A 144179-nucleotide genomic window follows, 5' to 3' on the forward strand; every position below is an offset into this window, starting at 1 on the left:
GCATTTCCGGGTTTCGGAACGCAGCTTCGCAACTGGTATAATTGAAGAACCTTGCTTGCCACTAGGCTGCACCATTCTAACCACTTGGGTTCAAAGAAACAAATTTTCACTAGTAATGTCAAACCACCACTACCATTCATTCCTGAGGCGTCACAATCACTTTCAAGATAACGCTGTCACACTTTAGTTCACCATTATGAAATGTATGTATTATGTAAATTCCATTCACTGTACCCTCCTTGTAACGACCCTCGCCATAAGCTTAAGAGTATGACTAACTAAATAAATAAATGAATGTATATATATCCAAAAAATACATGCAGCTCAATCATTTGACCACTAAAACCAGCAGAAGTTTCAGTTTATTGCTTCGGTCTTCCTTTCCAACAGCAGCAAAGCTTCCTTATAAAGTAGACTGTTGTTAACTAAGCTCCAGTAAATTCAAGCTCGATCAAAAGTCCTGGCTGGTTCATGCATTTATATGGCACCAAATTTTCATTATATTGATCCCGAAATTAGCCCTCACCAGAGAAACAGAGCTTGGCCGGTGATGCTCCTGTGAACGTAATGGCGATCGTATTAAAAGCTGCACCTGACTTCGTGGCGTATGGGAAACAGTGAATGCACCAGACAAAGGTCGTCTCCTGTCGAAGTAGCCTGTTTTCGACCTGCCCCTGGGATGTTTTAACACGAAAAGGGTGGTCCCATATTGAAAACACCATTTAACAAATTCTTACGCTTTTATTTTCAAGAAAGCCCGGCTGAAAATCCTTTGAGTGATGCAGCGTAACATGAAACCAAAAGAGTATTTGCAATAATATATAGTTAGATCCAGCAGCCTCACCACCATCACAAGATGGCAACCACTGTGGATGGCAACTTGCGCAACACAATCGCCACTTTCACTCTGATTACGAGTGCACTTTCAAATCATAAGTCATCTGTTCAGCAGCTAGCAGCAACAAGTTGCATCACATGTTGTCGACATTATAGATATTTGCATGTACTACAGGGTGAACTAGTAGAGTGGTCAATCTTGTGTGAGCCATCGTCTCGTTTGGCATTGTTGAGTCGGTCGATCAATGCAGGGCATTAAACATGTTATCAAACGTAAAGAGGACAACATATCTTATTTTTCATGGCGACGAAGTGCTGCCTAATACTGAGGACAACCGAAGATAAGGTTCACTGGTTTTGTCCTCTTCTAAATACCTGCATCGAATATGTGGTGTCTTCTCTTTCTTGCTAAGAAAAATGTGTGGGCATTTCATTTATACATAGTTTAGTCATTACAATGTCATTCTAAAGTTCATTTTCTACTTTCGACATATAAAAAATATGTGTGTCTAGGATTCCAAGAAGTGTTGCAATTGGGTGAAATGCTGCCTTATAACTAAGAGGTACACTTTACCGTCTGTGCCGCCACCTGCTTGATTTTACCCGCGCCAGATAATTAGAACAATTTCATCGCTTCCTTCAAGGTTCAATTACCAGGAGCTGCTGCAGTGAAATTGCTGATAAACGTGCTTTGTCATACGGATGTTAAAAATACACAATTTTCCACATACACGAAGAACGGAAGTTAAATACTTTGTAATATTGAGAATTTCATTATATTGAAGTTTGCCACATCAAGGTTTCACTGTAGTAGCTTCTTCGTTGATAATGAAATGGATAAATTATTGATGCATGCATCACCAAATGCTGCTACGTTTTTATTTGCATAACAAAACCCCACGTTCTGCTATTCACTCCTGCTCACAACATTTCCCCACAGCATTCTTAACTTTGCTACTGTGCTCCTGAAACCTATCACTTGTGCATCTCCTGGTAGCTTTTACCAAGGTCGAGCAAGAGGCTAGTTGGAGCACCATATTTGGTGTCTCCCAGCGCAACGAACAAAAGAACGAAAGGAACACACACGACACTGATTCATCACTGTAAGTGTCTCTGTTGTCTTTGTTTCTTGTGTTGGGAAACAGTGAAGCAGTTTTTACAACGAAGGAATGCGGTACACTGCAGATGCATTCAATGAATTTGTTTTTAAAGTTTTTTTTTTCACACGCGATGTTCTTACACCCCCGTTTTGTTGCACGTATAAAACTTGCTAGAAGCTAAGCTGAAAAAATGAGGTTTAAACTATGTTTTTCCTTCAGCCATCATGGTGATATGTTAACAGAGCCACTTTCAGCTAGAACATTTGAACAAGCAAAGAGATTTGATATATAGAACGTCTGAGCAGAGTATTTCGTACGGCCTGCTCACCTCTGCCAGGGTGCACATGCTGAACACTAAGCTTGGTGTGAACAGACCAGCTCTACCAGACAGCTGGCCAAACAGAGCAGGCTGCTGTTCTGCTAGTTTGCTCGAGAGATGCTTTGCTTCTCTGACACACAATGCCCAAGGAATCGAGATTAGGGTAAGGACTCAGCACCAATAGCGCGTTTGTGAACATCACAACTTGGGTACAGAGCAACCTCGCAGCTTCGCATGGCAATGCACCAATGTTTAGAAGAAGCTAAAAAAAATGCCATCTTTGATGTCATTTGCTGCAAAACTTGTAAAAATTTTAAAAATAAACGGCTTAGACACTGACAAACTTCAATATTCTACACACTCCTTGATGTACATAGTCTCATCCTCTACCACCAGGTGGCAGACTAGACAAAACCTGCCATGAGCGTCTAATCCTCAGCTAAAAAAATTCTTGCCTCGTACAAATGCTCGAGTGGAGCAGGTGTAAGCGAGTGGGGAACAGAAAACATTCGGGTAAAAACGTCTTGTAATTCGTGCACGTTGAATGCATACCCCGTGTAATCAGTGTAGCACTCCTCACCAGTTTTGAGCATTGAAAACAAACAAACATGGCGTGTAGGTCAGTCAGAAGCTATCGTGCCAGCAAATTATGACAGGCCTGCATGGCGAGAAAATGCTCTGAATGTAAAACAGAAGGCTGCACATGCTCCCTTTCGTGGGAGATGCACTTGGCGAGAGAAGTCATAATGCATGCCTACCTAAAAGATGCTACTTGGAATGTCACTGACCATGGCTCATGGATTCACCTCTTCATCCAATGTTAGCACTGAGAATGCAACACGAAGCAAAACAGAAAGAGAAGGAAAAAAAGAAAAGAATCTTGTCACACGAACATGATGTGTTCCTTCCTCATCAGCAGTTGGAAGGACACAGGAGGCTTTGCCCCTTGTAGACCCTAGCCGAGGCAAAAGACGAGAGCGTCCACTCTTGCAGTGAACCGAGCCACTCAGAGGCATGATAACAAGTCCAATAACACGCCATAACATTCCAACCTAATGAACCAGTCTGAAAACTTATTTTGGTAAAGGTCTCCTTAGGTGGTGCCTCCCGACTTTCAGTGTGTAATCTACATTTGCAAAGGTGCTAGGGAGGTGCCCTTAAGATGTTTCACCTTATTTCTGCTATTTTCTTATGTTTACCATTAAACATACACACATTCTGTGACATTATGAGCCGTAGAGGTACAGCTGTGGAAATGGAAACACTAAACCTAATCTGGGAAGTGTAGCTGTCAGTTGTCAAATGCGGCGGCTCTGTGCATTCTAATTTCTGTCGTTACAACAAGGGTAGAAGAACACTTCAGACATCAGACTTCATTTGCAGAGTTGCTGCACGAAATCTAAATGCCTTTAGTATCCTCAACTGGAGACGGCTTGCCAGAAGATGCAGGCTATGAAAAAGATTAGCCTTGCCCGTAATAAATTAACAGCTATACACTGACCACTCTTCGGAATATAACAACGTCACATAGCAGACGGGGGACTTTCAAAACAAGAAATAAATCAAGCATTGCAACTACCACTTCATGCAGCCAAATGTTAAACAGGCAGAAAAAAAAGAAAGCTGTCATCTTTTCATCAAAACATTGCCTTTGGTGACATAGCTTGTTCAACTTGATAGGCTTGCGTGTGAGTAGTACCGACAACAAAAGGGCTCAATTCTTGATGGAATGTGGCTCTCCCACAGTGGCTACCTCGAACAACATTACAGTACTATAGCAAGAGACAGGAAACTCGCATTGTATGCAGTACCAGCATTACTCTGATGCACGGTCTGGCATCCACAGTGACCTACACGATGACTTCACAAAGTAGGGTCAAGATACATCTATAATCACAGAATATTAATAGAGTTGTCACAGAGTTGCCATTCATATTTTCAAATTATGCTGCAAGGCAGCCCTTCACGGGGAAAAAAGAAAGAAATAAAAATACTGACCACAGTGATGATTGAACTGCAGCAGCTCGTCACCAATTGTAAGAAAAAACTCTTTGGTATATTTCAAGGGCATTCTAAATTAAGAGCCTGTCTAGAGAGTCTTCGTGCTTTCGGTGGCAAAGTGCAATGCAAAACGTGATTGGTCAGGTTGTGTGTGACCAATAGCTGCCATTTAATTTTAAATGCAGCCTCCCGTTTCAAGGATTCCCGACCGCTGTCACTGCTTCTCGTGCAACTCTTTCGATGAATGTGTGATGAGAGGTTGTCAAACAAGCAGTGTACCTGGAGTCAACATTTTGATAAGGGTCAGGAATCATTCGAGCATCACACATGCCCATCAGGGACCTCTTCCTAATAAACTGTAATAGGAGAGGTGCGAAAGTGCTGGAGCACCAGAATGTGGCTGGAACACGTTCAGACAACAGCACCCGTTACACTTCTAATCGTTTGCAAGGACGCACCTTGGCGGCACAGTGTTTAGAGACGGCCCCTGTGCCGCCACGCCTTGGCCACGGCTGCGCGCTCGGCCTCCGAGAAGCCCAGGATGGACTGGATGGCGCTCAGGTGTCCCCGGCAGTCGGACCGGTCCGTCAGGAAGTAGAACACGGCATCCTTGAGGAAGCGCAGGGTGTACTCGGCCTGCCGCTCTGTGCTGGGTGCGCCCCGGAAGGATGGCAGTGTTGACGGACTGGGCTGCACTTCCTCGCTTCGCTCAAACTGTGCTGCTTCCTGGCCCTTCCTGAGAGATTGCGAGACGACAACATGGTATAAAACTTTTCTGCCTCATTGCCGTTGCGAAATGCACTCACATGCATGTCTTTACCATTTTTCTGACATGCGAAAATGGCATATAAATCTCCTTTAAAATAAACATGAATTAGGGTTAGGCTTGTATGAATATCGGTTTTTTTTTTTTGTTCTAAGTGAAGTCAAAGTGAATCGTAATTAGTGTTGGCCGCTGCAGTGGTCTAGTGGTTGTGGTGCTTGGCTGCCAACTCGAAAGTCGCGGGTTCGATCCCGGCCATAGCAGTTGCATTTCGCCTCCATCCTGCTAGAGGCCCATGTACTGTGCGGCTTCAGTGCACGTTAACGCACCCAAGGTGGTCGAAAATATCCAAAGCCCTCCACTATGGCGTTCCTCATAGCCTGAGCCACTTTGGGACATTAAAGCCCATAAAATAATCAACAGACAATTAGTATACAATAATTTCTAGGCTAACCTTAACGAGTAGCAGGCTTTTGAATAGCAGTAGGGTGCTAGTTAGAGGTGGCAAGATATGTTACATGAAATCCAGGTTTGACGGAATCTCGTTTGGTCAGCAGAAGGCATTGTAAACAAAGGAACAAAACGTTTTGTTTGTTTTTAAGGTATTTTTATTATGGTCGGCATTTCCTTCCTTTTTCACAAGATATGTTACATATTAAAATTTGCGTACTTAGCCCATATAAGTCAACATAACACGCGTTCAAACTTTAAAAAAAAATTATTATTTTTATTATTAGGGCACAAGTAATGAGCATCCCTGATTGACTTTGAAGTGTGGCTTCATGGCAGTGTAGATTTCCCCCGAGTGAATGGTTTTGCAGCACGGTGGCCCCACACTGCAACGAAATCCCTTTTCCAGGCGGGTTACACGTGGTAAAATAGTACCACTATTTGTTCGTTTAGAATTATATTCGTAAGTACGAATACTATGAATCGGAAAGTGAAATAGAATTATTCCATTCGAAACCAAAGCCGAACATTCACACACCCCTGCTGATATTATCAACTGAACAAATTATCAGTTGCCACAGAAATCAAAGGTTAGGTGGGAAGATATGGAGAAGTGCTGTTTCCGTAAGCGCATGCTCTATAGCATTCACTCAACAAAGATGAACCGTACCGTGAACAGGAGACCCTTTCTTTCAATAAGGTTATGGCTGTTTGCTGCATAATAACTACATAAAAAGTGTGCTTACCTGTACCCATCAGCAGCATGAAGCTACAATGAAAACGGATATTTCTCAGAAAGAAAGCTTCACGACTGAAAAGCTTTTGCTCATCTAGGATGTATCTTTCCCATGCTGCTCTTCTAGTTTTACCGCTGGCTCCATGAAAGTTACTCCTTGTCAGTGTTTGTTCACGGATAGGCAGCACAGCAAGGCATCAGACCATTATAGCAGCTAGAAATGCTTTACAGGAACAGTATTTTTATATTCTAAAGCACTGGCAAAATGCCTGAGATGTGAAATGCTGTGAGGAAGAGTGCATTTATTTCTTTATAATCTTGCAAGCACCTTGAGTGCAATGCATACCGAAAGATGTGAGAAGAACTGTGAAATGACAAGCTAAGAAACTCGTAAAATAAACCTTTGGCTTACAGCTGCCTAAGAAACAGGCCTTGCAGCAGCCAAACTAGCAGGCCTCACCTGTACATCTTGAGGTACATCTCGCTGTGCCAGCGCTCTTGCTTTTCAATTTCGGCCCGTGCCTCAGACAGCTCCCGCTCCAAGTGGCGCAGGCGCTCCTGAGTGCTCTCGTATGCTGGCCGAAGCTCCAGGTACCTGTGGAGAACAGCCAAATGAATGTCTGCCCAGTCAGCGAGCATTCTAAAGGATATGAATCGAAAATATCCAGAAATATTTGTCCGTACATTGGCCATCATCGCCCTCTTGGCATTTTTATCACCCCAGCATACTGAGGAAGCATACTGAGCAGTACTGAGGAAGACATTGATCATCTGCTATGCCGCTGCCCTCGATTTGCCTCCGAAAGACGAACTCTTTCTAATGCGATGCGACGATTGGACTCGGCCGCTCTCCGTGCAGATGCTTCTGGAGCACCGTCCCCATCGCTCGTCGGCCCACAAGGCAGTTAAAGCACTTTTCTGCTTTTTAAGGACTACGGGCCTGTGTGAACGCTTGTGAGCGCTTGTGACTATTTTTACAGTGCCACCGCCACATACGCGTCATGCATTTATGATCAGTTCCTTTTTTTTCGCTCCCCCCCTCTCTCTTCTCTCCATCTTTCTACTCCCCTTCCCTTTCCCCGGCGTAGGGTAGCCAACCGGACTGCTGTCTGGTTAACCTCCCTGCCTTCTCCTTTTCGTATTCCTTCCTTCCAGCATACAAGCTCTGCTAAGCACTGTCACGTTCATCAGAGAAGCCTAATTACCAACAAAATGGAGGAATGGTTTACTTCATCTCCAAACACACCATCAAATCGTGACCACCATGTCATGACGTGTTCGGCCTTCTTCATGCCTACTTTGAACAGGCCATGCATTTGAAAGGCGCTGCAATTAAATACTTGTGGCACCCTTCATAAACTGATGCTTTACACCATAATTATAGAGTTGATAGCAATCTAAAAATGTAAAACTGTAACAGGGTCATGGACATTGCCACATCACAAGATGGTGAATACAGATGTCAATGCATGACAATGATGACAAGCCACTTTCAGTCTGGCTATGAAATCACATTTAAAAGGTAAGAGGGTTTGGTTTGAGGGTGGTTGATTTTGTCATAATACCAAGTGGTACAGCATGAAGCAAAACAGGGGTTCCACATTGTTTCTTTCTCTCCCTGTTGTGCTTTTTTGCAGCAACACTAAAGGGGAAGTCATTTTACTTGTTAATCTAGCGGCAGCAACTCACATCATGTGTACTTGGTGTCCAAAAGAATTAGCACCTCAGTCAAACTAGCAAACTCTAGGCATCAACTACTAGAGGAAAGCAATGTTTAACTAGGCCAGTCCAGCATAGTGGGTATGAGCAGTCTTCAATAAGAAAACAAAACAAAAAATACTGCAAATGAGGTCCATAAAATGTGCTGCTGTACCAACTGTAGTAGTGCAGCAGGTAAGCTGTCGTGCTGCTGAGCCATGGGTTGAATTCCCAGCCACAGTGTTTACATTTTATAAGGGGCAGAGAACACCAGTTTACTTCAACTCAGGTTCATGTTAAAGGATGTCAAGTGGTCAAAATTTCTCCAACGTGGCCCACCATGATTACCCTTGTAATCACATAGTGGTTTTGGTACGTACAACCCCAGAATCAAGTATAAAGTTCAAAGCCATAGGAATCACTGAAGTCAGCGGTGCTTCTCTGTTTTCTCACTCAAAAAATAGACACCACTTGATTTGCACTTGGTTTAGGAGCTTGAATGTCACTTCAAGCTATATTAGTTTACCTCCCACAAAAAGAAAATTGGATGTGCACTCGAACTGTGGTGCGAACATTGCTGAACAAATCAGTAATGTTCACACTCTTCCTTTTTCACTTCGTTTTAAACAACATGTAGGATTAATTGAACAGTTTCATCTTATGATGTTGTTATACACTATACGAGTTACAATGTACATTATAGTACACATCAAGAACTAAATTTTTGTATAAATACCTTTCCGACTTCATTATATCTCTGTAGAATGCAAAATGCTGCTCAACACAATCAACATTTGTATATTATACCAATTTCTGTGATATCTTGCTTATTATTTTTCAATTATGGCTATTTCGATAGTTGTATCTTTCCTTTATTATTTTTTATGGCATCTATCTACATGTTTCTTCTTAAAGGGACACTAAAAGCAAGTAACAATTTATGTCAGGGTGAAAGCTCAATGTATGACAACATCTAAAACGGCAATATTATTAAGAGCAGTGCCCTACTAACCGAGAAATTACGCTAAATGTATCACACGATGTGCGCCACGAGCGGCACATTTTGGAAATGATCCTGATGACGTGAGAGAGTTCGACTACAATTAATCACTCATAATCAAACTAGCTGCAATAAAAAAAGAACCTTCCGTGCATCAAGGGACGTTATAAAATGCTGCTTGTTCGTTTCTGTTTGATTCATGGAAAAAAGAACATCTTTGGCGTTGCCATGGAGAACGTTGCGCGTGGTTCAAAGGTTTCATTTTCGCCGAACTGCGCTTCGCCCGGTGCCCGGCTTGGCTCATGCGGTCGCATCTCAGTGGTAGTTTCGGTATCATGTACTGCCGTGTGAGATTTGCACGCTCGTGAAAGTTGCTAGCTCTGACAGAAAGTTCGACAAAATGCTGCATGCATATGATGTTGCCGGATGCCCGAATGGTGCATGCCGCCAGAGCACGCCGCCACGCAGTAAAGGTGGGCAACGTTGGGCACTGCAACAGCGACGTCAGAAAGATCGCTTTCAGGCGGGTGATTTGAACTGCGCTAATGCGATGTGGACCACTGGAACTGATTTTATTTCAAAATAAGCACTTCCTTGGCACAAAAGTAGCACTACGAGGTTTCTGGACCGCTATTTTAACAATAAACGTCGACTTAATATTTGCCTTTGGTGTCCCTTTAAGAATTTAAAATGTATATGATGTACTAACATAAGTAACTTATTCATTCCCTTAATCCATTTTGACATTATGAAACTGCGAAAACATGTCATATTTATCCTATTATGTCTTTTGTAACATCTGTCCTAGTCCCAGTTGCCTTGTGAAGGGCTCTCAGATTCAAGCTGTGCATAAAGGTGGATTCACACGACAGACCAAGCAGCTCTTTTTGCCAGCGGACCCATCATCATGTGACCCTCTACGTTTGGTTTGGGGAGACCATGGTAGGTCCGTGAGGGTGGACGAGAAATGCTGAAAACATTTTCGCAGCCCATTGCTCCTCGTACCCAGCAGCGGGGGGTGGTATGTCAACAAGATCGTTTGTTTCTCTCCTTTTTCAGCAACCGAGCATGCTGGCGGCTCTTTGAAAACATGCGTGCGGCATCATTGGCAGCTTGAACTAGCCTCGGCCCACGCTCTCTCCCTTTCATTTTGGTCCGCATGCGTGTATGGTGCAAGTGGCCAGGCCACGCTCAGTCCTGTTGTCACATGATTTGGCCGCCCGCCACCTGGTCCGTTATGTCAATCCATCTTAACTTTTAGCTAGTGTACCTCCCCAGAAATTTGGAGGCACAAAGGAACAAGGACAAGAAATGACAGGACTGGTGCACCATTGGCACCAGTCCTGTCATTTCTTGTCCTTGTTCCTTTGTGCCTCCAAATTTTTGTCAGACCATGCACCAACTAGCCCAAGAACGCGTTTTAGTCTACCTCCCCAGAATCTGTTCTCTTCTGGGAAATAAAAAAACGCCAGGCCTGCGCTGAAACCGCAGCACAGTCACAGCGAAAGCTGGAAGAGCGGCGTTTCTAGAGCCCGTTAAGCTCTCTTGGGGCTACAATACAAGTACACTAGAAAGGTACCCACTACGCCACAAATCAAAATTTTTGTGAAGTTGGGAAGCACCCACTAAGCCATTATTCGTCATTCTATGGAGAAGCGAGTCACCAGCTACACGTCTGTAAGGCATTATGTGCACTTTGTTGACGTGACGACTGATGACGATGAAGAATTATGGCTCAGCCCTTTGTAATGGGTTGGAATCTTTAAACGGCCCACCAGTTGTAATTTGCATTGGGTGACGCCCGATCGCTATTTCCCTCTCCCGTCATGCTGTATACATTGACGTGGAAGAGAGACGGGAGGGGGGGGGGGGGCGAAGAACTTTATTGAAACCCCGAGGTAATGGATCATGCGCTTATGGGCTTCCTTGGCAACCAATCAAGTCCACTTGCGAGGAACCCACTACGCTATAAATCATTGTAATCTTACTGAGACCCCGAGGAAGTGGATCATGCGCTTATGGGCTTCCTTGGCAACCAATACAAGTGCACTTGCGAGGAACCCACTACGCCATAAATAATTGTAATTTTTTAGAAGTAGGGCAGCAGGCACTGTGCCGTTTTCGTCTTTCTACAGAGAGCGTTGGTACCTGCTAACGCATGTAAGGGATTATGCGCACTTTGTTGATTCTGCGCCTGATCACGATGAAGAATTATGGCAGAGCCCTTTTGTAATGGGTTGGAAGCATTCAACAACCTGCTCGTTGCGCAATTCGCAATTGTTTGACGCCTGGTTACAGAATTCGCGTTGTGCGACGCTTGGTGCTTATTTTAATCTTCTACCACGCTATATTGCATATGCTAATGTGGTTCCTTCCCGACATAAAGCCTGTATAGGACCTTTTTGCAAAGCAGTTTCAAGCACCGGCATGGCTCAGAGGTTGAATACTGGGCTCCCACGCAGAGGGCCCAGGTTCGAACCTCGTTCCATCCTGGAATTTTTTTCTTATTTAGTTTTTTTTCTTATTTCGAGCGATACTGGTTACGGACACCGGCGGCGGCGGCGGCGGCGGCGGCGGACAACTACGGCTCCAAAAACGGCCGGAGAAATGATCTCATAACAGCTTTCGCTGTAAAATGATCCGATTTGATTTGATCCCAACAAGGCCGAATGAACGGGAGTGCAATCTGTATCACCTTGCACTTCCTCACAAGTGTTGACCTCAATGTTTCAAAAGCCGAGTGCGCCAGTGGTCCGAGAGAAGAAAGGAAATGCACCTGGTGATGCATGTCGACTGGCATGTGGACACGTGCTGCCAGAGCGCATCTGCCTGCCTGGAAGACGGGCCTGGTGGTGGCTCGCATGGCTGTCTCTCCGCAATGCTGTTTTTTCCATCATGCAAGAGGCAGGCATGCCACACAACTAAACAGCTGGATCATGCACAAACACAACAAAACGGCAACACAAATTGCGAGCAAGGCAAGAACACACAAAAAAGCAAACCAAACAGAAAAAGCAAACAGCTCTGTCAATGACCTTGGTCATTCATTAAAGATACTTGAAGCCTGCATCACAAAAGACAGTAAGGCATGCAAACACAAACACTGTTCCTGTTTTTTTTTTTGCTCTCTTCTCCTGTGTCCGTGTTTGCGCGCCTTGCCTTCTCTTTGAAGAATCCTTACCAACTAGCTCAACTTTCTGTATTATTGAATCCTTCTGCACCTTCTCCAATGACTGTGGTATTAGCTAATTGGCAAGGTTGACAAATGGGCTAGTTGGTATGGTTCCATTATTGTTAAAGCAGTGCAAACAATTAGTTTGTGCCGCTTTAACTAGTTTGTGTAGCTGGTAGGTGAGGCAACTAGTTTGCCTAGCTAGTTGGTGAGGCACCTAGTAGGTCAAAACATGACTTTAAAGAAAGAAAAAGCAGCAACGCCGAGTGCACTGAGAATGCAAAAAAATCTAATTAAGCACAGTCATTGCATTACACTATATCTGTGGCTGCACTTCATCCTTTCCCTACCACTAAAGATGTGCTAACGTTTTGTGATAGCATGATGTACTTATTGACTTGAATTAGATACGTTCATAAAATGGACACCGCATCTTAAAACTCATTGCCACCTTACATTGTTGGTCCTTTGAAATACTTTCATTCAATGCACCCAACGAATTAATTAACAAGTTTGGTTTGGATTTTGGTCATTAAGCAAGTGAATTTTGCAGTAGCTTGGAAGTTCCTATACTTGAGGACTAATGCATTTGTAAATTACAGTGGCCAATGTTTTTCTATTAAAAGCAAAAAAAGAACATTTTTTAAAAACTATTTTGTACTTGCCACTGCTTTTTCTCTGTTCAAATTGGGTCGCATTTCATTATCCAGATTGTTCAGTAAAACACTGTGCTATTGCTTGCCATGATAGCAAAAAACAAAAAGAAAACAAAAACAGGAAATCTGCACGTCTGCATCACTCTGGTGTTTGCAGTATTGGAAATATGACATTCACAATGGGTTTCAATTAATCACTATAGTCGGGTACAACTTTAAAAGACAGGAGAGGTCCCGCCCAGATGACTGAAACGCAGCAGCCAATTGCCTCCGCGACTAAAGAAATAGTAGTTCTCCGTCGGCGGGGTAACTGGCCGTCCGGCTCATGACATCACCTGAAGTGCGCGCCTCTTGGTGGAGGCTCGTGTGCATCCGCCTTTGAGGTGGAAACGCCGCTGCCTTCTAAAGTTGTACCCGACTATAGAGTGTAATTTTAATTTGTTTTCCCTTACAAACTAGGCGTGTAACAACGTAAAGTGTTACACTGAGTGATATGGGCAGTGCATAGTATATTTTTCAGTAAAATTTACACATAAACAAAGCAGTGGTAAATTAAAAATCTGTATGGGAAATTTTGAAAAAGAAAACATCATTGAAAATCTTTTTATGGGCTTACGCCTCTTTGCCTCAAAACAGTGTAAGCGAGTGGCTCCAATAGGAAAACAAATGGGTGCAACTGAATAGCATGCTGGCATGCACTGTGTATTTTTTTTTTGCTTGGTGAACAAAAATTGCAAAGTGTCGAGGATGAAATACTACAAGCCGTTGAAGATGAATAAAACTTGTTGCTGGACAAGTTCGTTCATGATACTGAAGGACATAGAATGCACACAACTAGACAAAGAGGGCTGGTTAACACGGAAAAGTGCTGGTAAGCGTGTATTCACACGACGGACGAAATCAGTCTTTTCCGCTATCCCAATCACCAAGCTCATGTTCTGCCAATAGAGGCACTCGCTAAGCCTACAGTTCTCAGAAAACGAGTACAGCGCTCGGAAACAGTACCCAATTGTCATGAATACGTTGCTGGCGAAGCTTGAGAACACAAACCTAAAGCCGACACAATTGTCAGTTTGGGACTAACAGCCCACGCAGTGCGCGACGAAGAGCTTAAAGATTCGAAGCGGGCAGCTCTCGCTTCAGACAGTGCCGCCATATTTTTTTCTTCGGCGCGTCCGTCTACTCGCTTTGTCCGTTGTCTGGATGTGCTTCGCAGCCGGACGGGCGGCGGAACGATCGTCCGCAGAAGAGATTTCCGCGGAGAAGTCCGTCGTGCGGATACACGCTAAACAACAAGCGCTGAATGTTAAAGTTGATGGTTGTGCTGTAACAGAACAGTGAAGCAGTAAATGAAGCTAAACCACATACACTGTGCCAATGCCCTACTTGTAGGGACAGCTGAGTGCCAGCGCTCGTTTATCAACACCTTCACTGCCGGGTTTTTTTGGCCCTACTGCACGCACCATGCAGTTTTGTTTTTTTTCTGCACTTTATGTGGAAATGTTCTGTTAGCAATGCAGTAGGTTGCTATTAAGGACATGTAAACATTTTTATAGGGGATTATCTCAACAGAATAAAAGTAGCACTCAATACAAGCAATAAATCAATTAGAGTAATAATTCATTTTTAATAAATAATTACCAATTAATTGAGAGCCACTGAGACACTAATTATTCATTTCATTCATAGTCTGAATTAGTCAAGAACTCCTGAATTTCTTCTTCTGTCAAATAGCATGCGCACATGGCACGCTGACTCACTATAGCTGCGCTGCTGAGATGCTGCCAAAGAGACACGAGCCGACACTGACTCCCTCTTTTGTCGAAAATTTCACTACAATTATACTTACTGCAGCAGGACTGAAAGTTGGGCTGGTTGGTGATACATAATGGGCAAAAAACAGCGCGCAGATGGACGGGACGAAGATGTTCTGTGTATCTCTTTCTTCCTCCCGTCCGTCTGCGCACTGTTTTTTGCCCATTATACTTACTGGTATGTTCTCTCCATAAAGGGGGGGGGGACACCCACATTATTTTTTATTTACGAGAAATGTATCACAATTGGCAAGGATTGATTTAAAGAGGCAAACCGAGTATACTCGCGCAGGCCTGGCGTTTTTTTTTTCTAAGATTTTTGCGAAGCACGGCTTTTACATGGGACTGAAACATTTCATGTAACAGAAGAATGTGTTGCTGGGCCTGTTGGTAGATACTTAAAGAAACGAAGTAACCCAGCTTCTTGGACACATACACAATAAGAGAAGACGTGTGTCTGTCTTTTCTTCTTGTGCATGCGTAGCTGGGTTACTTCATTTATTTCATATAATTTTTCTTACTAAATGAAGCGAACAGATAGTGAAGTCAAGGAAAGCACAGGGGGCGTTCCTAGTATCTTTTTTCATTTTAAATAGATGAGTAGTAATTATGAAAGTAAAAGGAAAGAAAGTTAATTGAAAAAAATTTTACGTGTCGTTAGCCACGTTAAGGGAAGGAATAGCACTAGCTGGGTTGACTTCCTGTGATGGCAACTCTGGGTGGAATGTACCCCTTCAGCAAGCTTTGAGAAGAAGGATCGCAAACTTTTAGTTTGCCATTAAAGAGACATTATGAAGACAACTCTATATGTGGAGTGTGTACGGAGCAAGCACAACCAAGCGCAAGTCTCATTCCTACAGGTGCATTTGCACTAGACCGACACCACGCCAATTTCCGCCAGCGGACTGATGCAGGAAGTCTGTATTACAGCAGAGCTGTTATGGCTGAGGTTTGCCGTGTGTCGTAGATAGAAAATTATCATCATCATGACATAGCCCACACTCTCTTTGTCCTTTTCTTCGTCGCCTTCCTCTGCCGCTTTGCTACCAGAACACGTGTGCCAATTTGTCTGGCGTGGGTCCAATAACTCCGATGGGTGAAAGACGAAGAGAGAGGAATAAAGAGAGAAAGCAAGAGAAAGAAAGCAAAAGAGAGAAATTGTTGGCGAAAAATTTCTTGGCGAAGCGAGATTCGAGCCCGTGCACCCACGATCTGAAGGCGAGCGTCGTAACCACTTGGCTATCCAGACACGCTAGCAGAGCATAGCATAGTCTTGTATAGTATAGCATAGCAAGGGGTGGGAAAGGGAAGGGAGGGTGAGGAGGGGAGAAGAGAGAGAGAGAAAGACAGACATAGAAATAAAGACAAAGAGAACAAAAGAGAAAAAGAAAGGGAAGAAAGACAGATAAAGAAATAGACACAGATAAAGAGATAAAAAGACACAAACACAAAAAAAAAAGGATGGCAAAAAAAAGAGAGCAAGCACAGCCATGTACAGTATAGTACAGTATATCAATGGGTGGGAAAGAGAGATATGAGAGGCCTAGCCCAGCCAGGACCAGCTCTGTTGTGACCCAGCCTTGCACGACTTAGTGCAAGCTGCGCGAATTTTTTTTTTTTTTACATTCGAATGATGGCAGCAGTCTGGCAGCTGTATGGCAAAGATGCCATCAGCGTCTTGTTGCGCTGGCAGCCAATTCTCTTGTCACACAGGAAGCGTGCACGGCCAATGCCCCACTTGCCTGGGGCTATCGCAGGGGCCTCCATTATCTCCCCCATGATCGCCCCTTCCGAGGTTCGAAGCACTGCACATTTGATTTGGGCAAGGTGTGTTTTTGCTCGGTCCCGGCTCTCACGACAACTTCCCGACAACAAGTACATCATACAGCAAGCAATACCAATGCCGCCCATATGTCGTCCTGTTTGTGTCTCTCTTCTGTGTATGTTTTTTACTAGCGGCAGTATGTCATACAACCCGATAACAAGTCGGGCAATGTGTTTTGATGGTGTTTTTGATCTGCCATCATGTTGCGCTAGAATTACACACTGTCTTTGGAAGCCTTGGTATCGACCTAGTATGGCCAGATAGTATGGCTAGATCATCAGCCACCAGCTCGTCCACAGATCATCTGCACCTGTGTCGTGTCTTCATCGGTGTCATGTCGGTGTAGTGCAAACGTGCCTTTCAGGATCCGGCCAGGTGACTGCTGACACGTCCAAATACATCGGTGCAAGAGAACGCCGAATGAGAAGAGAACAGTGAAGAAAGAGGAGGAGGGCACAATGTGCGTGCCATCACGCAAGCACGGTGAGAAACACACGCCATGTGCCTTACACGCGTGTGGCGTGAGCGCAGTGGAGCGCATGCAGGTGTGGCAGACACCACCGAGCACCACCACGAGAGCGGAGGGAGCAGCACACACTACATGCGGATGCAGCGAGTGACTTCACCCCTTCCTTTACCCTCAACTGAGAGCAGCCTACTGTTGCGCATGTATCTGCACCCCAAACCTAGTCTTCCTAGCTCTATTTGCAACGAACTAAAGACATTCTATGGCCTAACGAGACCCTCAATTAGTCCTACTTAAGTACTATACTACGCAAGGTAAGTATGTTCTTTCCCAGCCCAGCACTTTGGTACTATATACCCACCAAACGTCACTTTCCTATGTTCACTTACTGCAGACCTATAGGCACTCTCTGTGCTTTCAGGGTGCACGTACAAGCGCTACTATGCTTCCTGAGCTCTGCTAGTCTCTGAGTGGAATGCTCTCGTGTGTATATGCAATTGCTTTTTTTTTCTTATTTATTTTATGTCTCTCCATCTGCTCTCTTTCCAATCCCCTCTTCCCCCACCCCAGTGCAGAGTAGCATACCAGATACTATTATCTGGTATGCTACTACCTGCCTTCCTCTTCTCATTCTCTCTCCAGTGTGTAAGTGGCCCTTTTGAGTAGGTTTTAATTAACTATCCACAGGACTATGTAAACATTTCCCTCACTCCTCATGAGCCTATCTATCCTATACAACCATTAACTAGAACAATTACTACCTCTTTATCAGTTTTTTTTTATTAAACCGGCTTTCATAACACCTATTATGGCGTTACTTCAGGGTCACAATAGGTCAACCTCTGCTCTATAACATTATGTCACTAGGAACTAGCACCATACAAATACCTGGTTGCTGGTAAGAATTGAATTTACAACGGTTGCATTACACACACGGTACACTGCCAATTCTGCTATGGTGGCATTCATTTCCCCGTCCACTCTCTTGGGTATTTTTAGGTGTGAAATACATGGGCTTCAGTCCTTACTAGCAAAGAGTTGTTTTGCTGTCCACTTTCATATCCCTTTACTTTCATAATTATTACATTTCAATTTTAAAAAAAGGAACTACAGATAACACCCACTCTGTTTTCCTTAGCTTCGCTGTGTTTTGGCTTCACACAGTTCTGTCTTAGAAAAGAACAAGCCCCTCTATCCATTCCCTTTAATTTGTTCACTCTGTCAACGAGCAGGGAATTTGTACTAATGTTTTGCGATAACCCATCACCACGAAAATAAACGCAATGGCTTTCCTGGTGTACTTACAATGAGGCACGATTACATAATGAGTTTCTGGTGGCACAACTATCACTCAGACACCTCCTGCAAATTAATGATTTATTTAATCAGTGTATGCATGTGCACCGTGCAATTGCAGAAGCGTGTCTTTGCTACCACTTGATAAGCGCACACACTTGATTAGCCAGCAGATTCAAAGATTAGGACATTGCCTACGATGATGACCTAATTAATCCATCTGTGGAGATCCTTGTTATTTTAAAGGAGCCCTTCACCACAGTTTCATTTCATCGTAAACTGACCTTAAGGGAAGGAAAGTATCAAATGAATGAGAGCCAATTGCCATGTTGCTAGAGAGGTGTTCTTCACATTGATAGTGTTCTTTAAAAAAACAAACAAAAAAGAACATCACATTAGAGTATTTGTGGGCCTAGGCATCTCTGTAGTGCTTGGTTATAATGAAATACCTAGTCAGCAGTTAATTCCTCCACACTGCAAATGTGTGCCTCAGGAGAATTTTCTGTTGGTCACATAAAGCTAAAAATAAAAACAGCACAAACGATGGGAGAGTTCCCTTCTGTCCTTAGTGGTGCTGTTTTTAACATCAGTTTAGGAGCTCTCGTGTGTTTAGTTAGTGTGGCCTTCTGCACTGCAATCTTCTCAGATTTCCTAAAGAGGGAGCATTTTCTATCATCATACAATGTAACGAAACAGCACCATAATGCAAAAGCACATGCATTCAAGAGGACATCAAGTAGGCCTCTGATTGCCAGAATACTACATATGCCGGACAATGGAGAGGCCTTGCATGACGCCTTGTTTTGTGCCCACTGCTTCATGTTACGCACAAATCAGCCTGAATGGTGCATCATGGCAGGCATGTTATTGCACGTGCAAAAGTGTCAGGCCCTTTCACATGCAACTGTGATTTGCAAAGGAAAGAATCGTATTTTTACAGCAAGCTTCTATAAGTTGGCTTCAAGATAAGACAGGTTAGTCGCAAAGAAGGAACCACTATTGTTATTGTTCCACGGTAGTGTGTTGATGGTTGTCTACGAAGCGTCGAGGCAGCAACCGAAATTCCACAATAGATGTCCGATGTGGAAACCATGCCGGCAGACGGAGCCCTTTTTTTCAGGCAGAGTAGCATGTCTTTCTTGCACATAGTGCAGTCCTCTCATTTGCGGGCTCTGAGCTTCAACTTATGTTTCCTTTTAATGCTCTATCAACCACATACCATCCAGAAACTCGTTAGATTTTCTCGTAACCAAAATTAGTTACTTGGCAACAGGCAATCGTTGCTAACATGCACTGTGCAGGTACAGTCATGGACAAATGAAACGCAAACAAGAAACTAAGAAGTAAAATAGGTTGTGCAAGCAATAAATCGTGGGCACTATCTCTGACTGCTAATTATGTGCTTTCAAAAGATGGTTTAGACCTCGTATTAAGTATGCAAGCCAAAGATGGATATTGACTGAAGGATAAAAATGGGCTAGAGTGAATACAACAGGCATCTGCAAATCATGAACGGCAGCTTACTGCTGTTCCTAAAGCAAATGTAAAATCCATGCATTTTTTTAGTACTAACATATGAGGGTGAAACTCTGAGGATAACGGGTGAGGAGCATGAAGTGGCCGATGATTCAAATGGAAAATGACCGCCATAACATCAAGAGGTAAGGAGACAGCAGAGTGGGTAAGAGAAACAAGAGGGGTAGGCGATATTCTAGTTGACATTAAGAGAAAAAAATGGGCCACCTAATGCGTTGGACAGATAACCAGTGGTCAGTTAGAGCAACAGAATGAAAACCAAGGGATACAAAATGCTGCCAAGGTGGCCAGGGTACGTTAGGTTTGTGATAAAATTAAGAAATTTGCAGGCATAAAAATAAGGCGTATTTGCACTAGGGGTGCCAAGCCTGAAGGAAGTACAGAGCTGGGCAGCCTTCTTTGTTTCTCTTTATATTTTCTCTTTCTTTCCTCCTCTCCTTCATTTTTCTCCCTTTCCATTTTTTTTCTCTCTTTATTTCTATTTATTTCTGTTTTTCTTCCTATTTTTTCCCTTTGTTTCTCTCTCTACCTATTTCTTACTTGCTTGCTGGTTTTTTTCTATTTTTATACGTGGTTTTGCCTGCATTACGCCAAGCGACTACAGCATAAGAATGCCCGGGCCCCTAAAGTGCTCCGCACTTAAAATGGAATCGGCTCACGTGAGACAGGGACTGGGTAAACTAGGTGAAGGTTACAGCGCACACAAATGGGAAGAGAGCGAAGAAGAGACAAGACAATGTTTTTAGAGCTGTGCCTTGTTTCTCCTTCACTCTATCCCAATCTGTGTGCACTGTAGTAATTCCAAGATGCAATACCAACTAGCCCATCAAGCTGTCCTCGTGAACTGGGAAGGCATCCATCTTTCAGTGGACATAAAAACAGGCTGACGATGATGACAATTAATGCGCTCAACAACTTCACTCTGTTCTCAACCGTGGCAGTGTGACGACGCAGCTACGCACTTGGCATTCAGGTCTCCCAGCATCTGCAACAGGCTTTCGGTGCGCTGCTCGTAACGATGCTTCAGCTGTCGGTACTTGCGGCGCAGCGTCTCCGAAGAATGGCGCCGTTCCTCGGGGAGCGACTCGGTCGAGTCCTCCGAGTCTCCGCTCGCAGCTCTCTCGGGCAACCCTGCAGTGTACGCGATGCAAAGTCGAGTGACGAGACACATCGATTGTTACAGGACCGGGCAAGCTTCACCAGTCTCATAACGGATTTCTGGCAGCGCGTGTGAGGCAGAAAACAAGGAAAACCAATTATTTTTTAAACATCGATTCATGATTAATCATTCTCTGACTTAGCCATTAATCACTATTGATGAGAGTTTTTTGTCGATTAACCAATTAATGAACATTTATGGCAGTGTTTTCCAAAAAGCCTGAAACACAGTCTAAACTCACGTAGGACCTTATTTATTTGTTCGGAGCACCAAAGATGAAAAATGTTTATTTTGTTGAATACTAAATATATAATAGGTGCTACAGTCTAGTGATAGGATAAACATATGATATATTGCCAAACAAGACAGGAATTCAGGGGATGATGAAGATTAGAATAGATCAAGAGTGGTCAAACAAAGAGCTGGAATGTCATGGAACATTGAATGCCACTACAAAATGGCACTTATCATTGCACTGCCTACTTACTATCAAATATACAGTGAGCTCCCATTAAGACGAACTCTGTTAAGACGAATTCTCGCTTATGCCGAACAACAGAGAACCGTTTGTTTGGTTTCCCATAGACTCAATAGAAAAAAATTCACTTAAGACGAACCACCCAACTGTACTCTTCTGTTAAGACGAACTTTCGCGGTGATCGACAACGCTGGCGATTCTGCGAAACGAACACTGCAGTCTTGGTGGGGCATTCAGGCGACCGAGAAAAAGGAAGTTCAGTGGATAAAGCCGGCATCCCCCTCACCACCAGCCTGTGGGTGGGGGAGGTGTGGGCTTTATCAGCAAAGAAAGCAACAAAAATAGTGGGGGATTTACAACTGGGACCCCCAAGCCATTGCATCCTTTTGTATTCCCCCTCTGGTCTTTGGTTTCCCAGCTGGAGTACAAAGGGGAACAGAAGAACACAAGAGCTTGGGGCCCCTCCACCGGGGTCAGAGGGGCAAACGCAAGGGGAGTGAAGGGAAAAAAAATAAAGAAAAAGCGACAACGGGAACAAAAATTGTCTGTGCATTACAAACGAGTACGAAAGCGAAACCCCGTTTGCTGTCAGGGGGGTCAGGTCCATTGTCATCGCCGTCACACAATGGCGGCCGAGCACATTTTGTGGTCAGCTCGCGTTGGTTCGTGTAGAACCTGTGCGCGTTGTATCTGTTCCCAGTGAAGTGCAAATTGTGATGAGCCATTTTGATTATGGAAGTGCACCACAAGGGAAGCCTATTTTGTACACTGAATATAGCTGCGTCGTGTCTTTTTCGTGTGCGCGAGGCTTGTGACCGTGAGTAGAGCAATGGGATATCTTCAGCCGCCCGTAGATCAGGAAAAGTTACTACGGGCCGAAAACGAGAAAATATTCGGACCTCGAAGAAAACCTTGCAGACTTGCTTAAGCAACTCAGCGTATCATGACTTTGTCAAGGCAACAGCACGCGACCGAGGCGTATCCAGAAGTGATCTTAGAGCCAGCAAAACAGGCTCACAGAAGGAAAGGAACTGCCAGGACAATAAATTTACATTATTTGAAGGAAAATTGAGCTTCTCTCTTTCTCTCTCTCTCTTTTTGTAATCGTCAACATAGGAGCGTGCTACAGTTTTATCATTAAAATGTGGTAGCAGTATCTTCATGAAATTTCTCATTTTTGAACCCGCGAAATCAGCTGCTCATACGATTCGTGTAAATACTCTGCTTGAAGGCATAGTTTTTATCCAGATGAGTCAAATAAATGCTTTTTCTTGTCTTTTTGCCCCCATTGTAAGTCTACTCCATTCAGTGTTTTCAAGTAACATCTTTGGATGCACTTGGCATGTTAGCATCTCTTTTTTGGGGGCACTTCTGATAAGCTGAACTCTTGATAAGACGAACAGATGACCGCGGTCCCTTCGAGTTCATCTTAATGGGAGTCTACTGTATATGGAAAATGTAGAGCGGAAAAAGGGCCAAGAGAACAAAACACCCGTTCAGTTACTGTGCTAATCAACCAGGATGTAAAACAATTGGTGTTGCTTTTAAAACAGTGAGTGATACTTATGAGAATCCTAAGCGTGAACTGCCAACACCTTTGAGTTGAACTTGACAGAAACATATATGTCGTGTGCAAAGTGTTTCGCTGCCTTGAAGCAAAGTTCAAATGCCACGAGGGAATGAATGCTCAAGTAAAGCAATATTTAGAGCTGTAAAAGAACAACCAGAAAAGTATGAGACTTGTTTACATTTACAACTTCGGAAAATTTTCAGAAAACTGATCGTAATAAAAACACACTTTCATGTTTAAAAAGACGCACGAAATGTGCTTACAATGTACAGATAACCATATGGCCAGCAAATTCAATAAGAAGAAATATTTTAGTCATGCAAGCAGAGATATTATCGTTGCAACATAAAAGTAACTAAATAATTTCACCAGTTTGAAACATTAAAAAAGATTTACAAGATGTTGCATGTCGTAATATTACGTGACACTATGACACACGAATGTTTTTATAGCACAAAACGTCTGAAAAGCACATTACGCTCCGAAACAACCTGCATATTCTGGGGTTGTATCCCACTCAAATGAAGGATGACCATTCCCACCTTTCGTAACCGTCCAGTAGCGATTGCATTGGTTATTCAATTAAGCTACACAGCACTACGAGATGTTACACAACAATTTGCGAGAAAAAAGGGCTGTGACAGCTAATGGAACACGATGAAAGAGACAGCACAGACAAGAGTGCCCATATGGGAGCATGGCATTTCAAACTGAAGGTCAATGCAGAAGGCATCACAGCCCAAAACTCTTTGTGAGGATCTGGTTTTTCCCATCCACCTATCGGCCCTAAGGGTAGCAGATAAACAATGAAAAGTCACAGTATGTCTCCTCATCACTGACACACGAGACATGCAAGTTCTGTGAAAAGGTTCAAGGTTGACTGTCGTAAGAATCCAGTCAACTCTCCAAGGAAAGTGCAATAAAAGCTGAACTTGAAGGAAATAGTACAACAAAGTGACGAAAAGAGGACTGAAACGTGTCCCTGACTAACAACCTAACCAAGTTTTTATCTCCTCCTGTCAGTGCACAACAAACCAGCCTAATTCCACATTGCCTGTAACGTGTCCTTCAACTCACCAGAGGCTGCCTCTGCCTGTGCTCCACTGCCGTCCTCTTCCTCTAGCACACTCTCGGGGTGCGAGGGCAGCACGTCACTGCTCACACCGCTGTCACCCAGTGAGACACCCTCTGCAGCACGCTCTTCTGCGGCAGAACCCCCGACCGACGAGTCCTGCAGCGAATCATTTGCTTGAGCATGACTCAGTGCCACCTAGAAGATTATCGAGTGCAATGTTCGGATGACTTTTCTAACCGTCGGCCATCATGTGTGGGTCCAACAGACCCATCATATGTATGAAAGTATCAGACGGCCTGGTTCCTATGAGTGCGTGATATACTCTCAACCTTAAAATGTTTCTAGGACTCCTTGTAGGCTGATGCAATTGCAGTCAAACCTTGATATAAAGGACTTCAAGACAATGAAATTCTCCTCGCATGCAGAGCAGCAGAGTGGGAGGGGAGAACAGGCACGCCGCATGGTGCACTAGTTTACGCAGAGTAGTTGGCATTCTGTGCTGCCCGTGCCGTGCAACGGCACCCGATTTGGTTTCTTATTAGTGCTGCTTTTCAGGTGACAAGCACCAGTAAACTTAGAGGTGGTAGTACTAGTAAGCACAATGACTTCTCATTCGTTTTGCAAGAGGTCATGATCGTGCAGGAAACACATGTCACCAACAAGGCTAGTATCTTGCAAGCTGGATTGGTGAATAGAAAGATATATCACCCATTGTATCTGGATATAACTGAGCTCACTTCCCATGATGCCAAAGTAAAAAAAAGGCTCAGTGAAGAAAATAAGTTATCATTGAAAGCAGCTGGAACTAGCATGCGCCTTTTACTACAAACAAGAGTTCTTTTCTGTGAGTACAATGTGTGTTGGCACTTAGTGCTGAAGACCACACAATGCATGTCTTAGAAGCATGGTACAAATCAAATTAATGAAAATTAATGTTTCCCAGACCAACAAGAATACCATTTGAAATGGTGATACAACAGTAGCACAAAGCATTTGCTCTCGGCCACTGGCACTCCTCATCACATAGTGTTACATAGTGCTCAAGGTCATGCAGTGATTAAGACATTCTCTGGTTTTAAATATCACAACCATAATATGATTATGAGGCATGGCGTAGTGGGCCACTCGGATTAATTCTGACCACCTGGTGTTTCGCTAACGTGCACCTAAATTTAAAGGAGCACTGACATCAAATTTCAAAGTCGAGATGTGCCCTTCATTTGATTGCTCGGTAGGCATAGGTCTCCTTGGCCAAATTTGAATGGCGTCCGTCACGCGGAAGTAATTTTATTTCGAGGGCAAACAGCGTACGAAAGCTCAACGGAAGATTGATCACGCTGCGACATCGACACTAGTGCTACGTAACAAGTGTGATACATTCCGACCATACTATCCTGAGTGACGATACGCTAGTAACATGACGTCGACGATCTGAGTGTATTTATTGTGCCGCCGACGCCAGGCAACGCTCTCACCGGCTCTCACTCCCAGCCAGTGGCTCTCCTCGCTGTCCCGATCCGTGCCTGTGATTCATCGTGTCGTATCGACTGATTTGTCGTGTGATCCTCAGCGCGAGTGCGATCAATCGGAGCGACTACGTGCCAGCACATTGGGGAACCGCTACGTAGTATGGACCTGCTCGTCGAGGCGCGGAAAAAGCGGAAAGTGCGTGGCGTTTCATTACACGTACGGTACACGCCAACACGACCACAAGTTATCGAAGTGGAGCAGCCTATAGATAAATATCATCGCTAACAAGTAACACGTATGTAGCGTTATTAGTGAATGTTAGTTCGTCCGTGGACTTCCTTACGCTAGCGTAATACCGGGTTACTGCAGCCGTAACCGTGAGAGGCCAGATAGGTGGGGCCATCTGGTGGCGCAGAATTGTTATTGTAGAAACCTATCGTATTCTATTTGTCCGCTGGTGTGCATTCGCTATGCCGATATTCCATAGACCCCTTTGCGTATACCGGAATGTTGTGCACGCTAAAATTCTCTGATATAGCTAATTGAGACACACCAGCGAGTATGGCCCAAGCGTGCGTCCCCGGGCACCTCCTCGTTGCTGCTTGGAACAGCGTCCATTTTTGAATCGTTTTGCAAAGCGTCGAAGCGAAAATGATTCACGACGTCGCGTATCGCGGTGATTTTAAGTTCCAGAATGCCGTCTTCAACGCTAGTCGACACTTTTGACGGCGACGACGGCGATGCTGGTGACAAGGCATGACTGAACGCGCGCGCCTAGCAGACGAAATGTTAGCTGAGCAGCTGATCCTCACGTCACTCCTTTCTGTACAAGTGGTAAACTGGGGCGCGGTCTGGAATTGACCGCGAGGGAGCACTGCCAGCGCTAAGAATGGCGGCTTGCCGGCCGTTTTGAATCGTGCCAGATACCGGTTATATAAATATAAACAGATAGTTATTCGTCCCTCAGTTGCATTTTCGGCCGCGAATCGCTACTAGGGGGTAGATAACTACTCGTGTATGCAAAAATCTTGACATGCGTAAATTTGATGTCAGTGCTCCTTTAAGTACACGGGTGTTCTTGCATTTTGCCCTTATCAAATCGCAGCCGCCACCACCAGGAGCCGAACTCGCGTCCTCAAGTTAAGCAATGTGACACCTTGCAGCTAAGCTAACATGGGAGGTGTCATGGAGTGATATTCAAGTTTGATGGCACATGTGGCACCATGCTCTTTCATTTAATTAGTAAGCTGATGTGGTTAGCAGTCCCAGAACAAAACAATAACAACAACAATGGAACACTCGCCTGTGAAGTTTGCAGAGACTGTAGCTGTGCTGTAAGTTCACGCAAACGTTCGTCACGCAGGCGGGCTTCTGTGGTGGCTCGTGCCAAGGCGGCACGCAACTGTCGCAGCTCACGGTCCTTGCGTTGCGTGGGTGTCAGGTAAGTGTCGGTGTCCACAGGCCGTTGGCAGTGTAGCACTGAACGGCAACTGCCTCGCCGGTGACACGACACTGCAGTCTCCACTGGAGCTGCACATACATTCAAGGGGGTCTTCTAAAGGACCTTACTGCTAGCACCTGTGGCAGCCATGGACAAACCATTTTTAATGATCAAAGAGGTAACTTTATCAAGCGCATTCCCCTCTGGCAATGTAGCGTTTACAATTGATGGGCATCAAGAGAAGGCAATTGAGGATGGCAAAGAGTGGCATAATGTTTGTTTGGATCCATGATACTAGCAATACTAAATGGCAAGTGATTCCATTCATTGTGAGTGTTATACTAATAAATATGGCTGAACAGGTATCAGCCTTGCAGCATGCATGATGAAGGATAGTGCAGTGGACCTGCGGGAGAGACCCACCTGCCTGCTGCGAGGAAGCTGGTTGGGCAGTGGCCGAGCCACAGGACACCAGGCTGGCCGTGCTTCCCACCGAGTCCCCATCGGCGGACGGGCAGCACCCGTTGGGATGCCGCTCCCCCCGAACTCGCACGGAGGCACTGCGCCTCAGAAGGCTCGGGATGCGGCTGCGGCCGTCAGCCTCCATCACCAACCGACCGAGTCAAGAAGGTGTACTGGAATAGGGCAGTCCGAGAATGTCCTGCAGAGGTAGAGCACACCAGTGTACTGTGGTGTCATCTATCGCTGCAGCCTGGAGTAATATTTAGCAAATGGAAATATTAGCTAAACTACAAATTTGGTATAGGATGTAGAAGAGTACAGGACCAGTGCTAAGTGCTGTGTCTGCTCTTCTGTGTCCCGTACCAAATTTGCACTCTGCAGTTTAGCACTGTGAACCAAATGGCCCAGCAACAAATTCTGTTATAGAAATACTAGGATGAACATTCACTGCAGAGGCACACATGTTCATGAAGAACTTGCCAATTATTCTCTGCTGTTCCTTCAGCCATATTCACAGTTTTTTTGTGCATGGTGGATACTGCAGTCAAGAAACCGAACTTTTTTTTCTGCGTAGTGGTTCCTACCATTCAACATCCCTTCGCAGAGTCAAATGTACAAACAAAGCTGGCAGCATCAATCATACAGCCTAATTTTTTTTGTTCTTAGCAAAACCTGCAAACAGCTCTTCTGGTTGATACAGTTTAATGAATGCTTGTGCATCCTACTTTATACAGCTAGTGCCAGGCTCTTCCGGACTGTCTCCTCCTCGAGTGTTTCTTTGTATTCGCCTGGTGTGCCACCAATGGCGGCGCTGTGAATGAAATTGGCCAAAGTGCGTTGGCGGGCTAGTTGGTTGTTCATGCTAAGTTTCTACAGCGCAACTGGACGCGGACAGAGAGGAACACTAAAACACACATACAGCGCTGACTTTCAACTGGAATGTTCCAGTTGAAACCAGTTGAAAGTCAGCGCTGTGTGTATGTTTGCATGTTCCTCTCCATCCGTGTCCAGTCGCGCTGTAGAAAGTTAGCTGCGAACGGCGCTTCGGTGACGCAAAGGTGGGGATTTGGCATTTGTCGTCTGCTAGGCTGTGGCTAGAACAGCAGAATTTTCTTTATAGTTCGGACATCGCATGGTGTTCCCCGACTACTAGATGTATTTTCTTGTAATGATAGTTCTTTAAATGGCTGCTAGCGTTACAGGAGGTTAAGAAACATTAACATATTTAACGTATCTTCTATATACACAGAGCCATCGCGGTCAGGATCATGCCACCACACTCGAGGCATCACTCACGGCGCTGGATGGCGTTGAAATAGCTTACGTGAAAGCGCAAACGTCCCGCCAAGCAAGTTAAATAGAGTCTGCACTGCTTTGGAAGTGAAGCGCGATCAATTTTACGGCTTATTCGCAAAAGTTAGCATTATGTAAACAGACTTGAACGAAAGTTCACACTCCACTCCCAAGTGTAGTCACGTACAAAAAACGTTTGCCAACAAAATAAAATTGATAACTTCATTGACCAGCGGGTTATTGCGGACAACTAGCGTACATTGGACAAGTTGGCTGCACATTAAAACTTGTCACACGTACTATCGGCTCTGAATAAAATGCCAGCAGTGGTGCGCATGGTGTAGTTCGCACCCTTATGATTAGAGATAGATGCGCTCTTGCAGTTTGCCGCTCGTGAGCCAGATTCATGCTTTCGATTGCACAGTGCTGCTATTTTGAGTCATTTTGAGTGCGCCACAGCTAGGACAGTCGCGAAAAGAAATTGTCGCCTACATGCAGATGTACAGTCGTGCTCAATATGACTTGCAACACGGGAGCACGTGGCCTCATGAGTTTAATAATTGCGCATAGCTTAAACTTGATGCATTTCTGTAACTTAATATTATTGTCTTATTTGGGAACATCCCCCAGTGAGAGAACAGCGTTTAGTTGTAGAAATAAGGGCTGGTGGAAGGAATGTGAAATCTTTAACTCGTGTGGCCACATGCTCCCGTGTTGCAAGTCATATTGGGTACGACTGTACACATTGATGGCTAGCAGACGACACCAGGAGCAATCGACACTGAACATGCTCCTGACGGCAACTCCACTCGATTTCGCTGGCCATTTTGCTTGAACATTCAGTACAAACTGCTTTATGAACTTGCCCACTAATGTTTCAATATCTCGAGCAGGACAGACTGGCCGGTAGCGTTGAGCAGCCTTCACGTAGCGCACGCGCGAAGAGCGGCACCCGAGTCCCCTCTGACGTCACAAGCAAGAGGGCGCCACTCAAAGATCTCGAGGCGAATAGGTAGCTTGAAAACATCATGATAAAATAGGCACCTATGCGTAAAGAATGAGCAGAGAAGCGTTTGTTTGCTTTCTGAGTTTGAAACAATAAGAGGACAATCAAGGATGCTAATCTGCAATTTGCATCCTCGTGAAAGCACAGACAATGAAGAAGCAGCTTGTCAAGGACACTTACTCGTCCTCATTACAGAACGTCGAGACAATAGTGCTCTTTGACAAATTGGTTTTGGTTTCCTGCATGAAATTAGCTGGACTTCATTAATCAGTAAAAATTAGGAGCATTGCCCATTCACCAATACTTAAGCAGATATGGGTACCCCGTATAAAGAAACTCAAGTCTTTTATTCGGTTGGAGTCCTTCCCTGTTCTGGTTTAAAAGTTAACTAGCCTACATTTGTTAATTACTGCTCAAATTCTCCCCCCAACTCATTTTAAATGCATGCCGCTGTGATCTAAAGCAGTCCTGTAAAAAATGCGGAAATATGTGGTCTCACTCACATTTTTCTCAGTAAAAACAGCGACATGAATGTATATCCGCATGGAAAATTCAACCATCATGAATACTAAAAGGTTCTTGATTTTACAGAAATAAGCAAATGTAATTGAATGGAGCATCTCACTGATCTCCACTAGGAGGAGCTGGATGGCGCATCGAGCACGCGGGCGTGAAGCCACCGGAAGCCGCCGTTTTTGTCCCGGAAGAGAGCTTTTCTCTTCTTTTTTAAAGAAATACCTGCCTGTAGCGCAGTAAACTGTACGAATCGACCGGAAAAGTCGTCAGGGAAGACATTTCACGCGTAAGTACCTCAAAGTTGCATTACTTTTTACGCATTTTCTACATTGCAGCACTCCGCCGTATTCGGACGGTGTCGGCACGGCGTCTGTCATCTTTCGTGTAGCGTTCGTCGGCATCTAAAGTGAGGCGTAATCGCAGCGTTTGAAAAAACAAAAAAGAAAAACGATCATAACAACAGCTGCCACCCGAGAATATTTGAATTGCGCGACCGAGACGGACAGAAGACGCCAGCTTCCGGGACAAACAGGGGACCTTCCGGTGGCTTCACAAGCACCCGCCTTGCAGAGCGGGGATGCGCTGTCCAGCCTTTTTAATGGAGGTCAGTGGGAGCATCTAGGCAAGTTCTGCTTGGCTGGGACAGGAAGGGCTGTGGGCAGAACTTATGCTTTTTCTGATGTTGTAACCAACCATAAGTAGTGAGACACACTCTTTTCATCCAGTAAGGTTGAAGTCTGGGTCAGTTGGTACATAACGCTAAAAGAATGAACCACTCATAAGGAAGAAGGATAAAGAAGAGAAGTGGCACACACAACAAATGGACTACTAGCTGTGCTTTATTAACAAATGCCATCTTCCAGAAAAACCAAGAGCGCTGTTCAAACAGAAATATAACAAAAGAAGCTAACCAAGAGACAGTTCATAGTCCAGTTGTTGTGTGTGCCACTTCTCTCTTTTATCCGTCATCCTTTTGACCGGTTCATTATTTTATCTTTCCATCCAAGTTACTTTGAATACGGAAATATTGCAGTAGGCACTCATCCAGAGTGCTTATGCAGTTAATTGCATTTAAAACTCACTTAGTTGCTCCATGAGGATTTTGGCAGATTACTGTTAAGTACCATTGAGGTACCAGTAATATTGGATACTTTTGGTGATACCACATGTAGATAACCACTAGTCAGACATGTTTAATGGGTGACTGGTGTAGTTAATTGACTTGCATAGCTTATTTGGCGCTGGAAAGACAACCCTGTACATGGCTTAGTCTGGTAATGACTAAAATGCCAGTTTGCAATAGGAAGCACAAAAATCGGTTTGTTGCACTGCTGTTATACTTGTCTAGCGGATTTTGCCATCATACAAAAAATGCTATACAAGTTAGACAGGAAGTGAATGAACGCTTGTGGGAGCACACAAACAAAGTGAAAAATGTATCCACTTGCAGTTTTCTAGCGTTTCGTTGGAAAAAACTTGTGCATGCCACCCTCTCCTAGAGGACACCACAGTTGTCGGCAGAAACAAACAGAAATCTAAGATTCTTTCACTTATATGATTGATCACATGAAGGCGAAATGTGTGAATATATAAAAACCCTATCTGACATTCATTACTTATGAAAATGCATTCACTTTGGCAGAACTACCAGTAGTATTGGAGGCAATGTGTCACAGAGAAGGACTTCAAACATATGTGAATGCCATAACCAATATATACAGAGGTTGCACAGCTACTCTGCTCCTCAAGAAATGCAGGAATATCCCGATTGAGGAAGGGGTCTGACGAAGAGATACAATCCCTCCACTGTTATTCACTGTGTGTCTAGAAGAAGTTTTATATATAAACAACTAGATTGGGAAGAAATAGGGATAAATAGGCAAAAATTTTGTTTATTAGTTGTATGTCACACTTGCTCTCGCTAACAATTATATAACGTTGTTTCATAGCTTTATGTAGCATAACATGTATCGTTTTAATGCTTCCACTTATGTGATCTTATACACTGTATAATCCCCCCTTCACACAATACTCCTCCTGGAGCCTGTGGGGATTTTGTGAATAAATGAATAAATAAATAAATAAATAAATAAATAAATAAATAAATAAATATTAACAGAGAATATCTCATAAATTTACGGTTCGCAGATGTCTTCCCCTTCAGCAATGACAGCAATGAATTGCCAAAAAATTATTAAGGACCTAAACTGAGACATTGTTGAGGTAGGTTTTATTTTAATTATTTATTTACAGATACTGTAGGCCCTTCTAGGGACCATGCAGGATTTATAGAAGGAATACAAACAGCAAATAAAGTTAGATGCATTGAATTGCTTGGCGTAGTTGTAGAAGGAATCAACAGAAAGACACGGCAATGCACTCTACATAAATTGTTGCTGATACAAGAGAATATCATTTAAATTGAAGTATATTCCAATATTAGACTCCAACTTCAAGGATAAGTAATATTTCCAGTACACTGAGCAAATGAATCCAATGAGACAGAGTTCACTGGTTCTTCAGATAACGTAATCCAATAAAAAACTGTGCGAAGAAATAAGCAGAACTCGTGGACATTAATGTGGCTGACTGGTTGCCTAATAGTTTTATTGCCCTTGGTCCTACGCTACTCAAGTTTTTGTAGCTTGGCCTTATTGCACATGTTCAAGATGAGGATGCTGAAAACAAAAATAGTACTACATGTTACAACAAAAGAGTGAGAGTTTGCGGTAGACACACCGGATCCTAGAGTCTGTAGAAGTGTACGTATATCTATGTCAAACACGAACAGGTGAGCCTACTCATGTAAAGGAAATTCACCGAAGAACAAGGATGGGCTGGTGCGGATGCGGTAGACATTCTCAACTCATGACTGGTAACTTACCACTGTCACTAAAGTGGAAATCGGAATGCGTACAACCATTGCTGTTTGCCAGTTCTAACAAATGTGGTAGAAACGTGGAGAATAACAATGAAACTCAAGAAGTTAAGAACCACCAAGCGAACATGTAATGGAACGAAAAATGATAGAAGTCAAACTAAAAGATAAACAGCAGAGTGGATCAGAGAATGAACAGGGCTAGTTGATATTAAGAGGAGAAATGAACCTGGCTACGTCACGTAAATGAAAGCCAGATAACCGATGGTACGTTAGGGCAGCAGAATGGATACCAAGAGTTCGGAACTGCAGCAGAGGACGGCAAAGGGTTACGTGCAGTGATAAAATTAAGAATTTTAGAGGCATAAGATGGAACAAGCTCACGCAGGACAGGGTGGGTCGGAGGTCAATGGGAGAGCCCTTTGTCCTGCAGAGGACATAAGATAGGCTGACGGATGATGATGATGACCAAGTTATAAACTGAGCACATCCTACCCGCTGCTGACCTATGCATAATCGAACCTTCAGTACCACCGTCTCCTAAAGAAATCAATTAATGCTCTGAGAAATGACTTCATATGAAATGTATTATTGGGATTTCTCTTTGTTCTTGGTGTGGTATAACTATTCAAATCGGTCGCTGCAGTGGCTCAGTGGTGCTCGTCTGCTGACCCGAAAGACTTGGGTTTGTTCGTGACCGTGGTGGTCGCATTTCAATGGGGATGAAATGACAGAGACCCCTGTACTGTTCGATTTCAGGGCACGTTAAAGAACCCCAGCTGGTCGCAATTATCCGGAGCCCTCCACTACGGCATCTCTCATAGCCTGAGTCACTTTGGGACTCCACAAACCAACCAAACTTTAAAATTGCTTCGATGATGTCATGTGGCGAAAAGCTCCGCTACTGCTGTGAATGCGGCTTGCATGCGTATTTTGTTGTTGATAGCTAGCGCTTGTGTTTCGTCATTTCTTTTGCATCTCTAGCTGTGCTGAGTTCCAAGCTGTCATCAGACTACTAGTGTCTCCCAACTGGGGAAAGAAAAAAAAAAGCATCAAACCTTTGTAGCTGCTCCATGCACCTTCACTTGTCCTGTGTACGTGTATATCGCAAGATGGGTATTACACTAATGAAAATCAACCAATCATTGTTAACTATGAATCTCTTCTCTCTGACCCCGGAGTCAGAGCTACACCTCTATCGTCTCCACCCAACATGCCGAAAGTCTCCAACGTGTCATTAGTAAAGGTCAGCTTCCCATTTTCACAAGGGGGGTTGAACACCAAGCTGTGTGAACACTAAGAATGGCACACAAAATAAAAACCCGACATTTTTGTAATCAATATTGTGATTTGTGATCATTCTTGTGATCAATACATGAAATAAATGTTCGTAATTGGGTCATTCCGGCAGTGCATACGACATGTCTAGAATGAAATGGGCTAGCAGGTAATGTGGACCGGAGGAGAAGGGGGGCACACACTCAGCCTTTCCCTCCCTTTCACTTCACCCCTGTCATCCTTCTAGCATATCAACCTTGCCCCTTCTCTCTTGTTTCACAACTTGTTCCTTTTTGTTCTCGTCAACTCCTTTCAGTAACACCTGCACGGCACTTAAAGGTTATGTGAATGAAATGGCATATGGAGAACTTTTTGTGTTTCGGTGCTGCGTGAAGCCTTATTATTACTTGCTCAAAGATGCTTATCACACCACAACGACTGCTACTGCCACCCTATAATTCATAGGCTAATTAATTCTCAAGCGTAGGCGACGAACCTAACGAGAGAGACATTTATTGCGAAATAAGTTTATGCGGCGCTCTTGAAGCACGCGAAGTGTTTTGACATATCTAGGTCACAGAAACAGGAAAGAAAAATACGTGTCCAAGGGGACCTCCTCGTCTTTCTTTCTTCCACGAAGGAAACGCTGCAAAGGATGTCATACAAGTGTACTTCAATACTCTACGGAATATCGCGAAAAAAGTTTTATTCGCATCGTGCGCTCGTGGCACTGCATAGCACTGCGGAGTGCCAGAAACGGGCCACGCACGGACCATCAGGCTGGGAAGACGAGCAACTTACACACTGTACACACGTCCGCAAAGCGTAATGTTTAGTATAGGTAACGCTTACGTTCCTGGGCCAATCCTCCCAACTCGCAGAGTCCAGCAAAGCGCACGATGTTGACGCGGAGAGATCGCTGATGCTTGGCCGAAACGCTTGGCTGAAACAGCTGAGAAGTCCGAAACGGAAAGCCGGAAACAAGGAAGCGACTGCTAGGTGGAGCCACCTGGTCAACCTTGCCGCTGGCGTGCTAGGCGGCGCCACGCAAGTTGCGGAGTTGCAGACACCGCTTATAAAATTAATGAAACTCGCATCGACAGGCCCATGCAAGAGTGCCGGCGGTACCGGCGGTAGTCGACCTACTGAACACACACACGAGCTAATACGTTTGATATGCGTGAACGTGTTCTCACCCGTCGTGGCGTTATGACGAACGGACTGTGGCACACTGCGTCGCTGTGAACGCCTAGAGGTAAACAAACCGCTGCGCGGTCATTATGAGTTCTACGGATGAGGAGCTTGACCTGAGCGAGATCGATGTCTTTGCCACAAGAAAGAGAAAGGCCGAGCCCAAGTCGCAAGTGCCGGCATGCGCCACCACAGGCACTCCTGGTACGACGGTTGTTCGCATGGAAGAGGTTGGTTTCGACATTTTGTAGTTTCGTACAGTACAGCGGCTGTTTAATTTCACGTCTTGCAGATCGCACAAGTCGTACTTGAGTTGCACAGGAGTGTTCATCGCTGCATTGCGTGAGTACAGACAAGCAGTACAGGCCCTCTTGTGCTACTTGGAACGACAAATCGAGGAGGCAGCTCATCTTCTTGACGTCGCGCTCCGAACCAAACAAGGCTGCGGGTGCCCGTTTTTTTTTCCTTTTTTTTTAACTGCAATTGCAAGTTAAACCTTTCTGCTGTTATGCACCGCCAAGTCGCAGGTCAGTGAGGTCTATTTAATACAAGTTCTTTAAGCTCGCCTACCTATTTCCCTGTTGCCTCCAAAATACCATTTTGTGCATGACCTGCCTCTTTTTCTCATGCATTCCATTTTAACTAACATTGACTTTCTCTCCACTGAACACTGACTCGCATGACGTGATCTGAATATGGGCGTTTGAACCCATGGACTAGGTCGTGGTTTTAACGATCATTATCTTTGCTTCAAAAGAACATCCAGGATTGATTTTTCTTACGGACAATTTATTTGTTTGTTTGGCACTCCATGGGATTCTCAAAACTTGCACCAAGCATTCTCCCAGAATTAGTTGAAATAGGGTACATACACCTCAAAGTCGGGCCTTGCATATTGAACCCTCGATGCTGCTTCAAGTGCCAGAAATTTGGTCACGTCTCCCACAATTGCTGTGGTAAGGTAACCTGTACGAAGTGTGGCGTCGATGACCACACAGCAAACTACTGCTGTGGCACTGTCCACTGTCAGCTAGCCTACTCTTGATGCTGTGAAAGTCTAAAAAAGAAGAGGAAATTATTACTATCAAGGTAAAAAGAAATAACATTTAGAGAAGCATGACAGTTACTCTCACTGTATCATACTTTCATTTGGCAAGAGTTCATGCGGTTGTGCAACAGGGGGCACCACCACAACAGGTGTCAGCCTGCACCATGTGAAGCGAAAGGGCTGGACTGCCATTACCCACATGGTGACAGCAGCCAAGGCTGCCCTGGCCTCCCCAAACTTTCCACTAACATTGGTAACCTCTGCTAGTTTTGGTAACAACCAGTACAGCTTCGACCCTAATGCGGTCACATTGACCTTTAGGCTGGTAAGCGCAGAGGTGTCTTCTTCGGAGGCGAGACATTCACAGAAAACTTCTTGCTCACACAAGCGCATGTCTAGTGCCTCACAAGATGCACTGGACGCTACACCCAGCCTGTCGGCTCAGCCAACGTATAAGGACCAGTGTGATCCTATTGGTCACTCCAGAAAATATAAATTCCACATTACAGGGCCTGGAAAGGGCTCTGTAAGTTAAACAACCTTTTGAACACACAGCACAAACTCATAATCAATACGGATACATAAAACACAGTGGAACACCAGAGGTCTGGTTAAGCGCTAATCAGTTAAATTTAAATGTCACCAAAACTGAGTTCATTACATTCCGTGCCACTAATAAGCCACTTCTTTCATCCCCTCCACTTTTATTTAAGTCGCAGGTATTGGAAGGAGTCTCTCAAGATAAGTTCGTTGGAGTGCAATTACATGAACATTTACGGTGGACACCACACATAGAATTCCTTGTAAGCAACATAGGTACGCTAAAAGATATTGGACCTTGTTACTCAAGCCCTTAAAGCGTCAAGTATACTACTTTTCCTTAATTCATTCTTGTTAGCACTACTGTGTTCTTATTTGGGGAGATACGTTGCCGTCTTATCTAAATAACCTGTATCTCATGCAAAAAAGAGCTGTTCGTTTCATTCGTAACTTATCATACCATGGACACGTATCCTCTTGTTTTTCATGAGAGCATATTCTTTGCATTCGTGAAATATATAGCCAGCGTCTCTCTGAGCTTATATTTACGAAATATACAAATGACCCTTACCAATTTCTTGCTACCTATACTAACAGCATTCGAAACTACAACATCAGGCATTCAATTTTCTGAAACCAAAAACTAGAACTATCTATGGCCAGTGACTGTTAAAACGGCAAATCTCTCATCTGCTAAATATTCATCCACAAGTACTAAGCTCGACAGTGCATTCTTCTTCCACATCATCTTTCAGAAAGAGGTTGAAGATGTACTTCCTTGAGCACGCTTAGTCATACAGAGAAGTGGCTTGAAGCCTTGAATGTACATAGTTATTTCATTTGCCTTATGTGTATGTATAAAAGTGTTATATATGTGACTATTCACGTGGCTATTTATGTACGGGAGTCTGTATATATGTTCCCATATGGAACACCGGTGTCTGCATTACTTTTGCTCTTTTTTATTCCACATGTGCTTTGTAATGAGATGTGTATGTTATTTTATACACTTTTGTTGCCTTGTTTTATTTGTTTATTTTTTTTGTATAAGCTTTCTTTTAGTTCTTCATAATGTTATTGTACTCTTGCATTTCTTTTTTCCAATGCGGTTGCATTGTGTGACGAATGTACCGCATGGTGCTGGAGGCATAGTCAGGTATTGGCAACAGTCGTGTATTGTCAAACAAATAAATAAATGAAATAAAAAAAACCTCTGATGATATCCGAACACTTCTATGGGAATTCAGCCCAATGTTGCTGTGTGTACAGGAGATGCACCTAAATTCTAGATGCATGAACTTCCTCTGTAAAGTGATATCGCATCATCTGCCAGTGTAGACACAGTAGCTGACAGAAGTATAGCGTGTCAGCATTTACAACTACAAACTGCCCTTGAAGCAGTGGCCATTCTATCTGGGCTCTTAAGTAAAGCGATTACCATTTGCTCTCTTTATATACCCCCACATTAGAATCTCCACAAGCAGGAATTCGAGTCTTTAATAGATTAATTATCTTGACCTTGTCTGGTGTTTGGAGATTTCAGAGCATGCAGCAGCCCATGGGACAGTTCTCACTGTCATGCACAAGACCATTTGATTGAGCAGTTTCATTTTTCTTCTAATGTTTATTGAATCTCAATGAACCAACATATTGTCTTGCAATTAGAACCTATTCATCTATAGGTCTTAGCATTGTACTATCTCCAACCCTTTAGCCTCATCTTAAATGGATGTTATTAAAAAGTTTTTATGAGAGCAACCACTTCCCGCTAGTTTTGAGCGCACCAAAATCAAATCAGTGACCTCCACGGGTACTTGATTGGAAGGTTGACTCAGTTGATTTAGAACACTTGGGAATGTTCTTTTATAAAGTGGGCTGCTAGTGCTTTTAAGCATAAATAGGGCCATCAACTACCTACAGCTTTTCTGATTAATGCTGTGTTGTAATATATTCCCGAAACAAGTGGATTGTTTAGTAAGCACTGTGTTCCATGGTAGAATGACAAGTGCCGGAAGGCGTATATTGAAGCAGAAGAAAGCATGGAGCTTTCTCCAGGATTCCCTGACAGCAGATATACAGGTTAATATTGAGCACATCAAATCCCATGCAAGGAAGCCGGCGTGAGGAGAATGGACAGCAAGCTAAGGGAGCCTTAGGAAAACTATATAGTATTGGGATTATGGGTGTCGGTTTCGCCATTGTAATTTTACTTTGGTCGTTGCGTCTGTCATCAAGTGGGCGTACGTGTGTGCTCGTATGTCTGCAATAATAAAGTTCATTTGGCAGGCAGCACTTGTGTCTGTTTTTCCCTTCCACTCTGCTTTCCGTTGATCTGGTGAAGTCAGGGTGAAGTAGCCTTTATTATGAAAATTTTGGTCTCGTATGCACGCTGCCTGCCTTGAGACTATGGTACCAACCTGTTTCTTGGCCACTCATATAAACGTTGCATCCTTACAGTGTATGAGTTTGCTTCTTACAGTGAACCTATGATGTCGCAATGCAGAAGCTGGCCATTGCAAGCCTGGAAGCCAGCAGCCTGCGTCAGAAGAATAAGCGGAGCCGAAGTGAGCAGCGTCGCATGGCTCGCATGAGGAGGCGGCTGCAGCAGGCATCGACTACCGAGGGCAGCAATAGGTGAGGCCCGGCTGTAGCTGGCAATAAATATAACCTGGAGAGGTCACTGCCATCATTCCTTGTTAATGGCAGCATTTAACCCCTCAAAGTACACATCTTCCAGAACATAGAATGTGTCGCAATAAATGAGAATTGCCTGAAAAAACCCACTGGCAACAATTTACAGATCTTCTGTTATCAAAGTAATTCATTTCCATTGGCAAAATGCACATACGTTGGAGTCATGCTGAAAAGGACTTCTTCAGTTTGGTGAAGTAATTTGCAAACTTTTCTAACCTTTGAAGCCAGGTAATGTGTGGAACATAGAATTCAGATATAATTCAATTGAACAAACCTCAATGCCTGAATTTAAAACAACACAAACTTTATGGAAAAACGATATTGCACATGTGTACCAAGAGGTAGTGCTTAATCTTATTTAGTGAGGAGGTGGTTTAAATGAAGAAATTTGTATATTAGATGTGTTCAACTTACAGGAAAGCAACCTTTCTGGAATCGTGCCTGGAAAGCAGTGCAAATACTTGGTATCGCCTGAAGGGACGCTTCAGATGCTGTGCACAGCGACAAGGAATGAGAGCAGGCTAGTTGGTATTCATAATCAGAAAGATTAAATGCTAAAACTGGACACAGTGGACAAAAAAAGCAACAAGAACAAGTGCGGCATGCACTTGTCCTTGTCGCTTTTTTGTCCACTGTGTCTTGTTTTAGTACTGAACCTTCTTGAATATGAAGTCACAAGAGATTTGCTCCGTGAACAAGATCACTCACTGTGTGGAGGTTTACGTACAATAGGTTCAGATATAACAGTTCAACTTTTCAACGAAATGAAAGAACCAATGACAAGAATTGCTAGCAACCAACGAGGAATCTTTATCACAAACAAAAATATGCCTGGTGCTTTTGTGAAGGCAGCCAAAACATTTTAATATAACTTAAGCTAGTAAGTGGTGTCATCATTTACGTAGCATTGTCAGTGCCATTGCGTTGCTGTGTCAACCCTCCCTCAGCATTTTCTCTGAGCTGATCCTCACCTTGCCACCTGAAGGTGAAACGCCCTCCTTAGGGTGCCCACGTCTGATCATGCCACACAGTCGTTTTCATTTCTGTCCTTTGTAGTTATGGTGCAGGTGGAAAGTTGTAGAAAGAAGCGTTCTCGTCTTGTGCATCCCCATTTGACTTAACCCAGCGCAAGTCGACCATGAATGCCCGCCTCATCTGAGTGCAATAAGATGGTTGAAAAAGTCGTTGGACCAGGTATTTCGCTTGAGCCAATGTCTATGAAAGTGCAAAATAAACAGCACCACGAAAGGAGAACACAGGATATGTTGTCATTTCATTTGCGCTTTCGGAAGCTACCAACTAGCCCCATCTCAGTGCTTGCTTTTCAAGTTTTTACGTGTGTCTAGCTGACTCTTGTCCACTCTCACTGAGGTGTGAGGGTAGGCTTGTCTGAAGAGAAGGGCAACTGAAGTCCAAATGGAAAGGAATGTGGGAAAGGGAGAGGAGGTCCTTTGTCCCTTCCTCCAACATGTGTCCTTCTGGGGCAGCTGTTTAAGTACATCGTGAAGTGTTGTACATACGCATAGACAAACACCTGCCAACTCACTCAGTGTTCTACCCTGAGGACTAAGATTTGGAATTGTGATCGCGGCTCTGTTATCACAATCCACCCTTTCCGTTCCCCATCCTTTTATATTTTTGTTGTTTTTCGAGGACTTTGATTTGAGTTATGCTTCTCAGCTCTTCTCCTTTCCCGTTGAAAGTGGAGGGTGGGAAGTGAGTTTTGGCATACATGAAAACATAAAGAAAGCGGCCTCTGCCCTGATGGAGAAAAGCCCCCTTCTTGGCTGCAGTGGCATTTGTTGTTCAATTTCATGATGAAAAACAGTGCATAGATACTTTAATGAAGTGTTGTTCAGTGAGTTATCATGTCGAACCTTCATCTTCTGCTAAACTTCCATCTTGTGTGGTTGCACAAAAGCACCTTAATGTTGAACTCTTGGGTGCCTGCGTTTTGCATTGTCTACCACAAAATCGGCAAATAATGATGTCAAAGTGCCAATATGTTTCACAAGTCATGTACTGAGACAATAAACTTCTCTGGCAACCAGTCACCCTCGGTATCTGAAATTGAGTACAAAATTACACTACTAGAACGTATTACAGCTACTATAAAACATAACGCTTTGTTAAAGTATCTCTAGAGTGTTCACAGTAACTACAGCAACTAGTTATGTACACGCATGACTAATGTGGCCTTCACTTTAGTGTTGACTTTTCAACTTTGAAGTAACTTTGCAGCGGAGCTAGATTTAGTGGGTGCACTGCAGTTTGGAGGATGCTTTCTGAGCAATAAATAATTGGCTTTAAAGAGTTTCCATAAGTGCCACAAACGATTTCTAAAATTTTGCTCTTTTGTTAAAGTGTACATTTCAAAGACGTTACAAGCTGCTTGGTTGCAGTGAACCAAACAGAACTGCAGCCTCACTACTTGTTCTCAGCAACTGCTCAGACACTGTCAATGCATGCTGGCATAACCATATTGCTGCATATATGGGCCGGATGAAGGCTGTGATTGGGAATCAGCATGGACATTCCGTTCAACGATGAAGACGTTGTGTTTCAGTATTGATAAAGCATCTTTATTCATGCTGCTTTTGAATGTTTTTGTCTCTCTCATACCATGCAGTTGTGACTTTTATTGGAAATTACAGTGTTCTGTCTTTTTGGCTTTTTAAAAAATGATGCCATTATTTCTTTCTGTCACTCTGCACAGTGAGGATCAGCAGAAGTGGCAGCAGGTGCGCCCCTTCCTCACCGTAAACGACCACCTTGAGGGTCCAGTACCTCATGGGAGCTGCGGGCCCAAGGTAATTTGCATAATAACCAGCAACTCTTATGTGTTCATTTAGCTTTTGTTCCCTGACGCTCCTTATGAAAATTGTGTGCTGTGTGCAAAACGAGTTAATTGTGGTCGCTACCAGAGTTTGTCAGCCATTGGCTAGAATAGTGAGTAAGACTAAGGCAGATTCTTGGAAGGGAAAATCTTCGTCTGCTTTGCAGTAAGGCAAAATTTTCGCGGTTGATGAAACATTTACCTCATAGTATTTGTGTAAATTGCGTATTTTCGTGGTAGACAATTTGACTCCTAATTCGTGGATTAAACTTGGGGTGAACACAGCTTGAAATCCATTGCTTAACCGCCTGAGCAGGTGACACTAGTCTACAACCTCAAGCATGAGGACCAAACTGAAGCAGATCAGCTCCGCTCTACTGTTGAGGAAATTCCTTTCTTAGAAAATATACTTTAGCAGAAAGGACTGATGGGCTAGTTTGCTTTCCATGGACACTCAAAGAGCGCTAAAAAAGAATGACGAGCACAAAAAGGGGGGAGCAGACAATGGATTGGCGCTACTAACAACTGTTTGAGTCACACTCACTGAGTTTAAATACACATAGAAGATCTTCATTATTCTGTGCTTCAAGACAAGCTTCTAGAGGCAGTTAAGTCCCACATTGAAAAGAACGATGAGTGTGATTTCCAAAATTACGCAGCGGTTTCCACTGACAATTTCATAACTTTGCTCGAATTTTATCGCAGCGTCACACTTATTGTTTTTGACGAGCAACCTTACTTGCAATGACAAAATGTGTGTATTGGAGCATGCGTAGCTCCTGTTTTATGCTATATTTTTTTGTGGGGTATTGATTTTTTTCCTTGCATGCTGCTTTTAATGGGATGTCGGTTTTAAAAGTTTTGAGATATGTAGATGATTTTTTGGCACTTTTAACCAGGCACAGTGATTTTTCTTCGCCTAACATTATGTCAGACATTTTGGATGTTTTTAGTCATGTTGGACGAGGGCTTGTTTTTACGCACGAGATCCCTAACTCTAATGAGTTGCAATTCCATGCACCTCATGTATGCTGGGCGTATTCTCCCTGTGCCAAAAAGAAAGTTGTTGCCTTTTGGCTCGGCCCTCTTTAAGCTCATAAAAAGGGAAATTTCTGTGCAGTGCCTGAAATCTGCTCTCAGAAAGTCGTGCCCGCATCGCGTGCAGGAAAGCCTTGATTGGCAAGTGACCTGCCTTTTGGCGGCAGGCTACCCTTCAGAGGTCATTGTAGCAGTCGCCGAGTCGCTCTTGCAAAGACTCAAATATGGAGCAGAGAGGGTGGGGCCGCAGGCTTGGGATTTGAATAGGAGGCCAGTGGGTCATGCCATACGTGCACACCTTGTCACACGGTTTCAAGAAGGTGGCAAGCAGGCATGAAGCGCCTCTGGTTTTTTCTCTGCCCCTAATAAGCTGCAAAAACATTGTCCTTGAATCTGCGTTGGAAGCAAATGAAGATGCAGCACCAGGCATGCAAACCCTTTCGTTAAATGCTCTGTTGGAGTTGTTTACTCCATTCCCATGTCGTGTGAGAAATTGTACATTGGCCATACCGAAAGATGAATCAATGATTGGCTTAGGGAGCATGCACTAAATGCAGAAAAGAGGACAATTAGGTGCATTTAGTTGTGCACATCTCTGCATGTGGGTGTGAGCAAATTTTCCGTGACACCGAGATACTAGGCAAAAGCCAGAGCTGTTCATCTTGGCTTGCTTTGGCCGCATTATTTTTCAGAAAGAATGATGGTGTGTGTATAAGCGAGGCTGCAATATCCTTGCATGCTTCTGAATATCAATTTCTGCAGGGCTTCTTTTGGCTTGTGCAGCTGTCAGTTGCACCTTATACACTGCTGGTGTCATTGCGTATTCACATTTTTATCATATTTTATTAGTTTTTTTCCAATGCGATGTTGCACATGTGCAACAGCATGACAACGTGACTCAGTGAGTGGGACTCAAATAAACAGTCGTTAGTAGCACCAGCAAGGTCGATAGAAACAGGTCGCGAAGCTTCGGGTGAAAAGCGGTTCAGAACCTTTTGCCAACGACACCAGCGAGGGGAGTTATGCGTGCTGCGATTGAAGCGCAACTATGTTTGGAGGGAACAAACACTAATAGCGAAAAACCACGTTTTATTCAAGGCTGAAGCAATCTTTATGTTTTACAAATGACATTTATTTCCTGAACAATATTATGTAGGTACAATGTGCCAAGAATATATGGCAGTGTTTAATTGTTATGAAAAACCTTTTTCTTTGCGCCCCCTGAAGAGAGGCACATGTCAGTGTTATTCAGTGTAGCCTTTGCAGTGTGTGGAAAGGCGCGCTGGTAAAGTTCGTCTGCGATGACACGCCCCCTCACATGTTCTGGTGTTTCGCACTTGCGTGCGTTCTCTGAAATATTGCCATGAGAACTTGAATTTTGTTGTGCGCGGAGTTGCGAGGTGCGATTCATCGTTGGTGAACGTGTTGATTACGGTGCTCAACAGGCAAAGGGACGACGCGGCTTACATTTTACGCCGAACGCTTTTCTCTGTGCCCGCGGAAACGATGCGGTGTGGAAGGATGCAGTAGCAACACGCGTATGCCTGGTGACTAGGCTTGTGCGAATATTCGGGCACTTCGAATATTCGAACGACTATTACAGTATTCGAATTCACTTCGAAACAAATTTAAATTCTAGGAAATTTCGAAGTATTCGATATGAACGAATAGACATATATAAACCGCATGTAACCGCTTGTAAAGGTGGTTTTACTGCAGTGAAGGTGTGCTATAACATGAATACACCTTTCCAGGAGAAATCTGCACTGTCGCGAAGCCCCACTTCCAAGTTTAAATGAACATACACTAAAACCTCGTTAATTCAAAGTCACTAGGACTGTGAAAAATCTAATTAAGCGGGTTTTCGAATTAACCGAACATACAAAAAGCAGGATGCAAGGAACTTTGAATTACTGGAAGTAATGAGAGCTGGTCGTTTGCTGTTCCTGCTAGTTTGTGGCTACAAGGGTTATGTCTTCCAACAATACCTAGTCCCAATTTTGCCGCTAAACCGGGGGAACGGCGGGCCTCGCTGCTGCCAGCACAAGAAAAAGAAAGAAAGAGGAAAAAAAAATTTCGCCATTTTCCGCTAAAGGGGACCATGAGGCGATGCGAAGCCGGAGCACTTGCACGATCGCGTTCCGTTGGCGTTCGTTGGGCATGCTACCGACCTCGCGTCGTGGAACGCGAAGAGGAACGCTACGCGCGTCGTGTCTTCCCTCTAGCCTGGCCGTTAATTCTCACAGGGCGAGCGGGGAACGCGGTCGACAGGCGCGCGAGGGGGGGGGCAGCATAGGAGAGGAGAGAGAGGGGGAGGGGATGCGCTGGCGCTCATCTCGGCGTTGCGCAGGAGGGAATTTCGGTACGTCGAGCCCGCGTTTCAGAGGAGCGGAGAAGGGGAGGGGGGAAGTGGAGAGGGGAAAAGGGGATAGGTATAGTGGAGAGGACGTGTGTGGGGAGTGTTTGCGCATGCGCAGTAAGGGTGGTCACGCCGCACACCACCACCACCACCACCACCACCGGTTTGAACTCTGCTATAAAATGCTTCGCATCTAAAACGGTCTCGTGGCCAACTGAAATGTGCGCCTGCGGAAAAGACGTGCTTCGCTGCAACACAGTGGTGACACGCGGGCAGCATGTCACCTGCTCCTTGCAGCGTCAGCGCATCATGATGCGACCATCCGCCCATTCTTTCTGGTAAAAAAAGTCACAGTTTCGCCGCAAGGGCGAAGCAATGAATGCGATAGCAAGGAACTAATAGTCTCAGTTGGAACAGCGCTTCTGTTGCAAAGGCGGCCGAAGCAGCGAAGGAAACTAGCGTGCTTCAAGTGTCGATCTGTGACACTTGATAGTTCGCGCTCATCTTCTGTTTGTTCGTTTGGCGGCGTCCTGAGCTCGAGTGACTTCGTACGCGCCGTAACATGAGCGCGGACATCACGGTGAAAGCGTGAAACATTCCTCGACCCCCGCACACGAGGTGACCGCGCGAGCAGAACCAGCGGAAGGGCAAGCTTCTCCCATGCGCAAATATAAGAAGAAGCGAGCAGAGCTCGCCGACTACTTTTAAATGCCCCGTCGGGATCCTAGCGCCACCTCGCTGGTAATGAAGAAACGATTATTATCGCTGCTGTCTCGAGTCCGTCAGCGCTAAAATGGTGTGTAATATAAGGCTCGCCGTTAGCGTCGTGGAGGATCTGTGTTTCGTGGCGTAGTTGGAGCGCCGCTCGCTGCGGATCAGCAAGAGTATCCCGGTCGATTCCGCGCTCTCGGAAGCATTTTTTGAGTTATTTTTCTTTGGGGCCTTTATATATATACATACTTATACATATACGGTGCATGACGGCGGCGACGGCGACGGCGACGGCAAAATCCAGCCGAGACTGTCCATAATTGCTATCGCAATAATAAAGAATTTAATAATGACCAGTGTGATGGATTGCGATGTGTTCTGGTGGAAAAGATGCTCATTGAAGCTTTCGAACTGAGTTTTCGAAGTAGGCGTTGCAGGCAAGTACTCCGCCAGAAGTGCAAATGCGCAAATTGCCGGAACAACCGCCATTCGGAGGTTCGCATACATCGCGAATTCTGTCAGATCACCCTTTATTAATTTCTGTATGTTCCCAGAAAGAATGGGTAAATCATGACGCGCTGACGTTGATAGAAGCATGAGTCATGCTGCCCGCGTGTCACTGCTGTCTTGCAGTGAAGCACGTCTTTTCCGCAGGCGCACATTTCAGCTGATCACGAGACCACATTTTGTTCAGTTTTTACAGCGAAAGCTGTTATGAGATCATTTCAGCGGCCGTTTTTGGCGCCGTAGTTGTCCGCCGCCGGAGTCCGTAACCACTATAGCTCGAAATAAAAAAAACGAAATAAGAAAATATTCCAGGATGGAACAAGGTTCGAACCTGGGCTCTCTACGTGGGAGCCCAGTATTCAACCTCTGAGACATGCCGGTGCTTGAAGCTGCTTTGCAAAAAGGTCCTATACAGGCTTCATGTCGGGAAGGAACCATATTAACATATGCAATATAGCGTGGTAGAAGAGCAAAATAATCACCAAGCGGTCGCACAACGCGAATTCTGTAACCAGGCATCACACAATGCGAATTGCGCAACGAGTAGGTTGTTGAATGCTTCCAACCCATTACAAAGGGCTCCGCCATAATTCTTCATCGCCATCAGGCACAGCATCAACAAAGTGCGCATAATGCCTTACATGCGTTTAGCAGGTACCACGGCTCTCCGTAGAATGACGAAAAATGGCATAGCGCCTGCTTCCCTACTTTTCAAAAAGTACAGTGATTTATAGCGTAGTGGGTGCCTCGCAAGTGCACTGGTATTGGTTGCCGAGGAGGCCCATAAGCGCATGATCCATTTCTTTGGGGTCTCAGTAAAGTTCTTCGCTCCCCCGTCTCTCTCCCACGACAACGTATGTTATACAGCATGACGGGAGAGGGAAATAGCGACCGGGCATCACCCAATGCAAATTACATAACTGGTGGCCCGTGTAAAGCTTCCAACCCATTACAAAGGGCTGAGCCATAATTCTTCATCGTCATCAGTTGTGTCAACAAAGTGCACATAATGCCTTACAGTGGTGTAGCTGGTGTCTCACTTCCCCGCAGAATGATGAATAATGGCTTAGTAGGTGCTTCCCAACTTCACAAAAATTGTTATTTATGGCGTAGTGGGTACCTTGCTAGTGTACTTGTATTAGTAGCCCCAAGAGAGCTTACAACGGACTCTAGAAATGCCGCTCTTCCAGCTTTTGCTGTGACTGTGCTGCGGTTTCAGCGCAGGCATGGTGTTTTTTCTTGTGCTGGCAGCAGCGAGGCTGGGATGCTTCACTTGTCACTCATTAGTACCGCCACATTGCATTGCCTTGTGGCTTCTAAGGGCCATCGTTTTCTGCGGATTTGCGGTTAAATCGGGATCGGGGAATTGGCACATGGCACCCAAAGTTTTCGAATTAACCTCGCTGGTACTCACCACCACTTCAAATTATCCACTCAAATTTACATTGCAAAATACGGGGCCAAAAAAATCCTTCTAATTATGCGGGATTTAGAAATAACAGTTCAAATTAACCCTTTAATGCCTGAATTATGAAAGCGCCGAAGGAAAAAAATTGTTTTTCATTTTTCAGCTTTAAATAGCACCCTTAACTTAAATCAGCAGTTGTGTTATCCAAAATGCAACGTTAATGCATACTTTTAGGTATGTCGCGAATTCGCGACAACTGGCACTTAAGCCAATAGTAGCTCAATATGTTCAATGCAACGCAAGTACGGCATCGCCGCATCAATGAAGCGGATCTCTTCAGGGCGACGTAACTTGGCGTCGTCATTTTTTGGTAAATGCAAGTTTGACATTATTTCCTCCTACCAATCACGTGACATCGTGTCGGCCACCCTGTGTGCCCTAGACTCCGCCGCCTGGTATAGCCGACTTCTTGGGAGCCGACAGAATGACATGAGTGTGACGGCACCGAGAAATAGATCTAGCTCACTACGAGACAGAGCCAGTCCTTTGTTCGGATTTTTCTGCGTCGCAAACAGATTGCTCTGCTGAATGATGTGTGATGTGAAGGTGTCATAAAAATTCCTTGAAATATTCAATATAGGAGCTCGGACAGTGTCACATTGAGATGACCTGTTTTCTAGTGTGGCACTTCCCGCTGTTCTTGACAGTCTTTTTTTTTCAACCGCACTGCATGTTTTGAAGAGGCACTAGCTTGGCTGGTCTACCACATCTTCGTCTTCATCCTCACTGCTCGACGAAGACACTCGTGCTTGTGCATGAGGATCGACATCGTCGTCTTCGCTGTCATTGAGACAAATGTCGTCACTTTTATCTTCAGGTGGCAAGCGCCTGCGAGCTTTTTTCGCCATAAAATGAGCGGAAGCCCATCATGAACGTGTCATACCAGCAGTCATCACTGACTGACTCAAATGCCGGATGTCGCGAATTCGCGACATACCACAGAAGCGAGGATTGCGCAGGAAATAACGTACTTCAAAACAACGTAACATGTCGTGTGCAATCTCTTGTAGGCGTGCATATCGCAAAAATTTTATAGGAGATGGAACTTACGTTCTCGCGCAGAAAACAACGAAGAAGTGAGAGCTGTTGCACGTGCTCCGCGCTCTCCGGCAACTGATACACAACACTGGGTTCCAGCTTGCAATACCTTACATGCAATGGCGCTAGATGTCTCGTGCTGAAAGCTACGTTCGCCGCAAATACGTGACGGCCGCCGGTGAAGGCATCAACGCGTTTCGTCTGTTAATTAATCGGCGTTTTTCGGTATGTCGCGAATTCGCGACAACCGGCAGTAAAGGGTTAATGAGGTTTTACTGCATTACCCTCACATCGATTCATCATTTTTTAAGCTTAAAAGCTTGTTATACCGGCTTATATACTCTAAGTATAGTAAATTTTAAAACCTAACATATTTTACAGGTTATCACTTGCATTCTACCGAAAGCCAAATCCTGCTATTACTCAAAGTTGCATCCACTTCCCTTCGAACCAAAAAGAATGACATATGCATATGCCTTGTTTCAACTTTAAAAATATTGCGCTGGTTAGTTGGGTCATGACAAATATGCTCATTTTTCTTTATAATATGTGATATAAACTATTCGAATTCGCTTCGAAATTCGCTTCGACCAAATCACTATTCACTTCGAATTCGCTTCGGACCTAAAATTTACTATTCGCACAAGCCTACTGGCAACCCATCTCTTCTAGAAAAGACACCGGGGCAACGGTTCGGTGTAGTGTGCTTGCTGGATTTTCGTGGATCAGTATTCCTGCTGCCCCGTTTCCTTCGTGAACATGCAGTGCCTGCTATATTTCCTGTTATCGATGAGCAGATCGCTAAGTTATCTGTCGCACTACAATTACACGTAGGGTAATTTATCAGAACATAAGGCAAAACATAGTGCACGTAGTGTATGCACTTTTTGTACTTATTGCAATACTTGTTTCTCATTGTGTAGGGTGCGAAAAAATTGCGTTATTGTGACCATTGAATAATACGGAAATGTCATCATTTTCGCATGACGAGGCATCATTTCTTCTCGTTGGGACTGAAGCACACAAGCAATGCGCTCTTAAGGACCCTGCGCACGTGCGAAACAAATAGTACCGCTGTAAACATGAGAGGTACGCTGCTGCCTACTTTAGTCACGCTGTGGAAGATGACGCAGAATAAAAGCTCCAAGAATAAGGTTTCGTGGTAAAACCAAGGCGATTTAAAAGGCGGTACACTTAAACACCGCTGTTTAGTCATGAGTCAATGTTATTTTAGCTAGCATCAAGCGCACTCGTCAAGGACTTGCCGGCTCGCCTTAGCGCGTGTCCTTAGTGATCAGGGTCTTAAGAAAACTATTTTGAGGTCAAATTTCACGCTAGTGCCAGCAAGATGACGTCATATTTTTACCGGATATTGTGTCACATCCGCTTTATTTTTTGTTCTGCCGGAAGTGTTCCCTCCTCACACAGATGGCGCTAAGCCCCTTGAGCAGCTGATGAGCAGCCATTTTCTGAACGTATGGGCTTCTATGGAAGCTTGGCTACCAGTCACGTTTACCTTGGCGCCAGTCCAATGTCTGCTCCCCCTTGTTGTGCTTGCATGTTTTTTAGCACTATAATCGTTTAGCCTTTTTGCTTCGAAGAGCTGTATAAATGTAGGCACACTTAAGGGACAGTTTCACGCCTGCAGGTGTACCAAAAACATGAGTTCCTCAGGGTAACTGAGAATAGCTGCAGTCGTACGTGACAGGCTTGGCATTTCCGTGGCCCTGTAATTCTCAGTGGTTATAATTGTGCTGGAACTCGATTTAACTGCACCCCATACCACCCTTGCAAAACAGAAAAGCAGGGTTGTATTCACCATGGGAGGCTTTCAAAGACTAAACTGTAGGCCCTCTTTAGAACTCATTCCTTTGTGGTACAAGAGGCCTGCGCCCACTTTCAGACGGAGCTTGAATCGCTGGTCGAGACAGCCATTGCCGATGGCGACTTTGACAAGGCAGAGATGCTGAGTGACCACTTGGCCAACCGGCAGGTGAGATATGAAGGCGCACCTTTTCAAACATGTTGTTTATTGTTGCACGAATGAGCTCCCTCGGTGTCCTAGAAAATGGGTCACCTTCTTTGGAGTAGGCGTAAGCATATGACATTTTCTTTTTGATGTTATGTCATGATTGTTCTTGTCTTTTTTATATTTTTAAGTGAAGAGGCAGGAAGTGGAGACAGACAGAAAAAAATGGCACATGCACGCACAAACTTAAAACATGCCAACAGTTTGTTGATTGATTGATTGACCGTAATAACATGCGCACTTCAACTGTCATTTTTGGATTGTGTACCACATTATGGGTTTGATCTTATGCAAGCAGCAAGGGTTTCAGTGTCACTATACTTTCTATTGGTGTCTGGCATCAACACAAAGGCCCGCTGCTGAAGCGAAACCTAATTGCAATTGGAGCTATGCACATTTTTATGCTGTGGTGTCACAACAGAAAAATGTGAAAGTAACTGTCAATCACCTCCTGCATCGCATAGAATTAAGATGTTTGCAGTAGTTGCGTGCATATAGTATATATACCAGCAGGCTCACATGTATGTGTGGCAGTCTTTCCATGTGCCCATGCATCTCTGTACACTCACACATAGTAGCATGCACCAGCTACTGAACAGAGTCGGTAATAATGACTTTTGAAATGACTGACAGCCTGCGTGGTCTAATCAACTTATATTGCGTTTAGACTATCACCACAGGGGGCCACACCCAAGGTTTTTGACAAGCCATGGCGGCAAAATAGGCACAATAGCTTTGCTTAACCCGTAATACCACAGTGCATTGGACCTGCAGTTCTTTCGAATTTACGCGTGACGCACCGACACTGTGAAGAAGACTTTGCCAGCGTGGCATCAAACTGTGGTTTCCAGATCCAGGGTTGAACGAAATGAATTTTTTTTCGTTATTGAAATTAGTTTTCTCTACTTCCATGTTATTCGAGTGTTCTTGTGACACGTAATAAAAAGTTCTACAGTATGTTACACTATCTTAACAGCAGGCAAACGCCTGCTTCACACAGTTGGTAATGCATTAGTTAAAGTCCATGTAGAATTTCCTTTGGCAGTTGTCTAGGTCATGCGTAACCACAGAGTTTTATTGTACATTGACTCCTTCCCTAGAACGTTGTTTTCGATGGCATGAGCATGGCGCATTTCATCTGCGCAGCGTTTGTAAGCACCTCGAACGGCCCCGTGCCATGCGCTGTGGGTATTGGGCTTGCTGCATCCCGTCCGTAGTCAAAGCAAGGACGACGGAAGCTTCAAATCACAACAAACAACAACGATTTGTTCAAAACTATGGCTCATACGGAAAAATCGGCCCAGGGACACGAAACAGAGAGACGGAGTCCATGAGCTAGGCAACAGCAATCTGCCAGCGCGGGTGGCAGCGTCTATCCTTCGCGACAGCCAAAGGAACCTCTCCTTATGACAGCGTGCAGGCTGCCCCTTTTAAAGGAGTACTGACACGAATTTTAAAAATTTTCCGATTGTTGCTCTAAATAAAAATACTGGTGTCGAGAAACCTAAAACGAGTATTGTGGTGCCTGGGAATGCATCGTATATATTTTAATTACCGCTACATTAAAAAGACACTTTCAGTTTCGACATCGAGGGGGCGGCTTCTCAGTGACGTTTCATGTCAGTGTGACGTCACGGGGATACAGAAACTCGCGACGTGCTAGAGGCAAATCCGTCATCTGCTCGTGGTGAACATAAACAACGACGAGTGAACTGTTGTCCAGTGACCCTGACAGTGATTACTGCGATTTAGGCGGCATGCAGGACGCAGAACTCGCAAACTCGGGGGAACTGTCTTGCCTCGTCGGGATAATGTCCATTGCAGCGGGGCTGGCTTGCAGACGCTCAGCGGCGAAAACTTCAAAGTCAAATTAAAATATTTTATACGTGTTCTCCGACACCGATGTGTGGACAGCGTTGACACTGCATACAAAGGAAATGAAAAATGTCCCTTTTGCGATGTCTCAAAATCGTGTCAGTACTCCTTTAAGCCACGCAGGTTGGCCACGCACACCACCACTGTGCAGCACGCGGCGCTATTACGCGGACTTCACACAGCGCATCCACGACCTCAGAAGCGCATGTTTGGCATCAAAGTCTGGCTAAATTTGAATTTTCCTGATGTCTACACTCTTCCACGTTGACTTTGCATCTTGTCCAGCAGAGGGCTTTTATTCCACTGCCACGAAATTCTACAAATCCTTCATAGAAAGTGTGCTCTTTCTAGATTTGTTTTGCATCGTGGGTATGACGCCTGAGTGCCATGCCAAGTAGTTGCGACACTCATGTTCGGTGCGTGTGGGCCTGGGTTGGACTCCCGCGACGGAGTGAAAGTGTATTTTGCTTTAATTAGTTGTTCATCTTGATGTCATTATAGTGATGTAGGTCACATTGAGGTCATTAGTGACGTAAGTCACGTCGGTTTTTGTACCACTTCATTCACCTGCCGTGTTTCCCCAATGGGGCCGCGCAACGACACACTTAAGGGTTTCGCCTTAAAGGGGCCCGACAACACTTTTCCAAGTAACGGTCAACTGGCTTCAATAAAAGAGCTTATTGCCTCACGAATCGAGTGCCGCCAAAAGTTTTAGAATGCGTTAAGTACGAGCGGAGTCGCAGGGATTTGTCGCGCACTTCAAGCGCTTTCTCTCTCCTCTCGTACCAGCGAGCGCACTGAAAGCTACGCAGGGAGGGGAATGACGAGGGGGCAAGAGGGTGCTTCCATTCGTCAGCGCGCCTGATGACCTTGAGCACTTGTCTTTTTTTTTTTTTATGCACGATTTACTTTTAATGTGAGCGCTAGGGTGTCTTGATGCCAGTGCCGCCGCAGACACATTAAGTCACCTTAGCGAGTGCGGGCACGTGGCGGCCACGGCAACTATGCAGCTCATGGTGCTCAAATGAGCCAATGGCCGTGAACTTTGGGCTTATGGCGCGGTCATTTGGGTTTATGGCATCATTTGTAGAGAAGAGAGAATGATTTCAACTGACTTTGAGCATTAATTGTTGATTCCAAGCTGCTTGCCACGCTATAATGTTTGGCTCGCGTGTTCTCAGGAGCTTCGACTACCGATCGGCAGCGTTGCCTGACCATGCTTAAAAAGTGTTGCAGGCCGGGGCCTCTTTAAATAAAACACGCGCCACACACGTATCATTACACGGGACGCTGCCGTAGAGGTTGCTGCATGCGGCGCCGTACCCTACTCAGGTTCTCAGAATACACTTCTCGTGGTCCTTGAAAAGGGGTAACCATGCGGTTGCGCTGATGCTGGTCCCTGAGGTACACCTCCTGCGGTCCTAGCACCCATAATTGTTGTGGTGGCAGGTCAGCATCTTGCTTGCTTGCTTGCTTGTACCTCTGTACTGGCTCTTACCCACTACGGGTCCCGGATTGGCCAAGAAGCCGGCGGTTATTGTAAATGAAAAATAAAGGCCTATGCAGGGTAAAAAAAACGTGATTTTTTTTTAAATATGGAAATTTTTGATACACAGTAAAACTTAAAAAGAAAAAAGGGAAAGAAATTAATAGGATTTCTCGAATTATTTAAAATTATTCATAATACATGATTCTTAAGTAGGTTAAATTAATGTTGTTTAATAATGAAATGCTGAATTTAAGCTTGGTTTGGGAAGAGAGCTGATCAATGACCTAGCAAGGTAATCTCCTTGTATCTCCCAAGAATTCGCTGAGGGCCCCGCAGACGTTCCTGTTGCTAAATTCCGATGTAGCAGCCCCAAAGGACAGAATATTCAGAGTACTAAGTGGGATTCGTAATTTTTTTTAACAAAATTTCAAAACACCTTTTCCTTTGATTTTTTGAAATGGCGACATCTTAGTAGGAACACTGTCTTCGTCGTCATCCTCTTCAAGGGCCGGCTCATGTGCCACTCAAGGAGGTTGTAATAAAACTTCTGGGGAAGCGGGTCCCTATACAAGGCTATATGGAAGCGAATGAAGCCGGTGAAAGTGGCCGGCAGCCGTCTTGCGAGGGGTAAGATGGAAAGCTGGGCACGCGCTTCTGCCAAGGTCGTAACTAGGGGGAGGGGGGGTTGAGGGGGTTCTGAGCCCACCCCGAAATTTTTTCATGCTTTAATTTTTCCAGGTGATACTAAAATATTTACACGCCTTCACAGCGACCAGCAGTTGCCAAAGTTAGCTGTTCTACACACAAAGCACTACGAGGTTTCTGGAACGCTATTTCAACAATCAACGTCGACTGACTTAATATTTGCCTTTAGTGTCACTTTAATCTTTCATGAGGCGCCACCTGAGGCTGCCTCAAGAAAGAAGGAAAAAGAACGAGAGAAGGGTTCACAGTATGAACATGAAAAAAGATAGATCAAACCAGAGAAAGTGGGACTGCTATCAAGAATGGTGCACGTAAAAATGTTGCGCAGCGCTCCTCAGCTCCCTCATTTGCACAAGGGCCGGAACATGTTGCTTGAGAATTCAATTTCAACTTTGCTTAGTGACAAAGTTGGAGTGCTTACGCATGCGCCGAATTCTCCCGATGCCATGCTGTAGGCTTCATCTAGTTCTCTCTTTTGCTGTTTTAGCGTGCGAAACAAGACCTTTGTCTGCTCGAACAAGGCCTGGCATCCGCACTCTTTGCAGTGCGAGGCCAAGTTCTCTAGCCCACTAATCTGTTCGCATGCATAGCGGTGCTCTCTCAATCTAGTGTTCAGGCATCTGCCTCTTTGACCAGTGTAGCTATTGTTGCAGGTCAGGGAAATGTGGTAAACCACGCCAACAGAGCACTCGACAAAATTTGTTTGGTGTCTTATTTTGCATTTAGCTTTTTGCGACGTGTTAGCCTCGTCTTGGTTCACTCTCTTGCATAGGCCTTTGAGTTTTATTTGTGCCAAGAACACTACTCCCATATGGCGCTTGGCCGTTAAGCTTGTGGGAAATGTTGTGTATGTACAGAATGAATGCCGGCTGTTTTTTTCCTTTCCCTGCTTTGCTTCCGTGCATGACGAGGCCTCAGCTCTCTCAGGCATTTCTCTGCTATGGAAACAAGAACCTGTGTAGGAAACCCGCTTGAACGCAGTCGTGCACATTGGGCTCAGAGGCTGCCCTCTGGGCAATGGAAGCATGACTTCTTCAAGGTCTGTGTGAAACAGCTTGATGCAATGCCTCTGTTCACTAGCTTTGAGTGGCCCAAATCGAATGACAGCATCGGTTTTTCCCGCCTAGTTTTATAGGACCAGCACGCGTAGGATTCTCCAACCTGAATTTGTAAATCTAGATACTGGAGCTTTCCGCATTTTGGTGTCTCTGATGTGAATTCTAATCCCTTGTGGGCAGTGTGAAAAAGGTCAAGACTCTCGAGACCCTTTTTTTATGCAAGTACAGAAAAACACAACCAGAACAATTAATCTTTCGTGAGGCGCCATCTGAGGCTGCCTGAAGAAAGAAGGAAAAAGAACGAGGGAAAGGGTGAAAGTATGAACATGAAACAGCAACTTGCCCCAACTAGCCCAAAGGAGTGCTTTATTGAACCACAACATGACGTCACCGGTGACGTAGGTCATGGTTCTCGTACCATTTCATTCGCATGCCGTATTTCGCTCATGGGGCCACTAAACAAGGCACTTAAAGCTTTTGCCTTAATAAATTTAGACTTTTGTTGGTGTCATTGGTCAGATCATTAAATTACACACTTCTTTTGGGAGGAGGGGGGGGGGCGAATTTTTCAAAATCATGCGTTGCGGAACAGTGTTCAGAGCATGCGATGAAGCGGAACAGTGTTCTTTGCAACAGTGGCTCGGAGGAAAGGATGCACATGAATGCTCTCCTCGCTTCCTGCATGCCAGTGGAAGATGGCATGTGAGAAGCCTGGCGCTTCAAATCGTGCACTACTCTGTGCAGCCTATAGTCCACGTTCTGCTCTGCTCGTGCCGCAGAAGCGGCAGTGCTAAATACGACAACCTCTGATCTTCCAAGCGGTCATGATCGGGCAGAAGACAGACGTTGCCAACAAGGATAATATCTTGGAAGCAATCTGCATCGGTGAAAAAAAAAAGGGATGTCACCTCTCGTATATCGCTGAGCTCGCTCCCCCTGATGCCAACGTCGAAAGAATCTCAGTGAAAAAAAGGACAAATTCTCATTGAAAGCAGTCGGAATGGAGCTGCTGGCAGTTAACTGCTGTATTGCTACCAATGGGACAAAGTTATGCACTCTATTTGGTTTTGGTGATTAAACCAACTTACGAGGATTTGTTAAACTAGTGAATAGTGGTGAATGAAATTCGCAACTCCACAATAGATTTCGCTGAATCTACGGGCCATGACGGTACTGGCATAATGCCCGCAAACAATGTCGCAAATTAACTCTTTGACACGCTATGTACACAATTGTGTACACCACTTGTTTTTGTTAGTTCTATCGACTAGTGGCTAAGAAAGAGCCAGATAGACTGAATTTTGGATGAATTGAACCTCCTGCATTATAAATTTGTCTTCATTTAACTTCATTTTGCAGTGTACTGTTGCATATGGTTACTTTGCTGAAGGCACTACTACGAGTCGTTCGACGTGCCGCTTCCCGCGAGCCACGTCTAAAGTATAATTCTTCTTTGCTCAAAATTGACATAACCGAAAACGATTTCGCACTAAAATTCTTACCTGAGTCAATTATATTTATGCAAAAACAAGGCGTGAATGACTTCAGAATAAATATATATTTAGTTACAATTTAATTGGGAATAATTAGTATAACACACATAAATTAGCATATTATGACATTATTTTTGTTGCAATAGAATATCGAGTGCCTTGAAGTAATGTTGTATGGATTTGACGCATTTACAGACAGTTCTTCATAGGCGGCGTCTGAAAGGGTCAAAAACAAAACATATCATGACCACTGTTAACAAGCGTTGACTTAATTAAGCTGTGTATGGTGTTGGCTATTCTCTCTTATAACAATGCAATAGATGTTGCATATGTACTGCTATGACTCTGGAACTTATAATTTGGCATTCCTTGACCCTGCTGAGTCTTATGATATCCTCATCACTGACGTGTAGGATGCACATGTCTAGGAAAGTGATGTCTGCGCTCGAAAGTGAGTGCTGATGTTACGTCAGACTATAAACTACACTTTAGTCATTATGGCATAGTCGACATGCCTAGAAAGCCTGCGTAATGCACACAACTCAATTGGCACTTGGCAATTGGCAATTCGACCCTCCTCGTAACGATTGGTCCAAAGCTAATAAATGAGGCAAAGGCAGCTTCTCGCTGACTGCTTCGCATAACATCGATTACCATGGTGCGTGGGACCTGCCGGAATTTCCTTTAAAGCATGAAATGCTTTTAGCTGCCGTTGTGGGTGGCCTTCGAGTGACCTCGAGCCAAAATGCCAGCGCCGTTATCCGGGCACTTCAAACAAGGTATCCGGGGATCTCAATGAGAACATACGAACATTCATACGAGATCACGGCATCGTCAACGAGACATCCGGGCAATGAGCCCGAAAGTTTAAAAAAATGCGGTCTTCACCCCTTTACAGGACCGCATTTTTTTTTGTTTTTATATCTCGTAAACAAATGGTTTCTCCCATATGACCTCTTACCACATTCATGGTTTTACTTTTTTTTCCATGAACAGACTGAATGGTCACCCCTCTCTTTACAATTATGACTGTGTTACAATTGAGAAAACACAGTACAGTGGAACGTCGTTATTGTGAAGTAGCATCTGGACAGTAAATTGTTTCGTCATATCCGATATTCGTTGTAAATGTAGATTAAGAATTGGCTATTGCAAATCGGATGACTGGCTGGGGCAAGGACGCAGTACACCGCCCTTCGTCGTCTCATGAGCGTCTCAAGTTATCCCGTTCTATGCATATGGTTGTACAGCCAGTCAAATGCGTTTTTTTCCCCGCTGGATGATGAAACATTTCCGCAACTTTTATTGCAATAGCAATTATATAGATACTGTCAGCGGGTTTTTGCTGTCGCCGTTATGTTCCATATATATATAAGCCACAAATAAAAATAATTATGAAGAAAAATTTTCTGACGCGCGCCACCGGGATTCGAACCTGCGGCCCCTCGCTCCACAGCGCGCTATTAGACAGCTGGGCCATATAGTACACGTCATCCAGCATACTAACAGTGAGCTATTTATATACACCATTTACCGTTGGTGGCACGCAGAGCTCGGAGGTGCTTCAGCGTGTTCACTATCACCCGCGAGATGGCGCGAAGGGCGCGCTTTGAAGGTCGTCGCGGCGCTCGGGTTTCGCAGGAGTTGGGATGCGCGCGTCCGACCTGTACTATGCCCTACAGGGCGTGGTCGCCCATGCTCGGGCACTTATCTCGTGAGGGAGAAGATTTGTAGGTCTTGTGTGTTCACCTCAAAGCTTGCGTTGAAGCTATAGGCCGCACGAAGGTAACTTCGCTCGCTGCAGTGGCCGCGTTTGCGAAAGGAGTGAGCTGCTAACTAGAAGAGCCAAAGTATAGGGCTAGTTAGTTGGTTGCAGTGGTGTAGCCAGGGGGTGGCACACCGGGCCCGTGCCCCTCCCCCCATTTTTTTGCCGTGGGATAGAGAGCACAAAATGGCGCTCGACCACACTCACCTGCCCCCCTTCCCCGAAGCAAATTTCTGCCTACGCTACTGGTTGGTTGTGCATATAGTCGACACTTGCAGCGCGCTGCTCAAGTGCAAAGTAACGACTGTGACAGTTAGTTAGCGCTCGCGCTCGTCCTGTGTATACCTATGCGTTCTTCTCGAGCGCTTCTCCTTGTGTTTGAGCAGAGTGCTGCAAGTGTCGAGCTGTGACAGTTGTTAGTTTGCGCTCGTCCAGTGTGTGTTCTTTACGTGCATCCTTTGTGCTTGAGCGGCACGCTGCAAGTTTCGAGCTGCTTGCCGTCCCTTGGGTGACATTCCAATTTGTTGCTATCACATTCATTGCTTCGCCTTTGCGATGATGACTTTTTTCGAACTATTTAAAAAATGCGGTCGAGAATTGTCTTTCAATACTTATTTTGCTTTTTTATTTTACCTTTGCGCGAACCGAATATTTCTTCGTTACATTCCTGATGCAGCGCTAAAAGACAGAGACTAAGAAGGAACATTCACACAGGACGAACGCTGACTCGCAACTGAAAAATTTATTTGAGAAGATCATCCAAGAAAAACAAGAAGAACAAGATAGACAAGTGAAAAACCGTGTGCAAAAGCAAAAAAAATATAAAAAGTAGGGGTAATCTAGTCACTAACATAAGCATTACTTCACAGAACATGTGCTCAGCAGAAAAGAAAACTCCTTTTCCGTCGGTGACAATGATGCCTGACTGATGCATGCGTCACCCATTCTTTTGATATGGAAGGCTATCACCTCTCGAGTGACCTTGCATTTGTGTGACGACAAGACTTTCGTATCTGGAAACACTGGAGAACAACCACACGTGTAACAGTGCGACGCGAGATGCGAAGCATCCGATTTCTTCAGCAACTGGTTATGCTCCTTTGAACGTACAGGTCGGTGCACTGTTAGAGGGAACACGCGAGCGCGTGGCTGACGCTCCGCGCAGCGCCATGCACTGCAAGTGGTGAAAACCAAGCGCATGCGCAAACAAACGAAGAGGCGGTACGTACCTCGCGTCGTCTGCTACTGAAACGCCCCTTCATTGCTCGCGCATGGCCGCGCTGTTACGGCTCTGCCGTGCATTTGTGCAATCGCCCATCAACAGCTGTGCAATTGCACGGCAAGGACGCAGCAGCGCGGGCACTTGGAAGGAGTGGTGAGCCGCGCAAAAAGTTTGAATGACGCATTCCTAATTGTAGCATGACATGAAAAATGGAGATCACAACATTTATTTAAGCTTTTTAGGAAGCAACAAAAAACACACAAACAAGACAAAATACATTCGCACTGATGGCCGTGTAGCGCTTCAAGTCACCGTTAACTTGCACCACAGCCCTCATTATTCAGGGAAGAAAGAGTGCAGAAAATTTCAAGGAACAGAAGGCGAAGAAAGTACAACAGCGCTATCCGCCTCGTGCGCTGCTGCTTTGAGTTGTACCGGTGGCGCCACCAACGGCGAACGGTGGCGAAAGGTGGGTACGCGCGGCTCATAGAAGCCGTGGACAAAGCCTGGCAAAGCATCCGTTACTCGCCGTTTGTCTATTCATTTTTCATTCTGGTTTGATATTTGTACTGCCGACGCTGCTCCACTAGACAACCATGCCGTTTGTTACGTCAATTGTTCTATATTATTTGTTTTAAAATGACAGGCCCGTTTTTTATGCGTGCGCGCGATGCACTGCGTACGTTTCTTACGTGCATGTGTCCAAGTTGTTTGCGTGATCTGTTAACACAGATGAAACAGTACAAAACAGCATTCTTGTTTTATTGAACACCCCGAACAGTACAACAACAATGACTATTACTGCTGTATGCCTGCTTAAGAAACGCACAAAAGACACGCGTTTTTATCTTCGCCCAACACTCGTAGCACTCAACTAGGCCAAGAAAACTGAAATCTAACTTGCTGAACGTTTTAACAGCCGTCACACAGCTGCATAATAATGCGTGAAAGTACTTTAGCAAATGACCAACAGACATTCACACAGCGTATTTTTTTTTGTTCACAGACCGTGTTAACATATGGGAAAGTTCTAACTGCATTGCAATCACATATTTCGGAATATCTAATCACTTTCACCATTGAAGCCACAATCCTCTAACGCATGCGCTTTAAATTGAGCATGGCATTACTCAGACTTATATAGGAAATGCGCACGCGTGGCATTACTCAGACTTATGTAGGAAATGCCCACGCGTGTAATGTATCTCGTATGCTAGATCCTCCTTTGGTATGTGCAGCTCAACATAAAATGCGATTCTAGAAGTAATGTTCGTGGAGTAGCGAGCATATAGAAGGGCAACTACTTACAGCTTCACTTACCTTTGCAAGAACAGTATTCCAATTGCAATTCAATATTAACCGACGCAACAACGATAACAACACACTTGTTGCACACAGGCGTATCAGGTTGACGCGCGAGGCCAAGCGTGGTATTTTAAGTGTAGCACAATCGTGCGCGTACAGTACGCTAGAATATTCTGGCACAATGTTGTGAAGCTTGCAGTCGCTTCAGCGGTTCCCACGATGTAGCATCAGTTGACGTCCTCGCGTCATCAAACTGCTGCGACGCCGAGAACTACACACACAGCTGAATTGGAAAAACGCGGTCTTGCAGGAAGCCATCTTGTCCAGCAACCAACACAAAAGTACACAACTGAGGCGTCTGAAACATTGCCGTTGATGAAATGGCTGCTGAACGAAATCAGGGTTCATCGTCCGACGTGTGGCCACCGCCTTACACAATATTAACGTTGCAACGTTCAAGGAAGACGCGACGAAAGCGACGAGCCCAGCCGGCCTTGTCGGGTGCGCTGTCCACTACACAGTCACAGTGCACAGCGCGCGCTCTCACGGCCACCGAAAGAAATAAAAGAAAGTGGAGAGAGGAGTTAGCTTGGAGCATGGCCAGTCGGTGGAAGAAAGAGGAGGTGTTGCATTGTCGGTGTGGCGTTATGTCAAGAGATGGCGCTAGTTTGTTTTTGCGCAACGGAATCGCCAACTTCATTCAAAATGCATGGGATCCTATGGGGGGTTGGGAGAGGGTACAACCGCCTTAGCCGAGCGGTGGCGCCACCATACCGATGCACGAGGCGGATACAGGACAAGATACAGCGCTGCCGTCGTACTTTCTTCGTCTTGTGTTCCGTCAAATGTTTTACACTGTTTCTTCCTCTGTTGCAACCATGAACCAACTAGCCCAGGCCTGAAACCGAGCAAACCTATCCTTGGGTGTGGGGATTTATCAGTAGGAATTCATTCAAACTTTTCGCATGCCTCTTGACGTGCGGTTTCAGTAGCAGACGACGCGCGGCATGTGCCGCCTCTGAGTCGTTTTGCACATGCGCTTTGTTTTCGCCGCTTCCTGTGCATGGCGCTGCGCGGAGCATGTGCCACGCGCTCGCGTGTTCCCTCTAACAGTGGGCCGACCTGTACATTTAAACATCTGCCTGTTTGCCCCACGTAAGAATTCCCGCAAGTGAGTGGGATCTGGTAGACGACCCCACACTTACACGGCCAAACGTAGACTTTACATGGTTCGTTCCACAGCCTTCACTTAACACGCTACTGTGCTCTATTTTTCTCCTAACGGGAGGACAGATTCCGGAAAAATTTATTTGGAGCAGAGAACACTGTCTTAACCCTGTACCTATTGCCTACAATACTAAGACCATGGGATAGCTTGTGTACATAAGGTAACACTGTTACCTTTTCGTTGGAATGGTTCAGACCCTTTACCCATCCCGATAGCCTCTCACTGCAACTAGACAGCACACTGTCAGGGTAACCCGCTTGTTGAAGTCTCTGGATCTGTGTTAAGAAACTACGCTCCATGCCATGTTCGCAAGACTTTGCCAAAGCAGACTTCAGGGCGGAATACGCTATTCCGTTCTTTATCACTTTCGAGTGTCGGGACGAAAATGGAGGGAGGGGTTTCTGCGATCTCGGAAGATAATGCCGACAAACATGACTGCCCTCGAATGAAAGGCATAAATCTAAAAACTGTAGCTTGGTGTCCTTAACCAGCTCAAGGGTAAACCTCAATCCATAGCCGCATTCACGGAAAACTTTCAGGATATCGGCTGCCCTTCTACTGTAGTTAATGCAAGAAAAAAAACACTAAGTAGTCATCTACATAGCGAAATACCTAACTAGCCACATCCTTGAGGTTAATCCTGAAGTCTGCGGTTAACTCGGCTCAAGTACAGGTCGCTTAGCACAGGAGCGACTTTCGAGCCAATGCATATTCCTGTTTTCTGCACAAACAACTAATCATTCCATTCTACAAACGTGTTGTTTAGATAAAACAACAGCAACTCAAGAAATGCTTCTAAGCTCATCCCACACCGCTGTGTAAATTCCAACTCGTCATTGTGTTCCGTAACTGCTTCCTTGACGCTGCGCATAAGTTCACCTTGTTCGAGCGAATAAACTAGATCTTCGACATCAATACCCCTCTTTTTATATATATTTTTTTGCTTTTGCACACGGTTTTTCACTTGTCTTTCTTGTTCTTGTTTTTCTTGGATGATCTTTTCAAATCAATTTTTCAGTTGCGAGTAAGCGTTCGTCCTGTGTGAATGTTCCTTCTTAGTCTGTCTTTTAGCTCTGCATCAAGAATGCATTTGTACCAACTAGCCCAATTTTCTATCCTGTTTCTTCATTACAGTCGATCTCGAAGTGGCTCTCGAGTGTTCGGTTTTGTTATGAAGAAATTAATGTAACTGAAATGAAGCGTGACCAACGAAAGTTCGTATTTAGTTCGCTATAACAAATAATTCACTATATCAGTGTTTTAATAACGAGGTCCAACTGTACTCTGTGACTGCTTCCTATGAAGCTATTGGCAAGAAGTGAAATTTTGGTTGTTCAACTACAAATTTTCAGCTGAATGCAGTGCATATTAAAATCCAGTCGAATTTGCTTCTGGCGCAAATATTCTGTATTCATTCTAAGTGCTCACCCCTCAACAGTTTGCTGTGAAGATTGCCGATGCATTTGCTGCCAAGCGGTGTGCTGAGGAGCAAGAGGCCAAGAGCAGGAGGGACTACGTCAAGAGGCAGGCCAAGCTACCTTGGGGGTGAGCTCTCATTATTACGCCATTGCCAACCTACGAAATTTGCTTCTTTCCCAATTTACACAGTTGGTCCATTTATTATGTCTCAATGTGCCTTTGCTTCGTGTGTTTGTTCTCAGCAGCACATGCCGTAAGTGGTGATAATGGAGCCACGTATTTGGTCAAGTGATGGCTTTTTTTCCTTGGGATTTTTCTCAGTAGCCTCTGCGAAGAACACGCAGCCTCATTTTGATACGCATATACACTGAGCCACACAAGTTTTGCTTGGTCGACACACTACGTTATTGCCAAAATGCCTTCGGTTGGGCGATTTTTTACACATCCAGATCTGGCAGTAATTAAAATTACTGTATATACAGTAACTCTATAGCAGTAATAAAACCGTTGTGCCATCTCGTGCCTAACCTTCGAGCGGTGTCAACTGCACCAAAACACAAATTTTGAATTAAGTCACTAAATTTAGGAGAATGTGTACGTTCAGCGGAAACCAGAAAGGCTTACCTGTGTGTATAGTGTTTAGCCTTAAAATCGAAGCCATCAAGCGCCCTGAACTACTTTTCCACGTAATGATCGAATGACCTCAGCATCGAAGTTTATTGGCTCACGAATCTATTGCCTCAAAAATTTCTCAAATCCCTCAAGAACGAGGGGATTTAAAGCGAATTTGTCGCACGCCTTTAGCACTTCCTCTCCGATGAGCGGGCTGGAAGCTGCACATGGTCAGTGCGTGTCATGAAACGTCTCCCGGTGTGATTCCGGTACTCGCTAGTGCTGTGTAATTTTAGCACACAATAGAGCGTGGCGCCAACACGTGGTGGCACCCCGTGGCAAGAAGCGCATCTGATCCAAACGCCGCTCCTGATTTGTGAGATATCGCCCAAGAGCGGTAATCTGCTGTATGATGACATACAGCTCGCGTTGTCAGCTCCAAAAGAGAGTTATGACAGGACTCCACTTAAAGAGAGGGCGCATGAAAAAGAGGGAACTCCGCGCTCTGCTTGTAAGCTCTCCTTGTCGCAGTATTTGGCCTAGTTGTTTGCAGCAGCATCTGCTTTTCGCAGTATACTTTTTTTTTTCGCCACGGCAAGCCCGAGGTGAGGACCCTTTCGTTGCCTGTTGCGCAACGTGCACGCGTCCTTTGCGGTACGAAGGAAAAGGGGTACCGAGGTGAGAGGAGAAAAAGAATTCCACTTCTTCGACCGATGCAGTTAAACCGTGGAGGAAGAAACGTCGAGACTATCTTGAACTGTGGCTTGCGCCAGTTCAGCATCTAGAACACGTCAGAAAGAAGTACATTTCTTTCACTTGTGAGAATCAGCATAGGCTTTGCAAATGACGTTAGTGTTGGATGCAGTGCCTGTTTTGCATTATAAGCGAATAGTATACATACTTATCTCTTCACATTGTTTCTCCTTTTCTTGTTGAACGTGCACATATTTCATGATCTTGTGCAAAGAGTCCCCGTAAGTAATCCTTGAGAAACGCAAGAGAAACACAGGGACTGAGAAGAGATAAACATGGACAAGCACTTTCTAACAACTAGTTTTATTAAAGAAAACTCAGACTTCTTATCCTAACAGAACTGCGCACGGTACACGAACATATCAGCGCACATAGTGACACTCGTGAAATGGCTAAACAGTCACAAAAAGGCAGATAATATTGATGTCTCTTTGTCAGGTATGGAAATGGACGGATGACTTACACAGTCGTCATTGTGCTGTGAATTGAAAAGCGCTTCTACGATTTCCCTCGATGTTTGGTTACAAATTGTAACCAAACATTGAGGGAAATCGTAGAAGCGCTTTTCATTTCACACTCACAATGTTTAAAAAGAGTGTCAGTGTTTTCAACGAGGGGGGTGCACTCGCATTCGTTGCAGCGAAGGGCGAGGTGTGCGTCCTTTCAAACTGGTCAAGTGCCCTCTTAATCTAGCATTCACACACCTGCCTGCCTGACCTACATACACGTGCCCATACGTCATGGGAATCCTATACATTATTTTATTGTTGCATTCTACATACTTGCTTTTGTGTGCTATGGTGCAGTCTTTAGCACTTTGCTCGCTTTCATGTTTTTGCTTTACTCTGGAGCACACACTGCCGATTTTGTTTTTTGCCGAAAATACTACTCTTACGTCATATTTGCTTGCAACTTTTTTTAATCGATGGGAAAGGCCATTTACGTACGGAATTACCCCAATGGGCAACCAATAACTTTGGGACGTCTATCGGACCACTTTACTGGACATTACGTACATCCGGCGGATGCACGACAAATACCGTGGGACGTTCAACGGGACGTCCGCAGGACTATATGGCGCAAAGGAATTGAACATCCCGAGTTAATCCCACCGGGCGTCAAAACCGGATATTCGGACGTGCTTGGACGTATGCAAATTCAGTAAAAATCTTAACCGACGTCCAGGAAACGTCCGTGGAATGACCCATATGCTGGACACAGTGAGGCTTTTGGTCATTATCACGTGCAGAGCTGGACTTTCTGTGTATTTTTGGCACCTTCAGGATATCATATCCTGAAGGTACCCAAAATCCACAGAAAGTACAGCTCTGGACGTGATAATGACCAAAAGCCTCACTATATCCAGCGGGGCACCAATGGGCTCATTGTAAATACAGCTCAAAAATCGAGACGCAGACAATAAAAGTAAGGACACAAACAAGCGCTTCTTTGTGTCCTTACTTTTCTTCTACGCACCACTTATATCCAATTTCCATGTAGAATTCACATCGGTTTACTACTGAACAAATAATAAATCTGAACATGCAGAGGATGAACACGTACTTCATAAATGACGTTTAGTGTATGGCGCACAAATAATCATGCTTATCAGAAACAATAAATTATCCAATGATCTTGTAAAAGCGGCTTTATTAATGAATAAAGCGCACCGAATGTGGCACAAAATACGACAAAAGGTGACCGCACAAGGTGAAGCTGATTGACGCAGCAGCAACATAAATTCAAGTTATGCATGAATGCACTCCAGGTCCCGTCAAAGAAACTGCGCTGGCTTTCACACAAGCTGGCGTGGTCTCGGGCCTCATGTCTTGTACAAACAGCGGTGAAGAAAAGCTGCATACAAGAAGAAGCAAGTAAGCTAGTTATAATTTACAACAAATAATTGAGCATCAAGTCATTCTAAAGACAGATTTCCAATTACAGATGTGCACAAATGCTGTCATGTATTTATTAACGACAGTCATAACTACTCACAAAGCGAGGCACCTGTTGTAGAATCGTTGCACTATTTGTCAGCGATAGGCCGGCATGGTTGTAGCAAGCAAGCAAGCAAGCAAGCAAGCACTCGCTCGCACGCATACACCCACCCCACACACGAGCTGTAACCCGCAGAAGAACAAGATGACCGACCTGGAATAGGGCGAGTAAGTCTGGCTTACGATTCGCAACGGCGCGTCTCCGTATAGTTTCGCGTTCGACCAAGATTCAACCACTAGCAAAGAACTGTCAAAAGTTCTAGCAGTAATGACGAAAAGTCAGGCGCACTTAATTTCACTTACCGAAAGAAGTAAGTTATCCGAATAGCTGCTTGCTAGCTGCAACGAAGGTGGCGAGCAGATCAGGCCATTGTTGTAACGGACCGTCGGCGAAAACACACAGTAGAGCTGGTTTCACGAATCACTGATGGAAAATATGCGGCAAATGGCATGAGCACAGTACTTCATGCCAGATAACAGCCAGTGAACCGTACAGAAAAGCTGGCACGCTACACAAAATGCGAAACGATGACAGCCGTGCTGCTGCCAACGCAAAACGACGCGACGACGCCAACGGCGTCACGGCGTCTCCGCAGTCGCCGGTGCACAGCACGATCGCGAAGGACACGTTTCAACATGAGTGCCGCCGAAGCTGATTGCACGGTGCGCCGCATGGTGCGCCGGGTGCGCTGCGTGCGTGCCTGCGTTTTGCCGGTTTTACTACTGTTGTCAGTCGCTGCTGTGCGAGCGTGCTGTTAGAGGCATCGTTGTGAAACAAATTATTTTGGGGGTATGGTTGTCTGCGTCATTTGTTTGAGTAAAACCGACGTAACCGCTCTTTTGACATGCCGTTTTTGTATATAGGCCCTTCTCGAGAAAACATTCGAAGAATCATTGAGATAGTCGTTGTGCACTCGTACTTTCAGATAAAATGTCTGAAAAATGTCTCGAACTAGGCGTTATGAACTTCTTTGGCAAAATAGACTCTGGGTATGCCGTAGCTGTTGAAAATGCTAATAAAGAGTATGCAAGCACATTTGAGGGGCGAATTAATGCTATATTTAAAAAATGCATATATTTTTGGTCTTCTCGTAAACTAAGACGTTTTTTAGAGGTTTTGTGTTTCGTGGGAAGAAACTGCAGTCACGTTACGTATGTGCGTCACCCATTCACCTTTCTCCTAAGCACGTAAATAATCGCGAGAAATGCCACGAATGCAATGCATACATGCTCGCACAATTATCCATGAATTATTTCCTCAATCAAATATTTTCCGAAAGATAAAACTTAGCGGCGGTTTCCATATGTTGCAAAATCAGTTTCACGCATTGTCAGATGAACTAGCGTGTAGCGGTTTGCATCCAAACAGCTTTGAAATGTCCGCACGGCCATCTCCTGTCGACGTCCTCTTGATATCCACGCCTGTATTATTGAAAACGTCCACGTGCTATATATTCTTGGACGTCTGTCGGAAGACCTTTTTTGGACATCCAAAACGCGACGTCCGCTGCACGCCCCGTGAACCGCCGTTCTGGGACGCGGACGTTAGGCTCTTCTTCGGACGTCGTCAGGATATTCGTTGTCCATTGGGTACAGACACTTTTGAACAGGGATCAATCTGCCTGTCCGTTTCTCTTGCTGGTTGCTTATCACATTTGCGGTCGGCATTACGAAAATCTTGTTTCCACTCTGTGAACAATGCTTTTGCATCCCAAATTGGCCGGCTGAAGGATGCTGGGTACCCACACACCATTTTGCTAGCATCTTGCGGGCGACTTCTGAAGTATTTTAAATGTGATAAGCAACCAGCAAGAGAAACGGACAGGCAGATTGATCCCTGTCCAAAAGTGTCTGTAATTCCGTACGTACATGGCCTTCCCCATCGATTAAAAAGAGTTGCAAGCATATATGACATAAAAGTAGCATTTTCGGCAAAAAACAAAATTGGCAGTGTGTGCTCCAGAGTAAAGCAAAAATATGAAAGCGAGCAAAGTGGTAAAGACTGCACCGTAGCACACAAAAGCAAGTACTATGTAGAATGCAACAATAAAATAGTGTATAGGATTCCCATGACGTGTGGGCACGTGTATGTAGGTCAGACCGGCAGGTGTATGAACACTAGAATAAGAGAGCACATGACAAGTTTGAAAGGGCGTCCTAACACACACCTCGCGCTTCACTGCAACAATGCGAGTGCACCCCCCTCGTTAAAAACACTGATACTCTTTTTAAACATTGTAACCAAACATCGAGGGAAATCGTAGAAGTGCTTTTCATTTCACAGCACAATGACGACTGTGTAAGTCATCCGTCCATTTCCATATCTGACAAAGAGACATCAATATTATTTGCCTTTTTGTGACTGCTTAGCCATTTCACGAGTGTCACTATGTGCACTGATATGTTCGTGTACCGTGCGCAGTTCTGTTAGGACAAGAAGTCTGAGTTTTCTTTAATAAAACTAGTTGTCAGAAAGCGCTTGTCCTGTGTTTATCTCATCTTAGTCCCTGTGTTTCTTTCGCGCTTCTCAAGGATGAACCGTTTCCAACTAGGTCAAATAGCTGTGCTACCCCGTAAGTAAGTCCTGGGTGTTTAAAGCTTCAGAAAGCCTATTCTGAGTTTCGTTTTTCGCTTCACATGTGGCTTTATTTTTGTGATCTAGCTTTGAGGTGTTTTATGTTGCATTGCTTTAAATATTAGTTATATCTGAACATGATCCTAATCGCTAGCATAACGATAATGTAAGCACACTGGAATGCGGTCGTTGTAAGAGGACTCAGCTTTTTCTGAAACGGTTTACTGTCTGCATTTTTTTAATACTGTAATTGGTATATTTTGTGGTGCCTTGGTGCATCTACCTTGTACTCGTGTGTGTGTGTGTGTGTGTGTGTGTGTGTGTGTGTGTGTGTGTGTGCGTGCGTGTGCGCGCGCGCGCGCGCCGGCGCGCGTGCGCACGCGTGCGTTATTGTACTCCCCTTACTCTTTTGCGGAGAAGGTATGGTACCTTAAACACGCGATTCAATCCTGCTATATCCTGCTATACACCAATTTCACAAGGAGGCTGCCATTTTTAAAGATGGATGGATGGATGCTATGAGCGTCCCCTTTATAACGGGGCGGTGACATGTCTGCCACCAGGCTCGAAGAAGAAAAAGACAAAAAAAAAATTCCTTGTTTCATGTTGTCCTAATGCCTTATCTACATTGATTAAATTTATGTTATTATACCAAAAAAATATAAATTCACGGTCCATCTCTCTGCCTCTTAAGGCAGAATGACCTTTTTTTTTCTCCCCCAATTATTTATTTTTGTACTTTATCTCTACTTTTCTGCCACCAATAATCTAACCGTCTCTTACTTATTTCTATCGCGGGCGTGTTCAGCTTTCCATTGTTGTCCCTAAAACCCAAGGCTTCATGTAGACTCGTGCCCACACGTATACCTGGGTGAATATCGCCACATTCAATCAGTACATGTTCCATTGTTTCCTTAGTTCCCCCGCAGCATGTACATTGTTCTTCTTCGTTACTGAATCTCGCTTTATAACTACGCGTTCTAAGGCAACTCGATCTCGCTTCAAACAGTAAAGCGCTTCCTCTTGAATTATCGTAAAATGCCTCCCTCCTTATTTCGTTTTTTTCCTTTTCGGTAGTTACTCAGTGCCGGCTTCTTTTCCATCGCTGTCATCCAATAAGTCCTCTCCGCCTCTCTGACTTTCCGCTGAATGCTCCTTGTTGCCATATCGCCCGCACTGCCAGCCGCATATTTACTGGTGAGCCTCCTAGTTCTTTTTCTCCACTGCGTGTCAACGCTTTTTCTATACAAATACCCGAAAACCTTCTCTGCCCATCTACTCTTCTTCATTTTCCTCAGCCTCTCTTCGAATCTCATTTTGCTCTGAGCTTCCCTCACTTCAAAGCCTGTCCATCCCATATCACCCTTTACCGCCTCATTTGTCGTCTTCCCGTGAGCGCCCAACGCGAGGCGGCCCACCGTTCTTTGATTTACATCCATTCCTGATTGCACTCTGACTTCATGCACACACTGAGTTCCCAAATGTAAGCCCCGGAACCATCACACCCTTCCACAGCCCTCGAAGCACCTCGTACCTATTGTATCCCCATAAAGCTCTGTGCTTCATAATTGCAGCATTCCTCTTTCCCTTTGCTACCGATGCTTTCTCTTGTACCTCCATATATCTGTCCCCCTCATTTACCCATACTCGAGGTACTTGTACTCGCTTACCCTCGGTATTTTTTGGCCCTGTATTAAGACCGTATGGTCTCCGTGATCATTGAATACCATCAATCCACATTTTGTTGCACTAAATCCTAGTCCTAGAGCCTCACACTCCCTTCCGCATATATCTACCAGTCGCTGTATATCATCTTGACTGTCCGCAAATAAGACAATATCATCAGCATAAAATAGACCTGGAAGCTTCTGCTCAACCATCGCTCCGACCTGTTTGTGTGACAAATTAAATCCAATGTTGCTACCTTCTAGCGCTTTTTCCATCCTCGCCATGTACAGCATGAATAACAGCGGGGACAAAGGGCATCCCTGTCACCGCCGCAGCGCCACCTAGCGTCTGCGATGTTTCGCCGCCCTTCCGGTGTGTGGGGTTCCGCGTCGGTGTATGCAGCGTGTACGCTCAGTTCACAAGGCATTGCTGTTCTTCGCGGTACACGGGCAAAACAGAGCAACGCTTCGCGAGTTTAAAGGTGCTGGTAAATAATCGCTTAGCTGTCAGCTTCAAAATGGCTGAAACAGCAAGCAGCGGCGGCCCACGAGACGTTCCCGCAGCAGCGCCGACGATGAGTAGAATGCCAATGCAGTTCTTAAGCAGCATCTCTCTATTGGCAATTGCTTTGTATATTTTGTTATAGCTGACCTCGGTGCGGTTCTTGGAATATGCGCTATAAGAGAGCGTTAACATTTAGGACAACTCGAGGGAATCGTAGAAACGTAAATGGAGACGAGCGAACACGTAGGCCATTGTCCGTCTGCGCGCCAGGAGCGCGCATTAGTGTTTAAGATGACTCCCGCGTTTCCGAGCCGTCATTATTCAAGTTAAACGTAACTCTAATCCCTAACAGACCATTTTGGTTCCGATTGGCACGTTGCAATACAATGTTCATGGAACGACAGGAGCACAAACACCGATGCCTGTGTTCATTCGTGTCGCCGTCGTAGTTAAAAGCCTGTGGCCTCTGATCGTTGCACAGGATAAGAAACAGATGTACGACGGGTGAGCTCAAAATTCGACGTAGAAACAACACGATGATAAAATGAAAATTAAGCCTGTTGCACATCTGGAAGCATGACATGGCGTAAGTTCGCTTCGGCGCGAGCCGCCGCCACAAGCGATACGCCGAAAGGGCGCCCGCTTTTGGTAACATTATTGTCAGTTTGTTTTCCGGCGAGTATTTGAGAAGCATTACGATGAGCGCACGTGTCCAAGTAACGACCTGGCTTTAACGAACGTGGGCCGATTATTCACGACACCCAGGTTGCCGCGCGAAAAAAAAAAAAGGTGCGGTTGTCATAACGCTACCTTAGTTATCGTCACAAAATTGTCAAGTCGAGAAAGAACGTGCTCTCGACAAAACGTTAGAGACGCGTACCTGCGCCAAAGCATACATGTCATGCAGGCCTTTCTGTCATGTAGATTGGAAAGTGTAGATTGGAAATTCGATAACCTCGAAATTGCACGCACAAAGATGGAACATTTTCTAACCGCAGGCATTGTACATCATGTGCTGTAGCATAGAATCAGAGAGGTTGATGTTATGAGTCTTGGCCAAACATTTTGTGTATTAATCGTCAGCCTTGACATTGGTTCTCTTTGGTGCAGATGATAAAGTGTACCAGCACCCAAGCACAATCACAAGTTGGTGTGATGACTTGAAAATGTGGCCATAAGTGAAGACACCACATATAATATACTATTTGCGGGTGAAGAAGGCGTGCGACCTGAGAGAAGCGAAGTCATTTAAAAGCATTGTGCACTTCGCATGCCTTGGCTGCCACTCTTTCAGGCTTCCGTTGCTGTTGCCTCAGCCGAACGCAGCGCAGTGGTAGCTTGTCGACTTGTTCTCGTCCGACATTTCGATTTGCGGCAGCACAATCGCTTCAGCGCGTCAAAAAATGGAAACATGCTGACCTCTCACGCACCACGCAGTGCAAAACTCGGGAATCCGCACACACCAGCGGCAGCGGTCGGCCGAGGTGGAGAGAGAGAAAGCGGCAAAAATACACCGGTTCGAGGCTACGCTCCTCCTCTCCGTGAAAACGGTCTATAGGAAGCCCAAGAAAAGACGAACTAAAGTCAGGTCCAAGATGGTCCCCATTCTGGGCCTGCACACTACAGGCTAACGAGCATCTGCAGCCATTCTGTGCTAATAAAGTATTAGTAGTATTATTATGGCGATAGCAATTGTATGGAAAACCCAGGCGGATATTTGCCGTCGCCGTGAAGTTACGTATATAGTGCAAGGGCGATAGCATCGCCTCGCGCGTCTCATGTTCTATGTGCGAGTGAAAGCGTGCGAAGGGAGCCGGCGATCATGGTTCAAGCGGGGAGGAAACACCCCGGCCGTCTTCTGGCGCACGAAAGGCCACGGGGATGCGGATGCAAGGGGGGTGGTTCTGGAGGGGTGGCTGCGGGACTCCAGCAGGGACTGCGTAATTTGATCGGGCGGGCGCGGTCGCGGACGGCTCATACCTTTGCGGGTGCGGTTTTCTCACCGCTAAGTTTCCGTTGAAGCGGTAGATAACACGAAGGTCGCTTCGCTCGATGCAGCGGCCACGTTTCGCTACGCCAGCTCGGTTGCTAATGGGGTTAGCCGCTTGTCTTCATATAAAATTTCATTTTGTCGCTATCGCATTCATTGCTTCACCCTTGGGGCGAAAGTGTCACTTTTTATTTATCAGTTTAAAGTTGGAAGGCTGCACTTGATGTTAAATGGGAAATGAAGAACTGAATTACCTAACATTCATGAATTACAATCTTTGTTTTCTCATGTAGTATTTTTGTTTGCGCCACACTTTAAGTACTTAACGCCATACCACTTAACTCGTTCATTTGTTCTTTATAGAGCACGATACATATATAGTCATCCTGCGTTCTGCTGATTTACCTTGCAGGTTTGAAGCAAAAGAGCGGTGGCAGATGAAAGGAAACATGTGACTGAATGACTTCTTCATGGACACATGGATGTGGCATTGCAGGCGGACAGTGGTTCCACTGTTGACATGAAAACCTGATCCTACAGTCATCTGCAGGCGCTCACTGCCTACTGTGGTCCTGCCAGCGTATAACTGCAGGTGTGCCGACACATCGATTTTAGCGACTGGTGTCGTCATGCTCATGTACTTCAGCACACGCTTTATCGGTACCTTATTGTGCTACAATAAATTTGAAAAAGAAAAAAAAAGGCTGGTGTCATATATGGTGTATTGTTCTTCTAATAAGCAATAAAGTAGTTCTCTCTAGAAAAATAAATTGTTTCCATGTAACTGCTATCGGTGACTTTTTCTGCGATAAAAGATCGCTTAGTCACACTAATGCTATTGTCTTTCTCAACTGAAATTTGCTTATTTATTTCCTTAATACATACTGGGGACACGAAGTCTATGCAGGGTGGATAAAATACATTAGGTCACAAAAAAGTGAAACATTGCCGTAAGCAGAGTCCTGCTTGGTTGGCACCCACTGTGCAGACTACAATGCACAACACCATCGACAAAGCGAATGACACTGCCGGAATTCAACATGGCGGCCCTAGCGACGTGATGCGGGCGTACGAAGGAAGACGTCACTGGCACAGCAGTGCATTCATAGGCGTATCTATGGGGGGGGGGGGGGGGGCAAGGGGGGCGCTAGCACCCCCACTGCCCCCTCCGCCCCCGATTTCGACAGTGGTGACTGTCGCCAGCACACTGGGAAACGAACCACGGTGGCCAAGTTTTCTTTCAACACAGCAATCACGTCAATATATAAAAAATTTGTCCTACGCGTCTGCTGTGAAAATGGTCTTCCGCGTCTCACGACTACGCAATATATATATATATATATATTATATATATATATATTATATATAATATATATTGTAGTGAAGAATACGTGACGACGACGAAGAGCGAAGAAAGCAAGCCACAGTGCGAGCGACACCCACGCGCCCCGAGCTTGCACTTGCCTGGATCTTGGCCCTTGACGTTCCACGGCGTTCTCGCAGTTTGTACGTGAATAAATCACGTGACATTTGGTGGAGGTGCTGGGAGGGAGGTGTTGCGAGAGGTACTGGCTCAACGGAAACCAGGATACGACGAGTACGTTGTTGCTTACGCGAGTCGAACCCTGAAGAAAGCGGAGTGCAACTACTCAGTCACTGAAAAAGAGTGCCTCGCCATAATCTGGGCTTTGACCAAGTTCCGTCCGTACCTTTATGGCCGCCCCTTCGAAGTAGTCACGGACCATCACGCGCTCTGTTGGCTCTCATCTCTGAAAGATCCTTCAGGCCGCCTCGGTCGTTGGGCGTTTCGGCTGCAGGAATACGACATTAGAGAGTTTTAGCAAGTTACGAAAATACGGTACGCAAATACGGTAAGGCAGTACGGTACCGCTCCTCCTTTCCCGCTCGTTGTGCTTTTGCCGCTCCCCGTTCCAGTGACAGGTGTCTCGTCCAAACGACAGGCGTCTCGTTAACAATGCGTAGGCTGACGGGCAACAATGAGGCGTGACAACCCCACAGTAATTTTTTCAAAAAGCTTTTGTAGTGTTGGGGTGCCTTCGCCGGCAAAAGGTCGACGACCTGGAAAGCAGGAGCGGTACCGTCATAGTCATACGCGTAGCGTATTTGCGTACCGTATTTCCGTAACTAGCTAAAACTCTCTATTCGTGTTGTGTACAGATCCGGCCGCAAGCACTCGGACGCTGATGCGCTATCCCGCTCACCGTTACCGTCTGACACAGCTTCGCCGTCAGCCACGTCAGCTGTCTTGACGCCCCTTGACTTCGCAGACATGCCGTCGGAGCAACGCAAGGATGCGTGGATCTCCGAATGCGTGGAACTCGTCGACTTTCTGACTGGTTCATTGGTTCGTCCAGCGTCAAGAACTCTCCGTCGTCAAGCCACGCATTTCGCACTCCGCGACGGCCTCCTCTATCGGCGTAATTACGCACCTGACGGTCGGAGGTGGTTGCTGATCCCGCGCCACATGCGCACAGAAGTCTGCACTGCTTTTCACAACGACCTGCAAAGCGCTCACGCTGGCGCTCTGAAGACTTACAACCGCTTGCGTCAGCGATACTGCTGGCGCGGCATGTACACGTTCGTGCGCAAGTACGTACGTGCTTGTACTGCTTGTCAGCAGCGTAAAGCTCCACCTCAACGCCCAGCCGGTCCACTTCAGCCTCTACCTTGTCCGGGACGTCCATTCGACCGCGTCGGCATCGACTTATATGGCCCGCTTCCCCGACTTCCTCTGGGAATCGGTGGATCATTGTTGGCGTGGACCACCTCACCCGTTACGCAGAGACTGCAGCACTTCCAACGGCTACCGCAAGAGAGGTTGCGTTTTTTATCTTACGCAACTTTGTCCTTCGCCACGGTGCTCCCCGTGAACTTTTGAGCGACAGAGGGCGTGTTTTCCTGTCTGACGCTATTCAGGCCTTGTCGTCCAGTGCAACATCGTTCATCGAATGACCACCGCATATCATCCGCAGACGAATGGCCTCACGGAACGATTTAATCGCACACTCGGTGATATGTTGACAATGTACACGGCATCAGACCAGACCAACTGGGACACCGTCCTGCCGTTCGTCACGTACGCGTACAACACCGCAACGCACGCGACCACCGGTTCTCACCTTTCTTTCTTTTAACGGACGCGACCCGTCCTGCACGCTGGACACTATGCTTCCCTATACGGCGGACTCGTCTGAATATACTGCGATTTCTGACGTTGCCAGATACGCCGAAGATTGCAGACGATTAGCCCGTTCGCTGACCACCGAGGACCAAGGCCACCAGAAGCTACGGCACGACACCGACCGACCTCTCTCACTTTCACGACTGGTGACCTCGTTTGGCTCTGGATCCCATCGAGCACTCCTGGCCTTTCCTCGAAATTACGTGCCCGATATCAGGGGCCCTACCGCATTCTTTCTCGCACGTCTCCTGTCAATTATGAGGTTGAGCCTCTGACAGCATCCCACGATTTACGTCGTCGTGGTCGGGAAATCGTCCATGTCAGCCGCCTGAAGCCCTATTACGACCCCGCTATACTGACAACGCCTTAGGTCGCCAGGATGGCTCCGCTATTCACCAGGGGCCAATGTAGTGAAGAGTACGTGACGACGACGAAGAGCGAAGAAAGCAAGCCTCAGTGCGAGCGACAGCCACGCGCCCCGAGCTTGCGCTTCCCTGGATCTTGGCCCTTGACGTTCCACGGCGTTCTCGCAGTTTGTACGTGAATAAATCACGTGACAATATATATATATATATGGGGAACGTGCACTGAGCTGGTGGCGCCGCTGTGCGAGTGAACGAAACGAATTGGCATGATACGTGCAGCAGCCGCTCCACGGCCGAGCCATGTCACGCTGTTGGAAGAGTTTTGCAATGTCGCGCATGAATTGCTGCGTCGTCAATTGCACCACTAGTTGTAACAAATGCCCTCCTGGAACAAAGTTCTTCCGTTTTCCGGGGCGAGAAAGCCTCGTAGGCCAGCGGGAACGGTGGATTCGCAGCGTACGCCGTGTGAAGTAAGGAATCCTGTGCATGGTTATGAAGTACATGTTGTAGCTAGTTCGCTGTGCATTTACGCTCCACGCAAGTGAACCGGTATTTTTACAGTGCAAACGGAACCGAGTGGCAGCCGGCAAAGTGGTCTCGGATCTGCAGTCTACATTTTGTTGGCGGAGAGTCATCGACAGATCCAGCTTCTCTCTCGTACGCTTCTGCTGTTTTTACGCCGATGTACTGCAAGACTTCGGCGATAGCTGAGAACAAGAGGTCTCGCTATGAGCGAGACCTCTTGGCCTCAGCTATCATCCTCAGCTAACACCACCCCTACAGTTGCAGTGAGCTCTGGTGATCAACATATAGTTGCATCAAGCTGAAAAAGAGAACACTCAAGTTACACCTGGCCTCCGGGCAGTGCGATTGAAAAAGACGCGTTTTTAGTGTTAATAGTATAAAGTAATTATTGCTGAAAAGTACACATGCATATTACAGAGCGCGTGCACTTACGTACATAAGCCAACAGTTATCTCGCAGTTCACGGCGATGACTATGTTGTCATATTACTGGACGCCGTCGCTTAGCTGTACGTGCGTTGTTACGCGGACCGTAGTTCAGACAATTTGATAGGTACATAAAGGCGAGTATCGTTCAGTCATGTTCATTTGCAAGTAAAAAATGTTACTCGTACGCCTTACGTATAAGCAAGACAGCGCATTTCGTAAACGGGAACAGTAGCTAGGGAACAATTGAGCCGGATGCGTGGCACAATGCATAAGGGACCGCACGAATTTTAACTTTCATTACACCTGTATTGCATTTGCCCCTTGACATCGCTGCGCATGCAAGCGGTGCCGTGCCACGCTGTTTTTATGCTACGTGACGGCTAAGATATCGCTTGCAAAGATGACACGTAACAGGTTTACCCAAGCACTCATGCGGCCCGAGCAACGTCCACAAACGGAACTGCAGCATAGAAAGCTTCGCACAATTGTTACGGCATCACTAAATCTAACACGGGAGGCGATCGTACGTACTACTTGCACCTATCGCACTCTGTTGCCCTCAAGACAACATCCAAGGTAAATGTAAATGGTAGCGAAGCTTCCATAGAAGCCCATACGTTCAGAAAATGGCCGCTCATCGGCTGCTCATGGAGGGACCTTAGCTGCTCATGGGGCTTAGCGCCATCTGTGTGAGGAGGGAACACTTCCGGCGGAACAAAAAATAAAGCGGATGTGACGCAATATCCGGTAAAAAGTGACGTCATTTTGTTGGCACTAGCGCGGAATTTGACCTGTAAATATTTTTCTTAGGCCCCTGGTCGCTAAGGACTCGCGCTCTACGGCGAGCCGGCAAGCCCTTGGCGAATGCGCTTGAAGGCAACGCTAGCTAAACTAATATCGACCCGTGACTAAACAGCGGTGTTTAAGTGTACCGTCGTGCAATTCGCCTTGGTTTTACCAGGAAACTTTATTCTCTGAGCTTTTATTCTGCGTTGGTGTCATCTTCCACGGCGTGAATAAAGTAGGCAACAGCGTACCTCTCATGTTTGCAGCGTTGCTTATTTGCTTCGCACATGCGCAGGGGACTTAAAAAGAGCGCATTGCATGTGTCCTTCAGTTCTAACGAGTATAAATGACGCCTGGTGACGCCAAAATGATGATATTTCAGTTTTATTCAATCATCACAATAACTCAATTTAACACACCCTACACAATGAGCAAGTACAAAAAGTGCGTACACTACGTCCACTATGTTTTGCCTTTTGTTCCGATAAATTAACCTTACGTGTAACGTATCAAGACATGCGAAATGTAGTGATTATAGCGCGACAGATAACTTAGCGATCTGCTCACCGATAACGGGAAATATAGTAGGCACCGCGTGTTGACGAAGGAAACTGGGCAGCAGGAATACTGATCCATGAAAATCCAGCAAGCACACTACTCCGAACCGTTGCTCCGGTGTCTTATCTAGAAGAGAGGGCTCGCCATGCGTACGCGTGTTGCTATTGCATCCTTGGAACACCACATCGTTTCCACGAGTACCGAGGATAGCATTCGGCGTGAAATGTTAGCCGCCTCGTGCCGTTGTCCGTTGAACACCGTAGCCAACACGTTCACCAACGATGAAACGCACCTCGCAACTTCGCGCAAACCAGAATGAAATCTCATCACAATAATCACAAAACGCATGCAAGTGCGAAACACCAGAGCACCTGAGGGGGCGTGTCGCCGCAGATGAACTTACGAGCGCGCCTTTCCATGCACCGCAAGGGCTGCACTAAATGACAAGACGTGCGCCTCTCCTCAGGGGGCGCTAAGAAAAAGGTTTCGTAATAATTAAACACTATCCTACCTTCTTGGCCCATGCACTACATAATATTGTTCGGAAGAAAATGTAATTGTTTAAAACATAAAGATTGCTTCGCTTTGAATAAAAACTTGTTTTCGTATTTGTGTTGTTCCCTCCAAACATAGTCGCGCTTCAATCGCAGTACCCATAACTCCCCTTGCTGGTGTCGTTGGCAATAGGTTCTGAACCCTTTATCGCCCGAAGCTTCGCGACCTATTTGAATGGACTTTGCAACATCACGCGACAGCACATGTTTGACGTTAATGTCATCGTTTACTCAGTAATAAGCAGGTAAAATGATGAAAAAGCGTGCGCACAAACCTCGATGATGACGGCGTATGCTTCCTAATTCAGGTTGGCCTGTCGCGCGCATCGCCCTTTCAGAATACTCTGTCCGATCGTGCTCTCTTCCGTCACGTCGAAAACGTGGCTGCTGCGGCATAATTTGTGTCCCTACTTTTCGTTGGAAGCTCTAAAAAACCCTGCGCTGCTTACTTTCTTGAGGCCGGCGCGCTTTATTGCACCAGTCGCCATCGCGCGCACGCACGTCCACCAAACTCGCAGCAGAAGGAGAGCGAGAATTCGTAGCACGCCACTTGACAACTGAGTGACCACCTCGCGGCGCTGACGGCGCGCTGGCGCTGGCGCTAGGTGGCGGCAGAGCCGTCGATGGGGAGAGTCTGGCGAACATGGAGGAAGGAAAAAAATCGCCAGGCCTGCGCTGAAACCGCAGCACAGTCACAGCGAAAGCTGAAAGAGCGGCGTTTCTAGAGCCCGTTGTAAGCTCTCTTGGGGCTTCAATACAAGTACACTAGAAAGGTACCCACTACGCCATAAATCCCAATTTTTGTGAAGTTGGGAAGCACCTACTAAGCTATTATTTGTCATTCTGCGGAGAAGCGAGCCACCAGCTGCACGTCTGTAAGGCATTATGTGCACTTTGTTGACGCGACGATTGATGACGATGAAGAATTATGGCTCAGCCCTTTGTAATGGGTTGGAAGCTTTAAACGGCCCACCAGTTATGTAATTTGTATTGGCTGACGCCCGGTCGCTATTTCCCTCTCCCGTCATGCTGTATAACATACAGCATGACGGGATCATGCGCTTATGGGCTTCCTTGGCAACCAATACAAGTGCACTTGCGAGGAACCAACTACGCTCTAAATCATAGTAAATTTCCTGAGACCCCGATGAAATGGATCATGCGCTTATGGGCTTCCGTGGCAACCAATTCAAGTGTAATTTTACTGAGACCCCGAGGAAACGGATCATGCGCTTATGGGCTTCCTTGGCAACCAATACAAGTGCACTTGCGAGGAATCCACTACGCTATAAATCGTTTTTTTTTTAGAAGTAGGGCAGCAGGCACTGTGTCATTTTTCGTCAATCTACGGAGAGACGTGGTACCTGCTAAACGCATGTAAGGCATTATGCGCACTTTGTTGATGCTGTACCTGATGACGACGAAGAATTATGGCAGAGCCCTTTGTAATGGGTTGGAAGCATTCAACAACCTACTCGTTGCGCAATTCGCATTGTGTGACGCCTGGTTACAGAATTCGCGCTGTGCGACGCTTGGTGCTTATTTTACTCTCCTACCACGCTATATTGCATATCCTAATGTGGTTCCTTCCCGACATGAAGCCTGTACATGATCGTTTCGCAAATCAGTTTCAAGCACCGGCATGGCTCAGAGGTCCGGTCTTTACGTCTGTATGTACTGTTTATGCACTGTAATATTTTGTATGAGGTGCGAAAGTAATTAATGAAGAAAAAAAAAACCGGCATGGCTCAGAGGTTGAATACTGGGTTCCCACGCAGAAGGCCCAGTTTCGAACCTCGTTCCATCCTGGATTTTGTTTTCTTATTTCGTTTTTTTTTCTTATTTCGAGCGATACTGGTTACGGACACCGGCGGCGGCAGCAGCGGCAGCGGCGGCGGACAACTACGGCGCCAAAAACGGCCGGTGAAATGATCTCACAACAGCTTTCGCTGTAAAACTAAGGAGAGGCCCTATCGTATCTCAATCATGATCTAAATGCATTGCGAAAAGTGTGGCGGAAGTGACGTCAGATTTATGGGGCAAACAAACCGATATGGGGGGTCAAACAAAACAGCAGACGCCCCGCGGCGTGCTCTCATTATTGTTTTCCTCTTGGAGCTAATGTGCCTAATTAATGGATGCTTGCTGCAAGGCCATCGCCCTATTGCGGAAATTGTGAAGTTGGAGCAGTGCCGAAGCAAGAAAAATTGGCACAAACACCCTTCTGGGGAATTGTCAATGGATGCACAGTGACACATGCTCATCTCTGCTGTCTAGTACTGACCATCACTTGACCTGTTTGACCCCTGCTTTGTTACTAACAGCGCAAAAAAAAAGGACGAAGGACCAGGAAGAAACACAGACTTCCTGGTCCTTCTTCCTGGTCCTTCGTCATTTTTTTTTTTTGCGCTGTTAGTAACATTATGGATCACCAACTTGCCCAACGAATCGCCCTGCTTTGTGTTTGCTTAGCCATGACTGACCATCAGTTCAATGCCCTAAAAAATTGGAATGTTCGGGGTTTGAGTCCTTACATGCATCAAATATATTGAGGGTTTCATAGCTGTCATGCATGAAAGGTTTGGTGTTCGATTGTGTATAAACTTCAGCGGTCGGTTTCTATACCCTACCTACACGGAAGGTTTGTGTTCGAGTTCCTACACACTTTGGAGGTTGAGGGTTCGATGCCATACATAGTTCAAAGTTTCAGAGTTAAAACGACTTGCCACCAATGGGCCCCACGAGCAGTAAGTTGTTTTTTTTTTGTTGTCCACTTTATTAAATTTCCCTTCATGTCATAAATGCTGCAGTCCAATAATAAAGTACAATCACTGTCCCCTATGCTTTTGCTTATATAGCTTCATTATCAGCTGGCTTTATTAGGTTGCGTCAAACAAAGAAACGAGCCCCTTAGTCAATTCCCCTTCTCTTGTTCTGCGGGATTCTGTGTATACCTATGGGAAGGACATGGTGTTAATTTATCGACAGATTTTCTGGGGAAGAAGCCGAAGAATTAATGATTGCATATTAATAAGATCTGATGACTCATCGAGTTGGCTGCAGACTTCAGTGAGAGTCTGCTGGGTCATCACCCATAATGATGATTTAATGGGCACAAGTGCCAAGGTTCTTCTTGCATGCCTTTCACGCCTAGTTTGATGCTAACTTCGAATATTCTGTCCTAATCGAAGGAAGACGTCTTGACACACACCATGTACTGACATTATGCAACATCAGTGTCTCCTGTCGAAGAGATGTGTCTGCTCCACAAGTTGATAAAGAATTACTTGTCATTTTTTTAAAGAATTAAAGCCTCCATTTTAGAAATATGCTCAGGAATCCAAGCAAGAGTGTGTGGATTCATTTCACAAGTTTGAGTGCGTGCAGTCTACCTTGCGACTGAACCTAAACGAAGCACGGGTTCACAATAAGCATGAAAGCTAGGGCTTCAACTGGTATGTCAAGTGGAGGTGACTTTTCTCACGCAGTACATGAGAATGGCCTTGATGAAATTAGCGCTGTGAGAACTGGTGGTTATGAAAGCATAATAATAATAATATCTGGGGTTTAACGTCCCAAAACCACGATCTGATTATGAGAGACGCCGTAGTGGAGGGCTCCGGAAATTTCGACCACCTGGGGTTCTTTAACGTGCACCTAAAGCTAAGTACACGGGCCTCAGACATTTTCGCCTCCACCGAAAATGCAGCCGCCGCGGCCGGGATTCGATCCCGCGACCTTCGGATCAGCAGTCGAGCGCCATAACCACTAGACCACCGTGGCGGGGCGGTGGTTATGAAAGCAGATAATTATAAAAATTGCTGGCGAGTGTATGTAGTCCTACATACTGCTTCATTGTTCACTGGCACCTAGGATCACTGAAAAAAATCACACCATCTCCCGCTAAAGGGGACCGTGAGGCGATGCGAAGCAGTGTTTCGGCATGTAGAGCCCGCGTTTCAGAGGTGGAGTGGTGAGGGGGAAAGGGGAGAGGGGAAGTGGAGAGGGGAGGGGAAAGGGAAGGAGGAGGGGGATGGGGAGAGGTGATGTGGACAGGGGGAGGGGCGAAGGGGAGAGGAGAAAAGGGGAGGAGAGATTGGAGGGGAGAGGAGGAGTGGAGAGGGTGGTGAGAAAGGGAAGGGGAGAGGTGATGTGGAGAGGGTAAAAGGAGAGAGGGAGTGGAGAGGGGAAGTGGAGAAGGTTTGCGCATGCGCAGTAAGGGTGGTCACGCCGCACACCACCACCACCACCGGATTGAACTCCGCTATACGATGCTTCACATCTAAAAGTTCCTAACCATGTGCCATTTGTGCTCGTAGCCTGAACAATGCCAGCATAGAAAATCGGCAGTGTGAAACAAACCACAAAATGTTTGTAGATGTTCCTTTTGCTTTATAATTGGCACACAATATGCCACTTACAGAAAAGTTCAGAGGCCCACGTGAATGCTAAGTAAATGAGAGTGAAGCAGCGCAGTGAACCTGCGACCTTCGAATAACGCGTCCGATGCTCTACCACTGAGCTACGGCGGCGGTCATCTCCCCGTCCACTATATAGGGTATATATGTGGATTGAAACTTAGGACTGTCAGTCAGCGCCAGTCGCAGCCATGGCGGCGAGTGTGGAACACTCTTTTTCCTGCCTTTTTGGCGTCACGTAGCACGTGATCTATATACGAGCAGGCAGCTGACCAATAATCCCTCGCATACTACCTGAAGGCATCATGTCTGCCAGAACGAGACCCTTGCTATGAATGAAGGAAAGATTACTTTTATGGGCTCGTTTTTCTTTGTTAGACACAATATTAATGAGAACTAACAGACAGCAATGCCAAGGAAAGTATAGGGGGTGTTATTTGTAGTAATTAAGTTGTAGTAATTGTATTTGTAGTATATAATTAAACTCCTAAGTTTCAATCCACATATATAGCCTATAAAGTGGACGGGGAGATGACCGCCGCCGTAGCTCAGTGGTAGAGCATCGGACGCGTTATTCGAAGGTCGCAGGTTCGGTCCCTGCCGGCGGCAAGTTATCTTTTCGTCCACTTTACTTTCTTCACATTTATATTCTAATTACTACAAATAACAGCCCCTATACTTTCCTTGGCATGGCTGTCTGTTAGTTCTCATTAACTTCATATATAGAAACTTTAAATAAAGGAAAGTGGGAGGAAGTAACATCCAGAATATTCACAATGAGTAAGCTGTAGTTGGGGTTGCTAGAATAATTTCCACCCCCTGGTGACTGTTGATGTGCACCCATAGCAGAACTTAAAAGGCAATTTGTACTTTTGCCTCCATTTAATACGACTGCTGATCCTGAAAACTTTGTAACTACTTTGTTATGTCTTATTTAGTGGGTAATATAACCCTGGGATGTTGTTAACGTGGGCTAGTTGAGCTTATGTAAGCGCTTAGGTGCAAGAATAGGTGTGCCATATGTAGGTAAGAATGCAGATTGTTCAGAAGTGTAGGAGCCCGACGAGCCTGAGGGTGCTAGACACAACCTACCTTAATTGATTGAGCTAGCTTCACAAAGAAAGAGGTGGGTTGTACAACAGAGAGAGGAGGCAGAGGATTTAGGAGGACGGAAACTGGCCACAGGATGGTTGCACCTTGCAAAATCGTTCATTTTTCGGAGATAAATCTTCAACGTATCAAGCGAAATCAGGTGAAATTGCCAAGCATATTTGGAGCTGTATCGTTTTTTTGAAATCTGAAAGGAGTATCTGTCTGGTTTAGCTGACTTGTGCTGGTCAGCTCATTTACTTCAGTGTTCAAATAGGATGCTTCCTCCTGTTTAAACTTCTGCCTTTGGCTCATACTCTTCATTTTGATGGTTGGACTGTGACATGCCGTGGTCTTGTCTTGGGCCAAGCAAATCATTCGCTTGTTGATCATGGTGAAACATTGTGTTTTGCCTCTTCATTTTCCTTGCTTCCCTTGCATCAACTGTTTTGGGTTGTAGCAGCACTAATGCTGCAGAGTCATTCTAGTGCGGCAGCTCTTTCAAAATACGACGAGTGCTAATTCAAATTAGTTTAACCTTTTAGCGACATCTGTACAATTAGGCGCAATCCTGTGAATATGCGGTTGTTCTCAACTGTGAGCTCATCATTTTATGTGAAGTATACGTGCACGTCTCGGGGTATTTGGCACTTATCTGCAGGCTGCAGCCAGCCTGTCAATATGAGGGCTTTTATAATTGTAGCGAGTAACCACAGCCGGTCACAGACCGCTGTGCACAGTTGTATATTCGCTGTATGTTGACATGTCTAGCTGGGATGACATCAACAGCTGCACTGGTGTTCACTTTGCATTTGTTTGTGAATGGAAAACAAATGCTCACTGCATTTGTTTTCCATTCACTTTCAGAACTATGTGGATTGAGCTTGGTTTGTTGAGCACAGGACGGGCGCTGACAGCGCCCGTCCTGTGCACTCTGTCTTCCTTTAGTCTTAGTCTTCGTCTTTAGCGCTGCATCAATCGTGAATGCATTCCAACTAGCCCAACTTTCCATTCTACTCCCGAATGTTTCTCTTCCAGGAAACACTCCCGTAACTTGCCACTGCTCACACAGCGTCGTCATCCGATTCTTCCAGATCGACGATCGACTGACCGCACATCATAAACGCGTCTTCTTTGGCTAACAGAAGCGCACTCAACCCAACTTCACCATCTCCGAACCGACTGACTGCTCGCTGGTCGTCGGTGCACGCTTTTATCTCCTCTCCCCCGGGTTCCAGAAGCGTCGGGATTGTTCTCCGGCGTGCAGTACTGCCAAAGATAGGGAAAGGGCGAGATTTTAGATGCGGAAGCATCTCATGCTCGGGGCAGTGTCCGTTCTGCGGCATCCGCACCCACACTACGCATGCGCCAACTCTTTCCGCTCTCTTAGCGTGAGCGCGAGGAGGTGGGGTGGAGGAGGTGGCGTGAGCGCTGCGTCCGCTTCGTTTCTCATCTCCCGTTTCTCTCTCTCCACCACAGATGTGCGCTCGTATATAATGCTGCGCGCGCTCGCTCCCGTTGCACTCTCCTTCGCAACGGCGCTATTCGCCGCGAGATCGGGCTACAGGTGGCAGCACCGTCGCCGCGCTAGTGTGGATAGGCGGTCGTCGGCGCGTATACAAACGCACAGAACAGCGCTTCGTTGTGAGCGATTTGACCCGATTTCCGGCAAACAAAATGCGTTGATTGTAGCTTTCTGGTAATATGTGCGCTCTTCATTGCGGAATTAATGCACGAAGCGCGCCGAACGTTACTATTACTTGTGAGAGAAGCGTATTCTGCCAACGAACAGGGTTGCTCTCGATCCTTCGGCAACAGTCGGTGTTTTCGCAATGGATGACATTTTCTTGTTTTATTTGTACATGTTCAGCTTGTGTTTCAGTGCTGGACAGTATCGAATATACATGTATCTTAGATAATATCTTAGATACTTTTGGGTATGTTGTATCTGTATCGCGATACGTCTCGCAAGACATGTATATATCAGTATCTGTATTTCCGATACATTGAAGAATGTATCGTGTATCTTAAGATACAAGATACTGCGATCGCACCATCACCGTGCGAAACCATAAACGTTGGCTGAACGTCACTTCTCAAGCTGATACTGCTGCCACATCATTCACCATATTAAAACTAAAGGCCGTGACATTCTTGTATCTTCCCACTAGAGTTTTCCTGCGAGGATAGGCGATTAGAGTGCCTCGATGCGCGCGCCCCCGCTTAGAGTGGTGTCAGCTTTTGAAAGGGCAGGTGCCGCCTCCGCGGCCTTGGCGGCAGCGTGGCCGCCATTTTGAATCCCCCGCCCGGTCACTTGTGCGTGGCGCGCGTGCTGTTATTAGGTAGGTGCTCGTTTCCCTCCAGTTTTATGCGCTCGCTACCGTCACCATGGCCGGATGTTGCGTGCCGCAGTGCACCAATCATTCCAGAAACGCTGGGAGCTCTATCGTTTTAGAAGATACGAGGTTTCTTTGGAAAGTAAAAATTAAACGTGACAAGCGTCATCCGAAGAACACATTATGCACTTGTAGCGTAAGATTCCGACCGGTATTTCGAATGCACTCGCAAGGATAACTTCTGCCGGCGTTAACCTTGCGTAATAAATGGACATACTGATATCAGCTACATGCTTAAAATCCTTTGGTTCACGTGTGCACGAATCCTGCATTCTTCTTGGCAAACGTTCTTTACTGCACTTGGTTGGTCCTATATCTGCCTTTCATTTTTGCTTTCGCTATTTTTGTGATTTGAAATATATCACGGAATAAATTATGCGTGTTTGTCTGCAGATCAGATCCTTCTTTTTTTCCTAATAATAATTATTTGTGAGAATTTACGTCCCAAGAACCCCGATATGATTATGAGTGGCGCCGTATATAGTAGAAGGCTCCCGAAATTTTGACCATCTGTTGTTCTTTAACGTATACACCTAAATCTAAGTACGCGGGCCTCTGTCATTTCACCTCCATCGAAATGGGGCCGCTGCGGCAGGGATTCCATCTCGCAACCTTCGGGTCACCAGTCAAGCACCATAACTAAAACCACGGCAGGTTCTTGTTTTTTATATTCCTTTCCGTGTTTCAAGTACGCCTTCTGTGCTGGTCTGATGTCCATGTATGTATGTGTGCAGTTAAATGTTTTTTATCCTTCCCTGTTTCTGTGTTTCAAGGTTACATTTTCATCCTGTCTTAAATAATTACGAAGTTCCTGTTTTTTTATTCATTTACGATCACTGTGAATCGACTAGTGGCAGTTGTGTTTTAATGTGTAATTTGCGTTTTATTTGTGTAATTGCTTCTGTCAACGCAGCGTTAATGCGCACAAATAAATACCCTGTACACTGGATATTAACGCACGCGCGCACACACACATACACACGCAGACACACACACACACAAAGACATCCTGTATCTTATTTCTTTGAGCAAGCATAATTTCTTTATTAATAATGTAAGCTCATACAGGAATGCGCATACAAACAGTTTTCGCGAAGCGTCTATACAAAGAAGACGCATGAAATCAACAAGAAGACGGGGAAGCATTGTGTGCAGTAGAAACGCTATGTCTGTAAAAAAATACAAGAAACAAAGTCGAGTTGTACAATGAGTACGTCATGGAAAACCAGTTAATGAAACAAAAACTCACAGGCTCCCTTATGCGTTCGCTTAAGACGGCTCGAAAGCGAAAGCCATCTTCTTCTTCTCAGTTTTTTGCGCACAAAGCGCGGTTTTGCATTGCCTCCAAGATCGGAGGCAACTCACCTGGTTTTGCACGGCCTCCGTGATCTGCTCACTTTTGACCAAGCCACGAAGTCATGTGATAACGGCATCATATGACGTCACGCCAAAATTTGTGAAGCCATGATGACGTCATCACGTGACGATTATTTTTTTGCATCCCTCGTCCCCAACGTCGTGGTACGCTGACGCCGTAGACGCGGGACGCCGACGGTCAAATTTCTCGTTTGACGAGGCACTTAAGGCTTTCGCCTTAAAAAATACGTCCGCCACAGCTCGACTGCTGACCCGAAAGTCACGGGTTCGATCGCGGTCGCGGCGGTCGCATTTAGGTGGAGGCGAAATGCTAGAGGCCCGTGTATTGTGCGATGTCAGTGCAGGTTAATGAACAGCAGTTGGTCAAAATTCATGCAACCCTGCACTACGGCGTGCCTCATAATCATATCATGGTTCTGGCAAGTAAAACCCCAGATATTATTATTAATAAAAGAGACAAATAAACGACGCCGTGCATCTGCCACACAAAGTGTAAAACAGTATTGGGAACACTCAATAATATGTGCATGCAATTGGGCATGCGAGAAAACCTGCAGAAAAACAAACTGCAGATACAAAAAGAAGAAGGAAAAACGCACTGATACTGCGCGCATGCAAAGTTTTACGGCGTACTACTCAACAACGTATTCATTGTTTTGATAAGGACTCAAGGTGCAACTCGAGTGCCGATACAGTAGCGGCTACAGATTGTGGGCAAGGAATGTCAGCAATAACAATTATAAAGAAGCTTTCGTTTCATTTTAGCAGGATATTCGCACCATACTGCCCCTCCGCCCTTTATTCTGTGTACAATATGTATGATGCCATTTACAATAAGCGAGTAAATCGTTCGCAAGCTTAGCAAAATGAGCCACCTTAATCGCGCTTAGGTAGCTTCGCAACACTAAAGTGTGTGTGTTCAGATACATCTACTGCTGCTGCTGCTGCTGACATGTGTACAAATACTTTAAACGATTGTTTGTGTATTTGGAATGCAGAGCTTACGAGAAAATTAAGTAAGGCTTTAGACTTTGTCGCTTCCGGCGTAAGGAAGAGGATTGGTTTTCAACATAACAGATTCTACGTCTACCTCTAGAGCATAACACATGCACAGGCCGTCAGCTCACATGAATTACATGCCTCCTTAATAAACATTTAGGCAACAACAGCAATAAAAGCTGCCCAAGCTTCAAAAAAGGAAAGAAAAAGAGTAAGCTCACTAGCGTGCACTTATTTCCGGATGTATCCGCGCACCGCAAGCGCTTTGTGTAGCGCGTTTCGCATGCTGCCGAGCTGCGGCGGGATTCGCAATGGCGGCCGTCGTAGCAGACGACGCGCCTGTCCTCACCCTCAGCGGAGCGCGCGGGCATCAAGGCACCCTATAGGCGATGAGCTCTGAGCGCCCCTATTGGTGGAGCAGAGTCACGTGGGGGAGCTCACGTCGACTCGATTGGCAAGCGCGCGAAAGTACGCCCAGCCGACCTTTTGTTTTATGGCTTTTTTTTAGTTGTGTCAGTGCCGTGACACTTGGCACTTAGGAACTGTCCTGTGCCGCGTACTCCAATGCGCGCGGCGTCACGCGCACACATTCTGATGCCGCTGTAGCGCCTTTATCGAAGTTTCTCTTGCCTGGTGCTTCGTTACGAAGTCTGAAGAATGCAAAAATGGGGGGTTGCTTTGTGTCTCGTGGTTTTCCCACAACGGTGATTTGAAGGATCTCTTATATGTAAGTTTGATGTAAATGCAATGAGATTAACTTATATGCAAATAATATTCCAACGTGCTGATCCTGGATCTAACAGAACAAGCATTCACATACCAAACGCTATCTTGGCGTACGTTTTTCTTTTAGGGGCGAAGCTCCTTAAGGCGGCACCCGTTCGTCCCTCGTAGTCGTCATCGTCGTAGTAGTCCGTAACAAGTCTTACGCTTTGACCTCCAAGGTGGTGCCGGTGGGAGATTTCTCCTGTGCGTTGTTGAACAATAAAAAATTCGCAGCGTGCGCGTTAACTAAAAGCCGAATTCTTCTGTCTCTCATTCCCCATTAGCAGCCATTGGCATGTTCCAGTAGGAAACGTTAGTAGAAGTAGAAGTGTAAGTGTTAGCTAAAAGCCGACTTCTTCTGTCTCTCATTCCCATTAGCAGCCATTGTTTACCTCCAAGGTAGTGCCTGGTGAGATTTCTCCTGTGCGTGATTAAACAATAAAAATTTTGTTCAAAACGCCGTTGATTGATGAAATAAACCAACGAAAGACGCCAGATGTTTTGTAAAAGCAGAACGAAAGAACGCCAGATGTTTTTCTTAAAGTGTAGTAGTAGTAGTTGTATGTAGCCACCTCGCCCGATCGTCAACGGGCGAGGTGGGCCGGCAACGGCGCGAGGACCTTGCCGTACGAGAGTTAAATCACACTAAAAGACATACTTTGCGGGCGATACACTCTAGTGAGCTTTCAACTTTTCGTCTTAATGTACATGATAAAGAAATTATTTCTACGAAAAACGCAAGGCACACCTTGAGCAATATATTTGGTTTTGGGACGCTAAATGGAACCATGAGGCGATGCCAAGCCGGAGCACTTGCACGATCGCGTTCCGTTGGCTTTCGTTGGGCTTCTACCGACCTCGCGTCGTGGAACGCGCGTCCCTGCCCTCTTTTAGCCTTGCCTTTAATTCGCACAGGGCGAGCGGGGACTGCGGTCGCTCTTGGCGCTCTTTGCTCGGAGCGGACTTCTTCCTTGCATTTCACCGATCACAAGTGATAATGAAGGGACCACGTAAACAACAGTACAATAAAGTTTGTGTTTAATATATACACGATGTTTCACACTCTTTATATTATGTACTGTCGCATTTCACGGAAGAGTTTCACGGTTTACAGATGATCCCTCCCTAGCTTCGCCCCACTCATCATCATTCACCCCGTGGATATGCTGTGATTTTTTCTTTTATTCAAAGTTTTAAAAATCCTAATTTGATCGTTAAAAGAAGTTCTTTCTTAGCTGTCCTTCTATTACATCTCATACATTACATACGATTCTATATTGTTTTTTCCTGGTCTGCTTACTGCAATATGCCTTTAACGTACTGCCAAGGTAAGCTCTCTGATTTATTCTTGCTTTTAACTGTCTGCGTCGTTTCTGCTACTGTTCACATACTTGTAGTCCACTTGAACTTATTGTTATGTAAAGGCGATGTTGAGAGGAAATATATAATAAACCGGGTGCGCCTGGCGTAGACAGTAACAAAAATTCGGCTTACCACTAAGTAAAATCGCGAAATGGAGTTTCCATTATAATAACACAAATTATTAGGAGCCATTTCAAATGTGTTAGCAAACGTGTTCGAGAAGCTTTGTTACACAAAAGGCTCTGTTTTTCTCATGAGCGTCCGAACCAGCCGTTTTACGCTATTTTCCATAGGCACTGAATTTAATTCTCATAGCTATTAGGGGTTACCCGCCGCGGTGGTCTAGTGGTTATGGTTCTTGACTGCTGACCCGAAGGTCGCGGCGGCCACATTCCGATGGAAAGAAAATTCTCGAGGCCCATGTGCTTATATTTAGATTTTAGAACCCCATGTGGTCAAATTTCTGGAGCCCTCCACTACAGCGTCTCTCATAATCATATCGTGGTTTTGGGACGTCAAACGCAACAACACTTATTGGCTCTTGGGGGTGCTGCCTGTATCGTGTTTCTATACGTATTCGCTGTGCTTGATACGCAACCGCTTTTTTATTTCACTTAGATATTTTTGTTTTCCTCGTTAAGGCTTCCCTAAATTATTTTACTGTTACTAATCACCAGATACTCGAGGCCATAAGTGGCATTAGTCTGAACAGCGGCGGTGTCCTGTGGCGCCTTGTGCCACCGTACAATACGTCTGAATCGTTTCTAGGCGGCACATGTTCTCGGTGACGTAAACCTGTCCGATGATCTGTTATTGAGAAAACCGCAATACGTTTCGGGCAAGGTAGAACTCCACAGTGGCATTTGCACCATCGTGCGGAGGCTTCTTATTGAAGTTCTGATGATTACATGGCAACCCGATAGCTGGTCGGCAAGCAGAGCAGCGACTCCCATCAATTACAAAAACGACAAGCAAAAACCTCTATCATTGATGAGTATAAAGTGCTGTCATGTTGAGCAGCTAAAGCAACGTCAATGAGTTGTTTCGGTATGACACTAATGTACACTGAGCTACATACTTGAGCTAGATCCACGCCAGGCGAACGCCCAAGTTTCCCGTTTGCTTCGTGCCGATCACCAAGATACCGCCACTCTCGTCGCCTATACTGATGCCAGTGTGAGTGGCACCACCATTCACACCGCTCTTGTATGCCCATCAATACCAGAGGCTTGCCAGACATGCTCGTATTTTGCGGATCCCGCGCCACCGGCTCACCTTGCTGAGCTGGCTGCCATACGTGACGGATTGGCATCACTGATACCTTTTCTTATACCTGACAGATGTTCTCAGCTCATCATTCGTATGGACTCAATGCAAGCTATCCACGATATACGACGAGTGTATCGGTCTACGTCGCTCTCGGATAGTATTCACCATCTTGCTGCCTCCGCATCTGTGCGGATACGTGTTCAGTGGATGTCTCGGGCCGCTTTGCCGGACCTTGTCAAAGCTGATTTGGCAACCCACCCACAAGTCACACCGCACCCACTACCCCATTTTCCTGAGTTCGCTCAAGGACAGATGCTACGGGAAAAAGAAAGCCTCCGACGTACCACACGAGCTCTTATACCTCCGTGAGGGTCAGACCTCCCTGGTGGTTTAACCCGCCGAGAGGAGCTTACGTTACGGAGGCTTCGCGGTGGGGTTGCGCTTACCCCATCCGTGACCACCCTTTGGGCGCAAAAGTACGGTTGCTCGGAGGATTTCATCAAAGACGGACGTGTCCCGCGATGCCCTGTTCGCCCGCTCAGGACGTACTAGTGCCCCTCGCCGTAGACGCCCCGTGACGGTTGCCTCGTCCGCCATGCCGTGCGCCTCTCAACGACCGGGGCTTCGCCGCTCCGTCGCCGATGTGCACCGTGCCTCTAGCCGATCGTGGTCCCGTCCCTGAACTCCTGTGACCGGCTCCCACCCCATCTTGCCTATCTCTTTCTTCTCCGTCTGCTGTGCCCTTACTACTATCCTTTCTTTCTACTTTTCTTTTTATCCCCATCCCCCACCCCTATAAGGCACTGCGCCGTGTCGCCTCAAGGCAGACAGAAATTAGGTGTCTTTTTCCTTTCCTCAATAACCACTGAAAAAAAAGTACCGCGGACAATATGGTACATCGTGCCCATTTTGCGACGCCCCAATCAGCGATGTAACAGTCAGACACTTATTGTGGACATGCACGGGTCTACAACAAAGCCGTCGTCGTCACCCACGTGCAACAGGCCTGGCCGACCACCCGACCTTGACCGCTGGATTAGTGGACCTCACCACCGCTCGTTACTGGACTTCATACACGAAGCAAATTTATATGTGTATTTCTGAATAAATATTATGCCTAAGGGCAGACTTTCGAAAAAAAAAGTACAAACCTTTTGAGATGCACACATTCGTTCAAATGACACAAAATTGGTCGCAGTTAATACATTTTCAAGCGCACATAAGCAAAGGCATTTAGTGCTACATTATATAGATATATAATAACAAATTTGCGAATGTATCGAAGTATCTTAAGATACAATTGGAATGTATCGTATTGCATACAATCAGTGTTGTAGTATCTTGTATCTCTATCTCAAATACTTCTAGCCTGAGTATCTTGTATCGTATCGCGATACAATTTCAAAGTATCTTTGCCCAGCCCTGTATAATACAGTTTCAGCTACTACGCACTGCTGCAGCACGACTGAATTAAGTATTACTTCTTGTTCATCTGGATACCCCCCAACAAAAAGAAAGCCCGTATTCCTGCACGATGAGTTCAAATAGCACTGTGTGCACTGCGTTCTCAAATATTAATCCGCATTTCTTATTCAGTTCTCCAATGTAGGAGAGTTGATAGGTTTACTGTGCAAAGCTACGTGGATGACAGCGCTTTAGCGCTACAGAAGAGTTTAACATGCACACGCTTGTTTTTATTCCAGTAACAGTACACAAAGGTAACTGTACAGCACGGAACTTCATTCGATTAAATACTTGCACGACACTAATGGAACAAAGGCCCGGTTATTTCAGGGGACCAAAGTACGTTTTTTCACGCGAATAGTGTCCGCTGCCTTCCGTCAATCTATTACAACGCAACACAAACGCTCAAGGTAACGTAAAGAAAAATAAAGACGTGGCTTCGCGTGAAATTACTACGACATAAATGTAAAGTACGCCATTTGGAATAATCTAAGTATACCGGTGTTTTTGTATAAATTTCGTCACAAGTTAAAATTGCGTAAGGCAACTCAGTTTTGCGATTTCCGTACATTCCATTTTCTGTTCTTTTCAGGGGACAATTTAAGTACCGAAGTGTCAGACGTGACTTGACAGCAATGCTCGGCAGAAAAATCAGAGGCGCTTTTTCTACCATCACAACAAAGGAGAAGAAACAATCCCCCTGGAAGGGGTTGTGATATTGCTTTACGAGTGAATGGCAATGCTGTTCCAACCGTAGGCAGTATTAGAATACTAGGGTTGCGCATACAAGCAAATGGCAAAAGCACTGAAACTATCCGGAGACTCGAAGCTAGTGCAAACCAAACGTGCCGCCTGCTTAAGCGCATTTCTAACAAATATGCGGGGATGAAGGAAGCCAATCTTTTGAGGTTGGTTCAAACTTTCGTGATAAGCCGTGTACTATACGTTGCCCTTATCTTAAACTGGGTAGAGCAGAGAAAGATAAAATTGAAGTCATTATAAGAAAAGGCATCACAACTGCACTAGGGCTTCCCCCGAACACCTCTACGGTAAAACTTCTTGGGCTAGGCGTCTCCAATACCTTGGATGAGCTCATAGAAGCCGCCACGATGTCACAGCATCAAAGGCTTTTGAGAAGTAAAACCGGAAGCAAAATCATGGAGCGCTTGGGGTTCGAGCCCACGGAGTGTTCCAGACAGACAGCTAGCATACCTAAATCAACTAGGGACAGACTCAAAATTACACCGCTGGCGAAAAACATGCATCCGGTGTTTCACGAAGGCAGACGCAAAGCAAGAGCTGTAGCCCTACAGGCTAAACTTGAAGGTCGATCCGACGTGCTTTACACGGACGCTGCTGAATACGAAAGAAGGGGAGCATACACAGCGGTGGTGGTTCGCGAGAGTGGGGACCTGGTCTCGTGGTGCACCTTTAAAAACACAATTGCAACTGAGGCAGTAGAACTTGCGATTGCTCTGGCGATAAAACAAAAAGGTACACGAGTGATTGTCAGCGACTCTAAGTCAGCCATTAAGAACTATGACATGGGCAGGATCTCTGCTGCAGCCGCCAAAGTTCCGAGACAAGGACCAGTAGCCACAGAGCAAATCTCACTGATATGGTCCCCGGCCCATCAAGGTCTCAAGGGGAACGAGAAGGCGCACTCGATCGCCCGAGGGCTCACTTTCCGGTCGATCGCCGCTGACTCGCCGCCTCCACTCGAGCAACCCCTCTCCACAGGAGACGAACTACGAACGTTCCATGAAATCACCTCACATTATAAATCCCACCGTAAGATCTATCCAGAGGCAGCTATACAGCTGAACAAAAATGAGGAAATAATGTGGCGAAAATTGCAAACCGGGGTGTTTCCAAACCCTCACCTGTTCAGTAAATGGCACCCGGAAGTGTTTGATTCCCGATGTGCCCACTGTAATAGCACTGCGGGTCTAGTGCACATGGTGTTGCGTTCCGCTCCCAGGAACTCGGTCGGGACGGGCGCACTCGCGCCCCAGTGGCGGTGTTACGTGACACCAGCTTCGCGGGCTCCGTCCGAGATTTATCGGCGTTTCGGACCGGGATGCCTGCACGCCATTTCCTCGCACCCCGCGAGACTGAGACCGCCGTGTCGGTCGTGAAACTGACGGTGCAGACCACGGCTCTTTCTCCGAATGGTTACGGAGAACTGCTTGCCTGTCCTCGCGCCTCTTCCGGTCGACCGAGTGCCGCTGTGTTCGGGCCCTTTGATCTCAGGGGCTAGCGTCTGGAAGCCGCAGCCTGGTCACGTGGTCGTCATCGTCTTGGAGGGGGAGAGCGTCGACGAGACGACGAGAGTCGACCTCCGGCAGCCAAGGAGAGAAGCTGCTCGGAAAACCGCTTGTATACTCAATCGGGCCTGGAGCCCTTTGTTTCAAGTCGCGTAGTTTAATAAAGACCATTAAAAACCCTTAGCGGAGTCCGCAGTCTGATAAATCCCCAACAATGGTCTGGACCTGCCCTTGCTACAACGAGCCAGGCAGAAACGTAGAATCTTGGGAGGCCTTATTACGCAGCCAAGATGCCAAAGAACAACGTCAAGTCATCGGTCTCGCCCTGACCGCCGCCGAGCAACAAGGGGTTCCGGCTGACGGCTAGGGGGATGAACGGGGGCAGAGGCCAAAGCGATCCTCCCCCGTCATTCTCGACGGGTGTAAATAAATGTTCTCTCTCTCTGTCTTGACAGAAATATTTCTGTGTAGCGGGACTAGGACCATACACAACTAAAGCTCGTCGCGTAACCTATAAACGACAGTCCCGAAGTTATACACCTAACCATAACGCGCAAGGGAATGAGAGCATTTTTTTTACCACCGAGCGTCTGAAACGCTATATTCACATGAGATTTAATACTTCTCATCTTTAGGACAACGCCAAGTGCACTTTGCAATGCACTTGAACCACAGAGCGGCACCTACATTGATATAACTCTCGTGAACGGAGGGTGCGACGACCACACACAGCACTGTCTACAAGTGCACTCACTGATCTTATTGCAGTACATATACAACCGATCAAGGGCAAATGCTTCTTTACATCGTGTTAGGCATACGTACGAGCGGTTAAAGTTGCACTAACGCAACGGAACAAACCGCCTTTCGAGGACCTGCATGACGTACGCGCACATGCAAATACAACGTGGCTAGCAGACGACGCATGGAGCAATCCACACTAGGCGCGGTTCAGTCAGAAGCCGCAAGGTGGCGACTCCGAAGCTTAACGTAAACGGCAACGCCGGCAAACGAATCTCGAGGCTGCGAAAGCGCGCGTTCGCTGCGCTTCCGTCATTTCTCTCTATGTGCAGCGGTATGCGAAACGCCGTGAACACGTCAACGTCGGCGCTAGTTGCAGCGGCATCGCCACCGCCGTGGAGCAGAGGAAGGCTCGGGAAGCCGAACGTAAACGTCAGCGTCGGCAAGCGGTAATGCAAACGCCTCGACAACCATCGTCTGAGAAACGGAAACTCGATGCGCACCCCTCACGACGCTTTCGCATCCCACCATGGTTGGCCTTAGGGGGAGATGATGTGTAATTTTTTCTCGTCGATTCCGCTCGCAGTGGCGTCATTCGGCGTTGCATAATTTGTTCCTTTAGATATTTCCAGAGTTTGCCGGGCGTTTGATCCGAGGCGGCTGGTTGTCTACGGCTGTTTCGAGTGGGCGAGGAGGAGCATCGGCGCGCCGGCGTCTTCTGACACTTGTTTTTCGTTGCACGCGCTTGTTGTGCGAGCGGCCGGCGTCGTGGTTTCTCGCTGTCGTCCACTCTAAGAAAAAAATCGAGTATTTGGGGAGTGTTTCTGCCACACAATAATCGTCATCTGGCTTGCTCGTGTTTCCTCTCTTGAAAACCCGGCTTTCGTAATTTTCCTGTCAAGAATGCTACGTCACGCTGATTACGCGCGCGCCGTTCGTGACCGGGAAGCCCCTGGACGGCGGTGATAACGCGAGGAAAGTACGCGTGGTGGATGACGATTATTGTTGTGTGGCAGAAATACTTCCCAAATACTCGATTTTAGGGGCGAAGCTCCTTAAGGCGGCACCCGTTCGTCCCTCGTAGTCGTAGTCGTAGTCGTAGTGCGTAACCAGTCTTACGCTTTGACCTCCAAGGTGGTGCCGGTGGGAGATTTTTCCTGTGCGTTGTTGAACAATAAAAAGTTCGCAGCGGTAGCTAAAAGCCGACTTCTTCTGTCTCTCATTCCCATTAGCAGCCATTCTTTACCTCCAAGGTAGTGCCTGGTGAGATTTCTCCTGTGCGTGATTAAACAATAAAAATTTTGTTCAAAACGCCGTTGATTGATGAAATAAACCAACGAAAGACGCCAGATGTTTTGTAAAAGCAAAACGGAAGAACGCCAGATGTTTCTAAAGCAAAACGAAAAGACGCCAGCTGCTTAACGAAAGACGCCAGATGTTTTTTAAAGCAATGGTTTTCTAAACAATGAAAATTCACAGCGTACATGTAAAATTAAAGTGAGCTGCAAGTCGTCATAACTCATCGAACCTTTAGTATAAACGGGCCCGATCTCACGTCGGTGATGATGTACTCGGCAGAATTCACGGAAGATTCACGGTTTACCGATGAACCTCCGCAGCTTCGCCCACTCATCATCATTCACTCCGTGGATATGCTGTGATTTTTCATTATAACGAATGCTGTGAGCAATTTCTCGTGATAACCGCGACGTCTAGCTGCAGCTCTGACGTTAGCGTTCGAGTCAAAATTGCACCGATACTACACGAACTGGAAACACTGAAAACGAAAGTACATGCATTACTTGGCCCTGAATTTTCGCGTTTCGATCCATGAGTACCGCACTTGTGCTTCGTCTCTCTGCGCTATAATGTGAAATACAGCCAGCGTCCACCAACTCGCCCAATTTTACATTTTTTTAGGGGCGAAGCTCCTAAAGCCGTGGGTCTGTCCTTCCTCTGTGACCGGTTTGTAACCAACTAGCCCAACAAAAAGTTTTATTGTAACCACTTAGTTGGGGCTAGAGTTACTGTATATGCTACCTTTACGTAGCAGAGTTGGGCATCTCTTTTCCAAACGCCGCTAGCAACCATGCATTGCGGAGAAGCTGACGCTCGGGCCAATTTTAGGGGCGAAGCTCCTTAAGGCGGCACCCGTTCGTCCCTCGTAGTTGTCGTAGTCGTAGTGCGTAACCAGTCGTAACGCTAGTACCAGATCTTGACCTCCAAGATGGTGCCGGTGGGAGATTTTTCCCGTGCGTTGTTGAACAATAAAAAATTCGCAGCGTGCGCGTTAACTAAAAGCCGAATTCTTCTGTCTCTCATTCCCCATTAGCAGCCATTGGCATGTTCCAGTAGGAAACGTTAGTAGAAGTAGAAGTGTAATTGTTGCTAAAAGCCGACTTCTTCTGTCTATCATTCCCATTAGCAGCCATTGTTTACCTCCAAGGTAGTGCCTGGTGAGATTTCTCCTGTGCGTGATTAAACAATAAAAATTTTGTTCAAAACGCCGTTGATTGATGAAATAAACCAACGAAAGACGGCAGATGTTTTCTAAAAGCAAAACGAAAGAACGCCAGATGTTTCTAAAGCAAAATGAAAAGACGCCAGCTGCTTAACGAAAGACGCCAGATGCTTTCTAAAGCAATGGTTTTCTAAACAATGAAAATTCACAGCGTACATGTAAAATTAAAGTGAGCTGCAAGTCGTCATAACTCATCGAACCTTTAGTATAAACGCGCCCGATCTCACGCCGGTGATGATGTACTGGGCAGAATTCACGGAAGATTCACGGTTTACCGATGAACCTCCGCAGCTTCGCCCACTCATCATCATTCACTCCGTGGATATGCTGTGATTTTTTTTTCTTAGAGTGTCTGAAAGCGGCGGCGCGCGCGCTTTATTGACGCGCTCGTTTGTGACAATGGCTCTCTTCGCTGAAGTACGGCAGCAATGAGCTGGAAAAGAATGTGGATACAGGTGTCTCTTCATTGCAAGTCGAAGCACCACGCAACCATGGCCTACGCTCTTTGTTTCGAGCTGCGAATCCGCTGTGTGACCCTTCTGCCAGAGAAGGGAGAAACTCTATTCGTTATGCATTATTGGTAGCGCGTGCCTAGTACAAACCATGCACAAACAGGTGCAAATGGTAACTGTTATCAATCGAGCCAGCTGAACAGACAACGCTACACTAACACACGGCTTCACGCATCAAAACGCAGCAGATGTTCCCTGACAGGGGCGTAGACAGAAATTTTTTCAGGGGGGGGGGGTCAACCATACATTATGTATGTTCGTGCGTGCGTTTGTATGTGTGCGTGTATATATACCCAAGCAAAATTGAAAAATTTCGGGGGGTTTGAACCCGCCCCCCCTTGGCTATGCCCCTGTTCCCTGACATAGCGCCAACAGCGCGTAGCTAGCTTCGGTTGGTAGATTACTGCCGTTAAATATAGCGAGCGTCTCAGGATCTGGCACCGTTCTTTTTGTTCCATCATGGCGGAACCCATGCGGTTATAGGTTTCAAAGCTATTTTCGTACTACATGGAAGCATCCCACATGTAAGCGTCCGGAGAAAAAAAAAGTCATCCACCATTTCTTTTTTTTTTTAAAGAACTACGACGTTGAACGTAGCGTCGCAGGGGACGCGCACGAGGCAAGCAGCTGCAAAGCGCGTCTGAACCGGCCCAAACCGGCGCGAATTGGCTCCGCGACTAGAAAAAAGCGCAGCAACGCCACCAGTGGCGTCTACTGGCGTTTGCTTCAACCGGCCTATTGTCCCTGCCTCCTGGACGCGTCACTAGGAGATTATTCTAGTACACTATAGTCATGAGTGAAGGGGCACGGGGCGCGTGCCGGACAGCGCAAGGCGTCGATGGTGTGCGGGGAATGGAAAAGTACCCGATGGTGTGCACCCCCGCCACGTCGACGCAAGCCATTGGCCGGAGAAAGGCGCGTGCCACGCGACCCGAGCTGAGGTGAGGGACCACAGAAGAGGAGTTGGTCATGATTCGGTGGAGTCGTCGAGGAGCAAGGTGGTGCAGGCTAGCGTCGCGTCCGCGACGGGAACAGCAGGGCTGAGTTCTGGAGGCAGCGTTGTGCATGCCCCGGGAGGGTGGCCGTCGACCTCGGGGTCTACCGAGCGAGGCGTCCCGGGCTTGCGGCAGCCTCATCACGCAGTTCTCGTGGCACCTGCGGCACTACCACAGCTCGGCAAGACGACGGCGACCCACCGACAATTACCGGAGAGCCACGTCGACAGTTAGAGCCCGTGGCACCGAGGAGAGGCCGACAGTTAGGCCTAACTGGGAGAGACCGGTTTTCTCCGAAAAGGAAGGAAGCATCGGCGAGGAACACGATCAGCGAGGCGTCTGATCGACGGCGACGGCCCGGAGACGTCGATAGGAGCTGCGACGACGGGACTGGGCGTCGACTTTGGACCACCAACCGAGTCAGCGGACACCGCGAACCGTAAGAACGCTCCATTGGTATCGCGTATAGTGTACAACTTATTCTAGTACACTATAGTATCGCGAGTGACTGAGAGGCCATAGTGGGCAGACTTTCGGGCTGGAGGAGCCAAGCAGAGCTAGAATGCTTTTCAATGTTTTGCCAGCGTTAGCGTACTAGCCTAGGAATTTCCTGATGTGCCAATATTGTAAATTTTGAGTGTTCATTTTTGGGTGGCGTGGTGTGTTAGATAAAGGTTTGTTTGCAGTGCCACCACGGTGTCCCCCGACTCTTTCTCTCTCTCTCCCAATCCCATCACACATTGCAAGCGCTCCCGAGATACGTGACACAATAAGTGGCGAGCCTGCCAGGACTTTTCCAGCGTTGGGCCCAGTCACGTATTGTCGGGGGTTGCAAGGATGGATATGGGTTGGGAGAAGATTGTGAGAGTCATTCGGGAGAGAAAGCTCAATGGAGAGCAGGATCTCAGGTTCATTGAAGAAGAGTGGGAGAGTAAGATAGAGGAGGGCAAAGCCGAACTTGAGGCAAGACGCGCCGATCTCGAGGCGAGACGCGCCGGTCTCGAGGCAAGTCGCGCCGAACGCGAGGCAAAACGCGCCATAGCGCTAGAAGCGTATGCGCGGGAAAAGGAGGAACTAGAGCGCAAACTGCGACTGGCACAAGCCACAGGATACATTGGACAATGAGGGAAGGCCCATAGATATTTCATTGCGAGAAGTCAGTGTGCCCGATATTCAGAGCTCGCTCTCCGCTGAGCAAAGGGGCAGTGAGCACACTAGTTGTGCAAATGAGAATAGTCTGGTTAGGAATGAGCAGAAGACAAAGGACCCATGTGTTGCATATAGTGATGATGTAGCAACGAGTAGTGAGCTGCATGCCTGTGTTGTTGAGGAGGGCACGGAGGTAGAGAACGCGACGCCTCCAGACTGCAGGGAAGCAGAGTATAGCTCTTCGTTGATGAGCACGCACACTCAAAGTAAAAGAGTGTCTCAAGCAGGAGAGAAAACAGCAGAGAGGAGTGGGATGAATGGAGCGTCTCATACGCAGGGTGGTAAGCGCGTAAAAGTGAACGGGACGCATACAGCTCCAAGGGTAGCGAAAAGTGGTTTCAAGTATCAGGACGCAAGGAAAGTTGCTCGAGCTGTGAACCATAGACGCGTAAGACCAAGGAGAAAAAACGCTGCGAAAACGCGTCAAGTAGGTTGTAATTATTTGGATGCAGAGAGGGTCGTGCAAGAAACCACTGTCGGGCATAAACGTAGGACGCAGCATAGAAAAGTTGTTCGGAAGAGGCATCTGGTGAGCGGAAACAGAGGCGTCCGCTGTAGTGAGCGTGCGAGAAGATGGGCAGCGAATAGACGTGACACAAAGCATGGGCCCGCTTTTCCTCTAGAGTCAGTATATTAACTGAATGGTACGTTCCTTTTTTTTTTTCGGTAATGGTAACGGTAATGCGTTAACTTTTTTTGTAGGTAACGTAGGGCGGTAACGCAAAACGCCACGATCGCTGCAAGCTACCATATGATAAGCTAGACAAAGCAAGTTAATCGAAGACTAAAGCGTAAACCTTTTTTATCTCTCCCTCTTTCGCCCAACTGAAACAGTTCACACTTCTGAACACTCATGTTATTCCTTTTCGACGAAAGAAAATCAATTTTTCTGAAACAGGATGAGCGTTTCATCGGCCCATAAAACGTTTGCTGGTTCCCGCCCGTATTGGCGTCGTAGATGACGTACATTCCATGCCAGGCAGAGTAGAATGAAAGCATTAGAGCCCTTGCTCAGTGGTGAACTCCTCTGCAATGCTGAAGCTCAAGGCGCGACAGCATCGCATAGGCGGCCTGCACCGCAGAGAGCTACAGTGCGTAGTCGCAAGGCATGGATGAAAATCACAGCCGAAGCATAGAAAAAATTTCGTTTTAATTATGTTATCGCTGTGTTGAAGGAAAACTTCACCTCACTTGTTGGTTTTCCCAACGGTGGAGGCAGGGTGATTGGAACGCCTGCGTGAGAACGGGCACCGCCAACAGGAACGATAAGGGGGAGAGAGTGGCCGGCGCGGGGGAAATCGGCGGCCGAGGAGAGAGGAGACATACGAGCAAGGATAGATGAAGCACCCTTCTTTAGCTCCCTAACAGTTGTAAATATGTAAATAAACCCTTTTGTATCATTTAGAAACCTCAGCGCCATCGAGTTATTGAAATCGAACCTTTTTATAACACACTGCTTTAAACTCGCCAAAGCGCACTTTTCTGTACTTTTGGGGCAGGCGCCAAGCTGTTTCCCAGCTTTTGTAGCGTTAGCTACACTTGGCTAGCCGGAGCCGATTTCGCGTGGATCCTCATGAGCCGTGCTGCGCATGCGCGAGGATCAGTGATGTCACACAGCTGGCTCACCGGAGCCGGCATCTCACGCCCTCTCCGCCACCACCGCGCGCGACTCGCCGCTGCTGGTCTGCGCGTTCGGGAGGAGTGGCCGAGTGGCGTCGTAGCCGCGGTAGACACACTGGCGCCGGCACGCGCGCAGACTCCTCCACCACCGCACGCGACTCGCCGCTGCTGGTCTGCGCATTCGAGAGGAGTGGCGTCGTAGCAATGGCAGACACACTGGTGCCGGCGCGCGCGCAGCTATTCGCCTTCGCTGTGCAGTCGCCGTCTGACACTGCACTGGAGCCGCTTGATAGCGCCTCTGACTGGCAGTTGGGTAACGCCATGGAGAACGAGAGCGCAAATGCTGCTCAACGGTGCAGAAGAGCCGACAAGCTTATCTCATCGGATCCCGAAGTAGTTGCATGGCAATTAGCGGTTCAGGGTACGAAGAATGAACAGAAGAAGGGTAATAATTCCTAGACAATTTGGAAAGCTACGAATAATCATCTGAACCTTTGCTAACGCTACGTATATCCTGGCATAGCCGAGCTAAGCCACTGCAATTTTTTTTCTCCCAGCCTCCCTCATCTTCTTGATGAAAAATAAAGGACCTACTATTATTATTATTATTCTCAATACTCCCAAGTCTTAAATGAAATATCTGAACACGAAAACATACGAACACACTAAGTGTATTTTAGATGTCTATAAGGTTGGAACGCTCAAACACATATACACACAAGCACAAATACTTGAATGCAAACCATCTACGTTCCTTCGTATTACAACTTCAAAGCTCGTTGTAAAAGACGCAAGCATACTTTACGAGGTTGCTGCCGCTGATGGAGGCGCGCTCCTTTCGATTGATGATTCTCAGCTTTGAAAATGCCCTTTGAACGTTGAAAATGATCGTTTAAAAACGGAGTTTGTCAGATAAATCCGAATCGTCAAAAATTTTAGCGGCTAGTGTTTATCGGATATTTTCGGATTTACCCGAAAACACGGAGCCCTAGTGATCAGCAACACTCCGAAACCGTTCGCACCATGTGTACTACATTACTGTGGTTATTTATATTAGATGCGAAGTATCTTAAGGCGGAGTTCAATCCGGTGGTGGTGTGCGGCGTGACCACCCTTACTGCGCATGCGCATACCCTCTCCACACACCTCCTCTCCCCTCCCCTCACCATTCCCCCTGTCATCTACCCTCTCCCATTTCCCCTCTCCACTCACCCTCTCCCCACTCCCTCTCCACTTTCCCTCTCCCCTCCTCCTTTCCACTCTTCCTCTGAAACGGGGGCTAGACATCCCGAAATTCTCTCCTGCGCAACGCCGCGATGAGTTCGAGAGCATGCGCGTCCCCTCCCCTTCTCTTTCCTCTCCTACGCTGCCCCCTCTCGCCCGCCTGTCGACCGCGTTACCCGCTCGCCCTCTGAGATAACGGCCAGGCTAGATGGAAGATACGACGCGCGTAGCGTCGCTCTTCGTGTTCCACGACGTGAGCTCGGTAGCATGCCCAACGAACGCCAACGGAACGCGATCGTGCAAGTGCTCCGGCTTCGCATCTACTCATGGTCCCCTTTCGCAGGAGATGTTTTTTCCTTCACGCTACCATCTTTCTCCTTAGAGATGTGCTCGATGTCCTCTTGTACCTGAACCGATCGACCGGGACTCGCTCTTGAGAGGAGAGAATTGATCACGCGAGGTAGGCCGGCAAAGCCTCTTGAGAGAAGACAACGAAGTGATTTGGTATGCTCGCGCACGCGGGTGCCCCCAGAACGCGCTCTTTGTCCAGTTCGAATAAGGCGATCATCGTGTAGAAGTAAAAATGCTCCTCGCTATGATTAGCGCTTGGTTGTATATAGCAGTCGGCTTTTATGCCTTTCTCCAGTATAACGAAACCGTGACGGCCTTGATAGATCAAGATCAAGTGAGTAACCATATATGTTGTTTGCAGTTCTGTTTAATCACATTCATGGTTCCTGGGTACCAAAATAATGTAAATACTCCTTCTGCCTTTTCATACTACAGGAGACGACCTACGTTACCATATCCCGTTGCATCAGAGTGCACCCGTCAACCTGGGCAGTCATAAGTGGGGTACTGGCAGTGAGCCGAGCCGTCGCCGCTGCATCGGTAACCTGGACACTGGTACACCGCAATGTCAACGCTCACTGGCTTCTCGGCACGGTACTTACCTGCGCTTCGCTGCTACTCACTGTGGCCGCCGGAATTAGCCTGGAAGCCGAGGTGTATTTTCCGGCCGACCAGTATCGTGTCCAGCACGCTACATCTCTAGGGATCCTAGCTGCCTGCATCGTCGTTGCTCGATGGGCGCACATCGGCAGTTTCGAGATCTTCCGAAGGCCAGAGGTGAGCTATTCATCATTAGTGCTATGATTTCGCGGGTACATTTCACCAACTTGGTCGTCGCGATTTCGCTTAGCACATTCTATAAACAATTAAGCAGCATGTTTCACTGTCTACAACGCCTGCTGCACATTTCCTAATGCATTACATTGAAGGAGCTAGAGGTCGGATAGACGAAAAAGGCTATTTCTGCGACCATAGTTGGGAGCATGCCTCTACGAGAATGTATGGGGATTGGGAAGGGGCTGAAAAAATGGGAAATGAAGATGAAAGCAAAGTCGCAGGACTCGACTGACGGCCTGCACAGACACGTATCCAATTCCAGTGTCTCATAGGAAGTGAAGGAGTGCTTTGATGACCTCGGTGTCGTTCTGGGTGATTCAACCCGCTTGTCTATCAGGAATCCTCGTTTTTTCGCCAGACCACGTAGTATTACCTTTCTCTTCGGCACATTCGTCCTCAACCCTACTTAAATGTTCTCTCGGTTTAAGCCTTCAGTCGTTTTTTGTCTTCTGCAAACGTAAATTTCCGTTAATATTCATTCCTATTTCTTCCCAATCTAGCCGTTTGTATACTTCTTTTAGACAAGCAGGGCATAGCAGGCGTGAGATTGTATCGCCTCGACGGTCCCCATTATCCATCACGTTTTTCTTCTTTTCTTGAGGAGGAGTAGAGCAGCTGTGGAGTGTGTGATGTATTGGCTATAGCATTGACATATGTTTCAGATACTTCTTGGCGACCATCTTACGAAACAAACACCCCCCTTCTCACATTGCAGGAGGAAGAACTGGCAAGCATCATGCTACGATGCGCGGTGGCCTGTCTTGTGGTTGATGGGTGTACTCTGTACACCCTCAACCGCAACTTCGAACTCAAGACCGCCGAAAGTGAGTGAGAACTATCGTTATAGCACTGATTGTCTTTCTTACTAACAGCCAAAGTTATTTAATTTGAGAAGTTGTGACTTAAAGGTGGGTCTTGTTGTGCTAAGTCAGGTGAAAACAAGCCAGGTGTTTCCTTCTTGGTATCTCATTTTTATCTCTTAGCTTTCAAAGGGCCTGTGGCGTGCATTAGTGGCAGTAGCACGAATGACGCTTTATTAACTTGTAGCAAGTGTTACAATGCGTATAGACGTACTGTAAATCGAGTAGTTCTGCATGTGACGTGAAATAAACAGGCACACTGACCACTTCCTCGTGCCTTAAAGGGAGACTAAAGAGGATCAATTAATCGGCCTAGATAGATAAACTGTGCTCTGAGAACTCTAATGTTAATTTCGCCATCATAGGTTTATTAGTGGAGGAGAAAATCAAGTTCAAAGTTTCATTTTTAAATTTCGGGCCGAAATCTCCCCGCGCGTTACGTGACGGATTTCAAAGTGTATCGTATTTTGGCGCCATTAGCTCAACAAAGTTACTCCAAACTTGGTATGTTACGTCTGTGGCCCCCTCAGAGGACAATGTACTTCACTTTTACCGATTAAGAACTACGTAGTCCCTAGTAGGCACCTAAATCTAAGTACACGGGCCTCAAACATTTTCGATGGAGGCGGAAATGTTTGAGGCCCGTGTACTTAGATTTAGGTGCACGTTAAAGAACCCCAGGTGGTCGAAATTTCCGGAGCCCTCCACTACGGCGTCTCTCATAATCATATCGTGGTTTTGGGACGTTAAACCGCAGATATTATTATCCGTCAAAACATGCGACGTCACGGCCAATGGTGCGGAAACTTCAAGGTGGCCTTGCCACCCATAATCGGTTTTGCCTTTTTTCTTCGCTTACTAAGAGTCTTCTCGCAGCGAACGTGGTGTTTTTGGTATCGTGAAAGAGTACTTTACTAATATGAGAAAAATCGTTTTGCCCTTTAGTGTCCCTTTAAATGTAGCTTATAGCACGATCTGATGTCAGCAAGCAAAGATGCAGTAACCATTAGGCATGTTAAACAGAAATCGCATGACATGACACAAACGAAGTACGTATAAGCCATTCATTCCGTTAATCAATTAACAAATAACCATTCACCATTAAAATTAATAAATTAATCGCTATCAATTAGCGTCTTCTTTTTAAAAATTAATATTTTTGCAGGTACTTTAAAGGGGTCATGAACCACTTTTCCAAGTAATGATCTAATGGCCTCAGTATCGGAGTGTACTGCCTCCCGAATCGATTGCCACAAAAATTTCTCGAATCCGTCAAGAATCAGCGGAGTTACGGGGGTTTGGCGCACGCTCCCAGCGCTTTCTCTCTTTTCTCGTGCCGACGAGCGCACTGGAAGCTAGACAGGGAGGGATGGCATGGGGGAAAGAAGTTACGCCAGCGCGCGTCATGAAACGCGATCGCTCTCCCGCTGCGATTCGCTTGCGCGAGTGCGGCTACCGTGTACTGAGGAGTGCGGCACCGGCAAGTGGCGGCACCCCGCGGCAAGAAGCGCATCTGATCCGAACGCCGCTCTCGATTTACGCCGGCTATCGGCCAATAAGCATGCTATGTCTCTTGCGACGTACAGCGGACAGACGCCCCGCCCACCGACGAGAGTGAGAACCGGCCTCTGTTTGAAAAGAGGGTGCCTGGGGAAACGGCAACTTCGCGCTCCGCTTGTGGCCATTACGCGGCGCGCACGACTGTAATATTTGGCAGAGCAGTTCATAGCCGTGTCAGCTTTCCGCAGGATGTGTTTTTTCAATCAGCCCAAGGGGTGCTTCATGACCCCTTTAAGCAAAACGTGGTTGATGTCTCCATCATAGGCATCGGTATAACACGAAAGTAAAACCTGCTTCACAGAAGTACTTTATTGTTTATTGTCTCTTGATATGTGAGAGCTTGCCCAGAGTCTATTGGTGGTTGGCCGCTGTAGCACCGTTTGACGTGGATGCACCCCTTTTGAAACCTAGTAGTGGCACATCTCTATCATCACGACTAACGTCCATGGTCATGATTACACACCCTTGTGGCAGCTGAAGTTGTTAATGTACATCTGAACACTGCATATTGTTTCATGCCAGGATGTCGACAACAATAACGTAATAGACACTGGTACATGATATACATTGTCAAACTCTTCATTTGGGGAGAGAAATGCCAGGGTGCACTCCCCCAGTATTAGGGTAACCTATGCTTGTTCTCATGCATGCACTACCGCACTGTGCTTAACACGAGGCAGAGTTTGTAGCCTGAGCCGTGAATGCAAAGAGGCGTTCTACTTCCCGCTGGCGTGTCTAGCTGCACCAAAGCACTCACTTGCGTGACATTCGGCCATCAACATCGTTGCCTTTTGGTGATGCTTATTACTCGGTATTATCACGCTCCGAGCAGTAGGCTCCGGAGAAACACCACTGGTGCATGTGAAAGCTGCACTGCTATAGCGATATGTCACATGCTAACACGACAGGACAGCCAAAGCACGTAACTGCATCGTCATCGAACTGAATCACTTTGTATACCGTATTGCACTGACCGTAGAGTTTCATGCAATACTGCCCCGAAAGCCGCTGCTGCACTGAAGCTATCGAAGCACTCCTTAAAGGGACTGTCTACCGCTCGGAAAAAATTTTCTGATTGTGGTGAAAATGAGAAAATCGTTCGTCACATCGGAGGCAACGAGCATGCTTCTGCACCATTAAAGAGGAACTATATTTTTATTTGATGTTGAAAATCGTGAAAGAATGACCGCTAGCGTCACCCAACAACGATGTGGTCAATCTACTGGTAGGACAAAAAGTCCTCGCAGGCAGACTCATTTTGCTTGAAAAAAAACACGTATAACTTGAAATTCTCTCTTACGCACTTGAGGCAGCTTTCGGTTGAGTCAGAGAGTAATTTTTTGCTTTTTTTTTCTCACGCATCCAAAAAAGCGCCCGGTGGTGCTGCTTGCGGCGCCGTCTTTGATTTCGTCGGCTTCTACTCATGCGCTATGCCATGCGGCCCTCCACACTGGTCGTACTGTGCCGCTGTATTGTTGTTAGGATGTCTCACAGGTGCTGCGCTGTGAAGGCGTGCATTTATCGTCTCTTTTTGATGAGTCAACTTGGCTTGGATTGGGGCAGTAGTGCTAAAATAAACGCATGGACTGCGATTACTGCAAAAAATGTGTTCTGTAATCGTATAATAAGGCTTCATTTAACAGCTAGCGTGCTGAAAATGACTGTTACATTCATTACATTAGTGTTCAGCGAAAATAAAGTAATCCTACAGAGACCACATGTGCTTTCGGTTTTAATTTTTACCGGCACTACAATTGTCATCCCGTACACCAACCAGTGTTGTGGGCACGTTTCACGCCAATGGAAGAAGACGAAATGCAGATCGAAAAATTCTGTTTTAAAAATTTCTACTCACTTATCAGAGAAACTGCTGCAAGGTCAGACACTTCAGGCAGTACGCTTTCTATTGCGGTACAAAACAGAAAAGCGATGAAGGACGGTAGACAGTCCCTTTACCACGGTGACTCAGTACTTCACCACTTCCAGGAAGCGACAGCACCCCTGCCGACCAAGAGAGATATAAAGTGTGTGTCTTTTTTCTTTCACGAAGCTTCAAAGAAACCACGACCAGTTGTGGCTTCTTTCTCCGACGCATTGTCGGAAGCTTGTAGGTTAGGTCCCTAACAGTAGTAAGTTGCCTTTTTTATTTTTATATAATAATAAATACACTACAATTAAAAACTGCTAATAACATCTCTATGGCACACCTCATGGAGGATGACATAGCATCAACATGACAGATGTACATCTATTGGCTGCGAGGGCCTCCACTGGAGGCTGGCGCCGCGATCGTTTTGACGTCACAGAGAGGACGCTCCTGCTCACCTTGCTGTGTGTTGTTGCGGAACAGAACGTTGGGGTGAAATTGCGCTGTGCAACATTCAATCCTAAACGTGTGAAGCTTAATTCGGCCAGCTATTGTTGCCGTTTAAGGAGTCTTAGGTTGCGTGCAAGCAGCTTCAGCTTGCTCGTATACTGTTCGGTGCCGCAATGCCAGACGTATACGAAAGATCCCGCTGTAAGTTTTCATCAATACCCCAAATGTAAAAAAAGTTCGCTTCACTTGACTGGTAAAGCTGAAAATGGGGAAAGCCGCCAACGCTAACTCGCAGGTCTGCAACAAGCACTTTTGTGACGAGGATTTTGTTAGACATGTTGAATGGTTTCAGCGCGATGCAAACGAGGACAGAGGATTTCGTGTACACCGCCACAGCTAAGATGTTCAATAACAGCTGACGGGTGCTAGTGAGCGTTCCCGGCAGCGTATCGCAGGTGATGCTGGAAAACGACAGGTTCACTGTAAATTAACAAAATACATAAATAGAAAAGCGGCCATATGTATCAAATATCTCTCATTGCAAGTTCCTAACGAAACGTTAACATTTTATTACATTTAAGCTTGTATCGAAGGCACTGAAAACTAACATTGATACGTTACCAACAAGTGAAATCAAGTTGAAAAGTAAACGTATCAGTAGTTAAAAAAAATGGTGATATTCAATCAAGTCGGAGCACAACTAGAAAGAACAGTGGAGGGGAAATCGGCCCTTTGTTTTGCAGATCCCATCAGCGCTTCTATGTATGTGCGGCAATGCACTCGGCTCACCGTTCTCACGTGCTTGTTGACAGTAGTGCATGTGCACCGAACGCGTAGTGGTATTACTGTTCGGCGGCACGTTTCCCTCATTGTTGCAAGTGCACTCGTTTGTTTTATAGTAAGTCTGAGAATTCTTACAGGGAAAGTATGTCATAATATATTAGCAGCTTAGCTTTCGCGACATCACTTGCATCGTCCTCCATGGCATCAGCTGCACCGGCTTTAGGTCAGGATTGTAGCATGCTAATTAGACACGCTGGTGCCGCCGGGGGCCGCCGAGTCGTGGTTTGCTTGCCCGGATTCTCGGGTCATACTGCTTCTTTAAGCAATGAGCTTCAAAACGAGGAGGAAGCATGCGTGGTGGCCAAAGCACAGGAAATCTCATGTTTCAACAGACGACTCAACCCTGCATCCTATGAGTGACGTGGCGCCACGCTATGTCCTGGAGGCCAATATATTTGCTCGTATAAAACCAACGCTGCCTGCCAAACTGTTGGCTAGTGTATTGTAATGGTGACTAGAGCACAAGTGCGGACATAACACCAGACTATGAAACACCTTTTAGGCATCCCAGTGTTATCGACTGATTGCATCATGCGCCGTCGATTTCCATAGTGGATTCAATCGGTTGTACTTTTCTAGAACGTAACTGTAACCAAAATTAATACCATGAAAAAGTGTTATACAGCTCATCACATATTTGAAAATTGAATAATCGTTGCACACATTTGCTAATACTGGGCTTCCTCCTGCAGCGGAACGCCGAGCTGGCATGATGGAGTGGCCTAGTGCTGTCTGTGATGCCTTTATGCTGCTACAGACAGCCAGCATCTGACAGGTATTTTGACATAAAGCATCTTTTTATTTAAGTTAGGACGATGAAAACTTTGGTGATCATGTATTTACATTTGTACAAGCCAAATATGAACTCAAGTTTTCATGTACCCCTTACCACTAATAGTTTAGTTAATCATTAATTAAAATGTTATTTAATCATCTTTTTAATAAACTGGCTACTCGGATCCCGCTGAATTAAATATCATTGCAATCTACATTTATCAATGAGACAAAAAGCAAATTTTATGGTTCTAGCTTTCCTACAACAAAAGTTATGAAGCTTCAAAGTTCACCATTCGGTTACTGAGAAAAGATATTTTTCATTTTATTTTTGTATAAATTTACACTTTCCTACAGTGACATAAGGCACTTCCGTACTTACTAAGCATCCAGCTTTTCAGCAATACAAAAATGATCAATATCAAGTGTACCAAAGCTCAGAAACGCTTGTCAGAAGGATGTAACGAGACCAAAAAATTGAAACTGAGAAAATAGCAAAAACAAAACTGTACATTAAAGGAGTGCTAGGCAAACAAAATGCGTTGACTGTAGCTTTCTGGTGATATGTGCGCTCTTCATTGCGGAATTAATGCACGAATCGCGCCGAACGTTACTATTACTTGTGAGAGAAGCGTATTCTGCCAACGAACAGGGTTGCTCGCGATCCTTCGGCAACAGTCGGTGTTTTCGCAATGGATGACATTTTCTTGTTTTATTTGTACATGTTCAGCTTGTGTTTCACCAGTGCTGGGCAGTATCGAAGATACATGTATCTTAGATAATATCTTAGATACTCTTTGGGTATCCTGTATCTGTATCGCGATACGTCTCGCAAGACATGTATCAGTATCTGTATTTCCGATACATTGAAGAATGTATCGTGTATCTTAAGATACAAGATACTGCGATCGCACCATCACCGTGCGAAACAATAAACGTTGGCTGAACGCCGCTTCTCAAGCTGATACTGCCGCCACATCAGTCACCATATTAAAAGTAAAGGCCGTGACATTATTCTATCTTCCCACTAGAGTTTTCCAGCGAGGATAGGCGATGAGCTGTGAGCGCCCCTATTGGTGGAGCAGAGTCACGTGGGGGAGGTCACGTCGTCTCGATTGACAAGCGCGCGAACGTACGCCCAGCCGACCTTTTGTTTTATGGCTTTTTTTTTAGTTGTGTCAGTGCCGTGACACTTGGCACTTAAGAACTGTCCTGTGCCGCGTACTCCAATGCGCTCGGCGTCTCGCGCACACATTCTGATGCCGCTGTAGTGCCTTTATCGAAGTTTCTCTTGCGTGGTGCTTCGTTACGAAGTCTGAAGAATGCAAGAATGGCGGGTTTCTTTGCGTCTCGTCGTTTTCCCACAACGGTGATTTGAAGGATCTCTTATATGTAAGTTTGACGTAAATGAAATGAGATTAACTTATATGCAAATAATATTCCAACAGATATTGGCCGCGAGATCGAGCGGAGTCGTCGCCTAGCGGCTTCTTACTGAACCGCGCCTAGTGTGGATTGCTCCATGCGTCGTCTGCTAGCCCCGTTGTGTTTGCATGTGCGCGTACGTCATGCATATCCTCAAAAGGCGGTTTGTTCCGTTGCGTTAATGCAACTTTAACTGCTCGTACGTATGCCTAACACGATGTAAAGAAGCATTTGGCCTTGATCGACTGTCTATGTACTGTAATAAGATTAGAGAGTGCACTTGTCGAGAGTGCTGTGTGTGGTCGTCGTATCCTCCGTTCACGAGTGTCATAACAGATTAGGTGCCGCTTTGTGGTTCAATCGCGTTGCAAAGTGCACTCGTCGTTGCCCTAAAAATGAGTAGTATTAAATCTCATGTGAATATAGCCTTTTAGCGGCGCGGTGGTAAAAAAAAAGAGGCTCGCATGTACTTGAGCGTTGTGTTATAGAGGAGGTCGTGGTTGTGGTTAGGTGTTGTTTATACGTTACTTGACGAGCTTTAGTTGTGTACGGTCCTGGTCTCATTAGAGAGAAATATTTCTGTTATGTCACGTCTGACACTTCGGTACTTAAATTATTCTCTAAAAAGGACAGAAAATGAAATGACACGGAAATCGCAAAACTGAGTTGCCTTGGGCAATTTTAACTTGTGGCGAAATTTGTACAAAAACACCCGTGTAATTAGATTAAGGTGCGTGTTAAAGAGCGCTGAATTTCACGCGAAGCCACATCTTTTTTTTTTTTTTTACATTATCTTGAGCGTTTGTGTTGCGTTGTTTAGATTGACGGAAGGCAGCGGACATTACTCGTAAGAAAAAACGTACTTTGGTCCCGTAAAATAACCGGACCTTTGTTCCATTACTGTCGTGCAAGTAATGAATCGAAGAAATTTCCGTGCTGTACAGTTACCTTTGTGTGCTGTTACTGGAATAAAAACAAGCGTGTGCGTGTTAAACGTCTCTGTAGCTCTAAAGCGCTGTCAGCCACCTAGCTTTCCTCAGTAAACCTATCAACTGTCCTACATTTCATGGAGAACTGAATAAGAAATGCGCATGAATATTTGAGCAGGCAGTGCACAAAGTGCTACTTCAACTCATCGTGCTGTTGAGGGGCATCCAAATGAACAAGAAGCAGGGGCGTAGCTAAGGGGGGGGGGGTTGGGGGGTTCAACACCCCCCCCCCCCACAAAAATGTTTCAGTTTCGCTTGCGTACATATACACGCACAGATACAAACGCACGCACGAACATACACAAAGTATGGTTGAACACCCCCCCCCCCCCCCCGAAAAAAATTTCTGGCTACGCCCCTGACAAGAAGTAAATAGTTAATTCAGTCGCGCTATACAGCAGTGCGTAGTAGGTGGAACACAAGCTAAACATGTACAAATAAAACAACAAGAAAACGTCACTCACTGCGGAAACGCCGACTGTCGCGGAAGGCGAGCAACCCGTTCGTTGCCAGAATGCGCTTCTCTCACAAGTAATCCTAACGTTCGGCGCGCTTCGTGCATTAATTCGGGAATGAAGAGCGCACATAGTACCACAAAGCTGTAGTCAACGCATTTTGTTTGCCGGAAATCGGGTCACATCGCTCACAACGAAGCGCTGTTGTGCACGTTTGTACACGTGCCGACAACCTCCTATCCACACTAGCGCGGCCACGGTGCTGCCACCGTTAGCCCGATCTCGCGGCGAATAGCACCACAGCTAGGTTCTGATCCTGGATCTAACAGAACAAGCATTCACTTACCAAACGCTATCTTGGCGTGCGTTTTTCTTTTTCTTTTATTCAAAGCTTTTAAAATCCTAATTTGATTGTTAAAAGAAGTTCTTTCTTAGCTGTCCTTCTATTACATCTCATACATTACATACCAATCTATATTGTTTTTTTTCTGGTCTGCTTACTGCAACATGCCTTTAACGTACTGCCAAGGTGAGCTCTCTGATTTATTCTTGCTTTTAACTGTCTTCGTCATTTTTGCTACTGTTCACATACTTGTAGTCCACTTGAATTTATTCTTATGTAATGGCGATGTTGTGAGGAAATATATAATAAACCGGGTGCGCCTGGCGTATACAGTAACAAAAATTCGGCTTACCACTAGGCAAAATCGCGAAATTGAGTTTCCATTATAACACAAATTATTAGGAGCCATTTCAATTTGCAAATGTGTTCGAGAGGCTTTGTTACACCAAATGGTCCGTTTTTCTCATGAGCGTCCGAACCAGCCGTTTTACGCTATTTTCCATAGGCACTGAATTTAATTCTCATAGCTATTAGGGGTTACCCGCCGCGGTGGTCTAGTGGTTATGGTTCTTGACTGCTGACCCGAAGGTCGCGGCGGCCACATTCCGATGGAAAGAAAATGCTAGAGGCCCATGTGCTTATATTTAGATTTTAGAACCCCATGTGGTCAAATTTCTGGAGCTCTCCATTACAGCGTCTCTCATAATCATATCGTGGTTTTGGGACGTCACACGCAACAATACTTATTGGCTCTTGGGGGTGCTGCCTGTATCGTGTTTCTATACGTATTCGCTGTGCTTGATACGCAACCGCTTTTTTATTTCACTTAGATATTTTTGTTTTCCTCGTTAAGGCTTCCCTAAATTATTTTACTGTTACTAATCACCAGATACTCGAGGCCATAAGTGGCATTAGTCTGAACAGCGGCGGTGTCCTGTGGCGCCTTGTGCCACCGTACAATACGTCTGAATCGTTTCTAGGCGGCACATGTTCTCGGTGACGTAAACCTGTCCGATGATCTGTTATTGAGAAAACCGCAATACGTTTCGGGCAAGGTAGAACTCCACAGTGGCATTTGCACCATCGTGCGGAGGCTTCTTATTGAAGTTCTGATGATTACATGGCAACCCGATAGCTGGTCGGCAAGCAGAGCAGCGACTCCCATCATTTACAAAAGCGACAAGCAAAAACCTCTATCATGGATGAGTATAAAGTGTTGTCATGTTAAGCAGCTAAAGCAACGTCAATGAGTTGTTTCGGTATGACACTAATATACCTTGAGCTAGATACTTGAGCTAGATCCACGCCAGGCGAACGCCCAAGATTCCCGTTTGCTTCGTGCCGATCACCAAGATACCGCCACTCTCGTCGCCTATACTGATGCCAGTGTGAGTGGCACCACCATTCACACCGCTCTTGTATGCCCATCAATACCACAGGCTTGCCAGACATGCTCGTATTTTGCGGATCCCGCACCACCGGCTCACCTTGCTGAGCTGGCTGCCATACGTGACGGATTGGCAGCACTAATACCTTTTCTTGTAACTGACAGATGTTCTCAGCTCATCATTCGTACGGACTCGACGCAAGCTATCCACGATATACGACGAGTGTATCGGTCTACGTCACTCTCGGATAGTATTCACCATCTTGCTGCCTCCGCATCTGTGCGGATACGTGTTCAGTGGGTGTCTCGGGCCGCTTTGCCGGACCTTGTCAAAGCTGATTTGGCAACCCACCCACAAGTCACACCGCACGCACTACCGCATTTTCCTGAGGACGCTCAAGGACAGATGCTACGGGAAAAAGAAAGCTTCCGACGTACCACACGAGCTCTTATACCTCCGTGTCGGTCAGACCTCCCAGGTGGTTTAACCCGCCGAGAGGAGGTTACATTGCGGAGGCTTCGCGTTGGTGCTGCGCTTACCCCATCCGTGACCACCCTTTGGGCGCAAAAGTACCGCGGCCCATACGGTACATCGTGCCCATTTTGCGACGCCCCAATCAGCGATGTAACAGTCAGACACTTATTGTGGACATGCACGGGTCTACAATTAAGCGGTCGTCGTCACCTACGTGCACTCGGGCCTGGCCGACCACCCGACCTTGACCGCTGGGTTAGTGGACCTCACCATCGCTCGTTACTGGACTTCATACACGAAGCAAATTTATATGTGTATTTCTGAATAAATATTATGCCTAAGGGCAGACTTTCGAAAAAAAAGTACAAAACATTTGAGATACACACATTCGTTCAAATGAAACAAAATTGGTCGCAGTTAATACATTTTCAAGCGCACATAAGCAAAGGCATTTAGTGCTACATTATATAGATATATAATAACAAATTTGCGAATGTATCGAAGTATCTTAAGATACAATTGGAATGTATCGTACCGGATACAATCAGTGTTGTAGTATCTTGTATCGTATCGCGATACAATTTCAAATTTCAAAGTATCTTTGCCCAGCCCTGTATAATAATACAGTTTCACCTACTCCGCACTGCTCCAGCGCGACTGAATTATGTATTACTTCTGGTTCATCTGGATACCCCCCAACAAAAAGAAAGCCCGTATTCCTGCACGATGAGTTCAAATAGCACTGTGTGCATTGCGTTCTCAAATATTAATCCGCATTTCTTATTCAGTTCTCCAATGTAGGAGAGTTGATAGGTTTACTGAGAAAAGCTACGTGGATGACAGCGCTTTAGCGCTACAGAGACGTTTAACACCACACGCTGGTTTTTATTCCAGTAACAGTACACAAAGGTAACTGTACAGCACGGAACTTTCTTCGATTGATTACTTGCACGACACTAATGGAACAAAGGTCCGGTTATTTCACGGGACCAAAGTGCGTTTTTTCACGCGAATAATGTCCGCTGCCTTCCGTCAATCTATTACAACGCAACACAAACGCTCAAGGTAATGTAAAGAAAAAAGAGATGTGGCTTCGCGTGAAATTACTACGACATAAATGTAAAGTACGCCATTTGGATTAATCTAAGTACACCGGTGTTTTTGTATAAATTTCGTCGCAAGTAAAATTGCGCAAGGCAACTCAGTTTTGCGATTTCCGTACATTCCATTTTCTGTTCTTTTTAGGGGACAATTTAAGTACCGAAGTGTCAGACGTGACTTGACAAAAATATTTCTGTAGTGGGACTAGGACCATACACAACTAAAGCTCGTCGCGTAACCTATAAACGACAGTCCCGAAGTTATACACCTAACCACACCGCGCAGTGCAATGAGAGCCTTTTTTTTACCACCGAGCGTCTGAAACGCTATATTCACATGAGATTTAATACTTCTCATCTTTAGGACAACGCCAAGTGCACTTTGCAATGCGCTTGAACCACAGAGCGGCACCTACACTGATATAACTCTCGTGAACGGAGGGTACGACGACCACACACAGCACTCTCTACAAGTGCACTCACTGATCTTATTGCAGTACATATACAGCCGATCAAGGGCAAATACTTCTTTACATCGTGTTAGGCATACGTACGAGCGGTTAAAGTTGCACTAACGCAACGGAACAAACCGCCTTTTGAGGACCTGCATCACGTACGCGCACATGCAAACACAACGTGGCTAGCAGACGACGCATGGAGCAATTCACACTAGGCGCGGTTCAGTCAGAAGCCGCCAGGTGGCGACTCCGAAGCTTAACGTAAACGGCAACGCCGGCAAACGAATCTCGAGGCTGCGAAAGCGCGCGTTCGCTGTGCTTCCGTCATTTCTCTATGTGCAGCGGTATGCGAAACGCCTTGAACACGTCAACGTCGGCGCTAGTTGCAGCGGCAGCGCCACCGCCGTGGAGCAGAGGAAGGCTCGGGAAGCCGAACGTAAACGTCAGCGTCGGCAAGCGGTAATGCAAACGCCTCGACAACCACTGTCTGAGAAACGGAAACTCGATGCGCACCCTCGCGATGCTTTCGCATCCCACCATGGTTGGCCGTAGGGGGAGATGTGTAATTTTTTCTCGTCAATTCCGCTCGCAGTGGCGTCACTCGGCGTTGCATCATTTGTTGCTTTAGATATTTCCAGAGTTTGCCGGGCGTTTGATCCCAGGCTGGTTGTTTACGGCTGTTTCGAGTGGGCGAGGAGCAGAGGCGCGCCGGCGTCTTTTGACACTTGTTTTAAATGCGAATGCATTTCTTAGTCGGGCTATGTAAGGCATCCGACGTTGTCCGCACGCCTCTCCGCTCTCACTCCCTCTCCCATAGCAACAGCTGCGGGCGCGCGCGCTTATCTTCGTCCCTAGCAACCGGAGCAGGTGGTGCGGGCGGAGTAGCGGAGAGTGAGTGGAGAGGAGGAGCGCGCTCTGGCGTGTGATGGCGCTCGCATCGTGGGAGCTCGCCGGAGCTCCCACGTGTGTGGAGAGAGTGTAGGAGAGGGTAGGTGCAGTGCTTCTCCGCTCCTTCTCTCGCCGTTCGCTCTCTCTCCTCCCTGCGCCGACGCCTCAATGCAGTGCGTTTGAAACGCGTTTGTAGCGTTTGTGCTGCCTTGGCACAGCCTGAAAACAGCGCGTTCTAAACGCGTTTGTGCTGCATTGAAGGCGGTGGCAACATCCCTGAGGTGATTACGAACGCACGTAGGAAACGTTCGTTGAAAGAGGCGCCCAAAGGGGAGACACTTGAGCGCGTCGATGTGTCCAGCTTTACGCCATTAAAATTACTACGCCGTGTACTCTCGGCGCAAGAAATGGACTCGCATTTCCTCACGATTCCCTTCGGGGAGGTGGGGGCATTTTAGGGGCGAAGCTCCTTAAAGCGGCACCCGTTCGTCCCCGTCGTAGTGCATAACCAGTCTTAACGCTAGTACCAGATCTTGACCTCTAAGGTGGTGCCGGTGGGAGATTTCTCCTGTGCGTTGTTGAACAATAAAAAGTTCGCAGCGTGCGCGTTAACTAAAAGCCGACTTCTGTCTCTCATTCCCCATTAGCAGCCATTGAAATGTTCCAGTAGGAGACGTTAGAAGTAGAAGTGTAAGTGTTAGCTAAAAGCCGACTACTTCTGTCTCTCATTCCCCATTAGCAGCCATTGTTTACCTCCAAGGTAGTGACTGGTGAGATTTCTCCTGTGCGTGATTAAACAATAAAAATTCACAGCGTACATGTAAAATTAAAGTGAGCTGCAAGTCGCCATGGCTCTCATCGACCCTTTAGTATAAACCGGCCCGATCTCACGTCGTTGATGATGTACTGGGCGTGAAGCTGCGCGACGCCGCCGCCAAGATCCTGCCGTACGAGAGCTTCGCCCCACTCATCATTCACCCCGTGGATATGCTGTGGAATTTTTTCGTTGCGCGCGCTTGTTGTGCGAGCGGCCGGCGTCGTGGTTTCTCGCTGTCGTCCACTCTAAGAAAAAATCGAGTATTTGGGGAGTGTTCCTGCCACACAATAATCGTCATCTGACTTGCTCGTGTTTCCTCTCTTGAAAATCCGGCTTTCGTCATTTTCGTGTCAAGAATGCTACGTCACGCTGATAACGCGCGCGCCGTTCGTGACCGGGAAGTACCTGGACCGGGGTGATAACGCGAGGAAAGTACGCGCGGTTGATGACGATTGTTGTGTGGCAGAAATACTCCCCAAATACTCGATTTTTTTCTTAGAGTGTCTGAAAGGGGCGGCGCGCGCGCTTTATTGACGCGCTCGTTTGTGACAATGGCTCTCTTCGCTGAAGTACGGCAGCAATGAGCTGGAAAAGAATGTGGATACAGGTGTCTCTTCATTGCAAGTCGAAGCACCACGCGACCACGGCCTACGCTCTTTGTTTCGAGCTGCGAATCCGCTGTGTGACCCTTCTGCCAGAGAAGGGAGAAACTCTATTCGTTATGCATTATTGGTAGCGCGTGCCTAGTACAAACCATGCACAAACAGGTGCAAATGGTAACTGTTATCAATCGAGCCAGCTGAACAGACAACGCTACACTAACACACGGCTTCACGCATCAAAACGCAGCAGATGTTCCCTGACAGGGGCGTAGCCCGAAATTTTGTCGGGGGGGGGGGAGGGTTCAGCCATACATTATGTGTGTTCGTGCGTTTGTATGTGTGCGTGTATATACCCAAGCAAAATTGAAAAATTTCGGGGGGGTTTGAACCCCCCCCCCCTTGGCTACGCCCCTGTTCCCTGACATAGCGCCAACAGCGCGTAGTTAGCTTCGTTTGGTAGATTACTGTCGTTAAATATAGCGAGCGTCTCAGGATCTGGCACCGTTCTTTTTGTTCCATCATGGCGGAAGCCATGCGGTCATAGGTTTCAAAGCATTGGCCCGCTTTTCCTCTAGAGTCAGTATATCAACTCAATGGTACGTTCCTTTTTTTTGGGTAATGGTAATGGTAATGGTAATGCGTTAACTTTTTTTGTAGGTAACGTAGGGCGGTAACGCAAACCGCCACGATTGCTGCAAGCTACCATATGATAAGCTAGACAAAGCAAGTTAATCGAAGACTATAGCGTAAACCTTTTTTATCTCTCCTGTTTTGCCCAACTGAAACAGTTCACACTTCTGAGCAGTCATGTTGTTCCTTTTCGACGAAAGAAAATCAATTTTCTGAAACAGGATGAGCGTTTCATCGGCCCATAAAACGTTTGCTGGTTCCCGCCCGTATTGGCGTCGTAGATGACGTAAATTCCATGCCAGGCAGAGTAGAATGAAAGCATTAGAGCCCTTGCTCAGCGGTGAACTCCTCTGCAATGCTGAAGCTCAAGGCGCGACAGCATCGCATAGGCGGCCTGCACCGCAGAGAGCTACAGTGCGTAGTCGCAAGGCATGGATGAAAATCACAGCCGAAGCATAGAAAAAATTTCGTTTTAATTATGTTATCGCTGTGTTGAAGGAAAACTTCGCCTCAGTTGTTGGTTTTCCCAACGGTGGAGGCAGGGTGATTGGAACGCCTGCGTGAGAACGGGCACCGCCAACAGGAACGATAAGGGAGATAGAGTGCCGGCGCGGGGGAACTCGGCGGCCAAGGAGAGAGGAGACATTCGAGCAAGGATAGATGAAGCACCCTTCTTTAGCTCCCTAACAGTTGTAAATATGTAAATAAACCCTTTTGTATCACTTAGAAACCTCAGCGCCATCGAGTTATTGAAATCGAACCTTTTTATAACGCACTGCTGTAAACTCGCCAAAGCGCACTTTTCTGTACTTTTGGGGCAGGCGCCAAGCTGTTTCCCAGCTTTTGTAGCGTTAGCTACACTTGGCTAGCCGGAGCCGATTTCGCGTGGATCCTCATGAGCGTGCTGCGCATGCGCGAGGATCAGAGATGTCACACAGCTGGCTCACCGGAGCCGGCATCTCACGCGCTCTCCGCCACCACCGCGCGTGACTCGCCGCTGCTGGTCTGCGCGTTCGGGAGGAGTGGCCGAGTGGCGTCGTAGCCGCGGTAGACACACTGGCCCCGGCACGCGCGCAGACTCCTCCACCACCGCACGCGAGTCGCCGCTGCTGGTCTGCGCATTCGAGAGGAGTGGCGTCGTAGCAATGGCACACACTGGCGCCGGCGCGCGCGCAGCTATTCGCCTTCGCTGTGCAGTCGCCGTCTGACACTGCGCTGGAGCCGCTTGATAGCGCCTCTGACTGGCGTTTGCAGGTGGGTAGCGCCATGAAGGAGAGCGCAAATGCTGCTCAACGGTGCAGAAGAGCCGAGAAGCTTATCTCATCGGATCCCGAAGTAGTTGCCTGGCAATTAGCGGTTCAGCGTACGAAGAATGAACAGAAGGCTAATAATTCGTAGACAATCTGGAAAGCTACGAATAATCAGCTGGACCTTTTCTAACGCTACGTATATCCTGGCATAGCCGAGCTAAGCCACTGCAAATTTTTTCTCCCAGCCTCCCGCACCTTCTTGATGAAAAATAAAGGACCTACTATTATTATTATTCTCAATACTCCCAAGTCTTAAATGAAATATCTGAACACGAAAACATACGAACACACTAAGTGTATTTTAGATGTCTATAAGGTTGGAACGCTCGAACACATATACACACAAGCACAAATACTTGAATGCAAACCATCTACGTTCCTTCGTATTACAACTTCAAAGCTCGTTGTAAAAGACGCAAGCATACTTTACGAGGTTGCTGCCGCTGATGGAGGCGCGCTCCTTTCGATTGATGATTCTCAGCTTTGAAAATGCCCTTTGAACGTTGAAAATGATCTTTTAAAAACGGAGTTTGTCAGATAAATCCGAATCGTCAAAAATTTTAGCGGCTAGTGTTTATCGGATATTTTCGGATTTACCCGAAAACACGGAGCCCTAGTGATAAGCAACACTCCGAACCCCTTCGCACCATATGTACTGCATTACTGTGGTTATTTATATTTTTTCCTTCACGCTATCATCTTTCTCCTTAGAGATGTGCTCGATGTCCTCTTGCACCTGAACCGATCGACCGGGACTCGCTCTTGAGATGAGAAATTGATCACGCGAGGTAGGCCGGCAAAGCCTCTTGAGAGAAGACAACGAAGTGATTTGGTATGCTCGCGCACGCGGGTGCCCCCAGAACGCGCTCTTCGTCCAGTTCGAACAAGGCGACCATCGCGTAAGGTTAAAAATGCTGCTTGCTCTGATTAGCGCTTTGTTTTACATAGCAGTAGGCTTCTTTGCCTTTTTCCAATACAACGAAACGGTCACGGCCTTGATAGATCAAGATGAAGTGAGTAACCATATGTGTGTTTGTAGTTCTGTTTAATCACATTCATGGTTCCTGGGTACCAAAATAATGTAAATACTCCTTCTGCCTTTTCATACTACAGGAGAGCGGGTACGTGACCGTCTCACGCTGCATAAGGGAGGAAATGACAACTTGGGCCTTCCTTTGCTCAGCACTAAGCTTCTTCAGGATCGTCATTGCCGCCTGCATCACGCACAAGTTCATACACAGAGGCGCCGGCGCACTATGGCTGCTGGGAGCCATCCTCACCTGGATCTCCCTCCTGTTCACCATTGCTTCGGGAGTCACCCTGCTCTTAGTGGTCGCCTACCCAGCGAACACGTATCCACGGGAGCACGCAGCGGCGGTCGTTGTATTTGCTGCATCCGTCGTATTTGCTCGGTGGACTCACATAGGCAGCTTCTATGTGTTCAAGACACAACACGTGAGCTATTCATCATTAGTGCAATGATTTCGCGGGTACTTTCACCAACTTGGTCTCGCGATTCCGCTTAGCAATCTATAAACAATTAAGCCACAGTTTCACGTCTACAACGCCTTCTGCACATTTCCTGACGCATTACATTCGGCATTGGAGAGAAGTAGCTAGAGGTTGGGAACGAAAAAGGCTATTTCTGCGACCATATTTGGGCATGCCTCGAGGAGAATGTATGGGGATTGTGAAGGGGCTGAAAAAAATGGGAAATGAAGATGAAAGCAAAGTGCGGACTCGACTGACGGCCTGCACAGCCACGTATCCAATTCCAGTGTCTCCTAGGAAGTGAAGGAGTGCTTTGATGACCTCGGTGTCGTTATTGATTCAACCCGCTGTATTAGGAATTCTCGTTTTTTTCGCCGGACCACCTTATTACCTTTCTCTTCGGCACATTCGTCCTCAACCCTACATAAATGTTTTCTCGTTTAAGCCTTGAGACGTTTTTGTCTTCTGCAAACGTAAATCGCTAAGATATTTTCCGTTAATATTCATTCCTATTTCTTCCCAATCTAGCCTTGTACTTCTTTTAGACAAGCAGGGCATAGCAGCGAGAATTGTATCACCTCGACGGACCCCCTATCGATCTCACGTTTTTCTGCTTTCTTCAGGAGGAGTACAGCTGTGGATGTGTGATGTATTGCTATAGCATTGACATATGTTTCAACTTACGAAACAAACACCCCCTTCTCCATTGCAGGAGGAAGAGCTGGCAAGCTTATGCTACGATGCGCGGTGGCCTGTCTTGTGGTTGATGGGTGTACTCTGTACACCTTCACCGCAACTTCGAACTCAAGACTGCAGAAAGTGAGTTCGAACTATCGTTATAGCACTGGTTGTCTTTCTTACTACAGCCAAAGTTATTTAATTTGACAAGTTGTGACTTAAAGGTGGGTCTTGTTGTGCTAGTCAGGTGAAAACAAGCCAGTGTTTCCTTCTTGGTATCTCATTTTTATCTCTTAGCTTTCAAAGGGCCTGTGGCGTGCATTAGTGGCAGTAGCACGAATGACGCTTTATTAACTTGTAGCAAGTGTCACAATGCGTATAGACGTACTGTAAATCGAGTAGTTCTGCATGTGACGTGAAATAAACAGGCACACTGACTACTTCCTCATGCCTTAAAGGGAGACTAAAGAGGAACAATTAATCGGCTTAGGTAGATAAACTGTGCTCTGAGAAGTCTAATGTTAATTTCGCCATCATAGGTTTTTAGTGGAGGAGAAAATCAAGTTCAAGTTTCATTTTTTAAATTTCACGCCGAAATCTCCCCGCGTTACGTCACGGATTTCAAAGTGTATTTATCGTATTTTGGCGCCATTAGCTCAACAAAATTACTCCAAACTTGGTATGTTACGTCTATGGCCCCCTCAGAGGGCAATGTACTTCACTTTTACCGATTAAGAACTACGTAGCTCTAGGAGCTCCGTCAAAACATGCGACGTCACGGCCATGGTGCGGAAACTTCAAGGTGGCCTTGCCACCCATATTTCGTTCTTGCCCGTTTTCTTGCTTACTACGCGTCTTCTCGCAGCAAACGTGGCGTTTTTGTATCATGAAAGAGTACTTTACTAATATGAGAAAAATCGTTTTGCTCTTTAGTGTCCCTTTAAATCTAGCTTATAGCACGATCCGATGTCAGCAAGCAAACATGCAGTAACCATTAGGCATGTTAAACAGAAACCACATGACATGACACAAACGAAGTACGTATAATCCATTCATTCCTTTAATCAATTAACAAAACCATTCACCGGTTTAAAATTAATCAATTAATCGCTATCGATTAGCGTCTTTTTAAAATTAATATTTTTGCAGGCACTTTAAGCAAAACACGGTTGATGCCTCAATCATAGGCATCGGTATAACACGAAAGTGAAACGTGCTTCACAGAAGTACTTTATTGTTTATTGTCTCTTGATATATGAGAGCTTGCCCAGAGTCTATTAGTGTTTGGCAACTGTAGCACCGTTTGACGTGGATGCACCCCCTTTGACACCTAGTGGCACATCTCTATCATCACGACTAACGCCTAGGTTATGATTACACCCTGTGGCAGCTGAAGTTGTTAATGTAAATCTGAACACTGCATATTGTTTCATGCCGGGATGTCGACAACAATAACGTAATAGACACTGATACATGATATACATTGTCAAACTCTTCATTTGGGGAGAGAAATGCCAGGGTGCACTCCCCAGTATTAGGGTAACCTATGCTTGTTCTCATGCATGCACTACCGCACTGTGCTTAACACGAGGCAGGGTTTGTAGCCTGAGCCGTGAATGCAAAGAGGCGTTCTACTTCCCGCTGGCGTGTCTAGCTGCACCAAAGCACTCACTTGCGTGACATTCGGCCATCAACATCGTTGCCTTTTGGTGATGCTTATTACTCGGTATTATCACGCTCCGAGCAGTAGGCTCCGGAGAAACACCACTGGTGCATGTGAAAGCTGCACTGCTATAGGGATATGTCACATGCTAACACGACAGGACAGCCAAAGCACGTAACTGCATCGTCATCGAACTGAATCACTTTGTATACCGCATTGCACTGACCGTAGAGTTTCATGCAATACTGCCCGAAGCCGCTGCTGCACTGAAGCTATCGAAGCACTCCTTAAAGGGCCCCTCACCAGGTGACCTAACGAATTTTAGTTAGACATTGCAAGTTGTTGCGAGCCCAATTAAGAGCATTATGCCAGAAGAATATTTCTAATCGGTCGGTCAGAAGCTGAGAAAAACAATAATTTGTAGCGGCGCGAAACCATGATGCGAGGAGGCGAGCTGCAAACCCTTGCCGCTCGCCCCGCGTAGCCTTCGCAAGCCAAATCCCTTCCCTGCCCTCTTCGGCACGCGAGCAGGAGGATCAAATAACGCATACGCATGAACACGTCATGCGCACAAAATGTCACGAGCGCATGACGTGCCCGAACCAGCCCGAGCCCCCGAGACGCGAGCGGTGTTGTGGCAGCGTTCTTTGAGCTTCATCTCTGCAAGCTATGCCGAATGCACCCTCGCCGATCACTTGGCTTTTCAACCTATTATTGAGCACGAAAGCTGTAACATTTTTACGGACGCGAGACTAGCGGTGTGCCGCATGAACATCTAGTTAGATGCGGGAGGATAAATGAGCCTAATGAGCGCTGGAACGCGGTAGAAAATTAGTTTCGTTGTAAAGGGTGGCGTCTGCACGATGCGCAAAGCGCGAGAACACGAACGCGTGCGAAACGGGTCTCGAATCTCGCTGCGATTCGCAGTAAAAATTAAAACAGAAAACGCACACATTCCGTTTGTGTGTTTGATTATTGCTCTCAAGTTTTATTTATCCAATCAAGCAACAAATTACACCAACTACACGTCGTGTCAAATAATTATCGCAGTGTCACGTGCTACTGTTAGCGACGTGAGAGCACAGTCGTCTACGTAGAGGAGCGACGTCACAGCACTACCATCTACGTAGGGCCATTCTCTCATGTACGTCATCCCCTCATTCTCTGGGGCGCGCGGCCGCGAGAAGAAGGGCAAGCGGCGTTCAGCTTGAAATTTGACCCATTTACGTGGCGCGTAGCGTTGCAAATTTTGGCAGACGTAATCGTGAACGCCCAGTGCATGCATTGCGCTCGTCAGCTCAAAATTGTCAAACCTGGTGAGGGGCCCTTTAAAGGCACTGTCTACCGCTCGGAAAAAATTTTCTGATTGTGGTGAAAATGAGCAAATCGTTCGTCACATCGGAGGCAACGAGCATGCTTTTGCGCCATAAAAAAGGAACTATATTTTTAATTTGATGTTGAAAATCGTGAAAGAATGACCGCTAGCGTCACCGAACAGCGATGTGGTCAATCTACTGGTAGGACAAGAAGTCCTCGCAGGCAGACTCATTTTGCTTAAAAACAAACATGTATAACTTGAAATTCTCTCTTACGCACTTGAGGCAGCTTTCGGTTGAGTCAGAGAGTAATTTTTTGCTTTTTTTTCTCACGCATCCAAAAAGGCGCTCGGTAGTGCTGCTTGCGGCGCCGTCTTCGATTTCGTCTGCTTCTACTCATGCGCTATGCCATGCGGCCCTCCACACTGGTCGTAATGTGCCGCTATATTGTTGTTAGGATGTCTCACAGGTGATGCGCTGTGAAGGCGTGCATTTATCATCTTTTTCATGAGTCAACTTGGCTTGGATTGCGGCAGTAGTGCTAAAATAAACGCATAGACTGCGATTACTGCAAAACAAGTGTTCAGTAATCGTATAATAAGGCTTCATTTAACAGCTAGCGTGCTGAAAACGACTGTTACATTCATTACATTAGTGTTCAGCGAAAATAAAGTAATCCTACAGAGACCAGATGTGCTTTCGGTTTTAATTTTTACCGACACTACAATTGTCATCCCGTCCCATCAACCAGTATTGTGGGCATGTTTCACGCCAGTGGAAGAAGACCGAATGCAGATCGAAAAATTCTGTTTTAGAAATTTCTACTCACTTTTCAGAGAAACCGCTGCAAGGTCAGACACTTCAGGCAGTATGCTTTCTATTGCGGTACAAAACAGAAAGCGATGAAGGACGGTAGACAGTCCATTTAACACGGTGACTCAGTACTTCACCACTTCCAGACAGCAACAGCACCCCTGCCGACCAAGAGAGATATAAAGTGCGTTTCTTTTTTCTTTCACGAAGCTTCAAACAAACCACGACCAGTTGTGGCTTCTTTCTCCGACGCATTGTCGGAAGCTTGTAGGTTCGGTCCCTAACAGTGGCAAGTTGCCTTTTGTATTTTTATATATTAATTAATACACTACAATTAAAAACTGCAAATAACATCTCTGGCACACCTCATCAAGGATGGCATAGCATCAACATGACAGATATAAATCTATTGGCTGCGAGGGCCTCCACTGGAGGCTGGCGCCGCGATCGTTTTGACGTCACAGATAGGACGCTCCTGCTCGCCTTGCTGTGTGTTGTTGTGGAACAGAACGTTAGGGTGAAATTGCGGTGTGCAACATTCAATCCTAAACCTGTGAAGCTTAATTCGGCCAGCTATTGTTGCCGTAAAAGGAGTGCTAGGTTGCGTGCAAGCAGCTTCAGCTTGCTGGTATACTAAGAAAGGGAAAATAGACAACCACCCGTTTGTAGCACGAAGCCACAAGGAAATCCATACGGATTTCTCAGAAATAAAGCCTCTTAGTTGCCGAAAAATTCGTCCTGGTCTGGGGATCGAACCCGGGACCAACGCCTTTCCGGGGCGGTCGCTCTACCAATTGCGCTAACCAGGAAGCTAGCAATTGGCAGCGCGAGGGCGAATTCGTCGACAACTCGAAGCAACTGGACACATATTGCAAATCAGTTCTGCGGAATCCCGCAAGGTGGCGGAAGGGTTAAGAAAGGGAAAATAGACAACCACCCGTTTGTAGCACGAAGCCACAAAGAAATCCATACGGATTTCTCAGAAATAAAGCCTCTTAGTTGCCGAAAAATTCGTCCTGGTCCGGGGATCGAACCCGGGACCAACGCCTTTCCGGGGCGGTCGCTCTACCAATTGCGCTAACCAGGAAGCTAGCAATTGGCAGCGCGAGGGCGAATTCGTCGACAACTCGAAGCAACTGGACACATATTGCAAAATGTGTGGACCAACGCCGGAAAGGCGTTGGTCCCGGTTTCGATCCCCGGACCAGGACGAATTTTTCGGCAACTAAGAGGCTTTATTTCTGAGAAATCCGTATGGATTTCCTTGTGGCTTCGTGCTACAAACGGGTGGTTGTCTATTTTCCCTTTCTTAACCCTTCCGCCACCTTGCGGGATTCCGCAGAACTGATTTGCAATATGTGTCCAGTTGCTTCGAGTTGTCGACGAATTCGCCCTCGCGCTGCCAATTGCTAGCTTCCTGGTTAGCGCAATTGGTAGAGCGACCGCCCCGGAAAGGCGTTGGTCCCGGGTTCGATCCCCGGACCAGGACGAATTTTTCGGCAACTAAGAGGCTTTATTTCTGAGAAATCCGTATGGATTTCCTTGTGGCTTCGTGCTACAAACGGGTGGTTGTCTATTTTCCCTTTCTTAACCCTTCCGCCACCTTGCGGGATTCCGCAGAACTGATTTGCAATATTGCTGGTATACTGTTCGGTGCCGCAATGCCAGACGTATACGACAGATCCCGCTGTAAGTTTTCATTAATACCCCAAATGTAAAAAATGCCCCCACCTCCCCGAAGGAAATCGTGAGGAAATGCGAATGCATTTCTTGCGCCGAGAGTACAGGGCGTAGTAATTTTAATGGCGTAAAGCTGGACACATTGACACGCTCAAGTGTCTCCCTTTTGGGCGCCTCTTTCAACGAAAGCTTCCTACGTGCGTTCGTAATCACCTCAGGGATGTTGCCACCGCCTTCAATGCAGCACAAACGCGTTTAGAACGCGCTGTTTTCAAGCTGTGCCAAGGCAGCACAAACGCTACAAACGCGTTTCAAACGCACTGCATTGAGGCGGTAGCGCAGGGAGGACGGCGAGAGAAGCGAGAGAGCGAACGGCGAGAGGAGCGCGTGCGCTTGCAGCTGTTGCTACGGGAGAGGGAGTGAGAACGGAGAGGCTCACATAGACCGACTAAGAAATGCATTCGCATTTAAAAAAATTTGCTTCACTTGACTGGTAAAGCTGAAAATGGGAAAAGCCGCCAACGCTAACTCGCAGGTTTGCAACAAGCACTCTTGTGACGAGGATTTTGTTAGACATGTTGAATGGTTTCAGTGCGATACAAATGAGGACAGAGGATTTCGTTAGACATGTTGAATGGTTTCAGCACGATACAAACGAGGACAGAGGATTTCGTGTACACCGCCACAGCTAAGATGTTCAATAACAGCTGACGGGTGCTAGTGAGTGTTCCCGGCAGCGTACCGCGGGTGATGCTGGAGAACGACAGGTTCACTGTAAATTAACAAAATACATAAATAGAAAAGCACCCATGTATCAAATATCTCTCATGGCAAGTTCCTTACGAAACGTTAACATTTTATCACGTTTAAGCTTGCATCGAAGGCACTGAAAACTAACATCGATACGTTGCCAACAAGTGAAATCAAGTCGAAAAGTAAAAAAAAAAAAATGGTGATGATTTTCAATCAAGTCGGAGCACAACTAGAAAGAGCAGTGGAGGGGATATCGGCCCTTTGTTTTGCAGATCCCATCAGCGCTTCTATGTATGTGCGGCAATGCACTCGGCTCACCATTCCCACGTGTTTGTTGACAGTAGTGCATGTGCACCGAACGCGTAATGGTATTACTGTTTGGCGGCACGTTTCCCTCATTGTTGCAAGTTCACTCGTTTGTCTTATAGTAATTCTGAGAATTATTACAGGGAAAGTATGTCATAATATATTAGCAGCTTAGCTTTCGCGACATCACTTGCATCGTCCTCCATGGCATCAGCTGCACCGGCTTTAGGTCAGGATTGTAGCATGCTAATTAGACACACTGGTGCGACCGGGCGCGCCGAGTCGTGGTTTGCTTGCCTGGATTATCGGGTCATACTGCTTCTTTAAGCAATGAGCTTCAAAACGAGGAGGAAGCATGCGTGGTGGCCAAAGCACAGGAAATGTCATGTTTCAACAGACGACTCAACCCTGCATCCTATGAGTGACGTCACAACTGAGGTGGCGCACGCTATGTCCTGGAGGCCAATATATTTGCTCGTATAAAACCAACGCTGCCATCCAAACTGTTGGCTAGTGTATTGTAATGGTGACTAGAGCACAAGTGCGGACATAACACGAGACTATGAAACACCTTTTAGGCATCCCAGTGTTATCGACTGATTGCATCATGCGCCGTCGATTTCCATAGTGGATTCAATCGGTTGTACTTTTCTAGAACGTAACTGTAACCAAAATTAATACCATGAAAAAGTGTTATACAGCTCATCACATGTTTGAAAATTGAATAATCGTTGCACACATTTGCTAATACTGGGCTTCCTCCTGCAGCGGAACGCCGAGCTGGCATGATGGAGTGGCCTAGTGCTGTCTGTGATGCCTTTATGCTGCTACAGACAGCCAGCATCTGACAGGTATTTTGACATAAAGCATCTTTTTATTTAAGTTAGGACGATGAAAACTTTGGTGATCATGTATTTACATTTGTACAAGCCAAATATGAACTCAAGTTTTCATGTACCCCTTACCACTAATTGTTTAATTAATCATTAATTAAAATGTTATTTAATCATCTTTTTAATAAACTGGCTACTCGGATCCCGCTGAATTGAATGTCATTGCAATCTACATTTATCAATGAGACAAAAAGCAAATTTTATGGTTCTAGCTTTCCTACAACAAAAGTTATGAAGCTTCAAAGTTCACCATTCGGTTACTGAGAAAAGATATTTTTCATTTTATTTTTGTATTAATTTACACTTTCCTACAGTGACATAAGGCACTTCTGTGCTTACTAAGCATCCAGCTTTTCAGCAATACAAAAATGATCAATATCAAGTGTACCAAAGCTCAGAAACGCTTGTCAGAAGGATGTAACGAGACCAAAAACTTGAAACTGAGAAAATAGGAAAAACAAAACTGTGCATTAAAGGAGTGCTAGGCAAACAAAATGCGTTGACTGTAGCTTTCTGGTAATATGTGCGCTCTTCATTGCGGAATTAATGCACGAAGCGCGCCGAACGTTACTATTACTTGTGAGAGAAGCGTATTCTGCCAACGAACAGGGTTGCTCTCTATCCTTCGGCAACAGTCGGTGTTTTCGCAATGGATGACATTTTCTTGCTTTATTTGTACATGTTCAGCTTGTGTTTCCCCAGTGCTGGCCAGTATCGAAGGTACCTGTATCTTAGATAATATCTTAGATGCTCTTTGGGTATCCTGTATCTGTATCGCGATACGTCTCGCAAGACATGTATCAGTATCTGTATTTCCGATACAGTGAAGAATGTATCGTGTATCTTAAGATACAAGATACTGCGATCGCACCATCACCGTGCGAAACAATAAACGCTGGCTGAACGCCGCTTCTCAAGCTGATAATGCTGCCACATCAGTCACCATATTAGAACTAAAGGCCGTGACATTATTCTATCTTCCCACTAGAGTTTTCCAGCGAGGATAGGCGATGAGCTGTGAGCGCCCCTATTGGTGGAGCAGAGTCACGTGGGGGAGGTCACGTCGTCTCGATTGACAAGCGCGCGAACGTACGCCCAGCCGACCTTTTGTTTTATGGCTTTTTTTTTAGTTGTGTCAGTGCTGTGACACTTGGCACTTAGGAACTGTCCTGTGCCGCGTACTCCAATGCGCGCGGTTTCTCGCGCACACATTCTGATGCCGCTGTAGTGCCTTTATCGAAGTTTCTCTTGCGTGGTGCTTCGTTACGAAGTCTGAAGAATGCAAGAATGGCGGGTTTCTTTGCGTCTCGTCGTTTTCCCACAACGGTGATTTGAAGGATCTTTATATGTAAGTTCGACATAAATGAAATGAGATAACTTTTATGCAAATACTATTCCAACGATATTGGCCGCGAGATCGAGCGGAGTCGTCGCCTAGCGGCTTCTTACTGAACCGCGCCTAGTGTGGATTGCTCCATGCGTCGTCTGCTAGCCCCGTTTGTTTGCATGTGCGCGTACGTCATGCATATCCTCAAAAGGCGGTTTGTTCCGTTGCGTTAATGCAACTTTAGCTGCTCGTACGTATGCCTAACACTATGTAAAGAAGCATTTGGCCTTGATCGACTGTCTATGTACTGTAATAAGATCAGAGAGTGCACTTGTCGAGAGTGCTGTGTGTGGTCGTCGTATCCTACGTTCACGAGTGTCATAACAGATTAGGTGCCGCTTTGTGGTTCAATCGTGTTGCAAAGTGCACTCGTCGTTGCCCTAAAAATGAGTAGTATTAAATCTCATGTGAATATAGCCTTTTAGCGGCGCGGTGGTAAAAAAAAAAGAGGCTCGCATGTACTTGAGCGTTGTGTTATAGAGGAGGTCGTGGTTATGGTTAGGTGTTGTTTATACGTTACTTGACGAGCTTTAGTTGTGTACGGTCCTGGTCTCATTAGAGAGAAATATTTCTGTTATGTCACGTCTGACACTTCGGTACTTAAATTATCCCCTAAAAAGGACAGAAAATGAAATGACACGGAAATCGCAAAACTGAGTTGCCTTGGGCAATTTTAACTTGTGGCGAAATTTGTACAAAAACACCCGTGTACTTAGATTAAGGTGCATGTTAAAGAGCGCTGATGGTCAAAATTGATCCAAACAGCGTAGTCTACATTTATGTCGTAGTAATTTCACGCGAAGCCACATCTTTTTTTTTTACATTATCTTGAGCGTTTGTGTTGCGTTGTTTAGATTGACGGAAGGCAGCGGACATTACTCGTAAGAAAAAACGTACTTTGGTCCCGTAAAATAACCGGACCTTTGTTCCATTACTGTCGTGCAAGTAATGAATCGAAGAAATTTCCGTGCTGTACAGTTACCTTTGTGTGCTGTTACTGGAATAAAAACAAGCGTGTGCGTGTTAAACGTCTCTGTAGCTCTAAAGCGCTGTCAGCCACCTAGCTTTCCTCAGGAAACCTATCAACTGTCCTACATTTCATGGAGAACTGAATAAGAAATGCGCATGAATATTTGAGCAGGCAGTGCACAAAGTGCTATTTCAACTCATCGTGCTGTTGAGGGGCATCCAAATGAACAAGAAGCAGGGGCGTAGCTAAGGGGGGGGGGGGGTTGGGGGGTTCAACACCCCCCCCCACAAAAATGTTTCAGTTTCGCTTGCGTACATATACACGCACAGATACAAACGCACGCACGAACATACACAAAGTATGGTTGAACACCCCCCCCCCCGAAAAAAATTTCTGGCTACGCCCCTGACAAGAAGTAAATAGTTAATTCAGTCGCGCTATACAGCAGTGCGTAGTAGGTGGAACACAAGCTAAACATGTACAAATAAAACAACAAGAAAACGTCACTCACTGCGAAAACGCCGACTGTCGCGGAAAGCGAGCAACCCGTTCGTTGCCAGAATGCGCTTCTCTCACAAGTAATCCTAACGTTCGGCGCGCTTCGTGCATTAATTCGGGAATGAAGAGCGCACATAGTACCACAAAGCTGTAGTCAACGCATTTTGTTTGCCGGAAATCGGGTCACATCGCTCACAACGAATTGCTGTTGTGCACGTTTGTACACGTGCCGACAACCTCCTATCCACACTAGCGCGGCCACGGAGCTGCCACCTGTAGCCCGATGTCGCGGCGAATAGCACCACAGCTAGGTGCTGATCCTGGATCTAACAGAACAAGCATTCACTTACCAAACGCTATCTTGGCGTGCGTTTTTCTTTTTCTTTTCTTTTTTTAATTTCGAGAGTTTGCCCAACGGCATACACAGTTAAATATACAGGTAGAGGCCGGCTTCCGCTATATACATCAACAATGCTCTATGATGGGGCCCATAGAGCCACAAATCATAATCTGGTGGTCTTGTCGGATGAAGGCCCACTGTTCTCAGGTAGCGCCGCCGTATCTGATTCAGGCCAGGGCATGTCCACAACAGGTGCTTGATTGTAACCGCGGACGCTTCGGTGGTACAGAATGGGCAAGTATACCCAAATGGTCCATGCAGATGTTGTGGCCAGGCATATGTGACCGACGGAGTAAGTGCCGCCCCCACACGAAGTCTCCGCAACACCACCTCCTCCTGGCGGGTAAGCCCGCCTGGGAGGTTTGATTTATTCTTGCTTTTAACTGTCTTCGTCATTTTTGCTACTGTTCACATACTTGTAGTCCACTTGAATTTATTCTTATGTAATGGCGATGTTGTGAGGAAATATATAATAAACCGGGTGCGCCTGGCGTATACAGTAACAAAAATTCGGCTTACCACTAGGCAAAATCGCGAAATTGAGTTTCCATTATAACACAAATTATTAGGAGCCATTTCAATTTGCAAATGTTGTTCGAGAGGCTTTGTTACACCAAATGGTCCGTTTTTCTCATGAGCGTCCGAACCAGCCGTTTTACGCTATTTTCCATAGGCACTGAATTTAATTCTCATAGCTATTAGGGGTTACCCGCCGCGGTGGTCTAGTGGTTATGGTTCTGACTGCTGACCCGAAGGTCGCGGCGGCCACATTCCGATGGAAAGAAAATGCTAGAGGCCCATGTGCTTATATTTAGATTTTAGAACCCCATGTGGTCAAATTTCTGGAGCTCTCCATTACAGCGTCTCTCATAATCATATCGTGGTTTTGGGACGTCACACGCAACAATACTTATTGGCTCTTGGGGGTGCTGCCTGTATCGTGTTTCTATACGTATTCGCTGTGCTTGATACGCAACCGCTTTTTTATTTCACTTAGATATTTTGTTTTCCTCGTTAAGGCTTCCCTAAATTATTTTACTGTTACTAACACCAGATACTCGAGGCCATAAGTGGCATTAGTCTGAACAGCGGCGGTGTCCTGTGGCGCCTTGTGCCACCGTACAATACGTCTGAATCGTTTCTAGGCGGCACATGTTCTCGGTGACGTAAACCTGTCCGATGATCTGTTATTGAGAAAACCGCAATACGTTTCGGGCAAGGTAGAACTCCACAGTGGCATTTGCACCATCGTGCGGAGGCTTCTTATTGAAGTTCTGATGATTACATGGCAACCCGATAGCTGGTCGGCAAGCAGAGCAGCGACTCCCATCAATTACAAAAGCGACAAGCAAAAACCTCTGTCATTGATGAGTATAGGTGTTGTCATGTAAGCAGCTAAAGCAACGTCAATGAGTTGTTTTCGGTATGACACTAATATACCTTGAGCTAGATACTTGAGCTAGATCCACGCCAGGCGAACTCCCAAGATTCCCGTTTGCTTCGTGCCGATCACCAAGATACCGCCACCCTCGTCGCCTATACTGATGCCAGTGTGAGTGGCACCACCATTCACACCGCTCTTGTATGCCCATCAATACCAGAGGCTTGGCAGACATGCTCGTATTTTGCGGATCCCGCGCCACCGGCTCACCTTGCTGAGCTGGCTGCCATACGTGACGGATTGGCAGCACTAATACCTTTATTATACCTGACAGATGTTCTCAGTCATTATTCGTACGGACTCGACGCAAGCTATCCACGATATACGACGAGTGTATCGGTCTACGTCACTCTCGGATAGTATTCACCATCTTGCTGCCTCCGCATCTGTGCGGATACGTGTTCAGTGGGTGTCTCGGGCCGCTTTGCCGGACCTTGTCAAAGCTGATTTGGCAACCCACCCACAAGTCACACCGCACGCACTACCGCATTTCCTGAGGACGCTCAAGGACAGATGCAACGGGAAAAAGAAAGCTTCGACGTACCACACGAGTCTTATACCTCCGTGTGGGTCAGACTCCCAGGTGGTTTAACCCGCCGAGAGGAGGTTACATTGCGGAGGCTTCGCGTTGGTGCTGCGCTTACCCCATCCGTGACCACCCTTTGGGCGCAAAAGTACCGCGGCCCATACGGTACATCGTGCCCATTTTGCGACGCCCCCAATCAGCGATGTAACAGTCAGACACTTATTGTGGACATGCACGGGTCTACAATTAAGCGGTCGTCGTCACCTACGTGCACTCGGGCCTGGCCGACCACCCGACCACCCGACCTTGACCGCTGGATTAGTGGACCTCACCATCGCTCGTTACTGGACTTCATACACGAAGCAATTTATATGTGTATTTCGAATAAATATTATGCGTAAGGGCAGACTTTCGAAAAAAAAGTACAAAACATTTGAGATACACACATTCGTTCAAATGAAACAAAATTGGTCGCAGTTAATACATTTTCAAGCGCACATAAGCAAAGGCATTTAGTGCTACATTGTATAGATATGTAATAACAAATTTGCGAATGTATCGAAGTATCTTAAGATACAATTGGAATGTATTGTACCGGATACAATCAGTGTTGTCGTATGTGTATCGTATCGCGATACGATTTCAATTTCAAAGTATCTTTGCCCAGCCTGATAATACAGTTTCACCTACTCCGCACTGCTCCAGCGCGACTGAAATTATATACTTTGGTTCATCTGGAATCCCCAACAAAAGAAAGCCCGTATTCCTGCACGATGAGTTCAAATAGCACTGTGTGCATTACGTTCTCAAATAATAACCCGCATTTTATTCAGTTCTCCAATGTAGGAGAGAGTTGATAGGTTTACTGAGAAAACTACGGGATGACAGCGCTTTAGCGCTACAGAGACGTTTAACACGCACACGATGGTTTATTATCCAGTAACAGTACACAAAGGTAACTGTACAGCAGGGAACTTTCTTCGATTGATTACTTGCACGACATAATGGAAAAAAGGTCCGGTTATTTCACGGGACCAAGTGCGTTTTTTCACGCGAATAATGTCCGCTGCCTCGTCAATACTATTACAACGCAACAAACAAAACGCTCAAGGTAATGTAAGAAAAAAAAAGAGATGTGGCTTCGCGTGAATTACTACGACATAAATGTAAAGTACGCCTTTTGGATTAATTTTGACCATCAGCGCTCTTTACGCGTACCTTAACTAGTAAACGGGTGTCTTGTATACATTTCGCCAGAAGTTATTTGCGCAAGGCAACTCAGTTTTGCGATTTCCGTGTCATTCTATGTTTCTGTTCTGTTTAGGGGACAATTTAAGTACCGTTGTGTCGGACGGGACTTGACAGAAATATGTCTCTGCATGAACCAGGGCCGTACACAACTAAAAACTCGTCGCGTAACCTACGAACGACAGTCCGAAGTTTACACCTAACCACAACGCGCAAGTGCATGAGAGCCGTTTTTCTTTACCACCGAGCGTCTGAAACGCTATATTCACATGAGATTTAATACTTCTCATCTTTAGGAACCCAAGTGCACTTTGCAATGCGCTTGAACCACAGAGCGGCCCTACACTGATATAACTGTCGTGAACGGAGGGTACGACACCACACACAGCACTCTCTACAAGTGCACTCACTGATCTTATTGCAGTACATATACAGCCGATCAAGGGCAAATACTTCTTTACATCGTGTTAGGCATACGTACGAGCGGTTAAAGTTGCACTAACGCAACGGAACAAACCGCCTTTTGAGGACCTGGATCACGTACGCGCACATGCAAACACAAACGTGGCTAGCAGACGACGCATGGCAATTCACACTAGGCGCGGTTCAGTCAGAAGCCGCCAGGTGGCGCTCCGAAGCTTAACGTAAACGGCAACGCCGGCAAACGAATCTCGAGGCTGCGAAAGCGCGCGTTCGCTGTGCTTCCGTCATTTCTCTATGTGCAGCGGTATGCGAAACGCCTTGAACAGGTCAACGTCGGCGCTAGTTGCAGCGGCAGCGCCACCGCCGTGGAGCAGAGGAAGGCTCGGGAAGCCGAACGTAAACGTCAGCGTCGGCAAGCGGTAATGCAAACGCCTCGACAACCACTGTCTGAGAAACGGAAACTCGATGCGCACCCTCGCGATGCTTTCGCATCCCACCATGGTTGGCCGTAGGGGAGATGATGTGTAATTTTTTCTCGTCATTCCTCTCGCAGTGGCGTCACTCGGCGTTGCATCATTTGTTGCTTTCGATATTTCCAGAGTTTGCCGCGTTTGATCCCAGGCGGCTGGTTGTTTACGGCTGTCTCGAGTGGGCGAGGGAGCAGAGGCGCGCCGGCGTCTTTTACACTTGTTTTAAATGCGAATGCATTTCTTATCGTGGGCATGTAAGGCATCCGACGTTGTCCGCACGCCTCTCCGCTCTCACTGCCTCTCTCATAGCAACAGCTGCGGCGCGCGCGGCTTATCTTCGTCCCTAGCAACCGAGCAGGTGGTGCGGGCGGAGTAGCGGAGAGTGAGTGGAGAGGAGGAGCGCGCTTTGGCGTGTATGGCTCGCATCGTGGGAGCTCGCCGGAGCTCCCACGTGTGTGGGAGTGTGTAGGAGAGAAAGGTGGTGCTTCTCCGCTCTTTCTCTCGCCGTTCGCTCTCTCTCCCCCTGCGCCGACGCCTCAATGCAGTGCGTTTGAAACGCGTTTGTAGCGTTTGTGCTGCCTTGGCACAGCCTGAAAACAGCGCGTTCTAAACGCGTTTGTGCTGCATGAAGCGGTGGCACATCCCTAGATTACGAACGCACGTAGAACGTTCGTTGAAGAGGCGCCCAAGGAGGACACTTGAGCGCGCGATGTGTCCATTTACGCCATTAAATTACTACGCCGT

General features: G+C 46.2%; 2 protein-coding genes across 2 annotated transcripts; one reads left to right on the forward strand and one right to left on the reverse strand.

The window, feature by feature from the left end:
- Positions 1 to 971: 971 nt before the first annotated feature.
- On the reverse strand, positions 972 to 35266 carry LOC119377323 (protein quick-to-court). Its single transcript, XM_037646856.2, has 8 exons — positions 35148 to 35266; positions 27286 to 27523; positions 26719 to 26951; positions 23954 to 24146; positions 20632 to 20800; positions 11681 to 11785; positions 6667 to 6801; positions 972 to 4993 (listed from the first exon to the last, which is right to left on the reverse strand). The coding sequence occupies exons 2-8, from the start codon at positions 27467 to 27469 to the stop codon at positions 4732 to 4734; spliced, it is 1281 nt and encodes a 426-aa protein (XP_037502784.1). The 5' UTR covers positions 27470 to 27523; positions 35148 to 35266; the 3' UTR covers positions 972 to 4731.
- A 159-nt stretch (positions 35267 to 35425) lies between these two features.
- Positions 35426 to 76166, forward strand: LOC119377324 (protein FAM204A-like). Its single transcript, XM_037646858.2, has 6 exons — positions 35426 to 35716; positions 39578 to 39708; positions 42485 to 42578; positions 51629 to 51718; positions 65333 to 65439; positions 75825 to 76166. The coding sequence occupies exons 1-6, from the start codon at positions 35576 to 35578 to the stop codon at positions 75865 to 75867; spliced, it is 606 nt and encodes a 201-aa protein (XP_037502786.1). The 5' UTR covers positions 35426 to 35575; the 3' UTR covers positions 75868 to 76166.
- The last annotated feature ends 68013 nt before the right edge of the window (positions 76167 to 144179 follow it).

Source organism: Rhipicephalus sanguineus, unplaced genomic scaffold, assembly GCF_013339695.2.
Source record: "Rhipicephalus sanguineus isolate Rsan-2018 unplaced genomic scaffold, BIME_Rsan_1.4 Seq433, whole genome shotgun sequence".
NCBI classification, from domain to species: Eukaryota; Metazoa; Arthropoda; class Arachnida; order Ixodida; family Ixodidae; genus Rhipicephalus; species Rhipicephalus sanguineus.

What these genes read in the sequence shown, in the direction of transcription:
- LOC119377323 (XM_037646856.2), bottom strand. Translation starts at nt 27,469, where the DNA reads ATGGAGGCTGACGGCCGCAGCCGCATCCCGAGCCTTCTGAGGCGCAGT. An exon ending in ACAGGCAGAGGCAGCCTCTG is followed by an intron (nt 20,801 to 23,953) that starts GTGAGTTGAAGG and finishes CGTACACTGCAG; the next exon opens with GGTTGCCCGAGAGAGCTGCG. An exon ending in ATGTACCTCAAGATGTACAG is followed by an intron (nt 4,994 to 6,666) that starts GTGAGGCCTGCT and finishes GCAATCTCTCAG; the next exon opens with GAAGGGCCAGGAAGCAGCAC.
- LOC119377324 (XM_037646858.2), top strand. Translation starts at nt 35,576, where the DNA reads ATGAGTTCTACGGATGAGGAGCTTGACCTGAGCGAGATCGATGTCTTT. An exon ending in ACCACTTGGCCAACCGGCAG is followed by an intron (nt 51,719 to 65,332) that starts GTGAGATATGAA and finishes ACCCCTCAACAG; the next exon opens with TTTGCTGTGAAGATTGCCGA. An exon ending in CAGGCCAAGCTACCTTGGGG is followed by an intron (nt 65,440 to 75,824) that starts GTGAGCTCTCAT and finishes TTTACCTTGCAG; the next exon opens with GTTTGAAGCAAAAGAGCGGT.